Source organism: Camarhynchus parvulus, chromosome 8 (assembly GCF_901933205.1).
Source record: "Camarhynchus parvulus chromosome 8, STF_HiC, whole genome shotgun sequence".
Lineage (NCBI taxonomy): Eukaryota > Metazoa > Chordata > Aves > Passeriformes > Thraupidae > Camarhynchus > Camarhynchus parvulus.
In genome coordinates, this window is record NC_044578.1 from 28676239 (window position 1) to 28819144 (window position 142906).

At 43.0% G+C, this 142906-nt stretch overlaps 6 protein-coding genes across 9 annotated transcripts in view; 3 read left to right on the forward strand and 3 right to left on the reverse strand.

Moving 5' to 3' along the window:
- The window catches only part of LOC115906395 (14 kDa phosphohistidine phosphatase-like), a 2895-nt gene extending 2719 nt beyond the window's left edge, over positions 1 to 176 (forward strand). The window contains exon 3 of the mRNA XM_030953545.1: positions 1 to 176. This exon is cut by the window's left edge and continues 27 nt beyond it. Within this exon, the coding sequence (XP_030809405.1) occupies positions 1 to 66 (66 nt within the window). The 3' untranslated portion in view covers positions 67 to 176.
- A 4190-nt stretch (positions 177 to 4366) lies between these two features.
- METTL18 (methyltransferase like 18) lies at positions 4367 to 6093 on the reverse strand. Of its 3 annotated transcripts, none has more exons than XM_030953595.1 (2): positions 6026 to 6093; positions 4367 to 5576 (listed from the first exon to the last, which is right to left on the reverse strand). In XM_030953595.1, the coding sequence occupies exon 2, from the start codon at positions 5449 to 5451 to the stop codon at positions 4411 to 4413; it is 1041 nt and encodes a 346-aa protein (XP_030809455.1). In that variant the 5' UTR covers positions 5452 to 5576; positions 6026 to 6093; the 3' UTR covers positions 4367 to 4410. The 3 variants fall into 3 exon arrangements, with proteins under 3 accessions (XP_030809455.1, XP_030809456.1, XP_030809457.1); XM_030953596.1 differs by lacking the exon at positions 6026 to 6093 and adding an exon at positions 5863 to 6022; XM_030953597.1 differs by lacking the exon at positions 6026 to 6093 and adding an exon at positions 5863 to 6022 and having other exon boundaries at positions 4367 to 5579.
- Positions 6094 to 6120: 27 nt separating this feature from the next.
- C8H1orf112 (chromosome 8 C1orf112 homolog) lies at positions 6121 to 24663 on the forward strand. The gene is made up of 24 exons (XM_030953537.1): positions 6121 to 6273; positions 6826 to 6865; positions 7576 to 7664; positions 8883 to 8987; positions 9541 to 9678; positions 11502 to 11664; positions 11997 to 12081; positions 12591 to 12729; positions 13188 to 13268; positions 13601 to 13665; positions 15041 to 15189; positions 15726 to 15834; positions 16331 to 16517; positions 16865 to 16947; positions 17333 to 17384; positions 17948 to 18037; positions 18744 to 18929; positions 19608 to 19730; positions 20621 to 20716; positions 21142 to 21255; positions 21657 to 21761; positions 22063 to 22143; positions 22868 to 22981; positions 23260 to 24663. Exons 1-24 carry the CDS (start codon positions 6175 to 6177, stop codon positions 23443 to 23445), a joined length of 2679 nt encoding a protein of 892 aa, XP_030809397.1. The 5' UTR covers positions 6121 to 6174; the 3' UTR covers positions 23446 to 24663.
- On the reverse strand, positions 23819 to 40637 carry SCYL3 (SCY1 like pseudokinase 3). Its single transcript, XM_030953538.1, has 14 exons — positions 40523 to 40637; positions 36510 to 36784; positions 35490 to 35675; positions 34747 to 34860; positions 34078 to 34134; positions 33291 to 33393; positions 32666 to 32777; positions 32243 to 32320; positions 30703 to 30842; positions 30228 to 30415; positions 28967 to 29138; positions 26995 to 27138; positions 25699 to 26417; positions 23819 to 24551 (listed from the first exon to the last, which is right to left on the reverse strand). The coding sequence occupies exons 2-14, from the start codon at positions 36672 to 36674 to the stop codon at positions 24489 to 24491; spliced, it is 2241 nt and encodes a 746-aa protein (XP_030809398.1). The 5' UTR covers positions 36675 to 36784; positions 40523 to 40637; the 3' UTR covers positions 23819 to 24488.
- A 6864-nt stretch (positions 40638 to 47501) lies between these two features.
- KIFAP3 (kinesin associated protein 3) lies at positions 47502 to 115913 on the reverse strand. Of its 2 annotated transcripts, none has more exons than XM_030953186.1 (20): positions 115795 to 115913; positions 111266 to 111397; positions 109888 to 110042; positions 108742 to 108797; positions 108116 to 108257; positions 106916 to 107015; positions 106044 to 106168; positions 105471 to 105569; positions 104605 to 104783; positions 102350 to 102512; positions 89528 to 89628; positions 85118 to 85226; positions 83982 to 84094; positions 82873 to 83038; positions 82532 to 82657; positions 82208 to 82306; positions 81375 to 81460; positions 72711 to 72900; positions 68152 to 68251; positions 47502 to 48885 (listed from the first exon to the last, which is right to left on the reverse strand). In XM_030953186.1, exons 1-20 carry the CDS (start codon positions 115824 to 115826, stop codon positions 48777 to 48779), a joined length of 2382 nt encoding a protein of 793 aa, XP_030809046.1. In that variant the 5' UTR covers positions 115827 to 115913; the 3' UTR covers positions 47502 to 48776. The 2 variants fall into 2 exon arrangements, with proteins under 2 accessions (XP_030809046.1, XP_030809045.1); XM_030953185.1 differs by having other exon boundaries at positions 82532 to 82660.
- A 15698-nt stretch (positions 115914 to 131611) lies between these two features.
- METTL11B (methyltransferase like 11B) overlaps positions 131612 to 142906 on the forward strand; it is a 20603-nt gene continuing 9308 nt past the window's right edge. The window contains exons 1-2 of the mRNA XM_030953677.1: positions 131612 to 131854; positions 140491 to 140666. Coding sequence (XP_030809537.1) covers positions 131701 to 131854; positions 140491 to 140666 — 330 coding nt within the window. The 5' untranslated portion in view covers positions 131612 to 131700. The remainder of the gene's footprint in view (positions 131855 to 140490; positions 140667 to 142906) is intronic.

The following is a 142906-nucleotide window of genomic DNA, read 5'->3' on the forward strand; positions in this document are numbered from 1 at the left end:
ACTGTAGAGATACTGAAGAAAGAATATACAGATTATGAAATTACATGGTCAGATGACAAGAAATAAACTCGTGAGCACAATGAGCAGTTCCAACCTGGTAACTGTGAGCTGTACTTTGATAAATAAAATTGAATGTGTGTTTTATGTGTGTAACCATAAATCTGGAGTAACTGGACTCTGCCATGGTTGGTAATCCTCAGATATATCTTAATTTTTAGATCATTCCTTAGTGCAGAATATGGAGTTCTAACCCTTTTTCCTTTCCTTTTGATGTGCCCTTTAGTTAAACACTCCCACACCACCTTACCTCTAATTTGTTTTCATCCAGTCCCATTTCACTGATCTATTGTAGGATACCTAAGGATTTACCACCAACTTCAAACACCACTGGACCAAACCTGTCCAGTGATCTTTTGACCACAGTGTTTTCAATTTTTTTTTCTTTTACTTTTTAGGCTTCTCATCTTTCTTACTCACATTTTAAAAAAATTGGTGTGGAGGGTGTGGTTGACTGTTACAGTTCTACAATGATCCAAATCTTTGATTTACTCAATGATTTTAAAATCTAGTATTCTGCAGAAGTAATGATCAAAATATTTGATTTTCCTGTAAGAACCTTCCCTATAGCAGACTGGTGGCAATGTAAAAATTCTGCCAATGCTTCTTTCATGCTGATTCCCCTGGACTGTTTTGATTTGTGTGAATTTAAGAATGCTTTTTTCTTTTTATTTTCCTAGCAGTAATTATGTTATAGTAAACTGCCTCCTCAGTACACCTAGACAGTGTCTGAATTAGCTGACATCACCCTCCTATTATGACAGGATGTTGCCTCTTGTTTGTTGTGAAATTACTTGCTACAGTTTTGACTCTATGTTTCATGGTACTTTTCATTCATTTGTGGATTTATTGACTTGCTGTCTTGAAGGCTTGCTGACTTCCAGAGGTAATTCTGGATGATGATATATTCTGGATGATATAGGCTTCCCTTTTCTGTGGTTCCTACTGCACTTACCCAGCAGTATCTGCTTGTATAGGGAAGCCTTTTCTTTTCAGCATGCAAGTGACTCTTACAGTACAAACCAGGAAATCTGAGACACTTTAGGCCAGTTTCTGTTGCCAAAAACCCTGCTGTTACTCCCCTCTTACAATTGTGATCCATTTTAAGTCACCTCTCTGTGGCTTTGTTTCAGTTGTGGAGAGGAATTTTCTGTTCTCATCCTCAAACCTTTCAGTCCAGTCCTCACCAGAAGAGTTCCAGGGTCTCCATCCCAATGATCTCCTCAGAGCAGAATCTCCTGAACCTGGTGCTCCAGGTCTCTTGGTTGGCATCAGATTCCCCCCCTTGCAGTCTGGATTTTTCCCCTCCAGCACCCTTGCCTGCTTTTACATCTGCTCTTTCTGCTTCTCTTTGAGTTCCTGTGCAATGGTTATCTGGCTGCACTCTAAATACTGTGGTAATGATGACAGGATTGATTTTACTTAACAAGATTTTGATTTCAGTGCCTAATAACCAAGAATAGCACCCAAGTCAGTAACCTGCAAATTGGGCACTTCCCATTTCCATGATCAAGGGCTTTTTTTCCCCTAAGCTTTTGTAAAATAACTGTAGCTGCCAGTATACAGACCTGAGTTTTAAATAGCCTCATTTCCCAAAACTGGCAAATAGTCTTCAAATGGAAGTCATCAGTTAGGGATAACTGTGCTAAAACAAACAAGCCTTTCAATTTAGTTTCCTGAGGTATTTAATGACTGATTTTAATCTTTGTCTCAACAATAGTTACAGGAAAGACATAACTTACACTGGACTTATTATTGTAATGACGTGTTCAAAATGTGAGGGGAGGAAAGAGTGATGATTTGGAGTGAGCTGATGAAAATTGAGTTACCAGCTGATCTCTACCTTTTATTTCTTCATAGAAGAAAGATTTTAATGTGTCATTAAAAAAACCAACTTTGAGGGACCTCCCAATTCAGTTATTTTTTTAGTGCAATGTCATTTGGGGCAATTTAATCTCCCTGGTCATTAGTAATACGTACAAGTGTTACAAAGGAATGAAAAGTTAATTTTTTTCTATTCCAGTTTGTGAAGAGGAGCAGGACACTGGTTACTAGGGTGGTGAGGATTTCTCAGGTAGAGCAAGCCTTAACATAAATGAGGGAAATTAGTATTATTTGAAGTTAAAACATCACCAACCTACAAAACTAAGTGCTGAATTCTGTTTCCTCTCAGCATGGACCTGCTGAATTCTAAGAACAGAATTCATCTCAAATATGGAAATCCCAATGCTAATTGTGCTGATTTCACCTGAGAAAAAGCATCTTCCATTTTCTAATCAGATTCTGAAATTGGAAGCTAATTATACTGTGGGGGGGTTATTTGTTTTGCAGGTGTGCAGTCATGGTAACATTGTGGCTCTGCCATTCTTCCCTTGTCCTAAAAATTCTGATTCTGTATTTGCACAAAACCAGCCATGTTTGAGCCAAATACTGAGTGAAGGCACAATAATTAAACCAAAGATGGTGAGGTTGATAGTGGAATATTATCAAGAGGAGATATTATATAAGACTTTAAGTACCTTCATTTATTTATCCAAAATTACATGAGATTCTTGTTCCTAACCATATTCTTTGTCATAGAGGTCAACATTTCTTATTACTTCAGGTATGGTTCTCTGGAACTGCACTGGACTAGCAGGTGTAGAACAACCTATTCAGTGCAAGCCATGATTTATCTTAGGACTGAATTTGAAAAATGACAAACTCATTTGTTTCCAGCTTCTTTGTTTTGTCAGGGAAAAAAAAAAGAGCTGTTAACAGTACCTTCTTGATTTGCCAAAGCTAAAGCTTTCTTTGTTCCTCAGTCTGTAGTCAGCAGTTATCATTACTACGTTTCAGAGTTGGTTCAGAAAAATTCCAAAGCACCGTAGCAGTCATGGCAAAACTGACTTTTCCCCTCCCTCCTCTATCCTATGAGAGGCTAAATTCAGTAGTTTCCAAAGCACCCCTTTAAAATAGCCTGAAACAGTAGTGAAGGCTCTTCTGTGAAGTACCGGAAATCCTTTACAACTCTCTCTTAATAGCAGTGGCTCCAAAATAGGAACCTTGGGATTGACTTTGGGCACCTTCAGTGATGGAAACTTGATGGCATAATTAAAGTGATTTAGATCACTGCTGTACTAAGTTTCTTTCCATCCTCTCAGACTGTTTCCTTCTGCTCTACACTGAATATCCTCACATCCAGTTTACAGCAGTGGTCACTGTCTCCAAGTTTATATTTCTGCAAGGGCACCTGATAAAGCAGTGCATGATGTCAGCAGCTAAGAGCTTTCTGTCTGGTTTTGGCCAGAGCAAAACATGCAGTGGATTTCCTCTTTTTGTTTGAATTGCCAGTGGCACTGAGTGCTCAAGACCAGGTTGTGTAGTTCTTTGGGGGTTTGTCTGCAGTAATTCCTTCAGCAACATCACTGTCTTCAGCATAGGGAAGTGCCTTGTATTTCAGGCTTTTCTGAGTGCTTTCTGTCCTGCCAAACTGCTGTGAAAAGATTGAAGAGGTGTGGATGTTCAGTAGTACCCCCAGCAAGTTTAGAAAAAGGGGCAATTCATTTCTGGAAAAATCTTATTAAAACAATACAGCAATCTATTAAACTCTTGTAATAGCACAGTTTATCTCCTTTTCCAATGATCTCCTAAAGCTCAGTTCTGTCATCCTCCAGTATTTCATTTGTAGGCTTGCTGGTTGGTAGAAGGAACTTATCTTGTGTAGAATATTCTTTCCAGTCAGCTTCTAAACCAGCATGGCTTTTTCTAATTCCTTGCTGAAATTTTCTTAGCCTATGACAGAATCTGAATGTGAAAATTTACAGACCACAGTAGTTAATATTGTTACACTCTTTAAAGGGCTTGAATAAGTTATGTGTGATTACACATGGAAGTATTACATGGATTTCTGAGATCCCCATGAGTGATAAATGCAATCACATCTCCCTCTGCTGGCAAACTAGCAGAGCTCAGAGGAGTGTGGTCCCTGCCTGAATCTGGCTGCAGTCAGGCTGCCTAACCTTGAAAAAAGCCTCTTGCACTAATTTTGGATGCTAAATTTACCTCATTCAGCCACAATATGTCATGTATGTCATTCCTGTGATGTACAGTTCTGCTGCTCACAGAGAATGTGAAAGCCTGGCTGGAGACAATGACTTGCTTAATCTTATATATAAATTAATTATCATAAACAGGTGCTGCTTTAAACAGAACTCTGTGCAAAGTCAACCACCCTCACTTCTAGTCAAACACCAGAATTTGTCACACATTTCCACAACCACCATCCTTAATTTGTTAAACCAGAAGGAAAAAGCAGAGACATGAGGGTTAAAACATTTTTTAGTTATTTTTTGGAAGATCATTAGTTTCATTTTAACAGGAATTTTTAAAGGCAATTTCCATAATGCATCGCTGCAGACCCTGATCAATTGTTTTAACCAAACTGGTTTTAAACACGTTTTTATCTTCAATGAATTTCTCAAAGAGATAAACACCACCACCAACCCCAAAATAATGCACTTTGCTTGCCAAATACACACAGCCATTTCCATCCAGGAGCTGAGCCAGTGTGTCATGCAAAGCACTGTAGTAGTCAGGGTTATAAATGGTCTCAGAGGTGAGAATTATATCGTACTTCAAACAGGGTTTGCTGTTTGACAGGAGCTGGCTGACTTGAGACCACTCTCCAGAAAAAAATCTGCATCTGCTGAGCACATCAGGTGAGCCCTCTGCCTTCCTGGGCCTCTTTGAAGGAGGCTTGCTGGCTTTTCTGTCCTTCCCACTCCTGCCTTCACTGATACAGTTGGCCACCACATTAGGCAAGGTTATTTCATCAATCACTGTGCTGTTGTAGTCCTGAAAATGGACTCTGGCAGCTTCACCCTGTAAAGCAACAATTCCCAACAATCCAGCCCCACAGCCAAGATCCAATACAGTCTTGTTGGTAAATTCTATCTCAGCCTCAGACAAGTAGTCCATGAGATCATAAGTGCATTCCCAGATTTTCAGCCCTCCCTCGTAGACTCCTGGGATGAGATCAGAGTGAGAAGAAACACTTTTGGACACGATGCCTTCGCTGTCAGCATCACCTGAACACGTCCTTTCCACTACAGACAGCTTTACATGAGACAGGCCCAATACTGTTTCCAACACTTTATTTTCCAATACTTTGTTGAGGTCTTGGGGAATGCTGTGCTCCTTGGCAGCTTTCACACAAAGGTTTTTCTTCAAAGCTGCCTCATCCTGGTGCTTAGCAGCAGCCAGCTTCGGGCTGGGCTTTGCTGCAAGATCAGCACTTCCCCTGCTCTTTTCCCTGGATTCCTGCTTCTGTTCTGGAGAGCACAGCAGTAAGAAGTGAGCATCTGCCTCGCTGTTCTCATTTTCATCAACAGCAAAATCAAATCGAAAATCCATTTTCAGGAATAACAGTTTTTTAAAAGCTTAATTTATTACAGCCAAGCTTTTATGTAGGTATTGTTGCAGGACAAAGTATTTCGCTGGTGCAGTATCAGATGTCTTGCCAAGAGCCAGGTGAACTGCTGCTGGAAATAAGAGTAGATAGTTTTATGCATCGTTAATATCAGCACTAGTTGTGGAATCCTGATTTTCATTACCAGGCTCCCCTGGAAAGCCGGGGAGTCTCCCTCTCTGGAAACATTCCAAATCCACCTGGACGCGTCGGGGACACTGCCTTGGCAGGGGTGTTGGACCGGCTGATCTCCAGAGCTCCTTCCAACCCTAACTATTCTGTAATTTTAAAAGCCCGCTATCTAGCCACTTATGTTTATTAAAACACAGCGTCACAGCTGACCCCATCTCACATACCAGGCAAGGGAATTAGGACAGCTGCCAGCTCCGCTAAAACTCGCATTTCAGACTCCGCGTTACAAGGGGCGCAAACCCAAGGCTCGGTGCTGCCCCGCAGGCCGGGCTGGGGGCTCTGGGAGCGTTTCCCACCCCGCTTTCCCCGCGCCGTTCCCGCACCCACCCGCGGCCGCTGCCCTCTCCGGGCCACGCTCCGCCATCCCCCGCCGCTCCCTCACGGAGCCGCTTCCGCTTCCTCGGCCGCGGGGCCTTGTGGGAGCGCGGGCGCCGCTCCCGCCGCTGTCCCGCGCTGAGGGGAGCGCGGCCGCCGCCATGTCCCAGGCGGACCCCGAGCAGCTCCTGCGGGAGCTGGACGGCTGGGACTGGGAGCTGTGCCGCCGGGAGCTGCCCGCCGTGCTGCCCCGGCTCCTGATATCCTTCCCAGCCGGGCTCGGGGTGGCTGTGGGAAAGGCGCACGAGTGGTGTTGGGGGGATGTGTGTGTGTGTGCTTCCTTCGGAGTTCCACGGTTCGAGCGAGTGTGTGTGAGGGAGAGCGGTGGGACCTTTGTGAGGGGCCGGGTGCCGGGAGTTTCGCTGGAGACGGGTACAGCCTTTCCCTGGAATAAAAGATTTATAGAGTCTAGAACATCGTGTGTGGTTCATTTAGCACTGTAGATAATCCCGGACACAGCTGTCACCTACCCTCCCAAAAACAAAAGAAACGCAACCCCCTAAACAAACCCAAACCACACGCCACCGAAAAAAATCCCAAAAAACCAACCCCTCAAGAATTACTCTAATACATTTTGGGAAAACTTTGTTGATCCTCTGGGTACTCCGGGCTATCAGCCTGCGTTGGTTGTGGAGCATCCCCAGCAATTTCATAGGAACGTGAGAGAGTGATAGAAGTCACTGTGGCTTCTGCAGGTGCTTTAAATTTAGCCTTTATAGCAGAACAAATTTGATTTTCTTTAACGTTTTTACTCAATGTATGCAGAGTCTGAGGACTGGACTGAGCATATACGTAAGTAATGGCTAAGAAGTGCCTTTTCCTTTGGAGCCCTGTATTGCAATTGCATTAAAATTAAAATCACTGCAGTGCTTAAAATACTTCTGCTACAACTTTTTGGAGTCTTCAGCAATCCTGCTGGACCTTGCATGTTCCACTAACTGCACATTGAATGAGCTTTATAAGTGCCCCTGTAGAAACTCTGCCTCTAAGGCTGCTTTTTTCCTTTCTGCTACTTCTGATCTTTAAATACACAAAAGAAGAGTGTTTTTTATCTGGTGTTTTATTGTCTTTTTGGCTGTTATCTTCCAGGCGACAAAGCTAATAGTTTAAAGAAAATGAGGCTTATATGTAACTGTTTATGAGTGTTGCTGAAACTGTTACATTGCATATTATGTTACATTATAAAACGTGCTACTGTTTGCAGTTTGGAATGTGGCAAATACTGGATCTGTAGGTTTGGCAGTTGTGCTCAGCCTTCAACTTAGGTTTAGTCAGGTGTGCTGCTATTTTTGATGGGTTTGTGCATGTTGGAGCTATTACAGTTACTTGATTTTTCAGATAATCTATGTGTGTTTTCATGCATTTCAGATAATGCAAATGTTCTGTTGCCTGTCTCAAAATCAAGTACCTGATTTGTTTTTGCTTTCTGCAGTTCTTTATTTCCTCTGGTAGGTTGCTGTATATTTCTGAGAATTACACATTGTAAATGTTTTTCTTTTCAGGTATTTTGAGGATCCTGACTGAAATGTTTTTGCCACATATCAGCCTTGAAGATGTGGAACGAATTTTTTTCTCAAAAGTATTACCTAAGGTAGGACAGCTTCAGTTAACTGTGGAATTGTCTGTCAGTCCAGTGTTAGAACCTGTGTAGATTTCAGTGATTCTTCTTTTGGGGTTGCAAAATATCTATGGGATACAAAAATTGAAATTTACCTGTTAAGAGTTTTCACAATGTTGTGTTGAATTGTTTCTGTGATTGTTCTCGTTCTTTACAGTAGGGAGAAAATCAAATATACAGTGTTCTGCTTTCTATATTCAGCAATAGACTTGGGTTTTATTTCTTTCTGAGAAGATTGGGCTTTTTATAAAATGACCAAGGTGGAGAATTTTTAAGTGAGGGAACTTCTCAGGACAAGTAAACTGAAGTGCTCAACACTCCCATATCACAAATGAATGTTGTGAAATTTGTGAATTAATATAGTGAATAATCTTTTAGACCATACTGACCTCACACATGTTTTCTTTTTGTAATAAATGATGGAGAATTTTGTGCCATAGGTGTATTAAAATCAGTGCTTGTATTTTAAATGAAATAAAGAGGTGCCAGATTACTGATTTAAGTTTCAAGACTCAGCTTGTTCATTTTAAGAAGCCAGTAAAAATGGCCACTTGATTTCCCTTTCTCTTATTTTATCTCAAGTAACAAGTTTTTGGAGATTACAAGAAAATTGTCTCATAATAGGCATATCCTGAAAGAGGATCACTGTCCCACTGTTTATCCTGCATGTGCCTCACTGTCTTTGCAGTCTCAACAGTAACACTCATCCAAAAACCTCAACTAAAATAGAAATAAATGTTGTCCGTATGTCACAGACTTTTTTTTAAAAGTATTCAAAATGTTAATAATAATTTTCAACAAACAAATATTTTTATGAGACAAAATGAAAGTATTTTTTAAATTATGTGGCTTTAACTAAGTAAAAAATCTTTGGTAGAATGAGGTATATATTTTTCAAGCAAATTAGCTGCAAAACTTGTTTTAGCAACAGATCTTAGAAAAAATAATGGCTACAATATAATCTATAATATATATATATGTATAAATGGTTTTTGCTTCTTGTTATATCATGCTTTATGATTGAAATGCTGCAAAGTGTTTTCTGCTGTGAGTTCTCTCTGTGCCTCCATGCCAAGGCAGCAAGCAGGTATAGAATGGTGTTATTATTTGTTATTATTTGTTTAATCTTATTATTTATTATTAAGTGTACCTTTGTAAGTAAAATGTTTCAATTTTGTTGTGTTCTGCCAGACTCTACAGTTCTTTGATAACTTGATGTGTGAATTATCCAGCAAGGCCAAAGGACTCACCGGCCAGAGTACAGAGTTATGCAGTACTGTAAGGAATCTGCTACAGGCAAGTCCCCTCTCATAAGCTGTCAAAATAATGTTTACATCACTCTTTGCTTTTACCTAAACTACTAAATTACTAATTACTAAAAAGGTTTCAGAATGTTTTTGCCAGCTACTGGTGGTTAAAATGGGATTTAATCTTCCTTTGTAGTTGAAGTTCAATTAACATTTTGTGAATGATTTGATTACATCTAGCCTGTAATGCTAATAATAATTTTAAAAATCATCTCAAATTCTGCTCCAAGTCCCTTCTGCAGATGGCATGTGACTCCCCCTATTTAAAGAGTGAACCTGGCCCCTGTTTATACATATGTCACTTCATTCTGAATTTTAATATTTTTGTAAATTGAGAGCAATAGTCAAAGAAATAAGGAGTTTTCATGGAGGGTATGGTATTGCAGAAAAGCTCTGGAGCTTCATTCATCTTTAACAAACTACTTATTTATACAAATAGCAGTGAACTTCAAATGCCATAAAATCCAGGTGTATTTCAGCTAAGAAAAGATGCTTTTGGAGGCATTGCAGGAGTGATTGATGTTGTTCAGTGTTAATCTCAGACGGTGGTGCAGCTGCTGGAGACGCTGACGGGCTGCGTGCGCTACCTGTGCTCGGTGCAGGAGCTGTCCCTGCACAGCATCCGCTCCCTGCCCTCCTCCGTGCTCTGCGTGGTCAAGAGCACCTTCACTCACTGCAAGGTAGGGCTCTGCTGGCAGCACAGAAATCCTGCTGCTCCTTGGCTTTTGGGAAATGAATGGAAGAATCCATGTCTGGGTGGCTGTTCGGGTCCAATCCAGCTAGCTATGGACCCCAGCACGCACCATCTTACATGGACAAAGGCAAAAGACCAGAAGGGCTCTTCTCCACGTGGGGACAAATGTCCTCAATTTATTCCCAGGAGAACCACCAGATGGAAAGAACCCACATGGAAAAAAGAGGCCAGGCCAGCTGCCTCTAGGGGGTTTTAAGGGCTGGGAAAGGGGGCTGGAGGAGAGGGACTACAGGCAATGGGATACAAGTGAGGAGGGGTAACCAGAGGGGTAAATCAGGGAGAGACCACCACACTGACACTTGGGGGTCCATGGAAGACCATGTGGTGATAGGATACAAATCATGTGAACAGTGCAAATTACCAAACACCCAGTGCAAACAGCTAAATAACTATTTAGTGCAATACAACAGGGAAACACTTTAGAAGAAGATCTTATTTTGAAATGATACTGTTGTTGAGGTATAGTTGTAAGGTGACCCCAATGTGGGGAATAATGTCCTCTGACTCCATGATTCAGAAGGTTGAACAATTGCTTTATTAAGCTATACTATATTATACTAATACTGTACTAAATTACATATTAAGGAGATACTATACTAAAGAGATACCAAAGAAAAACTCGTGACTGTCTGCAGACAGCCAGGACACAGCTTTGACCCAATGGGCTGAGGAATCAAAATAACCTTCACTGGTGTCCAATTAACAAATCACTTTGGGTAAATAATCTTCATAACACATTCTACATGTGCAAAGCAACAGGAGTAGTGAAAAGAGATAAGAATTGTTTTCTCTTCTTCTCTGAGATTCTCACTGCCTTTCCCAGGAAAAATCCTGGGAGAGAGAATTATGTCTCTCTCTCTTCAGAGAATGCGAATACCACATTAAAGTATTATTCTTTTAATTTTAGTTGTTAAGTCATTTTCAGAGTGCACTCAGTGCACAGGTACAAAGATGATTTTTCATCTGTCTGCCCAGCAAATCTGACCTGCTGGTGAGAAGCTCAGACTGGGCTATTTCCATCCTTTGCATCAGTGTTAACTGAACATTCTGCTCAGGAGCAGAGTGCTCTGAGGGATCTGTGCAGTCCTGATGGCTACAGTATTTGCAGAGCTACAAATGGCTAGTTCCAGAGTGGATTGAAAGTTGAGATTAGCAAATTTATATTGGTTACAGTGAGCACTGTGTATCAGTTTCAGATACGGACTGATCAGGATTTTCAGGTGCAACAGTAATTCCCTCTAAGCATTGAAAATAAAACAAGATTAGGACACACTAACTTTTGCCTTTCATTTTCATATTTTTAATACTTCTTTCTTGTGGGAACATTTACCTCAGTTTACCATGTCAGGATTCAAACTCAGATGCCATATCTTTATCTAGTAATTCTAATATGAAAGTATTAGAATATAGAATACTAGAATTAGAAATCTTTGGCATGCTACTTCCTTTGCTGCTGACATTGTCCTGTTTGGTTCAGAAATATGATCTCAGGTTCATACATGGAGGCCTAATCCAGAGCCCCCTAAACTCACAAGAGCCTGCCAGATCTCATTAGTTTCCCACGAGCTGCAGGTGAACATATTTTATATTGAGTGCTCAGGGGCTGTGTATTGAGTTAAAGTAGGTACATCTGTGCTTTGTTCTTTTTCTCCAGAGAAATGTATGCCAAAGCTCTTGGTGTTTTCTGCATGTGAAAAATCAGGCTGTGAGTCCTGAGCTGTTTTACAAACCTCTTCATCCCCATTTCAGGACAGTGAATCAGTGTACTATGGGCACCTGCACTTAATTTCTGACCTCCTACAATCCATGTTCAAGGAAACTTACTCCCTTCAGAAACAGCTGATGGAACTGGTTGATCTGATTTCCATAGATTCTGCTTCCACTGAAGATGACATCACATATATGGTGTCAGGTATATATGGATTTGATACTTTTTTAGTCTTGCTCAGTCTTTTTTTCTTTGGAGAATATGTTTGAAATTTTAAAACAGGTTCCTGAGTGTGCTCACTTCCTGCTGTCCTGACCAGCTTTTCAGAAAGCAGCATTTTGAACCTGAAATATTTCCATTTTTTTCCTGAAGCTGTAGGAATGTTGTGTAGATTTGTAGGACAGGGGCAGCACCTAAAAACTGAGCCATTTTCCTAATTCATGTCAGTGTGCTGGTATTCTCTCAGTATTCTCTTGGGATTGCTGTGAGCTCATAAATCTGATTTAACTCTGTTGCTGCTGCTTTTATTTCCTTAGTAATCCACACTGTGCTGGAGATCTGCTCTGTCATTTCCAATATGGACCATGCTCTTCATGCCAATACATGGAAGTTCATAATCAAGTATGTAGCTAAACTCTTTGGGGTTTATTGTGGTGTAGTTTTAAATAATGAATGAATCAATTGCTTCCTGCTCAGAGTTTCTAATAAAATTAAAATGAGAGAATTCAATGTAGCTATTAAGGAAATTTAGCTAGGAGCACTGCCAGTGAAAGTAGGTAGGAATTGGTATGAAAAGTGATAGAAACTTGACTTTCTGTACTGAAATGCACAAGAAAATTTGCAACACTGTTGTCTGAGTGCTGACATGAAGAGGTCTAACCTGCAGTTCTGTAGATGTTTTTGCCTTGAGGTGACTGTCTCAGACTTCCATCCTGCCTCTGCCCTGGGTTTCAGTCATGGCCATGGAGAGGGTTGTTCTCTCTGAGTTTCTGCTTTCAGTGTTTGCAGATATTGCACCAATCACTGCAGTATAAAAGGCTAAATAGAAGAATTAGTTATTTGGATTTGTGAGAACCCATTGCACAATCACTTCTGACAATTAAATACCTGGTGATATTCCTGTGTTTCAGGCAAAGCCTGAAGCATCACTCCCTGCTGCAGTGCCACCTGAAGCACAGTGACATCCTCGGTGGCCTGTGCAAGGACATTCTTCTTGCTTTTGACTCCTGTTTGCAGCTGGCTGAGCAAATGAAGGTGTCAGAAATACAGGTGAGTTAAAAAGCTCCCAAAGCTGCCAGTGAACTTGAGGAGGAGAAATTCTTTGTGCTATATTATTGCTTGGAGTAATTTGGTTTGGGTTTTTTGGGTTTTTCTTTATTTCATGACAGAATATCTTTGAAACCGCATGAAAATGAGACCCACGGCTTTGTGTAGATTGAGGATGTTTCAATGAGACACTAAATTTTCACCCTACTATGTGAGAATTTTTTTTCATTTTCCAAACTGACAATATCTCAAGGTTGGGCAAATCCTTAATATTGCTCCAAAAGTGCTGAAGCATACATACTAAATATTTTTAAACTTTCCTCCCCTTAGCTTTTGAGTCTGTGGAGAATCAAATGTGAAATGGGTTTGGAACACTGTTAGCAATCTAACTTCTTATTTTACTCTTTATTAATTACTGTAATTACTCTGTATTAACTTTTACCACTGCTTCTTTTGGGCAGGAGGGCACTGACTTCAGGCTGTTCCAGAAGACAGTGAAACTGTGCAGGTTCTTTGCTAACTCCCTTGTACACTACACCAAGGTAGGTTTTAATACTTCAATTCTATGTTAGTATTAAATTTAAGCCTCTGGTCTGCAGATGGAATCATTTTGTACTGTATAATATCTTAATGATTTACAGCTATCCCATATGGGCAGCATAATTAACATCCATGCATAACCTGCTTTAGTTTTTCCACCTGTAAATACTCACAAGCCTGTGCAGGGTTACTGTTGGGATTCCCCAGAAAAATAAACTGAAATAGGTTGTTTCATGCAGTGGCACTGAGGAGTTGGTAGGAGATGTGCAGTAATTCATGTAATTAATAATGGATTTTTTTTAAAAGTATCACTCAAAATTGATGGCTTTTGCAGGAATTTCGTGCCTGCCTCTCTGATTCCTGTTCTCAGCTACATCAGCTCTTTCTTCAGATATACAGGTATGTGAAGTACAAATAATTGATTATTGATAGTCTCTTAATAACATTTCTAAATTACATTCCTAAATTACAAATATTTTGAGATGTAAAAATGCACTTCTCATTCCAGAGTTGTTGCCATCTTTTTTCGTGTACAGAAAGCTAAAATATTTTTAATAAATTAAGTGGTTTAGTATTTTATAGTTACCTTAAACCCCATTCTTGAACAATACTGTGCATGTTCCATAATGACAAACCATTAACTTCATTGCAACTATTTATGCAAGATTTATTAACAAATTATGTGTTGGATATGCAGAAAAAAGCCTCTACAACTAAATGCAGATGTCAGCAGTGCCTTTTGACAGATTGTTTCTACTTTAAGACAAAGTTTGGAAAATTTTGTCCTGGGGAAAGAGGGGATCAGAGTGTCCTGAAATTTTTCATAACTTTACTGTTGTGTTAATAATCTTGTGGAATCTCACAGAAGGACTCTGTTCACCTGGAAGCAGATGCTCTTTTAATACTACACTTATAAATGTCTGCAAGTGGTTTATCACTTTCCTTTCAAAAAGTTTGGTTGCTGCAGTGATGGGGAAGCATAAGAGAACCCAGACTTTATACTATTAGTTGTTTATTCTGTGAAATCAGAGGGCTGATTTCTGCCCTTTGTTGGAATTCAGACCAGGCTCTGTGGTGAGATGTGCACCTGAGTTTGCTGCATGTTCCACTGCAAGATTGGGTGGATATTTTTTTTATGAGTTTCTTCTTCGAAGTTTACTCCCCTTGTAGGTTTTTCCCAAGTGGAAGGTTGTAAACTTTTATTCACTCAGGGAATAATGAGCAGGATTTTTGAGTAGGAAAGTAGCATTTTTACAGTTCACTTTATAAGCTGCAAGAGTAGAAGGCTTTCATTTCATGATTTCTTGCTGTATTCTCATATTGGTTCTTTTTCTCTTTTATTGCCCAAGGTGGTTTTTTTCCTCTTCAGAGAAGCTGTGATACCCTTTTAGGGTCATGTTTTAAGTTAGTGCTGTGATATTTATGCCTGTAAAATTGTGTATAAAAGTGTTTCCTTGGCTTTTCCCTTTCACTTGACTCTTTGTGATCTGATATGTTTCTTCTGGGAGATGTTATGTATTTTACACACATTTTCTGTGAGCTTGTAAGGTTTTCTTTAAATGTTTAGTAAAATATTGGATTGTGATGCTTATTTTAAAGGCTGGATGCAGAGTTGTAACTCTAGGGCTGTAGCATTCTAAAAAGGGAAGCCTTTTCTGTCTTTTATTTCACAGGAACAAAGAAATAATGAATTTGCCTTTTTGTAGTTCTTTTGGAGAAAAGTAGTATTGCTAAAAATGCTACTGAGAATATTTAACTTTTTTTTTCCCCTCAGCAAATTTCCTCCCAGTCTTTATGCTCCAGAGATCTTGGAAATTCATCAAGATGAAATATCCCAGGTTTTTCTTGTGGCTCTGGACCCTCTCATCACCCAGCTCCTTCCCTTTAGTCCTTTCATGGAACGAGTGTTAAGTGAAAATTTAGGTGGGTTGAAAGTACAATCCCAATCTGTCTGAGAGTTCAGCATTGACATTTTGACTTTCTGGAGCATAATATTCTGTACTCACTTGCTTATCTCTGGTTCTTCTGTAAGTGCTGTGATAGAGCTGATTGCCTGCTAATGTGGGTGGATTTTATAACAGATAATTTATGTTGTTGCTGGATTCATCTTTTCCAGAGTACTCATAGCAACTGCATTGTTAATCTGATTAACAGAAATCCTGTCAATTCTGCTCTTTTGTATAATTTCAATCCATATTTACCACAAGCTTTCAAAGTAAGATGGATTTTTTCTGCTCTTCTGTTGGTAGGGGAAGACAGCTTTTTTCCATGAAGTAAATATTTTCTGTGAAAAGTAGCATGCCTGGGAAAATATCAGCTTTTTGTTTCAACAAGCTCTTCTCCTTGATTTCTGCCCTAACCAACATCTCACCATTCTGAGATAGCTCATCAATTTGCCTCTACACTTGCTTAAAAGCCAGTTTACACACTTTTCACACTTGAAATCCAAACTTCTACAGGTCTCCCTCCTGAGCAGCAGCTGCCCCAGTGTCTCCTCCTGCTTACCATAATGGACAAGCTGTCCTATCAGCCAGAAGAAGTGCAAACTCTCTGGAACACAGGAAAAAGGTACAAAAAAGGTTTTTGTTGTAGCTCTTCACCACAGCAGTCAAACAGGCAAACAAAGGGGTTCAGCTGCTGGAGCTTCCTTTGCAACTGAACTTGGAAAATTGTCACTGTGGATTTCCATCCTTATGCCAAGACTAACAGGATCTGATGTTCATTGCCTCAGGAGTGAAGGATACAGAGACAGAGATGTCTTTGTTTTTTCAGGGAAGGAGTGGTATTTAATGTACTTGTAGGGTAGGAATTTGTTGATACTTCACCAAGTTAAAGTCTCACACTTTTATGCCTGAACTCTCTAACAATCACCTGAATTGGTAAAAGAGGAAGGCCGTCAGCAGCATGAATCAGTGTAAAAACACTGAAATCATTGCTATCTTTTCTGGCTGAAGACAAAGATTTTGTAATACCAATGTTGCTTGCAGGATTTGGGACTTACATGTCTGTAACCAAACTGTTCTCTTTTTTTTTTTTTTTTTTTTTTTTCTTTTCCCCCTTGCAGCCTGTCTTTGTTGTCAGCTCTCTTCCTCAGTTTCCAGCAGTGTTGTGGGGAGCTTTCTCTCCCTGTGTATTTGCCACAGGTGCTCAGTACAGGACAGCCAGCAGTTCCCATCACCCTCTATCACTATGTCTGTGTCCACCTGTGCTCCTTCATTGCTTCCACACTCCCATCACACTTCCCTCAGCTGGTAAGACTGGGTTTTGCTTATCAATTTGCTTATCAAGCTGTTGTGATGCATAGGTGCTGCTTAAAAAGAATGGGTTCTTTTAATGGTGTGGCTCTGAAAAGATGCTCAGAGAGAACCATCTCAGAGATGGTTTTGTAGAAATCAGCTGTGGCACAGTTGCATGGCCAGAGCTCAGTTACACAGCAAATGTCACTTTTGGCAAAGGGGAAAAGAAAATTCTTGAGGACCTCAGTGGTCTTGCCAATTTTTATTCTCTTTCAGACTAGGGAAGGTCAGGTTGTTGTAAAAGTTTAGTGCTTTCTTTTCTGTGGTATTCAGGCTGTGTTCATTTTGCTGTTTCTCCTCAGGAGCGTGCCCTGCTGGAAGCTGTGCTGGGTTCCAGTATGGTCACATCTCTGCTGGCAATGGACTCCTGGTGCTTCCTTGCACGGTAAGATGCTCCTAGTACAGTCAAGCAGGTTTTCCACAGACCCAGTTCATTCTGTTGGTGTTGTACATAATTTGCAGTTTGCTTGAGAGAGATTTTTGTAAGACAGAATTGTCCCAGACTTGGATTATTTTCAGATACAGAACATATTTTGAAAATTAGGAATAGAAATAGCTTAGCCATTTTTATGTTCATGCAAGCAAGGGGAACATGGCTGCTCTCTTTAATAATTGATATTTGAAATGGTTGTCTCAAGTAAATTGTGTCTCTGCAAATCAAATTTAAATATGTTAGAGGAAATTGCAATTTCTCAGACCAGATTTGTGATATTTAGTCTGCAGAAGAATAGGAAGTACAGATTCACAAGCTGCTGTCTCTCATGTTTCAGGTATGGAACAGCTGAGCTGTGTGCTCACCACGTTAATGTGATTGCCCACTTGGTAAGAACCACAGTGATGTTGCTTTGATTTTTTAAGATTTTCTAAGCCTTCTGATGTTTACATTCTTGTAATGAACTTTCCCACACACTTTCTGTAAATAACTTATTGTTTTGCATTCTTTTATGGAGGAGGAGAAATTTGATAGACTGTTGGTTTGTCCAGTGCCATTGGAGAGGTGGCACTGTCACCCTCCAACTCACTGTCACTGTTAGAAAACTATAAATGTTGGAGTCAGAAAATAAACTTGAGACCAGCAGTGTGTGCACTCATGTTGTTTTCATGTCCTATAGTGACACAGTGATGTTTGCAGTTTGACACCAGTTTTAATCTGAGTGCTACCAGCAAAGATTCAAATGGAGATTTGAATTCTTCAAACTGGCTTAGTAATTAGCAGAAGCAATACAGTGAAAATACAAACCAATATGCCCTGCTTATTTTATTTACAGTGTTACTGCTGTGATCCCACATAGCAACTCTCAGAATATCCTGTACAGAATTTGTTTGCTCAGTGGTGATTTTTCCCTCAGTGTAATGAGGTGCATTTCTCTTTTACCCCAATGCAGGTAAAGGCTTGGCCCAGTGACTGCTGCCAGGTCCCTGCCCTGGGTGTGCTGCTGAGGAGAATGCTGTTCCTGATGGCTCCAGAGCATCAGGCAAGTACAGCGCCAGCATCTGCTGCTGTCAGTAGAAGAGATTTGAATCAGTGCCCTGTGTTCAAATATTCCCTTTCAGTTCTGGAGAAGTGACAAGCTGTTGAGTGCTCACTTGCTGCACTCATTATTGTACTTGTTATTACTTAGTCTAAGTCATTAAGTCACTAAGTTATTACTTATTGTGGATCCCACTTTGTGCAGATGTGCTCTTTAAAACAAGAAAAGCACATTGACCTTTCTAAGAGTCTTGCTGGGTAGCAATAAAGTCTTCTTTTTGACAAAGTATGAAGGCAGCATATCTCCCCAGACTGGCTGAAACTGTGTCCTGTCATTGCATCTGTGACATCTCATGACATCAGGTGTTAAGAGGAGTGTCCTGTCCTGTCCTGTCAGTGCCTCTCTGTGTACCCTGGAGGGGCTGAAGCCCTCTCTTCTACTCACGAGGGCCATTACTTCAAGCAGCTGAAAGAATCAGTTGCTTAATCATTCTGATGTCCTGTATGTGACAAACGAGATGGCAATTTCTAAATGTTTTTCATATAAAAAAATGGATTTTATATGGATGGATTTATATATGGAAATACTTTACACAAGTTGTTTCACATAATTAATCTGAAGCAAACCAGCAGCATATTTTGGTTTCTCATCTTCCAGGCTATCAAATTGTTTTCTGGTCTGTTTAGATTCTATTGCCTTTTGTTTCCAGGTAGAATTTGCTCATGAATTTCCTCCTGAAGAGCTGGAGAACCTGGCTGTGTGGCAGCACGTGTCCCTCAGAGCCCTGAGCTCTGACCTCAGGGCACAAGTGGCGTCTCAGCTGTGCTCAGCTGGGCTCGGGCGGTGCCAGCAGTGGCTGAACAGCAGCCGAGCCTTGGGAGGGCTCCCTCCTGTGGTAAGGAGATCTGCTTCTCTCTGGAAAAATGAATGAACTCTAGTTTTTCAAACCACAAGGGTTCTGTTGCTGTCACCTCAGTTCTGTTATTCAGCCTGTTGCACAGCTTTTTGCCATGCCCAGCTGGCATGGGCATAAGCAAGAACTCTCATTTTAATGTTTTCTTGTAATATGCAGCATCTTAGGACCTCTGCTGTGCTAGTGGAGGTTCTGTGATTCTCTAGTTATTCTAGTTGTTGTTTGCTCTCTGGCTGAGCAGATCTATTTTTCTTCAGAATTTCTCATTTATGCTGTACCTAAGCATACAATTGCTCTTCAGTTTTAAAACCTGCTGGTTTTATGCAGCATCAAATCTGAAAGATGCTCATTGGTGTCTTTGATGAGGGAACATGAGAAACCAGAGGCTTCCACATGAAGTTTCTGCTGCCAGACTTCTCCTGCCAGTGCAGCAAATGACTTGCAGTGTGTGTGAAACTCACAGGAGTAATGGATGGTTTCCCAGCTCTGGAATCTTTGTTGGCTGCTCTCCTGCTGGATTAGCTGTTCTGTACAGCTGAGGCAGCACACTGGGCTTCTTGCCACCTTGTATCACTTTAGATGTTTCATATAAGCCTGGGGTTTTGGGCTGGTTTATATGAAATGTGTTTTGGTTGGTCTCACACATTTTTTTCCTCCTAGAACACTGCCCTTTCTGCCCTGCTGGCTGCCTGCAGTTCTGCTGATACCACTCTGGAGGCAGAACTTCAGACATCTGTCTTGGGAGTGCTCAGTCAGTTCTGGTCTTTTCTCCAGGCTAAACAGGTAAGAGAGTTTGCTGCTCCAGCAGTGAAAGCATGTCTTGGTGCTGTTTCCTCAGGTTGTTGTTACTCATTTGTTTGACTTGGATTGGACTGTTTCAGTAAAGCACAGTGTACCAGTGCTGCCCATCTGCTCTCAGCTGGTTTTTCTGTAGGGCAGGATGAGCTCTGGGAAGCTTGAGTTTGAATTTCCTGAATGTTACATATATGGTTCCTTGTTACTCCATCTGTTACTCAGTGTCACATTCAGACTTGCTCAAGGAGAAGCCTGAAATACCTGATTTTGGTTCATACCAGTTACAAATTCAGTGTATTTTAAATATTCATCAGAATGTGACCAAAACTCAGGGTGATCTGATTAGAGCACAGCCCAGCACATGGAGTCACCCTCCTCCCAAGGTGGCCAGGCAGTGTCCTTGTGACCATGGACATGTTCATGGGTGCAGCTGCATAAAACAAAGAAAAAAAGGATTGTCAGGGTTTTCATGCTCCAGATTAGAAAGGAAAGTTTGAGAGTGGGAGTGAAGAGCCAACAATGTGCCCTTCAGAGGTCTTTTCAAACCTCAGCAATTCTGTGAGGACATTTTGCAACTGAAAGTGAAAAGAAACAGTTCAGATAATCTTTAGGTGCATATTTTAGTAAGTGGTGGAAAGAGAGGAGGGTTAAGAAATGTTCTTCACAAAAATCAAAGAAAATGGTCTCATAAAATATGACTACATAGAAATACTGATATGAATGTTTCAGTATTTTCTTTGCTGCTTACAATGCAATGTTTTATGTCTGTGAAATCAGGCTAACAATTTTGGAAAGCTACTGTAACTTGACATTCTCTCCTAAGCAGTTATTCCATGAGCTAAAATGCAGTGTTACTGATATCTTGTGCTCTCTTCAAGGTCTCAGATGAGCCATGTCTCCAGAAGACACTGTGTTTATTGCTTCACCTTTTGGAATTTTTCATCCAAGCATTAGATGCTCAACTGATGACCCAGGTAAAAAAAAAATCCTAAAACCCCCAACACCACCTTATGAATAATTCACTACATGAAAACCAAGTTCTTTGTGATTTGTTGAAATCTCAAATGAGTTACTTCATGGTCTGGCCTTCTCTTGACAAGGAGATAATCTTCCTTGATTACCTTCCTGGGCTTTAAACCAAGCACGTGGCATTTTGGTTAACACTACTTTTGAGAATCCCTTTCCTCTGTAAGATAATTGAGATCTAAGGAGATGCTATAGGGATCATGTTGATTCCTTTCTAAAATGCCTCCTGTAGCTTTATCCTGGCCAGTTCTATTGGAGGTGCAGCAATCCTCCTTCAAGTTTCTGAACTCCCCGTGTTTGGATTTAAAGATGAGCCTGCTCAGTTTCACCTGCAGTCTGTCTGATGGGCTTTGCTGGGGTTTGTGTCCTGCAGGTGTTTGCACTGCAGTCATCCCTGCTCCAGCTGCATCCCCCGGATCATGTCCGTCTGGCCATGGTGGATTTCCTCTCTTCCATGGGAAAGGTGTTTATTCCACAAGAAGCACAGGTAAATGGAATTGTGGCCTTAGTGAAATTGCCTTGTCTTTTGATAAAAATACTTTTATTTAAATATACAGTTAAGGGATCAAGTTCATTAAATAGATACAGGAATGCCAGGACAGTTGTCTTGGATTAATGGTCTGCAGCAGGTTTATTTTTCATCAAGACATGCTGAGTGCATGCAAGATACTTCAAATGCCAGTCCTTTCTCACTGGTGAGAAGCAACAAGAAGTGAGAATAAAATGTCACCTCCCTCACAGTGGTTCTTTAGCCACACAGGGCAGTAGCACTCTTACATTTCTCAAATCTGTCCCTCAGTCTGAGAGCCAGTCTTCAACAATAAATCATGATGGTGAAATATGCTCAGCTAACACTTGGGAACTGCTGGCTATTTGTTTCTGTTGCAGAGGCAGGTTGTGCCCCAGCTGTCCTGTCTGTTTGCCTCTCTGCTGGCTGACCAGACCTGGCTGATTCACCAGCACGCACTGGAGGCATTCACACATTTTGCAGAGGTGAGCCGAGCACAGCTCTGGGTGCAGGCATTTGGTTCTGTTAACTTCTGTTGTACACAAATTCTCCTGTCTCAAATGTTTGCTGCTCCTCACTGCACAGTCTGGATCTGAGTTACAGCTGTTGCACATTGGAAGTGCTGGGGGCTGGTGCAGGTGGAAGAGATTTCAGGAGCTGGAAGTGAAGAAGGATTGGGCACTGGTTGCTTAGATTGGTTGCAAGAGGGCAGGGACTGTCATAGAAACATCTATTTTGTTCCCTTGTTAGCATGAATGTACTGAACAACAATAACATTTTTGACAGGAAACACGACATGAAGATGTTGTTCCTTGGTGCCTTAATTCTGAAGAAGCCAAGAACAAAGTTGTTAATTTTCTGGCTAAGGTATGTGTATTGTTTAACCATTTTACTGCTATCTTAGTTGATGCTGCACATCTGCTATCAGCAATACACAGCATGGGTCTACACTTGCATTATCTGCATGGCCATTAAGTAACTTTAAAATAAACTGTCTGGTTGAACTTTTCTACTTGCTTTAATCAGCAGAATTAGCAACTGCCATTCCTATGCACACTGGTCCTCCAGTACTTTCAACAAAAGCAAAGCATTTATTATCCTTCAACAAAAAATACTTATTAAATTGCACTGTTGTTTTTGAAAGAAGTTGCCTATTAAAAATACAGGATTTGATAATTTGATTTCCTTCCCCATTTCTCTTGGATCAGTTTCTGAAATCTAAATGAGCACATATGCAACATCTCAGTGCCATTTGCATATTAGGAGAAATCCTCTTAGGGCAGGTGGCTGTTGCTGCAGAACAGTGGCATTGGGAAGGGGGGGGGCAGCTGCAACTGGAGGCAGGGCTGTCTGGTTGAGCAGCTTTTGGCAAGCAGATAATTTACAAAAGACCTGGTAAGTGCCAGTGATGCTAACCCAAAGTTGTAGATAACCTCAATCATTGATCAGAAGAATGTGTGAGAAATAATATTCTTTGAACTGCATGTTAAAATCCCTCCCTCTCTCCCTTTTGTTCTGGCCTATAAATTGTGCCTGTGAAGGTTGCTAGTGCTACTGGGTTTAGTTACCTCTCCTGGGGCTTTCTCCCCAGACAAGGCAAGTGGAAGAGACAAGAGAAGCACGAACAGAACGCCTGAAGCAAGAAAGGATTACCTGGAGTGCACAGGTTTTGAAAGTGGATGGAGAATTGGAGTCAACAGGAGAGGTATGTGTGATTCTGTTAATTTCTGTCAGTTCTGGGGAGTCTCTGAGAAGCTGAGCTGGTCTTGCTGCCCTCCATGTCCTAAGAAAAAAGGTCACATGCACTCCTGGCCCTTTATATGATATCAGAATGGTCTGTAGTGCCTGCCAGGCAGCAAGAACCCTCACAGGACAAGGGACTCTTGCTGCTCTGTTCCACCTAAGGGCTTTCTTGCATTTGGATGAAGACTGATCCTCAAGTACAGTATTAAATTGATGTTTCATGTTTGCTTAAATCTGCAGCCTGTGGCCAAAAGAGCCTGTCACCCGCCCTCTGAGGAGCAGTACAAGGCAGCAGTAGGCACCATGGAGGGAGCAGTGGAGGCTGTGAAGCTGCTGCTCCAGAAAGGGTCCCCCCCAGGCTGGCTTGCAGTGAAGCTGGAGGCTCTGCACGCAGCCATTGCCACCCTCAGGGACAGCTTGCGGTAGGTGCTCCTCAGGCCTTGGGGACAATGACCCAACTCAGCTCCCTGGTGGAAGGGAGGAGGTGCCTTTGTGCCAGGAGTGCTGTAGAAGAAAAAGCTGTGCCATGGGGCAGTGCTCTACGGAACTGCTGGCACTTGCTTTGTGTGCCAGGATGGACTGAGGGGGGCAGTGCCAGCCTCTCCTGCACGGCCTGATGGGTTTGAGTGCACACTACTGGACATGGGAGCTGTGGGTTTGTATATTGCTTGTTCTTCTACTGTGTGGAGATAAACATTCCATGACATTGGATTCTGAATATTGAGAGGTTTGAATCTGTTGTAAAAGCAGCAGTGACCTTGTTCCTGTCACATGCAGGTACTCCACGCTAGGGTGATCATTTAAAAATAATCTTTATTGGTCTTCACAGTTAAGAGCAGAAAGAACATGGTGCTTAAGCAGTTTGTGGTTGTTCACTGAATGGTTCCTAGCACCTCTTGTGCCATCCAATGACAGAACTATACAAACAGAAATAAATAAGTTGAATAAACTGTACATTCATCTTAAAATCATCTCTTAGCTGAAAAGTTAAAAGGAGCCATTTCTAAGGGCTTTATTTTTCTGGGAAAGGGAAAAAAAAAAAAACCAGGAAAACCAAAGGAAAAAGGCACATTAACCAAGAAACTCAGTGTGACTTTCATTTATTGTCAGCAGTTTTTCAGGGAAGGGGTGAGTTCTGGATCAATCTCCTCCACCCACCACTCTTGGCCTGCAGTAGCACATCAGCACCATCACCACCATCAGCTGTCCTCTCTCTGGGAGCAGGGGCAGCACCACAGCTGGGCTTATTGCTGGAGTGCAGGCTCACTCCTGCAGCTTTTGGCACAGACTGGGAAGGAGCATCCCTGGCAAGAGCTCAGGCCCCACAGGATCTTGTGGCTGTGCAGCAAGTGCCTGCCTTGTGGCAAAAGCAGCGCTGAGGTACTTTATTATCCATTGTACTGGGGAAGCAGCAGCTCCTGTCACAGGATCCAACACACCATCAATCGCCTTGGTCTCCTTCACAACTGTTACCAGTTTGTATCATCTTCCCAGTTCAACTCCTCTTCTTCACCCCAGCCTGTAGCTTCAGCCTAGAATCACATAAAATTATTAAGATTAAGGGATGTGGATGTAATTGTGTGCTTAGCACAGCCCAGGAGCCAGGCAGGAGCCTTGTGTGGCTTGGGAGGGCAGAGCATTCATCCACAAGGCCAAAAGCCCAAAAATGACGTGTCAGTATTTGCAGCTTATGTCTTAAAGAACTTTGTTTTTAAGGTGATTCCTTTTGTAGTTCAAAAGCAGACTTAACAGGGAGTCATTTTTTTTTCCTGTTTGTATCAAACCCACTTCCCATTAAAAAAATGATGCCGTACATTAGATGATTTCTTTCCCCTAGTAAAGAGTTGTTTTCAGGTTCTATTCTAACACTAAGTATGATCTCCCCTTCCCACTGACACAGAACTCACTGCCTTCCCCCAAAATGGGGTTGGGGTCATGACAGTCACAGGACACTGTGCCACTTTCAAATGTTATAAACAACTTCAGTTTACAGCCCAGGCTCCTCTCCCCATGCTCCCTGCTGTCCCTGGGGTAGCTCTCTTGAGGCTGAATGAGCAAAACAACTTGAAGTCAACACCTGTTCCCTAAGAGAACTACATGTTCAAGTGGGAATGCTGCCTCCCCTCCTAGGAAACAACAATGGTCTTTGGAGTTTCCCTGATTGGGCTACAGGGATTTATCTGCTTAAAGAAACTCCAGTTTTGTTACCCACCCCATCTCTGAAATAGAGAAACTTTTCAGCTGTTCTTTCATGAAAACAACACACCCAAAAACCTTTACTCTGTAATCCAGAGGTTCAGGTTTCCTGGACCTTAACTTACAATGCTATTATGTTTTGCTAGAAGAGTCAGAAAAAACACTTCAGTCCTGAGCACTCTCTGTGCCTGAAAGCCCCTTCTGTTTGTGGATGGAACCATGTCTGTTCAGCAGCCAGGATCCAGCCTTGTTTTACCTGTCCTGACCAAACTCTCCTTAATAAATCACAGGATTCCAGGATACAGCAGCACAGAGTAAAAGCTGAAGCTAAAACTCCTGAGTACTTGTGTACAAATGGAGTCCATTCCCTGTTTCCTAAGAGAGCTCCCTTTGCTGTACCAAGTGCCCACAGCAGTACCTGCTGCCTGCTGTGTGCTGAGGAGCCTCTCAGGGCTGCAGTCACCTAAACCTCGAGCCTCTTACCTCAATCACATCAGCTGCTGCAAATTTGGATGAAAACAGCACAGTCTGGGAGTCCCCTTCTCTGCTGGACAGCCCACCTGAGTGAGTGGGAATAACTGCTTCTGTCCTTGCCTCTGGTAAAATCAAGAGGGGAGAAGAAGGTTTAATGTCTGGGATCATGTCAGCAAACCAGTCCAACTCTGGGTCTTGCACAGGTTTCCTCTTCACTTTGATCGTGAATTCTTCTCCCAGGCCAGACTCTGATGAAGACTTCAGCCTTTCCTGGAAGGTTTTTGGCAGCACAGTTTCTCCCAGTTGTTCCTCATGGTCCCACTTGTCATTGCTCCAGCTGTTCCCATGGCAGGGGGGACTCAGTCTGAGGCTTTTGAATTCTTTGCTCAGTTGCTGGGTACCTGGCAGAGGCCTTTCAGCTGCACCAGCCTGTGTCACAGTGGGGTAGTTTCCTGAGGACAGTTTGTGACTGGGGCTCCTGGGTTCAAAGTCATCCCAAGGCTTCTCATCTACATCATGATCAGCAAAGTAAGGTCCTGTGCTGCCCTGCAGCTCCCGGGGCTGGATCTGGATGTTCACAGTTTTCTCAGTGTCTGTCTCCTCTGGCTCACTCCAGTCTGGCCACTCCTCTGCTGGCTTTTCCGAGGTAGTCAAAGAGCTCCTGCTGCTCCCCAGTGTATTCATGCTTCCAGGAATTCCATTCAGGGGGGGCTGAGTGCCTTGCTCACCTGTGGAAGACAAAGGTGTTACACACCCGTTTAAAGAGAGCCAAGTGCAGGCAGAGATGGAGTTATGTCTAAAAGTTCTTGGCATTACAGGCACCACCTGGCATGGGAACAAACCAGTAACTGACTGGAAAGAAAGCTCCTCTTGGATTAGAAAGCAAGAGGAAGGAATTCACCTCAGAGCCCTGGGGCAATACAAGCTGATTGCTGATAAGCACGAGGTGGCTGAGAAAAGACCATGGAAGGAAACAGAATCAGCTCTCACTGTCAGAATGAGCTGCCCTGCTGCCCTGTAAATGCAGAGTATCTGCTGAGCTGTGAGGGGTGAAAGCACAGCACTGAATCTGCCATAAGAAAACAAATTCAAGTCCAGGCACCCAGTCTGTGTATGTCAGCTTCCCAAACAGCCATTCCCTAGGATGCTAAGGATCACACTCCCCCTCCCCCTCCTTCACTTTTTACCTTCTGTGGTTCACTGACTCTTTCAGATCAGCACATGGGGGAAAAGGCACATCTTTTCAAGCAAAACTTCCTTGGTGAACACTTGATTTCTGAAAGGAAGCACTAGGGCAGGTTTTACCTGTCTGTGAAGCCAGGGGATTGTCCTGTTGCACAGGAAGCTTTTTGCCAGGTGCATTTGCAGAGCTGGGGAACGAGCTGGGACTGCTCTTCAGGGGCTGAGAGGTTTGGTTTCTCTGATTGATCACTCCATGACTGGGGGAACCTGCCAAGATAAAAGAAAAGAAAGGACACAAGTCCACAGGGTGTGCTGTCAGTCTGAGCTGAACTGCCTGCAGCACTGGAATGTTCTTTTTGAACAACACTGAGGCCTGGCACAGCAATCCAACAGCTGCAACTCCTGATCCATATGTAACACAATACTCCTCTGTTCCTGCTGCCTGCAGCTCCTGTGAGTACAAAGTTATGGCAACTGTACATGGTCAGCTTTTGCTGAGATGTTCTTTCAAGAAACACACAATGAATAAACTGATTAGGATCAGAGCAGATGCTTTAAAAATGCTGTTTGCCACCTGGCTGGATCCAAAATCCCAAGCGCATCACAAATCCCCTGGTACCTGCCTTACACAAAAGCACTGCACTCACAGCAATTCCAAGCATAACTCATGACACTACACAAAGCCCTTTCCATGCCTGGGCATGGGCACAGCAGCTTCCTGGAATGAGAAATGAGAATCCCTACTCTGAAGGCTGACTGCCAGCTGCCCTCATACCCAGGCTGAGGTGAGGTGGGTAGTGGGCAGCCAAGGCCATGCTTTGGAGCTGCCCAAGGCAGGTGTATTTATTTCCCTGGCTCAGTGATGCCAGCTTGGCAAGCATGTGGCTGCAGGTCATTTTTGGGAGCTGCAGGCTACGATCAGTACTGGTGATGGGACCCTCTTGCCACCAATTCAAAATGGCACCGTTTGGGCCAGTGCTGCACGCACTTCCACAGGGCTCACGTGTGTTCCCAGCCAGCTGTGCCTGCCCAGGCTGGGGATCACCAGTGCCACCAGACACACATGGCCCACAGGAAAGGACTGCAAGGAACACAGAGAACCCACTCCCTCCCCAGTGCCCTTCATTAAGGGCACATCCTTTGAGGGGCTTGAGCAAACAGCTCGTTAAGCATCATATGCTCAGCCTCTTGTGCTGCTTTTTGCAGATCACCACTCACTGTTGAGGACAAAGGTGGGGTTTTTGTTTTTTATCAATAGTTAAATCAGATCTCATTTTAAGTATATTCTGAAAAATAAACCTGGTTTCACCCTGTGATCCAAAGTGGTTTATTTACTACAGTCTACTAAAATAAATAATGTAAAGAAACTAATGCAGTGAGCTATCCACAGATTTTAATGAAGGGTGGTAGCTGCCAGTACACACATTAAGAGGAAGCAAGCACTTAAACTGATCTCTGTCATGCATTTCATTTGGTATCTCTACATCTAAAGTTGCACAGATGCTTTTCCCTTGTTATAAATATTCTGAGTTTCAGTATCCAGAGAAGCTTTCCCTTAGCACACTTGGTTCCAAGTTATCTAGCAGGTGCAGGGGCTACTGTCTTCACTTGCATTAGCTGAAAAGCCTCCAGAGAGCTGAGAAAATAGGGAAGTTGGTATTCCTTTTCCAATCTATGAATAGAAATTGGGGGAAGAACATGAGATTTGCTGGTTTTAAGAACAGAGAGGACAGAGGGAATATTAAATAACTGCCTATATAAATCCTTCAGAAAGGAAATACAGTTTTTCCACAAAAGACACACACATACACACACACACAATCTGCTTTACTTACAGGGATTCTTAAATGAGGAAGAGATTTCATTTTTCCCCAATATATTTGGTATACTTAAAATACTTTTATATAACTCTTCTTCTGATACCAATTCTGTATCTGCAAATAGCACCTAACTTAAAATCCAAGTTTGGCTGCAAATTAGCCTTTTTTTAAATTAACCTGTCACCAGGAACAGATTAATAATCCAAGAAATTCTGCCTACACTGCTTGGACAGAGCAGGCGAGCACCCCAAGAGCACTCTGACTGTATCTTTTACCTTCTGGGGAGAGATCAGCAGTTTTCATGAAACTTGGTGCAGAGCTTTTGAAGATCTTTGTTCTTTCTCCACCCACAACCACTTCAGGCCCAAGCAGGGAGACGAGGACAGCCAGGCTGTGCAGGGTTATGGCCACGATGGAGTCACTGGTGTCCCTCAGGCCCAGCAACACCTGCACCAACAACACACTGATGTCAGCACAGCAGAAAACTCTGCTTTTGCACTGCTTGCCTCCTCAAGTGTTACTTTTGCAGCACATCTCATTTCTAATGCCCTACAGCCCTCAGCAAAGACTGGATGTTGTTTCAGAGCATAAAATCAGCCTTCCACTTTGTGCTACCAATTAAGTAGGGTGCCTGATCCTAGTGGGTCAATGGGGCTCTGAGCAACCTGGTCTAGTGGAAGGTGTCCCTGCCCATGGCAGGGGGTTAGATTAGATTAAATGGTCCTTAAAGTCCCTTCCAACCCAAACCATTCAGTGATTCTGTGAAGTCCCATATGTTGGGGAGGATGAAACAGGAAAGCCTTATAAATATGACTGCCTGGCAAAAGATTTTGAGAGTATAGAAACTATAAATGAGATTGAAATGAAAGCAAGCTTTGAGATCCCTCAGTTACTGAACAACTGGAAAACAATGGCATGGCCAGCTGAAGGTAATCCCCTTTTGATGAAACAATACCCTCTGCTTGCAGACAGGTCCAAGGGTCAGAGCAGACCCTGCTGGCTTGGCAGAAGGGGTCCAAAGAGGAGTTTTTAGGGTTTAAAATGTAACACAGTATGGTAATGTAATGATTCTTATAGGCTGTATGTAAATGCTATAGGATCTGTATCTTGTATTAGATTGGTTAGTGAAAATTAGAATATTCAGCACGGAAGATTTCTGGAATTGTAACAGGAACTTCACTCTCTTTTACCCTTCCTCACTCTCTCATCCTCTTTACCAAGCTCTTGCCTTCTCTCTCTTTACCTCTCTCTCCCTCTTTGGGGCCTGCTCTGAGCTGTGGCTGGCAGCTCCCAGCAGGGCCCTGCACCCAGGCTCTTTGCAATAAACCACAAATTCCACCACCTGGCTTCAGAGATCTTTGGTCTCCGTCTGTCCTGACCGTGCTACCCCCATATTCCAGGATGCAGCACCCAATTCCAGCATACAGCACCCATATTCCAGGATGCAGCACCCACATTCCAGCATACATGACCCATATTCCAGGATGCAGCACCCACATTCCAGGATGCAGCACCCCCTGGTGTGCTGTCCCTAACCTGGGGCAGTATGATGTTCTTCAGCTCCTCCCGAGAGAACAGCTCGGCGTAGGCGTGGATGTGAGACAGCAGCACCATCCTCACGTGCTCCTCGTGCACCTCAAAGAGCTTCAGCAGCACAGGGATCACGTGGGCCTGGAACAGGGCTGGTGACAGCAGGCAGCTGGTCTGGCTCTCCCCACTTTGCTCTAGGGAACAGAGGTGAGGATGGGAAAAGGCTGCTTCACCCAGCACAGACAGCTCACCCAGCAGCTACTGAGTGGTGACACCAGGATCATTGCTAATTCTCCTCCCAGCACCAGCAGAGCAGTGCAAAGGAGGAAGCACAGGTAACTGTCCTGTCCAGTTCTGTCTCTTACAGCATTTGTTCTGCTTAGGGAAACACCACTATTCCCTTGATCCAATGAAACAACTGCTCTGAATTCATTCCAAATTTGTCAGGAATAATTGCGATGAGGAAGTATTTAAAGGTCACCTTTCTTTGGGCCCAGCAGATGAGGAAGAAAACTCTTGACAGCTACAGGTTCTGCAAACACGAGCTGATTGAGCAGGAGAGGCACCAGCCGTGATGCTATCAGCTCCTCTGACAAGCCAGCCACCCTGTCCAGCAGGAATCTGCATTCCAGGAGACAGCAATTAGTATCAAGGCAGCCTTCCATGCACTTATGCCTGTTTCCCTTAATATCATTTTCCCCTTTTTGTGTCTGACTCATCCAGAGTCAGTGTCCCACTGCAGCCTTTTCCTCTGTCTGCACTCTGACCTACAGAGAGAATCCTCTGCTCCTGCCTGAGGCAAAGATAGCACAGAGCAGGAGCCAGAACCACATCCTGAAACACCCCACACCCAGATCATGGGCTGGCACAAGCACATCCAACTGGCACAGGAAGCTGCTGGGGCATCAAACTGCCTCAGAGCTGCTGGCATCTCCTGTGAAGAGCTACAGTCAAAACTGCAGCAGAGAGTTCTCCTCTCACTCCACACACTGGTCCATCACAAGGATTTTGCTGCTGCTTTGGAAAAGGCTGTTCTACCTACCACACAAGGGAAGTTCCCTTGCACAAAGGGAATCCCCCTTTTGAAACCACTTCCATCTAATGAGGCCAACAGATTGGGTTTATCAGAGTTTAATTTTGTGCAACTGCTCTTGTCTGTCAGATTTTCATTTTTAAAATACTAAATATCAGTTACTGCTTTCTCTCTACACTTGGAGGAGACCAGAGAAGGGTGCACATGCTGGGAAGGCCCCTCTGCCTGATGGAAGGGCAGCACTCCCCTATTTTTAAGCAAACTGTTCATCCCCTCCATCAGTAAACTCTGCTGACACAGAGACAGTGAGAAACACTCTGAATGTTCCTGCTAAGGATCCCCATTCTCCTCTTACTTCTCCACTTAAACCTCAAATTAATTAAAAATAACTGATGTATAAAATAGGCAAGCAAACAGCTCTGTGAGAACACCAAAGCTCTTTTATATAGAGAAAGAAAAAAAAACAGCTTCTCCCCTTTTCAGGCCTAGATAATGCCATGATTACACAGAAAATTCCCTGACAAGAAAAATTCTTGGGGAGCCCAACAGTAGGATTTACTGCAAGATGTTCCACTACTGCAGCTGAGACATCCATCACAGGCAACAGCTTTACTCTTGGCACCACATGATTAATTCACCCAGCAAGTCTTACTGCAAACTCTCTCACTGGCAGCTGCATCCCTCTGGAGGCTGGGGAGCATCAGGATGATGCAGAGCCCAGCGGGGACTGCTCCTCCCAAACACCAAACCAGTCACAAGGAACTAGGAAATGAGAAGTGGAGAGTCTCCTCTTTGATAGGGCTCTTACTTTGGCTTGAGTACCCAGAGTGTTACAGAGTGAACAGTGTTCTGCCAAAGCCACCAAATCTGCCACCTGAGGAAGCACCTCTGGCCAGGAGCCTTCCCAGGTCCCCCCACAATCCATTTGCTGAAGTGTGCTTTATCATTCTGAAATAAGAAGCTTCCACATTACAGTTCCTTCACTTACTTGAAAAATTCAGTTTTCTCCTCCTCAGACTTTAGCGTTAAGGTCTTCAGAAAATTCACAACTTCCAGAAAATCATTCCTAAGCACAAAATCAAAAGCTGTCAAGTGTAATCCTTATTGATGCTTAAACCACCCACTGTGAAGAGACTGAAACCCCCCACCACTCCTTTAGCAGAGAGAAGAGACAGAGGGACCCAAGTCAAATGGGACCCAAGTCAAATGCTGCTGGATCAAGAGTGCCAGCAAGGAGGTGACAGCTGAAGGCTGCTGCTCAGCACCTCTTTGGGAGGGCTGGGAACACCTTCCTAATTCAAAGAACCTCTTTGTCAAGGATCCCTGCAAGAGGCAGGGATAAAGCCTGCACTCCCATCCCACCTTCAAAGCAGGATCAAGACCAAGAGAGGCCTGACATTCCTGTCCTTACCTGAAGAACTCGTGAGACAATAGGCTGGACAGTGGTGGGCGACACTTTGGGTCTGGATTCAGCAGTGTACAGTGCAAGGTTTGCTGAAAGCTGGAGAGAATATCTGCTGAAACTGAAATACAGAGCATCTACAGTTAGATTCCTCTCTCCACACTGAACAAGATACATTCAGGACTCCTCCACCCCCTACAAAACTTATTTGTAGCAAAAGTGCAAAAGGAAGGGGAAAATAGCATTTCCATTTCCCTTCCTAACCTGCCTGGCTACTGGGCCTCCAAGGAATGCTGCTGTTCTCCCAAGAAACTTCCTGCTGCCTCTCTGCTGGAAGTGGCAGCCCTTGCTCAGCTGTGGCTCTCAAGACCCACCTGCCACATCCACAACCCTTGGCAGGACCAGAGCAGGTTTGGGAGTGCTCGTGTCACACAGGCTGGTGACCTCCAGCCACACCTGACCACGTCCCCACAGGAAAAGGGGAACACAGGAAAAAAGTCTGCAAACAAGGAACAACACTGCCCACTGAGCCTACAACACTGCTGCCAGCTGCAGAGCAAGGTGGAATGTTCAACCACACCAGGAGTGAACCACAGGGCCTGTCACCCGCAAAAGAAACCAGTGTCATTCTCACCCTGATCATTGAGAACTGTCAGGAGATTCTCTACTGTTGTCCCAAATGCGTAGGCATCCCTCGCATGCCCGTAGCTGCTGGGCAGCATTTTGAAGTCTGCAGACTGAAAACAAAACAAAACAAAACACACACAAAAAAGAAGCCCCAGCAAGGCAGGAGCTTATGAAATATGTGGTGTTTTCCATAAGTCTTTATTCCCACCCCCCCACCATATACACTCTCTAGTTCTTTTTATAGCACCAAAGCTCCACTGTGTACCCTACAAGTAGAATATTATGCTAAAAAAACCTCCACTGGGGAATTTATAACCCAAAGGAGCAACTCCATCATGATGAAACAACTCCCTGATGAATGCAGGCAGTCAACAGCTTTCAGCATTTCTATGGAAACAGGCAGTAATTAGAGAGCAGAAGCTGCTCCTTCAGCACAGGCAGCTCCAAGGATTCTCAATGGCTAGGAAGTGACTGACAGGTAGGGAAAAGCCTGTGCTGAGAGTTACACAACCATGGGACCACAGTGATCTGGGCACTCTCAGCAACTACTCTGATTTTTGCAAAACTTTGCTGATTTAGAAGCAACACAAAGCATTTCAAAAGTAGCATTACCTGTGCCCAACACCATTCCCAAAGCAGGGATGGGACAGAGGAGGGACAAAAGGAAACCTCAGATAATATCCAAGAGCCACTTCCATGCCATTTAGACATGAGGAAATACAACATGAATGTAAAAATATTTCCACCAGGTTTTTCTTTGCTGGTAGCAGGGAGCCCCTTGAGCTGTCACTCACCATCTCCTCGCAGGGGATGCACGACTGGTCTCGCACCGACCTCACGTGACAGAGGAACTGCAAGGACAAGAGGGGACCATAAGCTGCCTCCATGTCCCCTCAGTGCCAAGAGGGGACCATGAGCTGCCTCCATGTCCCCTCAGTGCTAAGAGGGGACCATGAGCTGCCTCCCTGTCCCCTCAGTGATAAGGGGGGGCCATGAGCTGCCTCCCTGTCCCCTCAGTGCCAAGACGGGGCCATGAGCTGATCCCTCAGCAGAAATCAAAACAGGAATTGTTCTTTCTGCTACCAAGCAGTGAAAATGCCACCAGCACAAGCTAAGGAGGCATTTAAATTATTTTTCTTAATGGCTCATTTAAACCTGACTCTTCCTGCTCTTTTTTAATATCAGTCCAGAAGAGCAAAGATTCTCACTCTCCAGCCAGCAGTGTCCCTTAGAAAAGTAACTGTGTTTTGGCTAATGGAGAATTAATTTGTGTGGACATTTTAGTTTATAGCAATGGTGTCCTCAGAGCAAAGATCCAGGACAGAGCTGGAAGTGAGCCAACACATTTAATAGCAAATCCAGCTAAGTGGAAGGACTTGGGCCTTCACCCCCATAGATGGCCAGACTCCACAGGCCAGGAATCCTCCCCCGGCCATCCAGGGTGCACTTGGCTTGGCTCTTACCTCTGGGGTGGCTTCACTGAATTTACAGACTGTTTCCATTCCTCCCAGCTTCCAGTGCCCGTCCTCACTCACAAACACGGATGACAAACACACGTTGTTATGAGTTAGGTTTCCCTAAAACATAAAAACCAAAAAAAAAGGGTAACTGACTTGGGGGATAGATGAAGATGTTGAATCTTAATCAGCACGAATTAGGTACTGCAGGGGTCTGAGGGAAAGCTGCCAAAAAACCACACAGTTCCTCTGGGACTTTGTGGGTGACCAGCAGGTGCCAGGCAGGAGGGCCAGGGTTTTAGAGCAGACAAAGCTCTAATTGTCACAGCCCCTGCAATGCAACTATAAATCCAACTGTGAACACAAAACCCCAGAGCTACAGTCTGAGCTGGGATTTACCTGGGCAAACACAGAGTGCCCAGACAGAGCAGCAGTGACACCAATCTCTGCCATGAGCTGTACACAAACACCAAGGCTTTGCAATCCCCAAAGCAAGAAGTACTACAAGCAGATCCATGAACTGAGATTGTGTTCTCAGTGCTTGTTCCCTCATTTCCACAACATTTTCAATTGCCCTTCCTCCTTCAAAGCAGGCAAGTTTAGCAGTATCAGCCTACAAGCACTGTGGGGTACATGCCTGTCTTTTTGGGAGGAATCAGCAGCGAGTCACCCAGACAAGGCCAGGTACAACACGGTCACATTTCCTCCATCTCCCAGCAGAGCCTGATGATGCTGCCAGGGGTACCCACCCTGTCATGGAGGAAGATGAGTGCCAGCAACACATCATAGATGCCTGCACAGATTTCTGCAGCCGAGAGTGTCTCCAGGACCATCTCCAGGGGCTTCACCCGCTCTGTCACCAGGTGGATCCCGTTGGCTTCCACAGTGCAGGAGAGGAAGCGCAGGAGGCAAGGGTGGCGCAAGGTTTTCAGGTGCTTCAGGAACAAAGATGTGTCAGACCTCCTCTGAGGCAGCTCCTCCAGGTGCACAGCTTAGTCCTGCCCCCTTAGCCATGCTTTCTCATGGAATTCACACTGCCCATCCCTGCTCCTCACCAAGCACCCTGCAAACTTCCTCATTCAGGCTGCAGAACTCTTTACAATATAATGGAACAGAATCACAGAATGGTCTGGGTTGGAAGGACCTTAAAGACCATCTTGTTCCATCTCCCTCCCGTGGGCAGGGACACCTTCCACTATCCCAGCTTGCTCCAAGCCCTGCCCAGCCTGGCCTTGACACTTCCAGGGATCCAGGGGCAGCCACAGCTTCTCTGTGGGCAACCTGTGCCAGGGCCTCACCACCCCCATAGAGAAGAATTTCTTCCTCTATATCCAATCTAAACCTACTCTCTCTCTCTCAGTTTGAAGCCATTTCCCCTTGTCCTGTCACTACATGTTCTTGTCTCTCCATCTGTCTTGTAAGCTCCCTGCTGGCACTGGATGGAGAAAATCTTACACAGAATAAAAGCCTTACTCATAATAAATATGGTATTTTGGGTGGAATTCACCCAAGAAAGACCCTGACTTGCATCTGCAGGAGGAGGCAGCAGCTTGCAAAGGCTGTCTGAACATTGCATTGTCTGAACATTGCTGCCCTCAGCATGCAGCACACAACAACCTCTGCAGCTGCCAACCCCCTTTGCCCCATGGCCAGGCTGGCTTCCACCTTCCTCCTGCCCTCACTCCCAAGGGTCTGACCCCGTTAACTGATTCCCATCCTGCCAACAGAAGGAGGGGGAGCTGTGCAGTGTGTCCCAGCCCAGGCAGTACCTTGGCAGCTTTGTTGACCTTGTCCTGGCTGTCCCTCTTGTACACGAAGACGGAGGCGCGTTTGCCATCCTGCAGCACGGCCGGGTGGATGCTGTGCCCGCTGGGCAGCGTCAGCGGCGGCTCCTCCAGGCTGTAGCTCTTCAAAGCACTGTTCTCCGAGCCCATCCCTTGCACAGCTGCCCTGCTCACCACAAAAAGGCCCTGGCTGCAGGAGGATTTGCTTTGGGCAGGTTTAGTTGCAGCAGGTGCTGTCCAGGTCACATTCAGAGCATTTTCTGCAAAGCAAGGAACAGACATGAAAAACCTCCCCCTGCCAGTATCTGTCAGAACCCAGGACATTCCTCTGGCTGCCCTGGAGGACTTGAGACCCTAGCAAGGGGCTCAGAGACCTTGGCATGGAATCAAAAACACCTGTGCCTTCAATTTTAGCCCATGGAAACAATTACCAACTTTGTGTGAGGATTTACAAGCCACAAGAGTTTGAGTAGAATGCTAGTTAATTTGTCACAGGGTGAAAAAGTAGAATTTTGGGGATTTAGAATGGGGGTTCAAGAGGCAAGATGGAGGAATCTGGGCATGTCCTGTCCTTCTTCTTGGCCTCCATCTTCTGCTGTGATGGTGACACTTCTGGATTGGTTTAGAGTAGAGACAGACTGTCTAACATAGGTGATAGGTGTTGGAAAATTATTGTAAATAAAGTACATGTAGTTCTTAGTATAAAAATTTATCTACAGTCAGTAGAGACTGACAGTTTAATAGGTGATAGATATTGGAAAATAATTGTAAATAAAGTACACATAGTATAAAAATTTAACACCACCCCAAGGGCAGTGGCTGTGCCACAACCCGACCTGCTGGACAGATCTCAGCAGGCCAGAGAAAGAATGGAACAGATCAGAGAAAATAAACAACCTTGAGAACCAGAGCGAAGGAACCTCAACTTCTTCTTTGATCATGGGGCTGGGAAAAAAAGACTCTTTAATACCTCAGGAGCCATTCCAGCAACACAGAACCCGAGAAGTATCCTCTCCTTGAGTTTTAAGGACAACAAGAAAATGCCCGAAGTTTACTTTGTAAAGGAAACCCAGTGTCCACAAAAGGGTTTGGATCAACAGGAGCAGCTCTCAGCAGTGGGGCTTGGACTGCACTGGCACCTATGTCAGCATCACCAGCAGCTCTGACACAGTGCAGCACCCACAGCCCATCCCTGCCCTGGCTGAGACCCACCAAAAGCAGGATCCAGCAACACCCACTCCAAGGGTTAAACTGACACTAAGCACAGTTAGAAAGTGCGACTCCCACTCCACAAGGAGCCCCTGGCCTTCTTAAAAACACCTTTCCTCAATTCTCCAAGGCAGAGAAGAATTCAGTGAAGGAGGAAGGGTTACAAGCTGGATTTCAGGAGGTTACCTATAGCCAGGTACCCTCCAGGAGCATGTTCTCCCCCTTGATTACCTTCTCTCCATGTGACAAATATTCCTTCTGCCTGCCAACCCTTCCTTCCTCCCACAGCCTGTCAGGAAGAGGCTGACACAGATTTCTGTGCCGTTTCCTCACACTCAAAACCAGTAAAACAAACACACTGATTGCAGAGGCTTTTTTGGAAAACACTGACCCAGCACATGCTCTGTCATCAGGCTTGTGATCACAGGCCACGGGTGAGACCTGAACCTGTCTGCACACAGAAGTCAGCAAACCCTCCTCAGGAATCAGAGGGACAGAACAAACCCTCAGTTGTGAGGAAAAGTGGGGTAAATTGCCCACCCCCAAGCTTTTTTTTTTTGCAACTGGAGAATTGCTTCATTGTGGTTGTTCCCAGCCATGATCTGAGGCTTCAGGGAGACAACACCACAGGAGTCTCCCAACTCCCCAGCAGAGCTGTTCCCCCCAAGCTGCTGCTCTGGCCCCTCACCTGTGTCTCCAGTTCGCTCTCCCAGCAGCCCTGAGCTCAGAAGTGCTCAGGGCCTTTGCAAAGAGCAGGTTTGTTACAGCTCCCGGGCTCCTTTAACCCTCCAGAGGGTACAAGCGAGGGTACAACAACCTCTGCAGCCTGAAATGGGGGGGAGAACGGGGGCTTTTAATTAATTCTGTGTCCTGATCCATCTAAAATCTGAACTGAAAACTTGCAGCTTCCTCATTATCTCCCCTCTGGTGTCAGGCATGGATCTGCACCTTTTCAGCACTGATGCCTTAAGTGGGACCTTTAGGACATAAAGGGAAAGTTTTAGAAGTCTAAACTGCAGCTTTCCCAGCACTACACAGAGGGGCTGACAGGTAAAAAGGAAACACAATGCAGCAATAACACATGCCTATAAACTGGATTTTTCTCTGGTGAGCTCCCTGGCATTCATGCTGTCCCCAGACAGAACCTGGGAGCTCTGCCCTGGCTGCCCCAGCTCATCCTCCTCACCTGTGTGCAAAGCACCAGCTGCTGCTCCTGGGCACAGCCAGTGCATTTCTCTGCATTCTGCTCTTCCCAGCTGTGCCTCATTTAGTTGTTCTACCGCAATGATTTCTCACTCAGGACACCTGAAAGTATCTGGCTGGCCTGATGCCTCAGGTTCCTCCAAATGCACATGGACATAATTGTCTTCAGAGACACACAGTTCAGGAACAGAACCACAGAATGGTCTGGGTTGGAAAAGACTTTAAAAGCTCATCTCATTCTACTCCCCTGCCATAGGCAGGGACACCTTCCACCATCCCAGGCTACTCCAAGCCCCATCTAACCTGGCTCTGGGCACTTCCAGGGATGGGGCCGCCACAGCTTCTCTGGGCAACCTATGCCAGTGCCTCACCACCCTCACAAGGAAGAATTTCTTCCACACACCTCACCTAATTTCCCCCAGGTTCCATTTGCCATTCCCATTCCAGCCATTCCCACCTTGTCCTGTCACATTTCCTGATGAAGAGCCCTTCTGCAGCTTCCCTGGAGCCCCTTCAGATACTGGAAGGCTCCTATGAGGTCTCCACGCAACCTCCTCCAGGCAGAACAACCCCGACTCTACCAGCCACAGGGGAGGTGCCCCAGTCCCCTTATCAACTTCACGGTCTCCTCTGGACTTGCTCCGACAGTTCCATGTTCTTCTCATGCTGAATATTGCAACACCAGAGTCATCCTCACGCCTGTGATGTAGCTGACACCTGCTGTGCAACAGGCAGCTGCAAACACACCGCCCCTCTCCAGGGAAACTCCTCTCGGGATCAAACAGGAGCAGCCTGTGGCACCCCGAGCTTTTTTTACGGCTATTGAAACTCCAGCTGGCAAAAGCATCTGCAAAGGTCTGTGCCCAGGTGTGGCTCTCCGGAGCCAAAACAAACCATTACTCACGCAACTAGGAGTTAAGAGCATTAACCCTTTTGTATCTTATTTCCAACAAATTGTAAACGTGAATGTCAGATGTAATATACAGAACACCCTGGAAGAGACAGGAGCCCGCCAGGGAAAGCCAAAGCGATTGGTAGTAAAGGACAATGTGGATTTGCCACCAGAAAGAGGTGGAATTCCCATTTAGCTTCCTGCGGAGCGAATGACAGCCGCTGTATGCGCATTCACCTGAAACACACACACCAGCTCACTGAGAGGCTGCTCCCGGCTTTCCAGGCGCCCTGCCCGCCACCTCCCAGGCCAGCAGAGCCTCCGGGAAGGGCTCTCAGCGGTGCCAGGGCATCGCTCCCGAAGGCAGAAGTGTCCCAAGGCGACACCCCCGCACAAGCGGCACCCCGCAGGCAGCTGGGCCACCAGCAGCCCCCTGGGCAGGAAGCCCGGCTCTACCGCGCTCTCCCGAGGCCGACCCGACCCCGGGCACCGGGCAGGGCGCGGTTTTAACACCCGGGAGCCCCGGAGCAGCACAGCCAGAGCCGCCACTGCGGGAGCTTCGCCCGCTGCCCGCGGTCACAGCCCGGCCCGGGGAGCGGCAGAGGCACCGCGTCCCCAGCGGTGCTGGAAGGGCCCGGCCCGCCCGTCAGACCGCACGGCAACCTCCACCCTCGGCCCGCCCGTCCCCGTTCACCTGTCGCCGCCGGGCCGGGGCTCCGGTGCCGCTGGGCCCCGCCGGCCGCTCCGTCTGTCTGTCTGTCCGTCCTTCCCCCGGCCGGGCCGCCAGCGCCGCCCGCCTCGCGCGCCCCCTGGCGCCCGGCGGCCGCACCGCCCTCAGCGCGGGGGGCGCGGCCGGCGGAGCAGCGGCCGCCATTTTGGGTCAGGGCGCACCTCCCGCCGCACTCCCTCAGGAGCGGGAGCCGTGGAACCGTCGGGGCTGGAGGAAACCTGTGAGGAGATGGAACAATGCAGCGCCGCTCGAGGCTAAACCCAGTGCCGGGTTCGGCCTCCTCCTACACACCGCCGGGGATGGTGACTCCAGCACCGCCCTGGGCAGCCTTTTCCAATGCCTGACCACCCAAGCATCATGTGTATCGCGGAATTTCAGGAGCCAGCCAGCCACTCCCAGCCACAGGCCCACAAACAAAAACCTCCCACCTTTCCCCTGGGAAGGAAAACACCCCAGCCTAGATCCTGATGGCAGATTGCAGGGGACACTTGGCACTCTCAAACCAGCCCGAGTTGCCACTGGTGCCAGCTTGGGTCTGGGAACCATCCTGAAAATCACCGAATTTCAGGAGCCAGCCGGCTACTCCCGGCCACAGGACCCCAGACACAAACTAAGGCCCTTTTCCCAGGCAAAGGAAACTCACCAGCCCTGGTTCTCTATGGCAGATTGCAGGAGTCCCTTGGCACTCTCAAACCAGCCCGAGTTGCCACTGCTCCCAGCTTGGGTCTGGGAACCATCCTGAAAAGCACCGAATTTCAGGAGCCAGCCGGCCACTCCCGGACACAAGACCCAGACACATACAATAGCCCTTTTCCCTCCAAAGAAAACTCACCAGGCCTGGTTCTTTATGGCAGATTGCAGGAGTCCCTTGGCACTCTCAAACCAGCCCGAGTTGCCACTGGTGCCAGCTTCGGAGAATTGAAAGAGGGCACCATGTTTCCCAATGAGTTGCAGCTGGGGCCCCTTAAGAACAAGTGGCATACACACCTGTAACCAATTAAGAGCAAGTGGCATAAAAGAGAGGAGGCGTTAAAAGAGGAGTTGGAAGGCTGCAAACCCAAGTAGAGTGCTACGAGTATAAGGGTGCAGGAAAAGACTGCCAGAGCCAGGAGAAGGCTGCACCAGAGAAGGCTGCAGTGAGGACTAGTTGAGTCCCAGTGATGGATGCTGCGAGGACCAGGAGAGTCCCAGAAGAAGATGGTGACTTCCCCTGGAGGGGATGAATAATCCCAGAAGAGCATAGACCCCAGGAGGGTAGACCCCAGGAGAGGGTTGGAGAAACCCTGGAGAGGATGGACTCTGAAGACCCCAGGAGAGAGTTGGAGAATACTAAGAGGATGGACTCTGTAATAGAACTGTTGAAATGTATTGCTGTAATATAGAAGTATTGTATAATACAGTTATAATGTATTCTCGTAATATATATAATTATTGTTGTAAGCGTGTTTAATACAACAGGTGCCAGCTTGGGTCTGGGAACCATCCTCAAAATCACCGAATTTCAGGAGCCAGCCGGCCACTCCCGGCCACAGGACCCAGACACAAACATCGGTCCGTTACTTCGCAAAGAAATCTCACCAGCCCTGGTTCTTTATGGCAGATTGCAGGAGTCCCTTGGCACTCTCAAACCAGCCCGAGTTGCCACTGGCGCCAGCTTGGGTCTGGGAACCATTGTGCGTATTGCTGGATTTCAGCAGCCAGCCTGGCACTCTTGGCCACAGTCCCCACAACACCAACTCCGGCCCTTTTCTCTTGGAAACAAAACTCACCAGCCCCATTTTCCGATGGTAGATTGCAGGGGACACTTGGAACTGTCGAAGCAGCCTTTGTTTGCACTGGTGCCAATACGAAGGTGCTGGGAAGCATCCTTCGTATTGCAGAATTTCAGGAGCCAGCTGGCCACTCCCGGCCACAGGCCCCCATAAACAAACCTCAAGTCTGTTCCCTCAGAAAGAAAACTCACCAGCCCCTCTTTCTGATGACAGATTCCAGGGGACACTTGGCACTGCCAAACCAGCCTGAGTTGTCACTGGTGCCAGCTTGGGTCTGGGAACCATCATCCGTATTGCGGAATTTTAGGAGCCAGCCGGCCACTCCCGGCCACTGGCCCCACAGCACCAACCTTGGCCCTTTTCTTTGGGCAGGAAAACTCCCCAGCCTTGGTCCTGATGGCAGATTGCAGGGGACACTTGGCACTGTCGAACCAGCTCGAGTTGCACTGGTGCCAGCTTGGGTCTGGGAAGCATCCTGCCTATTGCAGAATCTCAGGAGCCAGCCGGCCACTCCGAGCCACAGGCCCCCAAACACAAGCCTCGGCCCTGTCCCCTAAGAAACAAAATTCACCAGCCCCGGTTCCTCTTGGCACATTGCAGGAGCACCTGGCACTGCCAATCCAGCCCGAGTTGGCACTGGTGTCAGCTTGGGTCTGGGTGACAGTGATTGTTATTTTTTTTCCCTCATATCTAATCTGAGCTCCCGTGTCTCGGCTGGGCCCTTTCGTCTCGTTCTCCCACTGCAGGCCCGGCAGAACAGACCAAGCCTTGCTGGCTGCAGCCTCCTGTCAGGAGCCCCCTGAGCTCCTCCGAGCTCCGCAGCCCAGCTCCCGCAGCCGCCCCTCGCAGGCTGCTCTGTAGCCCCTTCACGAGCCTCGTTGCCCTTCTTTGGACACGCTGCTGCTCCACAATGTCCTCTTTAAAATAAATTTTTAAATATCCTTGCCCTCGCCATGCCCTGCTCAGGCCCAGGCTGTAGGGTGGTCTGACACTGCGGCGTGAGGGGATCCATTTAATGCCATTAAATATAATTGCTCTCCGCGCCGCGGCGTAAAGCGACCCCGGGGAGAGATTTCACGTGAGTGTTTTGGATGGCGGAGTGAAGGTTGAAAGGAAGGGCTCCAGAGCAGTGGGAGGTCTGAGCTGTTCACACGCTATTTTCATATCGCCAGTGTTGTTCCAGTTTCCTGCAGCACCAGGACGTGAGGATGTGGTTTGCTCGGTCGCTCTGAACAGCAGCACAGCCCAGCCCCGTGGCCTCGTCTAGACGCAGGTTTAATGGCCAGGGCAGAGTGTTTAACACAGGTGGTCTGAGCTCTGCAAGCGCCTTGGCTTTCTGTAGTAACTCAACTCCACGAGTTTAACCTGCGCTGAGTCTTGTGCTGCCAAATCCAGCACGAACCGTGTAGAGTGTGTTCTTTATGCTTTCCCCCTTCCATTTCTAGGGAAGCCTTCCAGGGCTTGCACAGCACGGATGATCCCAGATACACAGCTCTGCTGGCCAGTGGCTCATCAATGCCAGAGTCCCCTCAGCACACCTACAGCTCTGGATAGCAAAAGGGATTCCCTCAGATCCACAGCATACTCTGCTCAGCTGAGCCTCACTCGAGAGAGGATTTCTCCCATGACTGTGCAGGGGAAGGGCTGTAAGGTGGCACATCAGGGTTAACATAGGAACACAGTGCTAGGAGGAGCCTGCTCCTCTGGCAGGATATGCTAGTAGATGGATGATCTGGGGCTTTTTTTAAAAAAAGAAGACATATTACGGGAGGAGCAGGGTGCAGGAAACAGAAATGGGTCACAGTGTGACATATGTAGTACATCACATATTACAGGGTAATATAATGCACACAGGAACAGAAACTAAATAAAATTCAGGTACACCATTTCTATCTGTCAAAGGCAGGAAAGATCCAGAGTCTTCGGCCCAGATGGGACAGACACCTAAAAAGAACCTGGCCGCAAAGTGCAAACTAAAAGAAACTGTGTAATGTTCACTAAGGTGAACACTAGTCACTAATTTATTCAAGGGGCCAAGCGTGGGTATGTCATGTGTGTGTTTGTGGCAGGGCAAAGGCAGAAGGTCAGAAGATGTGAATAACTGGAGGTAAAGATAAAAACTTCTTAATAAGCAACAACTGATTTCTACTCACAGCCCTTGGCTCCAGCTTCAGGCTGTGGTATGATTCATGTGGCTGTCAGGAAGAAAAAGCAAACTTTGGCTGTTCTGCATAATTTCTGGTGTGTTTCCTTTGCTGGGCTGTCTCTGTGGAGCAGCATTCTTTCCTTTACCTGCTTCTCCTAAGTGATCCCACCGTTCCACACAGGCTGAAGTGGCACTGAGGGGTATGCCCTGCTCAGGGCCCTGTCCCCAGCTGCTGCACAAAAAACCCAGCTGGGTTTCTGCCCCCACACTTCACTCTCTGCCTTTCCTAAGCACAGCCAGCATGGGCTCCTCCAGAGAACCACCCAGGGATTAGGATTAGGGAGGTGTGAACCCCTCAAGGGCAGAGACGGAACCAGCAGGATTACAGAGCTCCTATCAAATGCTTCATCAGCATTGGAACTGCTTCCTTAAGTCAGCTGGGCAAGAAAAGATTGGCATAGTGGAGAGAGAGGCAGCTGGTGACTGCAGAGGGGGATTGGGGCCAAAATCACTTCAGTGGAGTGGAGCATGTGAGGTCTGAAGGCACAGCTGGGGAGCGCTGCCTTAGAATCCCAGAATGGTTTGGGTTGGAAGGGACCTTAAAGCTCATCTCATTTCAACCCTGGGCAGGGTCACCTCCTCTAGACCAGGCTGCTCCAAGCCTGTCCAGCCTGGCCTTGAGCACACCCAGGGATGGGGCAGCCACAGCTCCAGCCTGCCCAGCTCTTTGGGAAAGGCACAGGAACAAAGGCTGCCTTCTCCATGATGTCCCACTCCCGCATGGCCATGTGAATTACAACTACAGCACAGCAGCCTTTGGCTTCCAATGATATTTCTCAATTTCTTAATAAACAGGAGTGGATTTCTTTTTTTTTTTTTTTTTTAGGGGGCAGGGACCCCAGCATATTATTTCCAGCTCTGGAAAAGTCCATGTTTTTATTCAAGTGGGTGTGCAGACCAAGTGGCTGCAAACACCACCTTGTGACTATGAAATCCATGCAGGGGAGTGCAGCCCTCCTCTGTCTGTCCAGCTCCAACACCTCCCTTGGCACCTCAGAGCTCTTTCAGAAGAAAACCCCACAACCTTTACCTGAAGGACAAAATGAGCAGATCACAAGAGCTTCAAGGCAACATGAATTGCAGCAGAAATCAGCTCAGGGTATTCCATGGGTTTTGAGGCTGTCCCCCCTCTCAGCCTCTGGTGAGTGGACAGCTGAGTGCTGCACTACAGGAATTCCAGTAAAGAACCTGCCAGAGAGGCCCAGAATCTCCTGTATCTAAACAGAGCTTGTCCTGCTTATTCCAGAGGATACAGCTTGTTCCTGTTTCATTTAATCCAGAGTGGATACAATTAAACTGAATCAGGGCAGCCTGATTTCAGAATGAAATGCACATGTTGAACTGCAGACAGCTCCACAACCCCCTGGTATTTGAAAGACCTTGAATCAGGACCTCCATAAGCTCTCAGGGAGGAGATTATTTGTTTACTTTTGTTTTCCCCCACCCTGTTGCCCTGGAAAGCTCCTAAGTACGGGTGTAGTACGAATAATAATTTAACACAAGATCTTAGGCGGCTGCATGGAGCAGATTGCTCCTAGACATGAGTCTGTCCATGTGCACAAAGCCTCTCTAATAGCTACCAGACACAGGAGCTTCTCAGCCACTGCTTATTTCATTGTGCTATTAACTTTACAGCCTCATTATATCTAAAACACTTGCCTAACCAAACTCATTAATTAATTAGCAGCAGGCTGGGAAAGAGGATACTCCTAGGATGGTTCAGGACTGCTGCTGTAGGGAAAGAAGAGAGGAGCCCTACAAAGCCTGGAGGAAAAACCAGGAAAAAGAAGACAAAAGTTGCAAAAATTGTTAAAAGAAAGCAGATCCCTCCTTGCCCTGTTTTGTGCAGTGTATAGTACCCAAGGACTGAATCCATAAAATACAGATAATTAAACAGCTCAGACTCTCCCATCTTCCTCTGACACCCACAGGAAACGTGGTATAGGAAATGTGAAATATCTATGTGCTCCTATCTTTTTTTTTTTCTCCCTTTCTGGCTCAGGAACTGTAATTAAAGGGAAAATCAGCCTCTCTCCTGCCTTGGAAGTGCAGTGGCACAGCTGGTTTTCATCTTGGCGAGCAGGCTCTGTCCTCAGGCTACTAAGTGCTGAGTAATTTTTACCAAGCTCTGTTTGCAGATAAATGATGTTCTTTTCTTAGCTGCTGCCAGGCAAAGCTACAAATACTTGATCTTTTATTCATTTCCCATAAACTCCTAACATTGAATACTAAAATTGCAGCCAGAGATTTTTTTCCACTGCCATTTATTCTCAGCATGGTCACAACTGTATTACAATCACAGACACCCACCCTTCACTGGAGCTGCACTGCAGCTCCTCATTAACCTGAAGCTTCCAATTAAAGGCTCCTTCAGTTTCACTGATAGTTTGCATATACTCCAAGGACCCACTTCATTTTGGTTTTCCCCCAAAACACATTCCATGAGCAGGGCAACTGCTTTAAATAACTTCACACTAATTTCTGGAAAAGCCTGACGAGTGAGTGCCTGGCTCAAAGAACAGCCTGAGTGTGCAGTTTGGGGGATTTCTCTCACAGCTATAAGTATAAAAATATCTGAAAGCTTTTGACTGAACGTGGCACAGCCTCTGGGCAAATCCAGTGTGGACTCAGAACAAAAGAAACTATCTAGAAAGGTACAACACTGGAAAAATGTTTGTGTAGTTCAAGTTTTCTGCCATGTTTCTTACTGAGATCTTACCTGTTCTAAGAAACTGTGTAAGAATTAGTTAATAGTGGAGAAAATAATCTAAAAAATACTGCCTAATTTTGGCAATGCTGTTCTTCCACCTACCTCCAGTGAGTGAAGTCCTGAACAAGAGGCCAGTCCAGAGAGAAGGCTGAAAACTGCTAAGAAATACCATGGCTAATTTTAGACTCGTTTCCAGTCATGCAGCTTGGAACACAGGGAGTAACAGTGCTTATAAAAGTACTTGCACGCTTTGGAAAGATAACACAGGGTTTCAAAACAATTTTTATTTCAAAGGTATTTTTGAAGTATAACACTAAGAGTTTGTCAGATTCCCCAAACAATCCCATGCCTTTGAAGATCACCTTCCCAGCACAGACCCCAGTTTTATGGAATTACTAGTGACTGGTTTTGTAGGATCAGCCCCTGATGCAAGCCAACTTTCTGTTTAACCCATAAAGGAGGGAGGAAGAAGGAGAAAAACAAATCTGCAAATCAACAGGCATTAACAAAAGAAAAAGGATGAGGTAGAGGTAACTTTTCTTTTAAAAAGTGAAAATTTGAACTGCTGCCTTGGTAGCTGTGGCAGAGAGGGCATTATCATCCCTTTCTGCTGTCTGTTACAGGGGCATGCACAGCTGAAGAACAGCTTCAGCCTGAATTCAACATTTGCAGGTTGTTTCAAAGCATGACACAAAACAATTACCACACTGCAAGTGCAGCATGAAGGGGTCCTGGCCTGACTCTGCTGCTCATTGATCCCTGCTTAGATCCAGCTTAAACCCCAGAAACCAGCAGGACAGGATGGATTTGTGTTTCCAGATAGGAAAGCTAGGGTAAGGGCTCTGCTCTGGATTCTGAACCAAGGTACAGTGTTTCTTGCTCTTGCTGGCCCTCAGGATGGATGTGGCTGTCTTCTCTCAGCCCACAGAGCTCTGTTTAAACACTAGGGTAAAGGTATTCTGTTGTGTAGTTTCTAATTTTAAGTGTTTTCAAACATTTAAAATGGACTGTAAATGTCTGAAGCTCCAGGGGAGTGAATCTGTGCCATCTTTCCATTATTAAAGTGGTGACCAGGACTGGACTTTGATCCAAACTATGTGTCAGGGCAGTGCCAGGAGATGCTGGGGCTCAGTGCTGTTCTGTGACTGAAGTGTGAGAGGGAAACAGTCCATGTTAAACACGCTGCACATGGAGCACTCTTCTCGAGTGCCTTGTAAAACACACAAAACACCGCTTAGAAACACATTCACCACTGCTGACCACACAGGTTTTTCTATTTAATAGAAATTAAATTAGTAGCTTAATATACATAATGTGACACTTTCCAGTCCAGTAGTTTCCAATTCCCGCTTTCGAGTCGCAGTTACTGTACAAAAATAACAACAACAAAGAGCAACCCAAGACTAAACACTGTCACTAACACACCGGACCCGGGAAGGCTAAGTTTACGTGGAGCTACACATGCCAAAGGATACAGAGTGCTGGAGCCTGGGGTGCAGCCATGCAGGAGCTGGCAGGTGCTGTGGCCCCTCACCGTGCCCCGTAGCCGTACAGGAAGGGCTCCTCTGGCCGGTAGCCGTAGGGGGTCGCGGGGCGCCCGGGACCCCCCGTGCTCGGAGCAAAGCCATCCACTGCAATGCTGCAGAAACAAGAGAGAGAGAAACTGCACAGCTCTGTATGACATGGAAGGAACACCGGCGCTGCTGGCTCCAGCTCCTGCTGCTGATGCCTTTTTGGGCTTGCCTAAAACAGAGGTCACACAAAATAAACAGCAGTTGTATTTATTGAAGGGCCTTCAGGTACATTTAGGGCACACAAAGCCCCCCAGGGGCTACACCCAAAATGGACGACAGGTCAAGGATTTTCACACTTTTATAAATTTAATCCCCAATATGGAAATGGACCAATCTTCCAATTACAGCTTCAGGTAATGGAGTCATTTACTCCAAGTTTGCTCCCCCCTTCCCCCCCAACTCACTTTTGTTTCCATTTCTCAGGGCCTGAGGCAGTGAGAGTCCTTTGATTCCCAGGCCTAGAGAGGATATTGTTGTGTCTGCCCAAAATGTGAAGCCAGTAGCTGGCACTGTATATGGAATTTAGAGCTATACACCAAAGAACTGCAGGACTGCAAATATATGAAAAATATACAAACTAAAATCCTAAGGCATGATGGTTTTGTGAAGAAACTTTGCCAGCTGTGTTCCCCTTCTGGACATCACTTCCCTGGTGGAAAATGAAATGCTGTGGAGACAACAGTGCAACTCCAATCAGGGAAAGGCTTTCAGGTCCAAGAGGAATCCCAGGAGAGACCAAAGTCTTCTCTTTCCTCCTTTAACAGATTGACTGGCCAAGCACTTTCTTCCATTACTCAGTGCCACCCTCTGTACATGACAGTTATCATGTCCTTCAGGCTTCTGGCAAAACCTGCTGTAACCCTGCCCTGCACAGCACATCTGAAGAGTCTCTTTCCCTGCCTTCAGTCCATTTCTGAGGTGCATGGGGAACACCAGCTAAAAGAGAGAATATCTGGTGAAAGATGGTGCTTCTGGTGGGATACAACAGTGGCAGCCAAATGGCAGAAGGAATTAAACACATACTGAAAAGAAATGTACTAATGAGACAGAGTAATTATTTTTTCATGTAAAGCAGCGTCTTCTACACCTAAAAAGTCCCACAACAATGAGTCAGATACTAAAACACAAGAACTGCATAGGGAAAAGTGGCACAAATTTCATGCTCAACAATAACTCATGCAGGAGGTAGAGGAAAAACGAGCATTGCCTAAGATACTGGATTACTGCCTACTCATAGCTATGTCACTTCTTAGCTTCCCCTTCAGTAGGGGACAAATGGAAAATGATCCTGATTTATTGTCTGACTAAAGATGCATTGAAAGGAGCCGAACTTCCCTTCTGAAGACTGTCAAAACACAAAGAACCAAAGTGCTTTTGGAGTGGGGAAAAGCTGAACCTCATTACTGCCAGTTATCCATATGGAACATGGGTTATGCAAGAGCCAAGGCTGGGAAAGAACGACCCCTGCAGAAGATGTACAATGGGTGGGCCCCAGGCTCTGGCTCTGCAAGAAGCTGGCACAGCTCAATTGGCTGGGCTGAAAGGGCTCAGCTGCATGGGGGGGACCACGTCCATCTCTGTCCTCACAAAGGCACTTTCCTGGATTGTATCCTGGATTGTATCCTGGATTGTCAGTGAGGCCCTAGAAAAGGATCCCTGGTGCCTGGTTTCTCAGAAAATGAGTTCATTAATGGGATATCCTGATAGTCAGGTGAAGGTGGGAGGAGGCTGAGATTTGTCCTCTGAGATGGAAGGGACACAATCAATAGCCAAGCTGAGAGAAAAAAAAATCACTGTTTTACTTGGATGTATCTTGAGAAATGCTGTGAGCTGAAAGTGCTTTGCATTTCCACATCTGCCCAGGTGTATCTGAACTGGCAACACTCATCTCCTCAGCCCCACCCTGCAGGCTGATCAGCCCTTCAGCACAGCAGAGAGCAGCACAGTGGCCCTGGTGTATCCTGCAGTGGTGCACAGCTCTGTGAATGCATTCCTCTCACCACCCATTCCTGCCTGTATCCACTCCAAAGCCCTCTTACCCTTTTCCAAGCCCATTAGGAAATGAGCTGGTGACCTCTGAGGCACCTTCCCCAGATGCCTCCTTTGTACCTGGCAAACAACAGCTTTCTCATTATCAGGCCTGAAGCTTTGAAAGACTCTTGAAAGAAGGGATTAACAGAAATCCTTTTACTTGGTGTTTATCTCTCATCTCCAGAAACCCCAAACCCAGCAGTCATCTCAGCCAGCCCCTGCCTCTCCTGTGTCACAGCTTTGCAGTGTGCAAAGGCACTGACAGACAGACAGACAGACAGACAGACCTCACTCAGGCTGCCCTGGGCTGCAGTGTCTCCATATCAGGTCCAAAGCTCTTGTGAACAAGCCAACCAGGACAAACATGAAGCTGACCAGTTTGTTTGGTGCTTCAGAAAACAAACCATTTAAGAAACTTCTATAAACCAATGCCAATTCCTTCAGGGTTCTTTTAGTACTGTCAGTGCCACGAATTAACAATGTACTAAAAGGAGGCAGAGTGGGACTTGGGAGTGCAGGGTCTGGTTCTGTTGTGCTTCTACAAATTCCCAGTGACACCAGAGATGTTCCACTGCAGAGAAGCAGGACTCTTTAAGGCTACCTTTAAACTTAGGAATTTCATTGCTTTCCTCCAAAGATCCTTAAAACACCTGCAGCTGATTTGTAATGAAGAGCTATTTTAACAGAAAATGCTTTTCTGGGTTTATCTTTCCATGATGTTTTCTGTGACTGTAACAAGGTTAGTTGTGGGTAAGTTGTTCTTATTACAAGTGTGGTACAATAGGGCGTTTTTGCATTCCTGCAAACCACTGCAAAGCTCATTCTGGAATGATGTTCCGGTGAGTGAGGAGGCTGCGGGTGCCCAGGGCTGCTGACTGCAAGTCAAGCTTGCAGCAACCGTGCCCAGGCTCACAGCAGTGCCATCCTCAGGTTTCCTGTGGCAAAGGGACACATCAAAAACAGGGGCCTGAAACCTGTCCTGATTTCCTTTGTACAGCTCAAGCTGAAGCACCACGGGCTTCTGGGGTGAGGTGCAATAACGCCCTGAGCCACGCGGTGGCAATGGGCCTCTATCCCTGCAGGCTGAGCTCTTCCAGCCACTTCCAGCTCGGTAATCCTCACTCAAAGAGCTGCTAAATGTATTTAAACTGATAACGAGAGCAGGGAAAATATGGTTTCAATCACATTCTCAACAAATCAGGTTTTTAATTTTTTTTTATAAATATGTAAGTAATTAGGGAAAGATCCCTGGAGTTTAAACTTTGAGGAGTATCAGTTATTTCCAAATGGTTCAGACATATGTTAGTGTCCTGAAGAAAACTGGAAGAGATGGATCAGCTGATAACTGCTTTGGACAGTCAAAAAAAAAAGCCCTCAAAAAACCAAAAACAACCACAGAAAATCTCATTAAAACACCTTGATCAAATCACTACTTTCTCCTATCAAAATATTTCCCTGAAGTAAATGAAGTCTTGACCATGCTTGAAAAGAACTGGCTTCATTTTTGCACATTAGTGCTCTTGAAGCATAGCAGCTTTGCCTGCTGGATTGTTTGCACTGGCAGCCTGCAGCAGGGAGCTGTGGGAGCTGAAGGGAAGGGTCCTGAGCCCAGGAGGTGACACAGGGTGGGACAACCACAGAGCCAACACGGGCCTGGAGAGAGAGCCTGGCTCGCTCCCGAGGCTGCCAGGCCAAGGGCACAACCCACCGAGGTGAGGATGGATTTAAAAACAAGTCCTGATGAATCCCTGCCCCTTCTGCCAAGAACAGCAGAAGGGGAGAGCCAGCAGAGATGGCAGCTCTGTGGCTGTAAACACTTGTTGGATAACGACTGGCCTGAGATCATGATCTGTGCCATGTGTGCTCAGATTTATACCAGCAATCAACCCCAAGGCTTGCTCCTAGGAAAAACATTGTTGGCTTTATGCTACAGTATCTACCAGGAAATTCAGTGCAAGCACCAAGCCTGTCTCTCATAATAATGATACTTTGACTCAGTCATCACAGGGATTATTACTCTTGCTGGGATGCTAATATAGTTGTAGAGTTTATGCAGGAGAGGAAAATCACTGAGAAAGGGACACATAATTGTCCATTGGGGCAACAATACTCAAGCCTGAGTTGGTATTTATCCTCCCAGTGCTCACTGCTATGCACCTGGGCAGCCAGAAGTGCATGCAGCCCTGCAGCTGCAGGGTGATTTGGATGCCAGAGCAGCAGAGCAGGCTCAGCTGCAGCGCAGGCTGCAGTCACTGCAGGCAGCCCTGGCTCACAGCACAGCCCTGCTCTTGTGCAGCACTCAGCCCCACGCCTGGGGCTCATGGAGTTAAACAGTGAACAGCCCAGCTAATTACTGTGTACTGCTAACCTCAGTTGCTGGTTCATTTTGAGACCCTTTAAAATATGAACTGTGTATTTTACCCCTATGCACTCTCTTAATGATTTGTTTTTTTTAGACTGAAATCACTTCCAGCCATCAGTTATACTCGAGGTCTCTACACATGCACTTCTCCAAGCACAAATATTTCTTTTTCCTATTGGTCTGCCAGCCCCTGTCAGAGCAAATTTCACTTTAAACTAAATGCTGTGATACTTAAAACCTCTTGGATTACTCAGGCTGCTAGTGTGATCTATGACCTTCCCCAAATGACAGCTGAACTTTCCAATTTGCTTGTACTGCTAGGGAACTGAGGAACACATGCCGAAGAGGAAAACGTTCCTGATGTGCATGAGTGAGGAGAGATTTCTGAACAGCCCTGCTTATTGATGATTCAGAGCATCCAAATTAATATACCCATGTAGGATCTTAGGTGCCCTGACAGAATTCAAGGTGTAAAGAGCAGTTGTGTCCTGTCTCCCAATGGCAGGACATGGCAGCCAGTATCCTGCTGCATCCACAGAACCCTTCTGAACTAGGCAGGCTTTGGGCTAGACAGAACTCATGGATGTGTGGAAGGCTCAGCAGGCTCCCACAGGGAGCACTCCATGGGGAATCCTCTGCTGGGGTTTCCCTCCAGGTGTCTGTGCTGCTCCCAGGGCAGGCTATCAGGAGAGGCTGGGCTGGGTAATTAACACCTGGGTAATTAACACCAGGGTGCAGAGTGACCCGTGGCACTGCACACCCCCACCCTGTCCACATCAGTGCTCACAATGGGACCAGGGCTGCTGCTGATAGGGGCTCTCAAACCACAGCCTAATTCCCAGGTACTAATTCTTCCAGCAGGGCCTCAGAAAGAAAAGTCCAGCATCACTGGGGAGATTCTTGGTCAAAAGTGAACACCTGAAATCCAACTGAAAGCCCCCAGTAGGACCCATGGATCTTGGAGTGATCCCAGCAGGAAGCACTGCCTGGGAAGCAGGTCTGAAGCAGTTTGGCACACACTGTACCAGACTGTCACTGTCTGTGTGACAGTGGCCCCAGAAAAGCCTTTGAGGGTGAAATACCAGTTTAGGAGCTCGTAATTTAGGGACAAAATTTCATTTGTTTCTGCCCAAAATTAAGGTACCCTGGAATCACTGCCCTCTGAAAATGAATTGCAGGCTAAACACAGAGTGCTTCCACCAGAGCCAAGAGTTCATCTCTAATTCTTTTCATTCTAAACTTTTTCTAAAACCCTGTCAATCCTCCCTCCTTACTCTGCATCAAAAAGTCCTCATGTCTCAGAGGCTCTCAGCTACTCAGTGGGGATACAACATATATAAGCATATTAAAAATAATTTTTTAATCTATATATTTTTAATTATGTAGATGCTCAGACCAGCCAAACACTACTTGCAACTCTCAGCTCATCAGCTGCCTAACCAATCCCAATGAAGGACTCACACCCAAAGCTCTCCAGTGCCCCAGTGAGCTGCCAGGAGGTTTCCATGCAGGTGCAAACAGGCAGCCTCTGCTGACACACGTGGCACCTCTGATCACACCTGCAGCTCTCCAAAACTCCTCTTGAGGATCAGAGAAAAGGGTTAGAACCAGAGAGGTTCTGAGCATCTTTCAGAAGCCTGGTATCAGTACAGTTCACAGCAGTCCCACTGTTTCCTCTGTACCTTCTCCCTCTATACCCTGGCTATTACTGTTCCTAAAAATCACTCTTCACTCCCAAGCCATCCCCACCTCAGCCCAGGCAGGCATTCAGAATTTCAGCTGCACATCCCTTAAGTCCTACATTTTCTGTTCCAAGAACCCACTGATATGTGACAGCACAGTTCCCATCACATTTTCTTATAAACTCTCATGCCATGAACCCCTGTATTGCACAATGCTGGATTGATTCCTGTGTGCAGCAGACAAAACAAATCGTGTTCTGATGAGCACTGGAGGCTGTGCTTTCCCCTCAGGAGGTGCCAGAGCCCTGGGAGTGGCACAGCAGTCTCTCATCTCCAGATAAACACAGCATTATAACCTGTACAAATGAGAGGCAGCTCACTGATCAGAACTCTTGCCAACAAGACACATACAAGTTTGCCAGCAGCAAAGGCTTTATTTTTTTTTCTCATCTTGGTGTTTTGTTCGTTCCTGAGGAGTTGATGAGAGCACGTGTGAGACAAGGACTGCAGTGCAGGGCAGTGTAATCACAAAGGGGATGCTCAGCCCTGCCAGCCCCATCAGCAGACTGGTTGGTGAATGCTGCAGCTCCCTCCCTCACTCCCTCTCTCCTGAAGTTTCCTCTGCACAGAGAGCAGGCATGGAGAGCCAGGGGGAGCTGGGGCACCCAGGCCCTGACCCAGTGCACAAGCAGGGATTGTGCACTGTGTGCACCCAGGCACAGCAGGTGGGAAATGGTTTTGAATCCCCCAGAACACACACACACCTGCAGCTTCTAAAGCTGCCTGCAGGTCTGACACATTCAGCTAATCCTCTGCAGGTACCAAGGAACTGAACCAAGGCTCAGAGCTCCTGAAGCCATGGACTCTGTGGCCTTTCTGCTGACATTCCCTGGCAGCTGAGTGCTGGGTGGGACCCCATTCTCCCAACACCAGCCATGGCAGGTAAAGGGCATCACAAAGGGACACAGGCCTGTTGCTTCTGCCCTTGCTTTAAATCCAGGGATTGAGATGATGATCCCATTTCCTCCTACAAGCCAGTTACCTCTGGTTTGCCTTCACTGACCATAAATTTTCTGTCCTTCAGAGCAAGAGCACAAACCATGGGTTATGGAGAAACTCCATACAGCTGAGCAGCCTTAGGAAAAAACAATGTTTCTTTATATAATGTCTTGTAACTGTAGATTCTCCCACTGCTGGTAATGACGTTAAACTATAAACCACAAATCTCCTAAATTCTGCCTCTCATGACCCCAAGTTATTCTCCCCTATCTGTGAAGCTTTTTGTTTTCATGCTTTTTATTCTTCAAGCTCAAGTGGGAGGGGAGTTTTGTGGCAGTGTCTGTGACTGTGCCCACTGCATCAATCACCCAAGTCCATGTCTACATTAGCATTAATGTCCCTTAAACAGTAATATTGTACCTGCTCACAAGACAAAATATCCAAATGAACCTGTGCAATAATACTTTAGGTCCCTCATGCATCATAACACAGCTTTTATGGATATGATCATGTCTCTCCTTCCATGTGATCCAGCTTTCTTCAGTCTACTTAATGACTTCAAGTTTCCAATTGCTTCTGGACTTGTTGCCCAGTTGTATCTCAGCACAATACTGCTGTTTCTCCCATTTAATTACAAACAAATGGAGAGCTGACAATGGTGGAGAAATGAGCACTGTGTCTTCTGTGTCAGGCTCCAGCTATGCACCAAGCAATAACCACGCCAAAATTCACTGGGGGAAGGCAGCATTAAAAAAAAAATTCCCAACTGAATAGTAAGAAAGCACTGAACCAAAACCAAATGACCTTGCTTAGCCAAATTCAGTGTGAGCCTTGCTTGAAAGCTGTAGCTGCTGCCATCCCTGCTCTGCAAACACAGCCTGGAGATTTGGCCTCAGTTTCTTGCTCTGTCAGTTACCTGCTGTGTGATCCTGGACAAGTTGCTCCTTTTCTCCATGACCTCAGTTTCCCACTGGAGTATTGGAAGAGAAAACACCCCAGACATTAAAGACAGCCAAATGACAAATTACAGTAATGAGAAGACTCAAATTAGACTGACATAGACAGTCTAATTTTTTGCTTATCCTATAAAGCCCTTTAGGAAAAAAGATAATTTCTGCTCTGCTAGAAAGGCAACCAATCCCCAACAGAGCCAGGGGGCAAAACAGCAGCTCAAAGGCTGCAGCTGTGTCATGCAGCCACGTTGTTCCTGTGAAGGGCATCAGGAGAGCTCCTGCAGCATTCCTGCAGCCAGGCTCACAGCTCTGCCACACAGACAGGGAGTTTCTCGGCCATTCTCTACAGGATTTCTTAAAAGGTCAAGTGCACAGACAGAGCTGGAACGGAAATCAAGAGCTCTGGCTTTCCATTCTAAACCTGACAGAAACATCTCCTGTGCTCTTGGCTCAACAACTGTCCAAACCCACTGATTAGATACATCCATTTCTTAAGAATTAATTAAGACTAAAACAAATAAAAAAGCCTCAAGGAACAGGCAGTAAAAAGCAAGATGTCCTTTCCTCCCCCTCTCTGCCTGCACAGTCCAAAGTGTCAACTCCATAAACTGAAGAGTAATCTTAATCTGAACTAGGGATAGGCCTGGCTTGGGAAGCTTTCACACCTCTCTTTCAATTGTCTTCAGCAAGCTCAGTGCTAGGCTGGGGACAAAAAGCTTCAGGCAACTGCCTGAGCGGAACAAGATGCTGAAGTTTCACAGAGATGACTGGTGTCACTGCCCAGATCAGGATCTGCTCCAGCTTCCATCAGCCTTCCCATTTCCACACAGGAACTGCTCCTTGCTTCCTTACAGAGCAGCTCACTGAAGATGTACTCAGAGACAAGCAGCTGAAGCAAAAATGCAGCTTTTTGGTGGAGAATTTTCCCTTTAAATGTTTATACAAACTCCTCAAGGCCAAGCACAGCCACTCAGTTCTGTCCTTGAACACAAATGGGGGCAAAAGTCCCCTGTTGTGCACCAAAGCAAGGCCACAGGGCACTGGTGACACCGTGCTGTCTGCAGGGCAGCCCAGTGGGGATGAGAATCCAGATGCTGGAGGGAAGGAGGGAGGGAGGGAAAGTCAAGAAATCTGTTCTGCTCTGACTTCCAGCTGCAGTCAATAAAAGCTTTCAAAGCCTTTCTGAAAGTGAACATTGCTGGGGGATTTGCAGCGCTCGCTCCAGCACACACAGCAAATGCAGTTGCAGCGTTACTACTGATGAAGAAACTTTAAATATTCTTTTACCATCACAGAGGATTGTCCTGATTTCAAACACTTTTATATATCAGCACAGGGCCCTAGTGAAATCTTGTTGAGATCTATCCCAAATCAGCAAAGATTTTAGTGAAAATCAAGAAGAAAATAAATCTCAATGTCTCTTACTGATTTTTTTTTCCTTAGGAATAACATTGGATATATCAGGAAACAAGGCAGATACAAATACAGACAAGCAATGTGTTCTTGGAGATCTATATCTTGGAGTAGCATTATCATATAAAAAACTCAAACAAATGAAAAATCAAATGCTTCCAGACCACAAAGGTTGATCAGGGAGTACTGGAAAAAAATTTTAAAAGCTCAAAATCCTAAAGGCAAATGAACTTTGTAAGCCAATTTATTATTTTTTTAAATCTCAGAGTTAAAAAACCATCATCTTGGTTTTCCAGAGGGAAAAGGGTGGGTCAGTCTTTGGAGTTGGATGGTTGAGACTGATAAACACAGAATCAGAATAAAATTTTAGAATCAAAACAACTCTAAGTATTTGGCAAAGAAATTAATTTGATATATTAATTTTTATGCTAGAGACTTGCTCAGAGCACATGTTCAGCTCAGATAATAACCACAAGAAATATCCTACTGATATATGGGCCTTTTTAAAACTCCTCATTGTAAGTTTAATTTTGAATCCTGTGAGCATGCTTAAACCCAGCACACAAAACACCCCTCACTTTATTACAGTTTTAAATCTTTCTTCCAGATCTGGCCTTGCAACCACTTGTCTTGATAAAATAGGTCACTTGAAAAAGGAAAGCTCAATAAAATGAATTACAAAACCAACAAGATTAAACTGATTGTGCTGTTTTTGTACAGTGCAGCCGAATTCTGCAAATATGCTGCTGGCTGTGGTTTGGCATTTAACAGCATGTGATCAGTGAGAAGGAGGAAATTTTATTCTCATTAACTGTTGCAGATTTACTGCAGTGAAAAAGGGCTATGTAACCTGAGAAGTGACAGAATGGAAAGATCAAAGCAGCAGTCTGGAAACTAAATAAACCTTCTGGCTACTTCCTGCAAGGAAAATTCACTCTGGCAATGTAAAACAGAGTCCAGTTAAAAACTACTCTCAGTTTTATGAGCTGTCACAGCAGCTTGAGTGGTTTGGACCAGTCAAGTTTAGGAACGTTATATTTCCTTGTTTTTGTCTCAGATACTTCTGTAAGCAGTTTTATAGTTTCTTTTTTTTTTTTTTTTAATTTTTAAAGAGAAAAATAAAATTCTTTTCTTTTGGTTGAAAATCAAGAAGGTCACAGCTAAACTCATTAAAAACAAGCAGGTCTTCATTTGCACATTCCATTCCCCTTTACTGCATTTTAATATTTTACTTTGAGATTTATAAGCAATGTACATTTGCTTTAATAACTCTTCCGCATTCTGTTCACTTATTGTTTAATATAAGTGCAAATCAGTTTACAGAGCCCAGATGGCTTGTAACCAGGGAGCCAGTCTATTCCTAGTAGCACATCTGGAGGGACTGAGCAGCAGACAGAACGTGGGAATTAATTAATGTTACATTTCAGAAGAGACAGGCCCAGGTTTGGGGGATTTTTTTGGTAAGACATTCCAAAGGACTTGAGCTCACTGCTACAGCATTTGGGTATTCTTTTAAAATTCTTAATAGCCACCTAAACCATGATGGTTAAATGAGGCCAACTGCAGGTGGAATATAATAAAATAAAAAGCAACTAAAAAATGTAAAAAAAAGTGACTGCAAGTAAAAGAGGCCCAAGTATCCTGTATTCCAAAAAAGCTGAAGTGCATTAAAACCTCAATACTTATTCTCTTCCCAAACAGCATCTGCAACTTGCCGAAAAAACTCTGCTATTTTAACACTGTTAAAATATTCCCCAGCAAGCTATTTCATCTCTCCCATACTGCTGCAATTGTTGGAGCAATTAAACCGCTCTTACAGTAAATGAAACAAGGGCAACCTGATCCTTCCCAGCTCCAGACCACACACCTTGGTGAGGTGGTGTGGTCTGGTCACTGTGGGAGGAATCAGGAGAGCCCTGCCCTGTTCCATCCTTGGCACCTGACTGCAGGAGGAACTGCCCTTCTCCTGCTCCAGGAGGAGAATCTCCAGGAGGAACTGCCCTTCTCCTGCTCCATCCTTGGCACCTGACTGCAGGAGGAACTGCTCTTCTCCTGCTCCATCCCTGGCACCTGACTGCAGGAGGAACTGCCCTTCTCCTGCTCCAGGAGGAGAATCTCCTGAATCTCCAGGAGGAACTGCTCTTCTCCTGCTCCATCCCTGGCACCTGACTGCAGGAGGAACTGCCCTTCTCCTGCTCCATCCTTGGCACCCGACTCTGCAGGAGGAACTGCCCTTCTCCCTCCCTTCCCTTCTCCCCTTTCTCCCTGCCCTTTCTCCCTCCCTTCCCTTCTCCCCTTTCTCCCTGCCCTTCTCCCTCCCTTCCCTTCTCCCCTTTCTCCCTGCCCTTCTCCCTCCCTTCCCTTCTCCTCCTTTCTCCCTGCCCTTCTCCCTCCCTTCCCTCACCTCCACCTTCTTCTCCACCTCACCTGTGCTTCCCTCCCCCCCTTGGCTATCAGCTCTCAAGCTTGGGAGCTTCTCCTCATGCTAAGAACACAGTGACAACAAATGAACACCCAAGTACATTCAAAAGTTGTTGTAGATCAAATATTGGATATGAATAATATTGTCCTTTTATGGATATTCCTCAATTACAGCCTTAATCTTTCAGTGGTGCAGAAGTTTTCCAAACTCTGGAAAAATCTCACTGATGAATATGGGCCACAGGGCAAAATCTTCATCCTCTGGAATAATCAGACCCCTGTCTTCCAAAATGCTCCAGTAACTGTCCAGAGCATAACAGCAGAATTTGGTCAGACACTTATTAGTGACACCTAAACTGGATTATATGATCAGGTGCAGCACATCTATAAACAAGGCTTTGAGCAGACAGTGTGAAAAAATAATGAAGTGACAGCTAGCAGGAATATGACCACAACCCCAAAAAAACACAAACCAAAGCAAAAAAAAAAAAACAAAAAAACCCCCAAAAAACAAAACAAAAAGCCCCCAACAACAAAAAAGCACACACAAAAAAAATCCCGAAAAACCCACCAAATCAGAAAGAGAGAGAGCTCTAGTTTAGTATTGATGAAGAAACAAATTACTGTAAGACACAAAGAAATTGAAGCTCTCATTCAAAAGTTCTCAGCAATGAAGCCTTGCTGTTCTGGAAGCACCACTGCCACATGTCAGTACTGAAGGGGAATAACCACACTGTGAATTTTGGGTCATTTAGCTAAGCCAGGATCCAGGCAGCACCTGGAGCAGTCAAGTGAAGTCTTTCAAAATACTTGTCCCAGACTGTGACCAAAACCCTCCAAAAGGCAGCAGCTCCCACTTCCTTCTCACATTCTTTTAGAGGCAAAATCTCAATCCTTGTATGTAGGAGTATGTAGCACCTGCAAAGACACTAAGGAACAAAATATCTCTGCCAGATCCCAAGGAATAGTCAGTGCCTTTAACTTCTATAAAACTAAACATGGAGGCACAGTTAGGACAAGAGAATATGATAAAAAGGTGACTTTGCTGCCACTAACAAGATTTTTGTGGAATTAAAAAAAAAATACATGAACCAACCAAAATAAACTTATTTGTGTCCAGGAACTTCATTGGTTCTGGGCTTTTCTTTAAGGCCTTTTCAAATTCCTTTCAGTGGGATTTACAATTTGCTAATACTGATGTGTGATAAACTAATAAAACCTGCCTGCAAGGTTATAGGCCCAATTTACTAATAAAACCTAATTTAATTCTCCTGGGAAATGCAAATTAAATAGTGTCCAAATGGCAGAAGCTGAGTACAACTCTGCTGAACATATTGCAAAGGCAACTAAGTTGGGTTTTGTTTTTAAAATAAGGTTTAACTGTGGAAAAGAAGAAATTCTGCCCAGAGCTGTAGGAAATAACATTATGGTAAAATGGTTCAAAGTAGAATCCTCTTGTAATAGTAATTTATACTCTTTCAAGTTTTCTTTCCATTAATTAAAAGATTTTATACTCACTATATGTCCGCCTCTAAGACAGGGAAGTATTACTGCCTCTGTTCAAATGGGGAGGAAAGAGATGTGAGTACTCCCAGCACAGACCCTGCATGAGAACATTTTTTGTCTAAAGGAGCATGGAACAGTTTGTTCTGCCACTGATCCCTGCTGCTGTCTGCTAACAGAGTGGGTTTTCACCCTCAGAGACAGCCTGCAAGATGGTTCTTAACTCCTGAATGGCTGGGAAGGGAAGGGAATGTTCCAACTTCCAACTAAACTGCGCTGAACTTTACTGAAAATAGAGGATGGATGAGACACACTCCCTGGCAGGGTCACCAAGATCACCAATTCCTTCAAGCCCTTTCCTTTAGCAAATCTAACTGAAGATGAGGATCTCTATGGAACATAGCTCTAGATGTCCAAGTAGGATGTAAGTTACAGGTACAACCATTTTAAAGCATTTTGATAATCATTCACCAAGTGCACATTTGCAGTTCCTGTAGTTGACCCAGATGGGAATTCACACCACAGTGCAGCAATCAATGGCAGTGAAAGGCTACAGCTCTGGGTTGTTCCCCCATGAAAACTCCCAGCTTTCCAAGTGAAAAAAGGCCATGGACAGGAGCATTCTTGCCACTCAGTGGGGACATGCAGCACATGCAGACATCACACATGCTTAGCTCAGCTACAGATGAGCCAAGTCCCACTGAGAGTGCTGGAGCACCAGGAGCTGTGGCCAGGTCCTGTTTCCATCAAGCCCAGACACAAGAGCCTGGCTGTGCAGCCTGGAATTTGCCAAGAGCAGCCACAGCTTCCCTGGGGCCAGCACAGAGCAGCCTGCAAGGGCCTGGCTGCAGGCACTGAGCTCCCAGAACATCCCAGTGACCTTCCATGGCAAAAACAAGACCCGCAGGCACAGCTTTAGGCTGTAAATCCAGGCAGAGGAAAGATGTCCCACCAAGGACAGAGACATGCAGTCACCCCATAAAACTGGTTGTGCTTGACGTGCCAAACCTCAGTGCTTCCTGGGAAGAAGCCTCAGTCAGATCTCTGCTGGGAAGAGCTGGGAGTGCACATGAACAGTGCTGGGAACAGCACACACAGCAAGGCCTTGTCTCAGGGAAAAAGAGGTTGAGCAATGGCAGCTCCGCTGCATTTTATAACAAGGTTAAAGGATCCTGCACTGGAGAAAAACTTCCTCAGGGAAAAAAAAAAAAAGAGTTCTGGCCAGCTGTAGCATTCCTAACTATTAATCTTTTCAAAGCTACAGACTGAGAAGATTTGAGAGCTCTGTTGAGGATATTAACCAAAAAATTGGCTTTTGCACTCAGAGTTTGTACCATTACCTAGTTGTAGCTGGGAAAGGTTAAGAAGTGGCCTCTTCCCCAAGGGGCAAGAAAAATACTGTGGCTATCTCTATTATGAGGTATTTAGCCATCACTATTATGTTTGCGTCTTAAGAAAGTAATTAGTCTCCAGAAGGTGATTAAAATTTGATGAATGACCATAGATTCTGGAAGATGTCTTTCAGCTGCTCTTTATCCCCTGCAGCTCAGACACTAAGCTGTCATCACATCAGCCAAAGGTGAGGGATTTTTGTTTGCCACAATCATAAAACTTTCACTCAATATTAAGCCTTATCAGAACCAGAAACCTTGAATTCAGATTTTAATAACAGATGAAAATTTCAAATCTATGCCTAATGCCCATCTGCTTCTGCAAGACAGAAAGATGATTCAAAACTGGTAATCTAATCACAAAAGTCTTTTCCTAGCCAATGAAAAAAACCTGGATAGAAGCTGTCAAAACAACCTCCTCAGCCACATCTTTTCTGCTGAATGGAAAACATACCTTACAATCTGTCTGCATTATGCTCCAAACCTTTGAGGAAAACAAGAGATGCAGTTTATGGACTTTATCACTGCTCCTGTGGATGTAACATTCTGAAATAATTCTATTTATAGGCCTCATAGGTAACAGTACAACTCCACTAAGAATATAGTTCATGGATAAGAGCTGTAAACAGAAGCTGCAGAACACACAGGCTAGATCCCCAGAAACAGAGCATTTCCCAGGGTGGCACTATCAGAAAAATGGCAGCTGCCCAGGTCTTCACTTTTGTGCTGCTTCTGCTTCATGATGACAAGTAACAGAAATAACAATTATCAGGATGTGGACATGTCCAGAACAGCAAGCATACAAGCAAATCTACAAAGTGAATTCAGGGCTAGATACTTTTACAATTCCCTTCAAAGCTGTTCTTTACTTCACAATGCATGATCATGTGAGGTGGCATTCTCAGTTCTTGAGAGTAACACTACTCCAGGTTTCAAAGGAAAAGACACCCCATGAAGGGAAGGCAGTGTCTTTGAAAAAAAGCCTCTTTCCCCAGATCAAGAGATGTTTTTACTGTCAATGCTGCCACTTCATGTTTCTCTCTTGAAAATGGCAGGGAGGAACAGCCTCAATGTGGTAACCCAGTGAGTGCAGATGCCTATCCATAATTCAACTATTTTGAATTCCTGTTCTGCTTGACTTCACAGAAGCATCTCCCTACCCTCCTAGGACTGTGCAGCAGCTCTAGGTGTGTGGGTCCAGGGTCTCCTGGGGCAGGGACTCCACAAGAGATGCTGGTGGTATCCCTGCTGCATCACAGGAGAGTCAACCACTTCACCAACTGCACCTTTGGATACAGCTACTGGATTCCAATTGCCCTGAATCTTCCCAAATGAAGCAGCCTGGAATTGCAATGGTGGAGTGTCCTGGTTTGAAAAGGAACTGAGTTTTCTGGGTGCCCTGGAGCTCTGCTCTCCAGAACAGCATCCCCCAGCCCTGAAAGTTCACAACTGGAGTAACAATACCACACATGGCAGGTGGTGTGGGCTGGGTTATCAAACATAACTTACAGGGAAGATCTTCCAGACAGTTTGAGTTTCATTGTGGCCCTTGACAGCCACTCCTCACAGACAGTTCTTTGGCTCCAAAAATTAGGATGGTGATCAGAACACACTCAAGGCCTGGTAATGCACTGAGGACACCAACACCAGTTCAGCACAAACTCAGTTTCTCAGATGTGCAGCCACTAAAAACGTGGGACTTTCTGGCTGCCTTTTCAGCCCTCCTGGAGGCAGGCAAAGTCCTGATCCGCTCTGAGCACATTGCAAGGACAGGAAAAAGCCTCAGAGAAATTAAAGAGGTAACATATCCTCATTCTTTCTCATAGGAATGCAGAAAGGAGAAGAAAGGATTAAATTATTCAAGGCTAAGGAGCAAGAAGTCACCTCATGGTTGTTACCTACCTCAAAATTCACAGGGTGGTCTTAAGTGGCAAAGAGACTCTCTCTTAAATGACAAAGAGACTTCAGAACTCACCCCACTGCTTAGCAAAAACTGCTTCTATTACAGAATTGAAAAGCCTAATATAAAAGGCAAAGACCAGAAGACACAGGCATAACAAATAAATGTATAATAAATGAAAAAGTATAACAAATTAAAAGACCAAAACCAAGAATCTACTCATAATTAGCAATCTCCCTCTGAACTTCCAAGACATGTTACTATTAACTGACTTGCTAATTGTCTATGAAAACCACAACTCAGCTTTCTTGCTAAAAAAGTTCCTGAAAACATATTCAAATATTATTAATAGAAAAAATGAACCATTTTTTATAACAAAAATCTTGATTTATTAAAAGCTGGAACTGGTTAAAAATAAATCCTTGACATAAGGTTCTTGTTAGCTTTAAACTGTAAGCATAAAAATACCCCAGAATTATGTTTTGGTATGGCTGAAATGTACACTATATAACACATAAAAAGCGCCTTGACTTGCTGCTATTATTTTTAATTAGGCTCTGTAGCACGTATGGTTTTACCTTCCAACACCAATTCCAGTTGGGAAAAGGGAGCTCCAGACCCATGGGACTGGCAATTCCATGGCTCATGCCTTGGAGCACTAATGCATTTTACATTAGGTCTGAGCATCAGGAAATCCTGGCTGCTGGCGCCAGGCAGTTCCAGCCCATAATGACCCACATGTGAGAAGTCAGATTCACCACTCAGCTGCCAGTATCTATTCTATCAAACAATTCACTCCTGCTCTGCTACAAATAAGACAGAACATTTGCAGCACTCCACACTGTTTCCAATTAGTCTGTGTGTCTGGACTGCAGATAAGTCCACGGAGCAATCACATTGGAAGAAATCTTCCTAGAAAACAGAAATCCCAATATTTCCAGAGGCCGTCAGCAATGGGCCAACCTGTAGAATTTTCTTGCCCTGAAACATGCAAAAGAATTCTACAAATGCTTAATTTAACTAGGTATACACCAAATGTCTTTTGCTACTCATGTCAGTTGGAATACAACCAGATTAAAAAGCAGGATACTACTGGAGATCCCTGATGAGGGACTGCAATTTGAGGCTGACTGATGTGCCTTCACTTTTAACCAAGGACACTGAAGATGGTTTTGTTTCCCAGCTGAAAACTTTCTGTTTTCAGAGTATCTTGACTGGGATTTCCTCTAAGTTAACTAAGTAAACTTCTCTAGGAGTCTACAAGCTCTACCCTACACACCTTTCCCCAACCTCCAGGTGGGTCAGAAGACTGCAGGGAGCACCCTCCAATGTTCTGGTGAACAGAGAAATCCATCACCTCGTGGTTGTGTGTCTATTATGAAGTTAAAAATGGTGAGTCACCCACTGAGACCCCAAGAGCAGCACAGGGCTCACACTTACCTCAGTTTCTCTCCCACCTGCAAGTTCTGCAACAAAGGTTGAACATTTGGAAATGATCAGCACGGGCACCAGCATCCCCTTCCCAAACACAGACTCACACTACTCTAAACTTGATGCTTCCTGAGTATAAATATTTACTTTTTTCCTAGAAGATCCATCTCAAATCCTGCTTTTTTTGTTCCCTGAGCATATTAGTTATTTTAATTTGTCCTTAAAAATGTTACCACCACTCTAACCCTTACTCAATGTTCAGCTTTCTGGGGTATCACAGGTAGAATAAACCAACAAAACTAACTGTAATTAATCAATGGTGGTGGACAAGAAGCCAGAGTAAGGGAGGAAAATCTTTTTGCTTCATCTGTACATACTGTGAATGACTTACATTTTACAAATATAAGGTGTTAGTGGTGAAAAGAACATTCTTCCTCTGGAAAGAAACAGCTTCAGCCCCAGGGCTGGGCATACCCAGATAGCTGGATCCTGTTGAAGTGAATGCTGCACCTTGACTATGAAGTGTTTGAAGTATTTCCTGCTCATGAGAGCACAGAATTCATGCTTTATAAAAGGCACTTCCCTAAACTCCACAGCATCAGGATTTATGAAGATTCCACTCTTGGAAATGAGTCTTTTCTGTTTTGAACTCATGGGAGAAGTTCACTCAGAAATTCAAACTGGAACAGCTTGTCAACACTGAGAGGGAGAGGTCTTTGACCAGAGGGGAAATTCAGAGAAAGATCTCCCAGAGTATCAGCAAGAGCTGATGCCTTTTGCCCCTATAGCCCATTTTCAAAGTGCCCTCAGGAATCTAACCAGGAATACCTTGGGAAGGCTTAGGTTAATGGAAAAACACCAAAAACCACCAAACCCACAGCAGCTGAAAGACTTCTTTTAGATTTAGGAATATTGGAAATAAACATCATCTGGGTAATCAGCATCTCAAGCCTCTCTTTAGATGTTTCCCAGGGTCTGAAGTGTATCTGAGTAGTTGTCATAACAGGTGGTGTATTCTGTGTTATTGTCCTATTCCCCAGCTTTTGGAAAGCTGTGATGTATTACAACATGTTAGGATGTTAAAACAGACATGTGATTCAGACAACAAACTAGAACTGCTTGTGCAGTGGAAATCATTCCTACTGCTACAGGGGCAAAAATTACTGAGCACTACAAATGAATCCCTAAAAGAAACTTGAAGAGCCACTGCTGGATGATAAGAATTCTTCAGTAGGAACAACTTACTTGGCAGAGAAGGGGTGCTGCCCAACCAGGTCTCCATTCTGCAGCTGGTAATCCCCAAAGATATCTGGACTCACTGCTCCATCAGGGACTATCAGCCCATCTAGAAAACAAAATACAGCCACTTGTCAAGAGCAGGATTGAGGGGAAGTGGGCAAAACCACCTGTCCTGGTTTCTTTTAGCAATTCATTAGGAATTTAACTTACAGTATTTCTGTGAGGAACAAAAATCAACAATAATACTGAAACCCAGCAACTTCAAATACAAAAAAGTCCTTACTGGGACTCCAAGGAGCTTCAGCCCACTGCCCTCAAAAATGCTGTACCTAAGAAATATTCTCTTAGCCCTTCCTCCTTAAGCCTATAAAAGTTATTTCAAGACAAATCTTGTCTCACCCATCAAAGTAAGCCCAGAAAACAAGTAATGAAAAAGGTAAAACATTAACCTGGGCCAGCAGCATAAAAATAAAAAAGCAGCAAAGATCTTAATTGTTCAGACTCTATACTGCACCACTCTATCTCTTCAAACTTGCGGAGAAAAACAAGAAAGTGACTTCAAAATTATTTATTTTATCTTGCCCATCTTTTAATATCTCAGAGCTCTTTCCAACAAGGGCAGGCTTTTCTTGTGATATCCTCTCAAGAACACAGGTTACAGATTTTTTTTGTGCTCCCTTTACATTACAACACTGGCATGTGAAGAGGCAGACATTTGTAAAGCCAGAAGTAATTCCTTAAAGGCTTCACAGTCTCTGCTTGCTTTATGAGGAAAAGAAAATCAGGAGCTAACATCTTCCTTCTGTTCCATCAGTGTAAACGCAGAGAGTGTCTTTGAAGTAAAGTCACTGAACTGACCCCAGCTGAATGAGAGCCCAGCTTAACTCTTTGCTGCTCCCATTCACAAAACACATTTCTTTTTAATATTAAGGGCACAGTTCTTACTTGGTGATTAGTATTAGGCTCTAATCAGATAAAACAAACTCTTTCATTTAAACAGCCCCTACATCAGTTTGTCTCCATCACTGTATGCAAACCATTCCAGACCTGAAGTGCAGAAAGCATCCCCATAAAACCAGGGCAGAAACAGGTACATCCAGACTGATACATTAAGAGTTTAAGAGAGGGAAGACAGAGATTCCTAATGACTAGGAAGTTACAAATGCCATTCCACTTTAAAGAAAGAGAGATAAGATCCAGGGAGTCACAGGCCACTTAGCTTAACCTCTGTGGTTTCCAAACGACTAAAACTGCCTGCACAGGAAGCAGTGGAAAGTTACTTACAGACACAAGGGCTTAGAGATGACAACTCTGGCATTCAAACAAATCTCCCCGTGCTTTATGAATTTACCTGATGTTTTTTGAAGATAATATAGTGACAAGTGATAAAAGGAATAGAATTGACACATCTAGATTTCTAACAGACATTTGATGAGGTGCTACAGAGATTCATTTAGAAGATAATACCTCATGGGAAAGTGACTGAATGCAAGGCAGCAGATTGCAAATGAAAAATGCCAGCCAGGATCAGACCACATTTTAGCAGAATCAGACTGCTGTACATGGCCATGTTCTAATTGCAGACATGTGTGTACAGTATGTGAAGGAGTATGACTTGACAAGCAGGAGTTCTGGCAGGGATCAATATTCCTGTCTCTCGGCATGTTCAGAGGACACGGGTGCCCTGTGACATCACACAAAGAGAAAATGTCCAAAGAAGTGAAAGGAAAGTTGAAATGGCCTTTATTAAGGCTTGTGCCAATTTTTTCTGTCTCACCTCCTAGTCTGTATGCTCCACTGAACTGAAATGAGGAGGACCATTATCACTTTTATACCTGCAGCACTTCAGATCAAAAGCAATCCATGTAAGTGACTATGCATTTTAAATAGCCAGGCTAGGTTAAGAGCAACTTAAATAGAACATATGTCTCTGTATTAATAAAGCAAGCACTACATTTTAACTCTGAGGCTACTGCTACCACTACTTAAAATGTCTTCAATCAAGAGTGTTAACAGTCAAACCATAACACTCAGAGTTATGGCTCACATGAATTTATAGGAAAATGAAAGCACATGGAGAGCATCAGCTGCAGAAAATGTGATTACACAGTTAAAGGACATCTGTTGTTATGTACATTTCAACATAAATTAGGTTATGTACTTTCAGAGCAAGAGAGGCACTGAGCTCAGGAAGGTAACTTCAGAGATTCTACCACATTTTTCATGTAGATTTAAATTACTGTGCAAGAGAGAGATTGGTCTGTCATGAATTAAGGAACTCATCTTGCCATCATTGAGCTCAAGAATGATTATGGTCAAGGTGGGACTTGTGCTGTCAGCCATCAGTGTAGATCACTTCTAAAATTATCAAACTGAAATACAAGTATTTAATTTCTGACTGCACAAAGATTTGTAGTTTTGGTGGGTTTGAGTTTGGTTTTTTTCACTAAGTAATGATCTGTCCTTCAGAACTCAAATCTCTGCTCCAATTGGTACCTTAACCTTAACATTCAAAGGAATATTATGTCCCTTTTGAGATGCCACATTTCAAAAGTTGAAGTCTAGGAAATTGCAGAAGCACACAATTACTGACATTTGCTGCAATGAACCTGAGAAGTGAATCTACCTTTTGAATAAAATCACTCTTTAAAAAGGGCTACCTTTAAAAACAGAAACACATTTCAAACATCTGCAGAACATATCAGCAGAATTCTACCCTTCCTTTCCAGTCAAGTATCAATTCCAGCACAAAAAATCCAAAAGGGAAAAACTATCACACTAAGAGGCAAGTAGCTATGGCAGAAGAAAAAGCAGCTTTATGTTCTGATATCCTTTGAGAACAGTACTTGAAGCGCTACTGAGATCTTGCACAATTATTTTCTTGCAGCAGCTATGAGTGAAGACAATGGGGTTTAGTGGTTTTGTTTTTCTAATTACTCTTCTTGCAAACTGATCCAGAGTCACAGAGTTTTGTGACTCATGCTTCATGGCAGAGGACTGGACACTTATGTGGAAAATGAAAAACACAGACTCAAACCCAGCAATTAAAAAAAAAAAAGCAAAAATTCATGCACTCACTTATCCAGGAGTTTGAAAAGGATCTAAACCCACAAGTTGGAGAGGGTAAGCCAACTCTTAGTTACAAGAAGTTATGAAGACATTTATCCACTGGGCAAATGATTTCATTATTGTCTCCTGCAGAGTTTTACTGAACCTTCCTTCTGAACATCTGACAACATTGGATTAGATAAATCAGCATTTACAGAAGAGATTGACACACTTCCCTAAATCCTAGATATACAACAGCAAAAAAAATCATACAGATAGATTAGTTTAAAGTCATGAAATAGATTAGTTTAAAGTCATGAAATGATAGCCTCTGCTAAGGAATCTACAAGTTTGCTGAGAATCAAGTGAAGTCTTTCATGAATATCTGCAATAAAAATCCCATGGCACAACTAACACAATAGGCAGAACAAAATTCAGCAAAAATCCACACAGCTGTGAATTCAACAGGGATGAGAGGATTTGGTTTACAGAGCAAACTGTGGACACAAGAAATAGGTGGGAAGAACAAGGTTGGGCCATCTTTGCTTGACTCCACTGTCACGGTCCATCAGCTGAGACAGAGAGAACTCTGTCTACTCATATTGCTGCAGACCTGTAACATTTCCTAAAATCATGGATATCCAGTACTTAATCCATCACTAACACCCTGATGCCTCAGGATTTTAGCTTTTGTATTTTTTAAATCCTATACTGCTTTAGTGTATAACTCTAAACTCCATATAGAGTGTTAGCTGCTGTCTTCACGTTTGGGTCAGACAAAACAATCTCTCTGGGCCTGAAACTCAAGGACACCCTACAGCCTCAGGCCCCAAAAGGTATGAACAAAAGTGAAATGGGGAGGAACAAACTGAGGGAATATGACTTCATTACCTGAAGCTGTAATTGGAGGATTAACCCTTGATATGTGAATGGACCAAACCTATAATTGTCTGAGAAACTCGTGACCATTGTCCATCCTGGGTGTAGCCCCTTGGAGGCTTTTGGCTGCCCAAGGAAGAATGATAAACAGATTTTCCTTTGCACTTTAATGTGGCTGCCCTTTAATTGGGTCTGTAATAGGGTTCATTTGATGTGATTCCTCATACTGAAACGAAACTGCTGGACAATAAGTAGAAGGCTCATTATGTTCAAGGCTCTACTTAGTGATTTGTTACATTCTTCATTAAAAACCTACTGTTTACATGAAAGCTTCAATTAACCATGTATTAAGAAAGAAAAGATTGATCCTGTCTAGCTATTCAAAAGTTAGACCTGTGATTTTAACTCTGTGCTTCTATAAACCAAGGAGAGAAACAGATGCCCAAGGTGTAGCTATTGAAGACCTTTAATAAATACCCACTTTTCTTCTCTTAATCTTGTTCTAGGTAGGCATTCCCTAATGGCATCAACCTTAACAAGGACAAGCTCATCCCTGGCTGAGTCAGGCCCAGCTCAAGCTCCCACTGCAAATGCAGAGGTGACAATCGCAGTGCTGAACACTGACAGTGCTGCTTTACCTGCATTATAGAAGAGGTCAGGTCTCTCCAGAATGTCCCCCTCGTGGATGTAGGGCTCGATGGGATCATCCCCATACAGGTACTGCTCGCTGTCGTCCATCTGCCGGCTCTCCACCATCTCCAGCCACTGCGAGTTGTGCCATCGGAACTTCTCCGTCTGGATTTTTTTAGCCCATTCCTCATCATATTCCTGGTAAAAATCACCACACAGTGCTTTAGGATCAGCTGTAGACAAAGCTGGTGTAACAGGAAATGGCAGGGTGTCGCACTTATTTTTTAAGATTTTCTAAGCCTTCTGATGTTGACATTCTTGTAACAAACTCTCACACATTTGCTGTAAATAACTTATTGTTTTGCATTTTTTTATGGAGGAGGAAAAATTTGATGGACTGTTGGTTTGTCCAGTGTCATTGGAGAGGTGGCACTGTCACCCTCCAATCCACTGTCACTTTTGGAAAACTATAAATGCTGGAGTCAGAAAATAAACTAAATAAACTTCCCTTTTTCTCCACCTTGAGAGCAGCAGTGTGTGTGCTTGTGTTGTTTCGTGTCCTATAGTGACATCAGGGGAAGCCAACATCAGCAAAAGATGCCAGTTCAGGGCCCAGTGACTTAAATGCTCTGCTCAGCTGCATGTTCTTTGAACAAAGAAGGGATTTTGCAAGCATTGGGCATTATTTGGGTTTGTGCTACAGCAGTACAATCTTCCCTTCACGGTTTGGAACTTCACTCCATCCAGAAAAAACTCCTGCTTTGAACAGAACAGTTCCATCAGCAGTCTCCTCATTTGGTTTAATTAAGAAGACCCAATTACTGCCAATCTTCAGGGGATTTTTAGTAATTAATTATTAACACTGGCCAAACACCCTGCACATCTTCATTAGATGAGCACTGCCTAGGACAACTAGTTACTGAAAAAAATCCATTAAGAAAAAAAGCTGTGACAAATTTTTTTTCTTTCATGAGCTCCAGCAAGAATTTAATTTCAACTTCATGTCAAATTTTATGTATAATGTCTAACAACCACAAAAATGGTAGGCAAGTAAACTCTGAGGGGAAATTCTCCAGAAAGCTGAGTAAAACAGGACACAGGTTCCAGTCACTATGGAAAAACATGCAGGCATGACATTTCAATCTGGATTACAGCCTAATTGTACTCAAGTGCTGTGATATTCATGTAAAGGAACACCAGCATGAAGTGAGATAGCCTATGGTCACTGCAATCAGCTGTTCTGAGAGGGATCTTCTGAACAGAGCAGATTTAGGGCTGGTGATTTCCACAGAGGGAGCACCAGCCCATGGGTAACACTCAGCTCCTCAATCCTGCTGGGAAGATAAGGCCCAGCTATCTCTAGGAAGCTCATCAACATATGAAATCTGCAGATGGTATCCATTTGGGAATGGTCACAAATAATGCACCACAATTTGTGCTTTTTAAAACCAAAGTATTGTGAGCAAGAATAATATCCCTAACCAGAATGTTTCTTCTTGTGGGAAGAAATATCCTCATGGAACACATCCCACTTCACTGTCTTCTAACCTAACTACAAAGGATATTTTGAAAATAATTTCTGAACTCTCATGGTGATGAACACATGATCTAGACAGATTTTCCTCAGAGATCTAAGCTGGAGTAGTTTAAGGCTTTAAAAATCTGTTTTACTTAGTCCTGAACAGGAAGATGTCACACAATTAATGACAATGCCTTGGTTGTGGAAGTGGGAATTTCTGACATGCCAAAGTAGATCTGTCTACAACCAGAGGCCATAAAATGGCAGAGAAGGCAGAATCAGCTGGTTTAAACTTCTGAAAGCTCCACAATCTGAACTACAGGTTTTAAACTGACTTAATACTAAACCAGCCTTGTCTTCATTGCTGTCTATGTGTTCCACAGGGAACACTCTCTGCCCTCTGCCTTTTCCACCTTTGGGCTGGTCAGCTGGCCCTGCCAGTCTGGCAAAGGCTTCTCTGACATTGCCAACAGGTATCTAGAACATCCAAGATTTCATTATTCTCAATTTCTCCAACTCCACCTTTGACCAACACTAATTCCTAGACCTCACTAATTCCACTCCTCACCATCCTGGCACTCCTGCTCACTGATCCTGTCCAAAACCTGGTGTCCTGCACAACTTCCACACCCAGAGCAGGTATCCCCTGTGGGATCTATAGATATTCTCAGTGCCTAGGGAAGCAAAATTCCACTTTCTGTCTGTCAGGTTTACTGCAGCCTTAGAGAGGGGGAAAAGACAAGACCAAAACCCAACAAACACACACTTACACATCATACTGTTTGGAAAAGAACATCTCAGGCTATTTCTTGATTTTTTTTTTCCCATTTCCACTCTTGATTATAAAGAAAAACTAGAAGTAACAGTAAAAACTTGGAAAAAGCAAGCTTATCACTGAGATTTATAAAATTACCTATAAAAAAAAGACAAGGCATGACTTTCAATGATGACATCTGACCAGCACCTTGGAAACAGCTCCTTTGCTGCATCTGCCAGAGCTAAATCCTGGGCTGGCTGTTATGTCACCCTGCAGCAGTTGGGAATTACTTACAAGCTTTAGAGAAACATCTTGTAACTGCCAGAAATCATAGTGCACTCTCAAGAACACTATTCCCAGAAGTCATGATTGCAAAGAAGGGGAGGAAAATAAACAAATTTAACAAACAGCAAATTAGATTAACCTCTGTGAAAGCTGAATCCCTTTTACATTATCCTGTTTACTTTTCAAAGTTCTTAAAAGCCAAAAGGCCATCAGCTAAATCACCTCATTCACATTTACCATCAATGCACTTGGAAAACACTTGAATATTCCCAAAGTTACAGCCCTAAATGTATCCCACTTCCTGACATCAGAGTTCCACTCACACCACTGTCTGAACATGCTGAATGTCTGTCAAAAATAGACATCAACTTCTTATACCCTTTTGCAAAAATCATTTTACATTTCTCAGATTCTGATTTTTCCTTCAGCTGATGACAGCAGGGCAGAGTATTCCTATATATTCTGTATTTCCCATCCTATATTAAGAGGTTTAAGAGCCCCAGGTATTTTTCCTCTATCATTCATCTAAATTTTGGAAAATTATTAGCAATTATTTTTGAAAAGTATTATTTTGGAAAAGCATTAACAATTGAACAGCAAATACTTAAAAACCACAATTTATCCATTCATGTACTTTGACATCTTTGTTCTTGTTGTTCATTCCCAGTGAAAACAGCAAGGTACAAATGTTACAAAGAAGTGACTGCACCAGAAGTAGATCAATGATCTAGTTTGTCAGGACTTTCATTCTGGCAGCAATCACAGAAAAGGAAGATCTGCAATAATCTAAAATGATTTACATAACCTCAACACTAAAGAAGTTCATTTAAGTAGTGCTAGATCAGGGATATGTCTGTAGATTTTCCATGGAAATATGCAGAACCACCACTGGGTAAATGATTAATGGAATAACATCAGAATGGAAGAAAAGCTGTAAATGCAGGACTACAGCCAAAAGGCACAAAGAAACCAAATTAAAGACATTTAGAGCAAAACAATTCCCCAAAACACTGCAAGTCTTCCAGTAATTATATTTTGAGCTATTAAAATCTTTTTTATTATTATTTTGTGGGGGAGGGTTTTTTGGTTGGGTTTTGGTTTTTAAACACATGAAGCACTCCTTCTTTACAAGGGAATTTCTGCAAACATGAAACCAGAAAGCTAAAAATTATGGAGATCCAGCAATAGCTTTGAGCCCTCCACAACTTTTAAATGTTAGGCTACTGGAAAAGCACTGCAAGGGAGAATGAGAAGGTGAACAGAATGTGCCTATTTTCCAGCACCACCCCCCTCAAACACCGCAGTCATGGTCAGAAACTTAAAAGGAGGAATTCTCAAAGCTGATTTTATTCTCTTTGGAGCTCCCTGACATCACTGGTTTTAACATTCGGTTTCCATAAATCCAGAAGTGTCACAGAAGATGTATGGCTTGACTCTGGGAGGAATGTGCCATCCTTTTTGAAGTTCTGCTTGCAGCTTTGTTTACTACTGAAGCATTGAAATATTATGAAGCGTTAACTGGCCCATTATCAGAGCGTGTCTGTTCCCTATCAGGGTCCCCTTTGTCGCTGGCTTCCGTCACACCTTGTATCTGATTAACACACTATAGGATAACACAGAGCTACACAGATCTGCTTTGTGTTCCCTCACAGCTGATGAAAAACAGATTTTCCTTTGCACTTTAATGTGGTTGCCCTTTAATTGGGTCTGTAATAGGGTTCATTTGATGTGATTCCTCATACTGAACCAAAACTGCTGGACAATAAGTAGAAGGCTCATTATGTTCAAGGCTCTACTTAGTGATTTGTTACATTCTTCATTAAAAACCTACTGTTTACACAAAAGATTCAATTAACCATTTATTAAGAAATAAAAGATTTATCTTGTCTAGCTATCCAAAGTTAGGCATCTGATTTTAGCTCTGTGCCTCTATAAACCAAGGAGAGAACCAGATGTTAGGGATCACCTTCTGCAGGTGTCTACCACACCTACCTTAGGGTAAATACCACTGCAGGGCAATTCCTTCACAGGGCAGGAAAAAAAAAATCCTTCCACCCTTTACACCTGTGCAACCTGGAGTCACTGCTTCACAATCAGCTTCATTGCTATGAATATATTCTGACATTAAGCTCACAGAAATCTGACAGCTGGAACTAATGGCAAGGCAAGGAAAAAAGAATAACCATTGATGTCTTCTAAATTTAGATGTCTCCATAAAATGTAGGGCACTCTCAAAGTTCCTATATTGCCAGTAGCAGACTGGAGAAACTTTTTTTCCCCTCCTTTTTGGAGGAATGTAAGATAATCTCACTGGCAAGCTGCTATGCAAGTAACAGATCAGTGGTTTGGCTCACCTTCCCAGTCCCACAAAGCCACAGAGCAGGCACCAGTGCTGAAAGGGAATCTGTCCAAGGCAGGTTTTATGTGAACATAAAACCAATCAGGACACCCTTGCCCTATCTAAAGCTGCCTGTGGTTACTCTGCTGCAGGCAGAGCCACAAGAAACAGCCAACACCCAAACAGGCTGCTGGCAAATTGAACAATGAACAGAGGAAACTTCAGCAGCTCAGCTGCAGCCCCAGCTCCTCACTGCCCTTCTGCCCACCCCTCTGTTTTCATCTTTGCTAGAGGATAACAGGGCAACAAGATGCACCACAGAAAGGGGGTCCTGTCAAGTGAAGGGAGAGCCTTTTTTCCAGGAGTGACTACAGCACTCTTCATGGAAAGAGGACACCAAGCTGGAGTCAAAGGTTATCTATTTTCAGAGCATGCTGCCTGTTCAAATAAAGCCCACACCAAATCCCTGTGGTCTGCTCTTCCTTGACTCTAAGAGAGCTGGCCAACATCTCATACAGCTGGCCTCAAATCCCAGAGCACAGAAGGTTCACAGCACATTCCTGTTTCTTTAGGTGAAATTCCAGCATTCCCAACATGGAGGATTTCTATCAGGGAGCTTAGCTAACACAGAAAGAGGCAAGCTTTCATTAACAATGAATTCCATACAGGGCAAACATTATTTGCTATTTATTACAAATACCCAGGGCAAAGAACAAAAGCTGGAAAACCACCTTAGGCATGAGGCCTTTCCTAAGGCCCATGGACAATGCTGTAAGTATCTAAAGATGTTTTACTGCTGCAGGAAGTGTTGTGATCTACTCTTGATCATAAGAGAAACAAGATGGTACAGCAGGTCTGGATTCAAAGCTGCAAAGGCACTAAAGAGGAAAATCAGGGGAAAGGGGGAGGATCAGACTACAAAGTCCTAGGAGCGGATGATGGTTAATTAAATATCATTTGAATAAATGAGGAAAAGAGTTTGACTGCAATAAAATTCAGCTAGGAGCAGAAAAATAATAAGAAACCTGAGAGATTAGTAGCTCCCTTGGCTCTTGATAATGTTGCCTAAAGTGAACAGAATAAAACCATCTCAAGTAAGCTGACATCTCTTTCCACAAGCTTGGAGTTGCAGTTCTCCAGGCTTCTGAAGAAGGGGAAAAGGGAAATTAATTTGCTTGAGACTCCTGTACCAGCTGCTGATTCCAGGCTTTCAGCTAAGGCCTGAGAGCTGCCCCACTTTAAGGGTACAAGAACACTGAACTGGCTGCTTGCTGCCAGAACTCAGCACATGACTGAGACTGAAGCACTCTTAAATCATCAACTCAGACTTCTTCTGACAAAAGGGATATCTTGCTTGTCCCAGTGCAAAGCTGAGACTGCCCAGTATATTCTGTGCTAAAGCAGCACATCTGTTTCAGTTCATCAGTGGCAGAGTCCAGCCAAGGTATATTAAACAAATCATCACTAGTGTAACATTTCCATAATTTCTGTGACAATTACTTTACTACAGAAAGCATTTCTCCCCTAAGGCTTATAAGCCATGTGATTTTCTCCAGTGCTATTTCAATCACAGTATATACAGCTCATTGATGAGTGAAAGAAGCATTTGTCTCCCTGAGTAGAAATTATTTTCAAATCTACTCCCCAACATTTATTTCTGATTTCCATCAGAGGACCTACTCCTGTCAGCATGTGTGCAACAAGACTGAGAAGTGAAGGTTTGCTTGCTGTGGATTTAGCACAGGTAAGAAGTTCCACCACTCTTGGAGACTGTTCAGACATCTCAGCAGGCACTGCTGGTGTAAAACTGCCCCTCAACCAAACACCTCTGTGTTTACAGCCTGCTGTAACATTCCTTTAACACCTACCCAGATCTGAGCTTCTGATAACTTACTCCCTTATAATTCCTATCTTCACTATTTAGAAGACATTGCATTTTTTCCTTGTGATTTTTTTGTACTGAGAGATACAAGTGCAACCAGATTCCAACATGATTGAGAAAGCAATCAATTAATTAGTGGTTCTTTTTGTCTTCCAGAAAAGAGAGCACATTATGCTTCCTGTTCACTTCAGGAGCATGGTGTTTATGCAGCTTATATCCCCAACACCCAGATAATAAAGCCAGAAAACCCTCCTGGAAAAGGAACTCTCCTAACTCACCAACTAACACCATTCTAAGTGTGGCATTGCTCACAAGCAATGAAAAATATAATTTACCACCATGCAAGCTGCTCCCAGTGTGGGTTTGGCGTTTCCTCCTCCACTCCCAATAACCAGAGTACCACATCACTTCTTCCCTTTATTCTTCCTCAAGAAAGAAGGAAGGAGTTTCCTTCCTGAAAGCCCTGTTCAGTGCTTTTTGCAAGTTGAGGAGCCTTTCCCATCCATTATCTTAGCCCTCCTCACTGAACTCATGGTGAGCATAAAGATTTCATGTTTTTAGGAAGGGAAAAAAGCCAAGTACATTTTATTCAGATGGTAATATTGGATATGAAACTGTATTTTTGTATGTTTATTCTTCTAGATTCTATAAATTTTGCTTAATAGTATTACAACACATCTCACTGTAAAGCTTCCCCATAGGAACAAATCAACATGTGAGTCACTAGGGAATTGCACTGGCTTTAAAATAAAACAAGTGCTGGATGCACTCAGATTGTGCAGCTTCACCCAGAGTAAGACTTTTTTAAAAAAAGTCCTTCCACTGTTTCCATTGGAGATTTCCCTAGAAACAGCTGACTGTGTTAAGCTGAACATGATGCTCATCATAAATAAGTACTTAGTGCAAATTCATCTGAGTTTAAATGTAGTCCTTAATGATTATCAACAGCAACTCTGCCTCTGGAGCAAATTTTCATTCCATACCTCCATGAAGAAAAGACAGAGCCAGCTAAAAAGAATTCCAGTTCAGAAAATGTTATTTCACTAATAAATTAGAAGACATTATTAATGAGTGTAACAGAAGAAGCCAAGCTAGACTATATATAGTATTTTGCAGTGTAAGTTAGGCTTAAACTATATTGAACTTTTCAGAGAACAAGCTGCAATGCACATAATTAAACTGAAAAAGGAACAAAGTAGATGACTGAAAAAGTCATAGGTACTGCTGCTCTTGACTCAGTTAAATTGTTTTTGACTATAAAATTTAATTTCACAACAGCTACTCTATACTCAAAAGGATGTAGAGTCACTACAAATCCTCAACAGCACTTGATAATTCAGTATTCTTTCTTTTTTCCAATTTAGCAGTGTAATACAACTGTTCCAAAAGTTGACTGTGATCCATGGATAGCTGGACAAACTAAGTTATGTAGCTAAAGGAAACCTATCCAAAAGGTGAAGACAATATTAGAGTGTCTGTTCCCGCAGCAGGGAACAGCCAGCATCAGGATCACTGCCACATTTTCTTTTTGAAACAAATATTGGCACCAGGCAATGCAGAGAAGCTGAATAAAGCTGCTGGCTAACAAGAGCCATTTGTCTGGAGAACTAAGAAATAATGAAAACTTGGCACACTTATGTAATGTGATTAATTTATAAAAGTCTAAAAGCACTTTTAAAAAGTGTAAAGTTAACTTGTATGAATTTTCAAAATACACACACACTTTTTGATGTACAGCCTAATGATTATCATTGTGCCTTGAAAATTCATCTTTTATCCATATGATTAGAAAGTTGCACAAGAAAAATATTTTCAATTTGCAATATATTTCGTTCTTTTAGCACTCCCTTGTGCAAAGAGGCTCTGGAAGGATGAAGGAAGGCAGACCTACCGCTATGATATCCAGAGTGTTGTCACAGACCTTGCGGATTTCAGCGTTTTTATCGTGCATCAGGTCTATAAGGTACGCTGGAGCTTCTGCACAGCAACTGTTAAGGAGAAAAATATTTCCCCCCCTCCCCACAACAACCCTGGGTTCTTCAAATTTCACTAATTTGCAGGAATTTTTCATCTCATGTAGCAAGAAAGCATTTTTCAAATGTTGGTGTTTTATCATTCCAGAATTAGCAAGAGATGCAACTTTTATCTTTAATTTTTTAAAGCTAGCAACCTAGGAGTCCACACAGGACACAAAGAACAACCACCCAAATGGCTTCTCAGATATTCCACAGAGATTAAAGGAAAAAAGAACATGAAGAAGTATCCTTTGTATTGCTAGCAATGTAATCACTAATTTGTTATCCCTCCCAGGGCTCATTCAGCTCATTCTGAATGCTTCAATAAAATTCAACATTCAGTTAAGGCCCACAAAATTTCAGACCATTATGCTCTACATATCTTCTTCTATGAACTGTGAATTTCATTATGATTTGCAAAACAAATTCAGACAGTAAATCAGATTGGATAACAACTAATGAGTCAGCTGGTCCAGTGATCCCCTCCTACTCCCCTCCCTGCTTTAAAGCAAACTAAGTTTTAATCTTTACTATTAATCTTACAGTCCCTTTACATGCTTAGGCTGCTCGGGTTTTTTCTTTAGCTGAAATAAACATTTACAAAGAAACCTCTGAGATCATGAGGTTACTGCAAGAGAAACAGAAGTCAAACACCAGCAATGGCAAATTAGGTGCTGCAAATCCAGATATTTGATCTGTAAAAAGATACGTGTTTCCTTGATGATGACATCTCTGGTGGCTTGGTGGAACACCATCTGATAAAATACATAGATGATCTGGCACACAAACTCATCATCTTCCTGCTGAGCTGCAAGGAGAAGAAAAATCCACAATTTCAAATCTCACAAATAGAAGCTTTTGATGGTTAAAGAGTTGTGAAGGTGTGGGAAAACCCAAATCTATGGAACCAGCACTCAGAATCTATCACTAACAGAGTAACTGCTGCTCCTTCCTCATACAAACACCAACCCCTGCCTTGCAAGGGAACAGCAATGCCAATTACAGCTCCTGCTGTCACACGTGGCCAACTTACCATTCAGCAGCTCGATGAGGGCAGGGATGATCCCAGATTTGGCCAGCAGAGCAGCACAGGAGTCATCCATGGACACGGTGCCAATCATGATCACCACTTCCAAAACAAGGTCATCCTCAGCAGAACCTGCTAAGGCACAAGGAGAAGTAGGAGTATTACCTCTCTCAGGAATTCCTAATCTACTGGCAGTTGTGTATTTATCTGCAGACATGATTCTATTCTTCAGTGTAATGTTTTCCTAAACAACCACAAATTATAAAGGTAAATGGACTCTACTCTGAGCACTCTAAATAATCTTAGTGAGACTCTGCTTTGGAAGCCAAACCCAACTCTCTACAGACCTGGTTTTAACTTATCCTTGAGATATGGAACCAGTTTGTATTCCTTCAGCACAAGTTCCCAGTCCAGCTCTGGTAAGGTCAAATTTGCAAGTGTTCCCAGGCATTCAATCACAAATTCTTCTTCTTCCGAATTTGATATTTGAGCTGCTAAATCACCAACATATTCCTGAAGAAAATACAGCAACGAGCATTACAAATGAATAATCTGGGTCTCTGAAGAACTCACATCTCAGCCAAACTAAAGCTAGTTCTCAAAAGAAAACTAAAGAGACTTTGCTCCTGAAATAAGGACTAATAAGGCAGTTTCAATTCCAGTTGATGAATAATCCAAGAAAACATTTCAGCACTCTTCCTCTACATCCTTTCACGTTCAAGGAATGTGGATCTTTGTTTCAATGTTCCAAAAGGAGTTACTACAGCACAGAGCTTCAAAAAGCTCTTAGAAAAAAAGGAAAAGAAGATAGAGAAAACCATTCTGCATTACTGGTAGTAATGGAGCTCTTTACCTAAAGATTTTAATAAATAACTACAAGATTTTCTGAGGACAGGAACAGGGGAATAATGGCTTCTACTTATTTTATACTGCTTTAAGACAATTTGATATTTGATCCACATTTTAAGAGTATGTTTAAAATCTTCATGATTAGAATGTTGTGTTTTCCTCCTTTCTTTTGAAAGGGTGGCTTTACAGGATCAATATTTAAATATTAAATATTTAAAATACCCACAAATAAAACACACTTAGTACAGTGGCAGAAAAAAAAACACCAGATTTTTCTCTCTAGGTCCAAAAGCAGAAATTTAAGATAATTTAATTGTTATGATGTTCACCCCAGCAGCTGGGGCATTTTTGTTTGTTTGCTTGGGTTCGTGTGTTTGTTTTGAAACTTACTGGATAAGGCTTAAGGCCTGTTTTCCCCTTAGTAGGGAATCCAAACTCTGATCTACCAGCTGAGATAGCCTTATAAAACAAAACATAAATCACCCCAGGACAGACAAGAAAACTTAAACTGGACACCCTACAAAACAAACCTCAGCAGCTCTCAAGAGCCAGACTTTTCCAGAAGGATAAAAACCAGAGATCACATCAGGTAAGACCTAATACTTACAATAAACTGGCTTTTAGTTGGCCCATCATGCTGTGAAATATTTCTGATCATCTTCATTAACAACGGATCCTTAAACTTCAAAGCCCTCTTCATGAGCATTTTCAAACCATTTCCTGAAAAGAAACAAACACTTAGAAAAAAAAAGAGGCAAAAACTGGCTGATCAAAAATCAACATGCACACAAACAAATGCTTTAAGCTCAAAAAGTTCAGAATGAAAAAGTACACAGCAGTTAGTCCAGGCACAGAGATTTCTCTCCCCATTCCATGGAATAAATATGTTGTTAGGGTTTTAAAAGTTTATTTACCAAAGATCAATGCACGGGAACAGATCTGGAGTACCTGACCACATAGAGCAAATTCCAGTGTTACCATTATGTTTACTCTTGGCTACCTAAAAGGTGCTGCTAGTTTGAGTTTCACCTTTAATATAAAATTGGATCTTCCTGCTCCCCCTTCTACAGAGCTGTGTACAGAATTTAAAAGTGGAATTTCAGGCCACAGAACCTCCTGATTGCAATTGTCCCCTCTGAAGGCCAGTAAGTGACTGCAGCAGTTTTTGGGAAAATGTTGAGCACAAGTGAAAGTTGGAGCTACTGAGTAATATTGTTTCATTTAAAACTGCTAGTATGAAAATAATGAAACTCTGAAAGCAATCCAGAGTTACTGAAAGAACATCAGAACTATCTAGACCGTGAATCAAAATATTAGAACCCAAAAGAGGCTCAAATATATTTTAAAAATTAATGGAAAGATACAACTGAAAGACATCACTGCTATTCATTTGAAACTGGCAGGTGAAACACCAGTCAAAGATGGATTTTAGGCATCAGGCAGAATAAAATCCTGATGTCTCCATACAGCCATAGTTTTCCATAGTAGTGTTATCAGCTTGTTTTTCAGAACTGTGGGCATCTCCCTCAAGTGTTCTTTCTGTCACCAAGAGCAAATTGTGAGGAGGATGTGGCCATTTGCCTGCAATCGTTACCCAAACACATGCATTTTATTGTTTAAAAATACATATATACATGTATAAATAACTCAAATATACATAATTTACCTATGTTAGTATAATAAAGGAAAATATACAAAGTGTTGTCATCTCCAACCCCCCCAGCAAAACCTCAGTCCAGTTACCTTCACAGATAAGCTGCACATTTCTTTTGTTGGCAGCAAGGTTAATACAGAAAGAAATAAGTTCCAGGTCAACTCTCTCATCAGGACATTCAAAAAGCATCTTCATTAACTGCCAAGAAACACAAGCACAGTTGGGTCATTAATCTTTCCAAAACATTAGAAAAGCAGTGTTATGATATCAACTACAGTACCTTTTTTAAAAATCAGTATTCAGCATTTCTGCAAGAACAGTGAAAGTTACAAAGGTCAGGGGCACGACATGTATAGTTCCATTATTTAGGGATAACAATCCTTTCAAGTGCCAAAAATGGCAATCACTCATCACCTTAAATTAACTTGGCTTAGTCACATTTTATTGCTACCACTGAAATTTTTGTTTGGCTGGTTTTTAGTATTTGTGAATGGATAAATTTGTTTTGAAAGCTTAGGTGGATTCAATATAGGAAAGAAAAACCCCCACAACTTAATTCCACAGAAAGTCAGATTAATACCTATTAGCTTAATAAAATTATGACTCTAAACAGGTACTTAACTGCAAAATAATTTTACTACTATTTTGCTGTGAGTTACTCCATTGATAGGTAATTTTAGCTGTGTCTGCAGCACTGCTCTTTCTCTTTGCAGCTTCCAGCGAGAGCTGAACACTGCCACATCCCACAGACTCCTCAGCAGTAATCCCATTCTTCTGGTAACATTAATGTAAGTAGACAATCACCTATAATGCTGTTCAAACTGTTCAGCAAATGTCAGTGAATTCCCAGGTGATTCCCAAGGTTCCTAAGCCATGGATTGCCATTATTTTACACACCTGGCCCTGCACTGCCCATTACATCACAGGCTGGCTATCCTGGCTCATTTGGTTCAACAGGAACATTGAAATGGCATTTGGAATATATGAACATGACTGAAACAAACCCATTTCTTTTCCCTCTGGTTCCAATCCTGGCAGACAAGCCCTGCACAACTTCAGGGATGGGGGACATCACCCTGTTTGCTTCTAAAACCCACTCAGTTCACAAGACATGGTCAGATTACAATGCAATCCAGTGTGATGACAAGACTGAGATTACTGGAAGAACAAACAACTAAGCCTAAAGATAAGCAGGACATAAGGTACAAAAACTGCAGCTCAAAAAGGGGCAGGAGGACAAGAAAGCAAAAAATGATCATCAAATTTCATGATTAACTAATCATTAAGTATTTGTGTGCTTGCCCCCTGGTGGAAAGACAAGTTTGTAATGCATTAAAAGCTAGAGAAAGTAGGTGAAGAATCCATTTAAAGAGGAGAAAATAAAAAGAAACAATGGGATTGCAGGAATTCTCTCCAAATTATTTCACTCCATTCTGCATGTTTACCTATTATCAGATATCAGGCTCTCATTCTAAACAGAACCAAAAACCCCCAAAATAAAAACTACATTACAACACAGCTATTTATGTCTTTCCTGAGACTTTCAGGTACTCATTTAAAATTTAAAAGCTATCATTGATTTCTTCCTCCTTTTCTTAAAAAGGTAGAATCAGATTTCTCTAGGTTGTTTTAAGAACTTATAAATCCCTGGTTTATTAAATCCTTAAGCCTGACAGTCACATAAGAGGGAATTAACAGAGAAGAAAATTGCCATTTAACAAGTAGAACATGAGCATTCAAAAATCACCCCCTGCAACTCTTGTGTTACAAAACCTTTAAAAACAGATTTTTAAAACCCTTCAAATAATTTGAAGGGAAACATTCTCATTACTTACACAATACAAAATCTGTGGAAATTAAATGTTTAACAAGATGGGATTACACTGTTAATTACTGAACTACTTCTCTATAAAAGAAAAAATATATCCAGTTTCAATTAAAGCCGTTCAAATTTTAAAATAATAGTTTCATATGAGTTCCATGTTTCCCATTATGTCTTCATTTAATTTGATTGCTTCTTGTGCCACTTCAAAAGGAAGAGTAATTGCTGCCAAATAGGAAATATTAAAATTAAATTTGTTCTGCTTTTACTATGTCCATTGTCATCTTTTACTGATTTAACAGGAAGGCAGTAAAAAGACTGCAGCATGTGCAATGAAGAGGCAGTAGTGTTCAATCAGACAAGTCCCATATTGAGTATCAGATACCACAGACCAGCACTGAAATCACTGTGTCTAGACTCTCTGGCACCTGCCTTCACTTATTTACCAGTGACCAGAGGCCAACCCCCACAGCTCTGTGTTCACATACACCTCTGTCCAACCCCCTCCCCAAGCCCAGCTCCAACATCTTTGAATGATTATGCCAGAACTGCATGCCTCAGGAATCTCTCCTGAGCGGCTACTCCCAACTCTGCTGTTTGAAGTGATGCTCTGGTTTCTGAACTTCGGCAGATAATGGCGGACAGGAGCAAAGGGGGCTGTCAAGAGAGGACGTTTACCAGCATTAAGCTGAAAAGAAGCTTAGAGATCAAAGAGGGCCCAAACAGGACAAGCGTGGTGGAAAACATGTGGGCAGCTTTGGAGAACCTTGCACACCGCTCTGCGGTAAAATATTAAATATCACCATGACATCACTGCCTAACCATGCCCTTTGATTGGCCAGGTTATTACCAATAAAGGCTTTTATAAGCATCTGGATGGCATTTGCACCTATTTAAACAAAACACGCATTGCTGAGGTCTAAACAAGAATGAACTGTTAATACTCACTTTTAACTGTTACTAGAGTAGCACCCACTAACTCCTGCAATCCACGAGCAAGCCTCGGGCAAGCCCTGCAGGCAGCCACAATCACACAGGGGCTGCTTTCTCCAAGCACTTTCTATACTGCTAAACATTAATTAGTATTTGTTAATGAACACCTTTCCTCAAAGAGACAAACCCACACGAGGGTGTATAGCATTCTGAAAAGAGATAACACTGGAACGTATAACACTGAAATGAAATTTTGGGTTTCTCCAGTAGAATTAGATAGCAGCGAGTCCATTTAAAACAGGCATTTTCTTTTCCTGAGGCCTTACCCACTTCCTAAGGCTACTTGTCTTCGTTGATAACCATGCTAATTTTGAACATTGATTACTAAAATTTAAGCTCTGGTTGCTCAGCTTCTTTTTGAACAGTGTGCAGATGTGACCTGTGAAGCATCAATAGCCACAATAGCCACAGTTAGACTTTCCAACTTGGTTGTTTATTTCACTAAAGCCCAGTGAAGGCAGCAGAGTTGTTTGCTGCTCCACCAGTCTTTGGACACAGCTCTGTAAGCACTGGGGGTCCAGAAGTCACACCAAGATTCCCTGAAAGCACATCACAAGCAAGTCCTAAGACACCAGAGCAGGAGTTTGAGTTTGGCTGGTAACTGCCAGAACAAAGCAGGTCCCTTATATCACACAAATGCCTTAAAAGGGAATTGCTTCTTGTGGTAGAAAAGACAGCAGGATGTTTACAATAACACTTGGTAACATATATTAATTATTCCCACCAGTTCTCCCCTCTCTATTACCCAAAATCATCTTGCATGTGGAAAAACGTCACCTATTTTGCCATAAGGTAATGACCAGAAACATTCTGATAACTCTTCCATGACAACTTGCCATTCTGGAAGTATTTGATGTTAAAAAACCCATTTGACAGGAAAGAAGATGCCATGGTGCAATTCTGAAAAAGCTACCAAAGAGTTTTACACTTAGGCAACACAGGCTTTCTCAACCCCAGCCTCATCAGGGCTGAGAAAAAGGTCAGTAAGAGAAGACTTGGTACTTGAGAAAAACAAAAAAACCCAAACCAACAAAAAAAAAACCAAAATACATGCACACAAAAAACCAAACACACCCACAAACCCCCAAACCCTACGATATTGTGTCTGCTTGAGTCAATGAGTTAAGTAACAAAATGCAGGCTGAAAGATCAGTGAAGAGCCTTCCACAGTCATCAAGTCTCCCTTGCTGTACATGCCTGCAGTTGGAAAAGGAATTGTCATGTAGGAATGTAACCCTCCTTGGCTGGTTTCCAGTTCATATCCTGCAGTACTGGAGACACTGACATTTTGATACCCTATGGGATCAGGCAAGAATGCCTTCTAAAACTGTAAAGGAAATACTTTCCACTACATTCCCTAAGGAGCTGCTCTGCACAAGCTTTAATCTCTCTGAACCATTCCCAATCTTCTGTAGGAATCCTCCGGGTCACCTGTAATTTCAGGAGTTCATTGGAGCAGCTCAAGTGTCAGCAGCAGTGACAGAGATCGGTCACCTCTGCTTTTGCTGGGGACCGTGAAAGCCCAAAGAACAGTCCCCTGCCTGAGGAGGAGGAGGTGCCTCGGTGCAGAGCAGCACCGTGGCTGTTCCCTTTGTCACCTGCGGGTGTCAGTGCGAGCTCTGCCATGAGCGAGGGAGGCACTCGGAGCACGAGGGAAGATGGGTTTGATCAGCTCATCACGTACCTGAGGGATACAGTCTGTGTATGCAAACATCGATTTGAAGCAATCGTCCATGCTGATGTGATACAGAATGCAAATCGCTACTTTTTTGTTATTTTCGTTTCCTAGAAGGAGAAAAAAATATTATTCTGAGAATTTTTAGCTGTTGTTAAATACTCAAAAGAGGAAAATGAAAAGCAGAACAATCCTAGCTAATAGATGGAAAATTTAAATCAGAAATGACACCTTAATGAAAGGGTCCTGGCCTGGCCTAGCCAAATGAACCACATATTAGTGCAAAGAGGGAACCAGGGCAATGGTAGGTATTCCTTCCTCTTCCCAGCACCTCAAAACACTTCCTTAACCCCACTTTGTAAGGTATTTATTTTGTGAAAAGAATCCTTAATAATGACTGGCCATGCAGAGAAAGGCTTAATCAGTTTCCAGCTAGAAAATGAAGATTTAGCAGTGGATATTCCTATTGAAATTAATAAAGAATGCACCAGCGGCAGAGAGAAAAATAAGAACTACCACTAAGAGGTGTTGTAGGAGGAATCCACTGCCTTTCAAGCAAATACTGGTTGTTTTACTCTCCTAAATAACAATATAATCCCATTGGTGCCTTTTGTGTTTCGTACATATCAAAAACTACATCAGTGTATTTTCACAGTGATATTTACCAAAGAGAAAGACTCCCAAGGAAATGTGGAGCACTTAATGTGAGTGGGGTATGAAGTATTTAACTGAAAGGTTCTATAAAATCATCTTACACAAACATAGAAATGTTTAAGAACAACACAGACAAATTTGCTTCTGACTCACTGCTGAAACCCATTGAGCATTCTCAAGTTCTCCTCTAGCCCTGCACGAGCAGGATACTGGCTATATATGGGATAAACCCTGCATCTCAATGTGTACATTAGTTAAACCAGGATGTAATAAGGTCACCAACTCCAGATTCATTCACAGTTCTCACACAACTCATCAGCAATACCCCACCTCCCACTTCTATTGAAGCTAAGTCAGAAAATATCTATGTAACAATTTGGCAAAGCACAAACACCTCAATCAGCAAAATTTCCCATCTTCATACATCACTGGGAGCTGGAATTTCCTGTGAGCAGCAAGGATATGATGCCTTTATCCTGAGAATGAACCCTTTTCAAAACTGAATTATCCAAAGAGACCCATGAAACTCCTCTGGCAGCTGCCATACAAGTGAGTGAAGTATTCTTAGCCGCATTAAACCTAAAATCAGAGCTGACCTTTCAAATCTTTCCAGGGTCTTACCTGTCTGAAAAAACATAACTGGTATCACAATTTTCCATACATTTAATGTGGGAGGAAGGATAATGCCCAAATGTGAAAGCTACTCTGATAATTATGAAAATAAAAGCACAGAAGGTACCAGCAAACAAAATTGTGTGTTCTCTTTAGTGTTTCTCCTGTGACTGGTCACCTTACCTACCTATGCACCTGCAGAAACATTGGGAAATAATAATTTCACAAAAAAAACTTCCCACACATACAGGTAAAGGTTTATTCTATACAAATTTAGAAGTTTATAGAAGAAATTATTCCTCCAAATTTCAAGGGTCTAAAGAAAAAAGAAATCTGTTTATACTGCTCTTAACACTCCACGCCTGTATTTAGGATTAAAACACAAGACTCAGTTTACAGTTACACTTAGCTAGATAATACAGAAAACTGTGTGTGAAGGCAAGCCAGTATAAAAGAGAGAAAAGCTCCCCAAAACACCAACAAGAAAAACTGGAATGAAGTTAGACCAGACCTTCAGCACATGTGAACTGCCAGACCATTAACAAGAATGATGCTAAATGTTACTGTTTAACCTCTGTCCTCTGTGGGTTTTTTCTTCCTCATTTTTGTGAGTTTCATTTGTGCTAACATAAAGCATCAGTGAAGGTACAGTTTTATATTTGGTAAGCTCAGCAGCTCCCTGGTATTCGGCAATATTAGTGGCTTATTTTCAATCATAATAGGCTGATATAACAGTAAAGACCTTCTGTTTTCTTTCTTAGAGGAAACTCTGCATGATTTTCTAAGCCCTTTTTTTCAAAGGTCTACTGGTCACTATAACCTTTCTGATGCCTGAAAACCACCTTGGCTGTCAGTGCTAAATGACAGCACTACCTCAATTTCAAAACTACCAAAAATAATCAAAAATACCCAGATACTCGACCTCAAGTGTGAAGAATATGTGGAATCCAAATAAACTTATTTTATCTGAACAAACTCCTAAAGAGTTGCTTTCTAATGACCAGCACCTAAATCATTCTCCAAAAGTGCATTCCATAAAGTAGATTCCATGACACACAAAAGGCAAAGACAGTTATAGTTTCCAAGAGAAGAACTGAATTTCAAGTCCTCCTTGCTGTGCAGTTACCTGACCAATTTTTCTTGAATTGCCCTGTCCCATTGTCAATAGAGGGAACAGAGAAGGGTTTAAAGCATTGAAGTCACAAACAACCATTGCACAGTCTCAGCAAGGAAGTACTTTTCAATTGTAAAACAAATGAATTCTACTAACTTGTGGATAAAAGTAAACTACAGAACAAAAGCTGAAGGCAAACAGTTTGCCACTAACCCATCTTTTAAGTATTTAATGGTGTATGTGTTTTAAGTTTAATTTCATTTGAATTTCCCAGAAAGGAAGAGATTTCAGACTGATGCCTGCAAGTTTCACTGTTCCACTTTCCCTATGGATGCATTTTGGTGAAGGAAAAGCAGAACCTCATGATTTTGTAAGTTCTCACACAAAACAGGGACAATTTCTGATGCAGAGAGTAAAACACTGGAGGAAAATCAAGAGGAGGTGGTTGTTCCCAAGCACATGATTTAACACAACTGTTCATCTCATGCTCCCATGGGAAGCACACAGCCTGCAGGGAAGCTGACTGGAGACCAGGCAGAAAGAGTTGGTTGAAGATTAAGAAGGGGACAGACACAGCAGCTGAAGCATTTGAACTCAAACATCACCTGCAGGCTGAAGGTTACACACAAGGGGAAGAAGTGACACTGAAAAACCCACCAAGCCAATTCTCATCCTTTTACATTGGTACTTCACTTCCAAATATATCAACTGGCAGCTGCTGACTGTTACTTGAATATGTCAGTACCAAGCTTCTTTTTTCTAATTATTTTCTACTCATCTGAATGCTAATTAATTAACCCTGAGTCAAGCATTGCATAGATTTGGCTGTAAAAATGTCAAACCCTGCCCAGCAGCTGGCTGGAAAGCAGCTTTCCAAAGCACCCAAATGATACCTTTTCTGCTATTTTTGACCACTGCTGCAGGCCACACGTGAAAAAGGAGACATTGCAAGGAAGACTTCCTTATGACTGGGTAGAGTAAGGATCAATTATTGCCCTAACTAGAAAAAGCAAGAGGAAAAAAAACCCAAAAAAAACAGATTTCTGCCAAATGTGTTCATAAAAATCACCAAAGTTTTGGTGGGGTGCCAGAAAATTGTGGCCTACAAATGCTGGTAAGCTTTGAGCATCAAGCTTTTTATGACTGAAGGTGGAATAGCCAAATGGCCTAAAGCAGTAAGGGCAGCCCTGGAAAATAATGGCCTAGTCATTATGGATTCTTCTGGTATTTATAATAAAACATGAATCATAATGAACTCATTGGATATTAAATGTGGGGGTCATAAGCACTTTGATAGGATTTCCACAAGAATCTACCATTAATTAACCAAACAATTATTTGAAAGTGTAACTGAATTAGCTTTAGTTCTTATACAGCCATTCCTGAGAAATTGGTCATTCCCAGCTGAGTGCAGTTAATGCCTTAACAAACCAGTCATTAACTGCAGTTACTGATTTTGTGGGAATTATTGTGTTATAAAATACACTCAACAGTTTATAGAAACAATACTTAAGATTTTTTTTTTTTTGCAGCTGTAGTTCAGCTGGAGCAGATGGGATGGAAAAGTATCAGGTCCCTGGGGCTGTTTTCACAACTAGTTTTCTGCAAATTAGAGAGGGAAATAAATACATGATGGGTTCTGAGTTCAAAATGGCTTCAGATTTTTAGCCTTTGAACATTAATAAGAAGCCATGTGCCAGTTCTGGGGACCAAAGCCTGAATTCCATGTTTAGTTCTTACTATGGTTAAAGATCTAAATAGTATTAGTAGTAGAGGCTAAAGAAAAAAATATGATTTCTTGATCACAACATCAAGTCCTACATTTTGGTTGACTTTGTGAGCTTAAAGTAAAAAAATCCTTCATTAGCTCCATGACAAAAAGAGAAACCCTAAAGCTGTAAAACTGAATTGCCAGTCTCAGCAGCAGCATTCAGCTTTCAAATGCTAAAGTGAAAAGGAGAATATAAATTATGGACTAAATTATTCAAATAGAACACTATCAGTAAATCAAGCAGCCATCACTTCTAATGGAATAATCAATGTCTCCACATTAGATATGAAATATGCCCTATCCCACCCATGTGCAAAACATTAACAACACTAAATCAAAACCAGAACACAAATGAGGATAAATACCTGTTAAAATAGCAGAGTGAGTCTTTATTTCAGTTTCAAACTATAACACCCTAACATGATCTCCTGCAGAATTAGGCAAGCCAGAAATCTAGATTATTAGGAATGCCACAAACTGAATATCAGATCTACCTCTGTCTCACCCTACTGTCAGAAAACAGATTAATCAAGAGTTTATTCCAATGTAGCATAATTAGCAGTGATTTTAGGAAAAAATTGATAAAAGGTATCTCCACTTACCTCTATCCCATATCATTCCTCACAACCAGCTCTGAAGCAGTTGGACTGAGTTAGTCCATGTGTGCTCTAGACACATATTGGTTTGATTTACATATGTAAATATAAATCAGATTGGCTGTATCAGTTTATTTTATCAAGAGAAACTGAAAGAATTTTCAAATCTGCTCAGACTCAAGGAGACTAGACATTGTAAATAAAACATGATGAGAGTAATTACATACTAATAACCCCTCCTGTGCTCCCCCTTTATGTTATTTAAAACTGGCTTCATACCTTAAGTCTAATTTAAAATCTCAGTGTTGCCATGGTTGGGTTTGGGGTTTAGTTTTTTGGGGTTTTTTCCCCCTTTACCCAAAGAACTCAGTACATGCCACATCAGAAACCTGGTTACAATTTTTTCCCTAGGAAACAAAGAAAGAACTTTAGTGATGAATCCTAAAGGACTAAAAACTGACTAATTTGAGTTATTTAATGTTGCAGAACAAGAAAAACCAAAGCTGCATGTCTGGAACCTCACACTCCATTTCTTTGCCTGAAACTCCATGCAAGATAGACTGAAACATTCAGTAAGCACCTCAGCGTAGGACTGCCACTCAGAAAGACTGGTAATTAACACACTGCTGTAATTAGGTGTGTCCTTTTCTGAGGCAAAACATACTCCATTTTTTGTCCTTAGGATGGGCTATAACCAATCATACTTGAACTCATGACTTCACATAGAAACTGGAAGCTGATTAGTTGCAATATCCCATATACCTCACAAAGCAGAAAGAAATCAACTAAAAATTCAGATTAGAGAGAAATCAAGAGGCAATAGGATTATCCCTGAAAGAAGAAGGTAAAGCTGCTTCTCTTTTCTCCACAGAATATTATTTTATGGGCTAGGCTAGAACAAGAAAGAAAGCAAGAAATAGAAAAAAAAAGAGTTAAGGACTGTTGTTATTACCAAAAACTAGAAATCAGAACAGGTTCTCAGTCTGATTCAATGTAGAGTAAACACACACTTCTAAAGTAAGTGGAAAAAATTCTAAGCAAAGATCTTCTGGAAATGTACAGTTCATGCATAATGTTTGTCATATCTGCACTATGATTTCATTAAAGTACATCAACTGCTCTGATTAAAATTACTAGAAAATATTGAGACTTTCTGGATCAGAAGACACCCTTCTAATCTAGTTTGGCATTCAGAGGGAAAGGAAATAGGTGGAGGTTTTCTGTGCTCCTCTGAATGGATGGTGCAGCTGGATTCCAACATGCTCCTACTTGGAGGAGGAACAAACCCAATGCAGGATGGGTTCTCTTGCCTTGAGAAAGGGATGATTCACAACTCTGAAATGGAAACTGGTTTTACCTGTCTTGAAGATGCTGAAGTACGAACCTGAGGTTCAAATCTACTAAGCTCAAAAAGTGGAGTTAAATATTGGTTGAGTTTTGAGTCTTCCAGATAGCAAGAATTGAACTCCATATTCTTCAAGCACCCATTTAAAAGGGTTGGAAGAGAATATTGTCAACTGACACAAAGCATTTCTCACCTCAGCAACTGCAGACATGAGGAACCTACAGTTGGTCTCCTGGACTGCAACAAGCATTTGAGAAACTCTTAAGTAAGGAACAAACTTGTGAGTTGAGATGCTTCCACATGTCTTAAAGGAAAGCAGAGTGTAACCTTCTCCCTTACATCTGAACTTGTAAAATCCTCAGGAGCTCTAGGACTATCCCAGCAGCAAAATTGTTCCATGTGGTGCTTTGAGGGTGCCCCCCTCTGCCTGCAGCCTTCAAAACAGCTCTGGGAAAGGTGCTCCTCTCTTCCACCCTGGCCCTCTTCAGGATGAGGTTACCACAGACCAGGAAGATTAGCAGAAATGCCCCACCCCTTCTTTATGGAGGTTTTTCCAATAAACCAGAACTAGTTGTGTTCTGTCATGCTTCAGGCATCCAAGTTAAGCTCTGTAAAGCTTTCAGATGTCAACAGCTCAGCAGAAGATTTACTTTTTACTGTTAAATATTAATTTGCTCTTGCAATAAGCTAAGAAATCATTAAAAGCATTGAATTAATCAGCCACATCTTGTAAGCTCTACAACAGAACTACTGGCTCCAGGATCCTTTCCATTCCTGAGTTCAAAGAATTTCCAACTTGGCTCCCTCCTCTTTAGATTGCTGCCATCTCTCCACTCCTGTCCTTGCTGCTGCCATGAGCATTTTTATTTCCAGTCAACACACATGAAGTTATTTTCTTATGTTCCACTAAAGTTATCCTCTTTACTAAAAAAGCCAATAACAGAGGTAAATTCACACATGCACTTGTGACCAGCACACACAGCAAGGAGCCTTCACTCACCTGATAGTGATGAGTCTCTACACTCAGTTCTGTATTTCTCAAAATGAGAAGTCATTTCTTCTTTAAAGTTTGCTGTCTATATCCACATTCAGAGTATCTAAATTTAAATTCTGAGTTCTAAGACACATTGTGCACCCCCCTCTCTTTATATCACTCAGACATGCTTAAGTCTATCTGCACTTCTAATAAGTATTTTGAAAATTAATGTTAAGAGATTATTTTGGTTTGTGGGGTTTTTTGTGTCGGGGTTCTTTTTGTTTGTTGTTGAGGGGTTTTCTTTTTTTTTTTTAAAGCTTTGGCCATACTCACCACAAATGATAAAAAAACTACCATTAAAATAAATCCCTTAATAATTGCTGCTTTCCAACAGACTGGTCCCTGTAGTTGAACTGTTACTTAATGTGCTTCAGCCAGCCTTCACTATAAAGGAATGGAGACACCCCAGGCAATATTCACACAAGTAGTATTGGAACCAGCTGCTGCAGAGCCACCTTAGGAAAAAAAGGTTTCTCAATTTAATTGGGAAAACAGGAGGAAGCATAAATTTTACTGCCATTAATAACTTCAAGCAATCCCGATATGACTTTACCTCACCCTGATGGCTGGACATGTGCTTTTTGTTAGGGTCTTTGCCACATCTGACCCTCATTGTTTGCTCACTTGATCAGGTAAGAAAATGTATGTTTCTTTATAGGATAAACGAGGCCTATTAAAGTCAGAAAAAACACTGCAGTAGCCTATAAGAAGCTCCATTTTTCAACAGATGTGTGAAGCTCCATAATAAGTTCATTACAAAAAGGCCAAGTGAACTCATAAAGAGAGCACATCTACTTTAAGCCTTCTTAAAAGAAACTTTCATAAAAGGAATAGAGCATTAAAAGCCCACAGCACTCCGTTAATTAGAGAGCAAAGTACTACTTGGCTTTTTAAACAGCAGTCACCTTATAATCCAGCTTGGCTGCATACCATATCAAGCCTTGATTGTTAAGAAGCCCAACATACAACTGTTTGGCAATTCTTTGATTGCTCATTAAACCCAACTTGTAAAGAATGGAAAAATATCAGAGGAATTTCAGCAGTTCCCAGAAAAGAGTCTATCAATGAATCCAGTGAAGACAGGCTTCCTCACTGAGGACTAAACGTGACTGTCAGTGCTACTCTCTGCTCTGGTTTCTCCAGCTTAAATGAACAAGACAGAGAAGCCTGACTTACTTTGGAGTTTCCAGAGCCCGTGAATTTTTATCTAAAATTAGGTGGATACTGCTTCTTTTTATGCTTGTATTAAAGAAATTAAGAACATCATGCCAAGATGCTCACATTAATAAGGCAGAGAGGCTGGGCACAATCTGTGACTGGCAAAACCATACTTGTGCTACCTGGGGCTGCCCACACTGTATTTCAAAGTGCTGTGTAACAAACATTCATCTGCTAGGCTGGAACACAAATCCACAAGGCCAAAGTGCTTTCAGCCACTGTAATCTGTGCTGGAAAACATAACCCAGGATGTTCCTCACCACCTAAAATCTATTTGAGATTGACTGCCTTGGCACTGTGTGGCACTTTCACAGCTGTATGCACAACCCTTCTGCACTCCAGGTTCCCTTTGGGCCTGATTTGCAACCAATCCTGTTTTGTGACCCACCCACTTTTCAGCTCACCAGTATCTGTGTTCAGTCTTCAAATTTTAAAAGCAGACAGTATTTGCAAGCAACAGAAGAGATACTTAAGTCTGACTTCCAAGCATGATGGGGTTTTATTCTTTCAGCATGGCCTGCACTGGGGAGTGAATGAAAAGAAAATGGCATTTCAAGACAATATGTATTGAGTACACCTAAGAACTGTCCAGCAGCTCTGGGATATGAACACATACATCATCAAAAAGATATTTGTTCCCTGCACAGAGTCAGTTCTACTCCTTTTACTCTCTGAGCAGCACCACAGTTCCTTCCCACTGTAACAGCTTTTGCAGCATTCCCTGTAATTTGCACCCTTGGAGAGGGATACCTCATGATGAGAGGAACCAGAAATGCCAGCGCTGCCCCCCACACAGGGATGCTGCCAAGAGCTGCTTCTCAACAGGGCTCCACCATGAGCTTCTCAGGCTGTCTTAACCCCCAGAGCAGCACTCAGCTGGCTCTGCTGTACAAACTGCCTGCTGTTCTCATGGCAAATGGGGAACTATTTGTCTCACTTCACAAAGGCTAAGAAACAACACAGAGTCAGCATAAAATAGCACCCTTATTAGAAGACTATGCATCACAAGCTGTGCCTATATTTAAGAGAGCTGTACTAAAAATTTTGTATTCAATTTGGCCACTTAACTAAAAAACAAAGTGGATTTGGTCCAAACAAAAAGTGAGGGGGTTTTATTTTTCCTTGAATGTTTTCTTCTGTTTGCTGCCAGGGCATTTACTTTAGAAGCCAATCACACATCCAGGGGAAAAATTATGAAAAAGGGTAACATTTCCCTTATGTCCAACAATGGAAGAGCATTTCCAGGAATCAAGAAAACAGATTTGTATCCTGTTTTGAAGTTCAGCTCTATGTTTCCCCCTTTCCAAACTCTACCATAATTGGAGCAAGTCACTCCTGTGCTCCACTTCCCTTGAATTCTGCCATGCAAAGCACAACAAGAGCACTCTAAGAGTAAGCAAACCTCCGTGGAATAGTGTGTAGCAGGCTGCTTTGGTCTCTCTTACCAAGGGGATGACTGGAAGACACTGAACCTGCGTTTTCCACATTTCAGGAAAAAATCTAGTTTAAACCACGTGGTGAATTCACATGAATTCTCACCTTAGGCAATTGAAATCACACTTCAGGTATACTGGCACAGAAAGGAAAGATCACTCTAAACATAATTTCTAAGTATTAAAACAAAGCCACATTAGAAGAAACATTCTCTGCAGGGCCCTAGTGATTAAACATTTAAAAGGTCTTCTCAAAGGATGGAAGTCACACAAAGCAACAAAATCTCCTTTCAAAGCCCCTAACTATCCTATGTATGGAAAAAGCTGAGTACAGCAGGCTGTATCTTAGAGGCCTCCATAGCTCTGCTCCAGCTTCAGATCTCAAGTCTGAGGCCAAACTTCCCTCAGCTGCACACAGCTCTTTGAGAGTCACAGCCTAACAAAGATCAGCTGTGGCTGATTAATTTGGGTGCCTGCAGGGAGCAAGAGGAGCTTTGTCATATACAATACTTGAGACTTGTGAAGAGAAGCAAGTGGTGCTGACTGGCACAGCTACATGGGGAAGCAGGCGTTGGCACTATTAAAAAGAAAAAGCTAATTAAAATGGAAACCAAGACTTAAGCAGAGTTTCTTATGTCCATGCTTTCAACAGCAGCCTCAACACTCTGGAGTGTGATGGAAAGAAAGATGTTCCTTCTCCATTACACCCATGGCATATTTATTCCTCTCCTGAGAGCTCAGCTGGAGCCAGTTCATCCCCACTGCTTCAGCCTCCACCTCCATTTAGAGCCTTCCTGCTCCCAAGAAGTTCAGTGTCCCTTGGGAAAAAAGAGCCTCTTCCAGAACTGCAGACTGCATTCACCTCCATGCTCAGCCCTAAACCACTACCTAACAAATCCTTTAATTCTTTGCAATCTCAACTCTCCCCTTAAACACTTACTACACTTAATTTGTACCCATCTCAAACCCAGTGCTAAAGACTCAGAGGCCCAGCATGAATAAATGCTAAATTTCAGGAGGCTGAGTCAAGCACACTTGACCTCTTGGCATTAAGAGTTGTACAAGGACTTGTCAACAGCTGTTGTGCTGTGTTAGCACTTGGAGATGACCTGCAAATGTAAACTGAAGGGTACTGACTTGAGTAATGTGTGTTTAATACCCAAATAACCTGTATAAATGGGGCATCTGGCACATGGCTGTTCTATTATTCAGATTGCAGACTGCTCTCAGGATATGGCAAGTGATACATTTGAGAATTGTTAGAATCACCATACCAAGGAAAGTCTCACAAAGCACAGTGATGGCTTAAAGAAGCAAGTAACAGAATTTTTAGCACATCAAAAGTAAGTATCAACCAATTCTACAGGGAGAAGCAAGAACAAACAGCACATGCCTCTACAAAATATTTTAAAAAAGAGAAAGAATGGTTGAATACATCCTAGATGAGAAAAGAAACACATTGAATATTCTGCAAGTACCAGCAGGACTTGCAGTAATTATCCTAACAGCTACAATTTTAGCAACCAGTTCTTCTGAGCTAAACAGCCTTCACGCAGGCCTAGTTACAACTCTAAGAGAATGGCATTTGAAAAGCAATTCTCCTCTCCATGTTACAAACAGACACTAGAAAGCAGATATTTAACTGGTGAGCTCAGTCTGACTCTCCTATTAAATGGAGAATTTCTGGAAGCAGGGACTTCAGTGATTTGTGTCATTGCCTGGGGTGATAAATCCCCAGAAGCCCCCCTCAGACCACAGCATTATCTGCTGTATGAACAAAAGGGACGAGTTCCTGCTCCAAAAACCTTACAACCCAAGCTGAACCAAACTAACCAGATCCTCTCTCAAACAAGAGGAAAGATTTCCCCATCAGCTTCCATTTCTCAGTTCACTTTACTACCAAATAACATTGTCTTGAGGATAAAAAGATAAAGAAGAGGGCTTTCAAATGCCAATTTTCATTGTCCTAGCTCAGACCAGAGCAAACAGAAAGTATAAAAGGATGTGAGGCATTTCAGGCTGTACCAGGTAGCTGTTGTATAATAATCACCAACAGGATTAAGGCTTTCAAAGCACTCTTAAGTTTTCTTGGTGTTCACTAAACAGCAATAAGGCTGTGTTGAGGTTGAAGTAGAACTGAGGAGACAAACAACCCTAAGAGACTTCCCAGCTAGAGGAGAAAGCTGAGATTCACCACAGCATTGGCCCTGCCCCAGCCAGGATCTGATAGACCCTCTGCACTGGATTCAGCACATCCCAAAGCCAACAGGCTTCAGAAGACTTTAGCAATGTCTTGCATCAGTGATTCACAGACAAGATCCTCTATTCCCACTCAGCAATCCCTACAGAAAAAAGCTGCTAAACCTTTAGTGTATCAACCAGAGCAGCCTCCAGGTAGTATCAGCCAAAGAACACAAAAAGCAATAGAGTCCCTCTTCAGAACTCCAGCATACAACAGTGATCAAATAGAACAATCCTCTGCTTTTTCCAAATTTCTTATTGTTTCCATGGCTTTCCCCTCAAGACAACAAAAAGTTTCACTTGTAACTGATGTACTTACATGATCTTAACACAAGACTGCCAAGCTGCAAGTCTAGAAATCAGCACAGCCTAGACTGGAAACTAACAAAATTGGGAGATTCTGATCTCTCTGGACAAGTTACAAGAGCTAGCAGGTATACCAAGCTTCACTAAAAATAAATATTTATATATATATAGTTTGTACCTACATCACCTAGGCCCTGTGAAGTTGCTGGCTATTTTTCCTAGGTGCTCCCCCAGAATTACAAACATCACTCATGTGTCAGCTCATGTGGTTTTCAGGTAGCTACTGAAGTAATTTTTAAAGACTGTAAGATTCATTCTACAGTTCAAGAGACCCTAGAAGTAATTCTACTGGAAATCTGAGTGTGACAAGATGATGTGAATCCCAAGAAGCTTGGAGTGGTGAGGAAGTGGCCAAAACAAAAATGACAAAGTAACTTTCAGTATATCATACCATGATGCAAGCAGCTTCACTGAAATGTCTGTGTTAGACCAAAAGAAGACATACCCAGGAGTGCAGTGAGTTTGGGAAGCAAACCAACATGGACCATTTTACTTCTCAGGCCTGTGTCAAAGGAGAGATTCAGCAAGAGTCGAAGAGTGATGTTCAGCAGGTCTTCATGTTCACACGGTACCATTTTCACAAGTTTTTCAACAATATCCATTTCAACCTGTATTTCAAGGGAAAAAAACCAAAACCATAATCCATCCAAACTTACTCTGCCTTCAATATCCAATTTGTAGCCATAACAGTGACTGTTAATGCAGTTTCATCTGAAGTAGTTTCACTTATGCCTTTGTGGTTGAAGTCTTCTAGATTGGCTAACTGGGAAACATTGATTAAAAAAAGGCTTTGAACCAATAAATTCATATGTCTTGGAAACATTTCTCGCTGTTGCAATACAGCAGGAATGTGGTGAAGACATCACCTAGATTAGGGTGAGCAAACTCATTTAAACTTTAACACATGCAATCCTGCAGCAACTGCCAGTGGAGTCAAAGATAGACCCAACCAAGAAAGACAGAAAATTGGCATCCAAAAAGAATTTGAGACCCTTCACTATGAATTGCAAATGAACCCCTAGCCAGAAGTGTGCATGTGCTCTCAGAAGAGGCATGCCATCCTACATGTCAATTTAATAAAAGCATGAAAGTCATCTTGAAACATGTATCACTTTCAAATTAAAAAGTGGAATCCAGAAACTGAGAAGTGGTATCAGTTCCTGAGATCATGTTCACTTTACCAGCCAGAAAACACATCTGAACTGGCAAGACTTCAGAAAGTTTTTATCATGTTTTAAGCAACATTTCTGAGCTTTTATTTGACACAATCTTTTAAACGCATTCTTTTTTTTTTTTTTGTTTCCCAGATCCTTCTTTGGCCAGAAGGAGGCACATAAAATTACTTGGCATTCTTCAGACTTCTCCATGTACATTACTAGTCTGGTTATAAATAGACACTGAATGAATACTAAGAAAAGAAACTACAGCTCTCCCCACACAGCACAGTGCAATAATCAACGACTGCCTGGACAGCTTTGATCAGAAACAATCAGATAGCAAGAACTCCTACCTCACTGCTTTGAATTTCATATGGCCCTGCAACAGCCAAGGAAAGAATGTGCTATAAATACACATGGATTATTCACTTGTACTCAGAATCAGGTGCTGCACAACTAATCTTGGATCATTTTGCCTTGGACAGTTTTGTATTAATGCCCAATACAAATATCAGAACAACTTTTCCTTCACTGGTAGCTTTCCTTAATAATACCATGGAGAAAAAAGCATCATCTTTATTATCAGTAAGGAATGCTCAGACAGCTGACCTGAAGCACACCAACATTTCCAAAATTGTTAGAACACTCTGAAATCAAATTGATTCAACAACTTTGTTTATCTTTCCAGTAAATCAGAAGGAATGGGGAAAGTGAGCCAGCAAATCAGTGGGCTGCAGAGCTAATTCATATTTTCCTAATCAAGTCCCATATATAAATAAGGGAGATATTTCTTGTCTGCAGTGTTCAGTGCACATGCATGCAAAGGTCCAGTTAATTCACTGCTGCTTTTACACAGATCTTTTCATCTCACAATCTCTGTGTACCATTGATTTCAGATTACCTCTTGGATAAAGAAAATTTATCATTTTCATCTAATTAATTGTAATAGAGGCACAAAGGTGAAGTCAAGTATCTATTAAAGTATCAATAAAGGAGGTACTTGGCTAGAGTTTGAAGTCACAAAACAAATTATGCTACAATTTCAGAAGTGTAAGATTTCACAAAAAAAATTATAAAGAATAACTGCCTCCAGTTCTTAAGAGCTACTGGCAGCAGGAAGGAACCAAACTGACACAGGAAATACATAAACTAGAATAAAGAGAATAAATATCTCTCTTCCCAAGTCAATACATGGCAGAAACAACACAATGTTGTCACAAGAGTATAGTCTGGGGGCAGAGTCATGGGCATCACCATAAGTGAGGGTATAACAAGACTCTGAGGTGCTGAATTCAAAATCTGGAATTTTGTGGATCATATTTTGCATCATATTCTCTGGTTGGGATTTCCTCAAAACTGTTTGCAGTAAGTTATGACTGGATGTTGTGTTTTTGTTGCACTCATTTTACTTGTAACAAAACAGGATAATCAGTGCTAGAGATACTCAGTGTGAAAACAGAGATGTTTCCCTTTTCCCTCCAACCACACAAAGTTTTCTGATCTCCAACCTTTCCAGCATTCAGTGGAGTGCTACAAGTCTCACCATATCATTTTTGTTCTCCATGAAAATGCTGAGTTTCTTCAGGAAGGTTACAACGAGGATGAGCAGCTCAAAATTATCGCGGTCCAGCGCTTTCACCAACATGTGCACAATGTTCTTGTTCCTCATCTTCAGCTCAATGCGAGTATCCTCAGCGAGGTTTAGCAGCAGGTAAATTGCCACTGACAAAGGTCAACACAAATCACACCAACAGATCATACCCAACACAGCTAAACAAGCCTCTATTTACACTTGAAGTGCTGAAGACAAGACTTTCAGAAGCATTATGCTCCCTTCTCAATACATTTTGAAGGAAATTTGCCAGTGAATGCTTTTTTTTTTTGCCTCTTTAAAAAGCATTAAGATTCCTTCTAATTGTGGCTCTGAAAAAAATTAGAATTATGATCACTAGAAGCTTCTTATGTTGTGTGGTTTGTATTTTTTCTAAATTTCAATTGCAACAGGAGGCAGCAAAAAGCCCCCCTCAGGAAAGGTATGCACTCAAATAATTTCAATCTAACATGAAGTGTATTTATTACAAAAACTGAGATAGAATGAAATCTATTCAAAGAGTCAGATACAAGCTAAATTAGGCAAATTTGAAAAAAAATTCAAATACCCAACTCCTCCCAAACCAACATAATGAGCAAAGAGGAATGGATCACTTTTGCTCTTCTTCTTCTTCTGACAAATGGTTTTTAAAATTATTAATAGCATCAAACAATCTGATTAAGTACTCGTTGCTATTCTTTGGCAACACTCTTCCATACTCATCCATGTTTAAGACATCCCAGTTGTAACAAGAATCAAACAGGATGCCTCAGCCATGTTTACCAACAACAAAATAATTTGCTATTTGGATTTGGTACCTCTAAGCAGCTGCTCCTGCTTGACAACCAGCCCTTTGTATTTCTTATAAGTTTTCTCATAGTCCTTTTTCAGGGTTTGATTTTCAGGATCTTCATCAAGTGAAATTAGAGAAGTTAAGGAGTTCAGAGAGAAGTGATACAGGCTAGATGACAATTGTCCTCTAAAGTGTTCCTCAATCACCAGTGAAAAGCAAGGCATCTATGGAATACCCAGTGTCAAAACTCTCACTCAGCACCAGCTGCTACACCTGCAATCCAGGCCATGATTCTTCTCTCCTTCTAGGCCAGGATATTTTACGCCCTACTAAGCAGCACACATGTTCTAAGACATACTGCTGATAAAATACAACTTTTTTTTTCTTTCTGTGTTGCTTTAGCAGCTTCAGCTTAACCTCTTCCACATCCCAAAATCTTCACTCTTGGTCCTTCTCATATCTGCAATTATATTTTCCACTTTCTGGTAAATTCTACTGCTTTTACAGAAGGTGCTGTGCACTCATCTTGTGTAACCCAACAACACTCATCAAGACAAGTCAGAAGCCATGAGGCTACACCAGAACATCAAAAGGATATCAGCTTTCTTCTTTTTAGCAAGTTCTTCCTGCCAAAGTTCATGTCTCTTCAGTTCATGGTCTATGATATTCATACACAGAGCTCCAATTTTGTAATGTGTGATTATCCCATGAAATTGAGAGAAACTACATTGAAGAAATAATACTTGTGAGGAACAAGTGCCAACAATTCCATATCTACTTTGACATCTATGGTAATAATACTGCACCACATCAAATATTAAAAAAGGTATTTACAGTTTGCCCCATTAATGCACTTTCCTACTGGAAAATTATTTCAAAACAAGAACAACCCCTGAAAACATTAATATTTTCTCAACTTGTAGAAAGATAAGGAATAGTTTGTTGATCCAGATCAAAATAAAAACACATTCCAATTTTTATGCATAATGGAAAAGTTTTTCCCCTCAGCCCTGCCTTCCATTCTGCAAGTGCTTCAAAGCACTGTCTCCTCACCAGAAATAGAATAGAGACCTAAAATCAAGGTAAATGCAATTTCTGCTTGAATTATTTCTAGGCAGGGTATGCAGAAACTGGCATAGCTAAATAAGAACAAGTGCTCACTTCAGTTTTGAACACTGTTTCTTCCCTGTAGGTGTGCCGATGGAAATTAGAGGTGGCAGCTCAGCCACCTTTTATTTCTGACACAAAGCTATAAGTCAAAATCTTTACTAGCTTCTTCACAGCTCTCCTACATGCCTCACCATGAGAGTTCTTTTTGTTATAAGTGATAAAACTAAAGCACAAGTGTGTTTCTGTCTGTTCTTCCTGTTTCAGTGAAGTTTTGCAGCACAGAGCAATAAACAAATGAAAAGCCACTAAAAGCAGAGCTACGTTCTTTTTGTCCCCTAAATCCAGGGACTCTGCACTCACCTTGAAAAGCAGAAGAAAATGTAAATTATATTGGTAGCCAGTTCAATGCTTTGTTTCCAGTCTTCCCTCAGCACTCTAGCCAATGCACCCAGGGCAGTTTCTGAAGTGAAACAAGATTTAGAGAAGCATCAGCATTTTGTGTCCCTCCTTTCTAGCTTGTGAGCCTCAGAATTTGAATACACCTTATTCTACATCTATCAGTTTTCTAGTGGAACATTCTCACAGGTATCTCACTTTAACAGGCAGCACTGCTCACCAGTTCTGTTTGGAGGCAGTACCAGAGAGTGCCCTGGGTGGTCACCCTGTCACAAACCCCAAGAGGCAGCAGCATGGAAGGAAAGTGCAACACTGAATTAATCTCAAAACTGCCACTAACCTTCAGATCTTGTGGCCTCTGCCAGATCTGTGCTCCATACTGCATTGTGTCCCTGCCTAAAACACTACAATTTTCACTTTCAAATCCCCTTTAAATTCTGCCTGGACAGATAATATTTCTCATCCCTCTTTCCATTTATTTTCCCCCCTGAATCTACTTCATATTATTTAATAATTTGGTTGCTCCTCGTCTTATTTAATTTCACTTTTCCAGTCACGTTCCCCTAGCTAGTCTCTCATCATGTACACCATGTTCCTTGATCACAAAAGCAGCAACTGGGAACATGAAGCACTAAATATTTTCAACAACTCTTAGGGACAAGCCATTATTTCATGGCTCACCATTCCCATCCCATCTTCCATGGTGACACTGCAAGATGGGCACGTATTGAAGTCATCAACACATGAGGGTATAAGGGCTCAGCAAAAGAGACAAAAAGGGCAAGGAAAGAAAATAAAAAAATTAATTCATGCCAGCTTGCAAATCCTCTTTTCAAGGCAAGTTCCCTGATCTACACCAATACATTCCCTTATCCAGCAATAATGCCAGCTGGAGTTAATTGAACACCAAAATAACTAGGATCAGAAAAAAATAGCTGAAGCCTCTAGAGGCCAGGAAGATTTCCGTATTAGGCTCACCTAAGACCAGTCTGAGCAGCATCCATTTGGAGAGAGACCCAACAGAGCTTTGATGGCCACCTTATTATATACAGAGAAACAGAGCCTAGCAAACTAAAGACAATCCCAAATTAAAGGTGAACTACTTTTCCCTGGACACAAATGAACAGCACATCAAGAGAAATTACCATTGGGTTTTAAAATTACCATTTATAAGCAGCTCTTCCAAATTATCAGGATTCCTGGCCAGCTGCAGGATGAGGGCAGAGCCACGCACCTTGTCAGGAATGTCCTCGTACAGTAACTCAATGTACTCATCCATGTCATTGATATTGGCAACTTCATCAATCTGAAAGCAGTCAGAGCAAGGGTTTCACTGAGAGACAGGACAATTCAACACCAGCAATCACAATTCAGTTGTCACATCAAAGGGCACTCAGCTTCTGAGCACAGATCTTACGCAAAAATAAAATACAAGTAAAAAAATCCCAACACGTGCAGAATGACTGCCAATGCCAATGCAGGAAATCTGAGGAGATATAATTCCTAAAAATCAAAGGATGCTCAGGATGTCCTGTCTGATGTTCCAGTCCTCACTGTCTGTCCTGCTGTGTGCTATACTTGGAGGGGTAAGTATGCAAGTCAAATATTTTACCCTTTTTGGATATAATTTTTTTCCATTGTGCAGTACTTCCACACCAAGTTTTTTGCTTAAAAAACAAGAAGCAAAATACCACAGGAATTCAGCATTTCCTCTCCCCTCCTCCCTTTTGTAACTGCTTACTGAAGTAGTAAACAGGGGTTTGCATTTCTCTTTTAACACCAATACTTACCTCTGTTCCTTCAAATGGGGGTGGATCTTTTGGCTTGCTGGTTTTCTCTTTCCTTTCTACAAAGAAAAAGACATGGGTGCAGTTAAGTTACACACAAGCACAGACCAAACACATATCCATTGTTCTCATGAACACTCCAGTTAAATCAAGCTCGAAGTCCTTTTGTGTCCAGCTGACCTGCCAGACTAACACAGGTTTCTCAACCTGAACAGTCCTAGGGAGTAAAACAAATCCTCAGCTGCCTTTTGACAACTCACTCTAAATGATCAGTGACAGCCCTGTCAGGTGGGGAGACAGAGGCTAATAAACCTTAGAGCAAGCCCAGAGTGACAACACTCACTCCCACAGTGAGACATCAGCAGCTTTGATCCTGCTTGTGCCCTGCGACACACCAAGACACAGAAATGCAGAGTGAAAGAAGGTTAAACATTCAAAGCTCTTACAATCAAACCCCATACATAACATAAATCTTCATTTTAAATGTCTCACTAGGAATCCAGTTTGAGAACAAAGCTTACCATTTCAGGGCTGCAAGAAACCTAGGTAACCACAAAGTAATGTAAAGTCTAATGTTAAATATTCAACTATGCCCTGAGCAGAAAGTTTAAGGTGAACTTAAGACATAAATAGGAGCACCAAGAGGCCAGGAACTTTAGATGAGATGAGATGAGAGAAATACCCCAGGCACCAAAGCTTGTCAGGCTCTGAGAGTCTCCAGCTTTACACACAGCCCAAATTCAGCCTAGGCACACTCTGTACCCTTGCAGGAGGTGATGGCAGAGATCTTTCTAGGAAGATCCTCTTAGAGACTTCTGATGTTACTGTAATTGCAGATTCAATATGATGAGGCTGCACCCAGTAGCCAAATCTGTACTTCTCAAGTCCTGCTAAAGCACAAGGCAGCCAGTAAGAAGCATCAATACCAAATGTAACCAAATAATAAAAAAAGTTTGGTTATTTAAAAGATAATTTCCTCGCTTCAAGATCATAATTGTTTCCAAGGGTGATAAAGATATGTTTCCTACAGTGACTATCCCCAGAGAATTGGTACATCAGGCACATTGGGCTCTCAGCTAGGAACACCTCAGTATTTGCTCAAGGCTGAGGCACCCTAGTTCCAAGCTGCTTTGTTCCTGTATTTTTTACCTTTTCCTGCTGAGGAGTCTCTGCGGTTCTGCAGGTAGTACAGCAGCTGCTCCACTTCTCCAAGCTTGGAAGGGTGAATGAGCTTGCATTCTTCAACTACCTTTCGAGCCAGGGAACCAATGTCTGTGTTTGCATTAAGGCTCTTCAGCCGAATTCTGCAACACAGACAAGTCTCTTTTCAGTTTTTAAATTTTTTTATCTTCAGTCTTTTGATTATGTTTATACAGATAAGAATTTCTCAAAGCAGAAATGATCCTGATACACCCAGTGCCTGTGCCTTTCATGTCAAAGGGGTGTCTCTGAACTCCAAATGGCAAGCAAGCGTCAAAAGATTTGGTGGAGCGTAACTGTTCACGAGCTGACAAACAGCAACATTAAAGGCAGCTGGATGAACAGATCCCTTACAGCCATCTTAGACACAAAAGACAGTAATTGATTTGGATATATCCCATAAAAAGTGCGCAAGACCACAATGGAGTATTGCAGACAAAAAAAACTCCCAAATGAGAGACAGTTCTGGGTGTTTGTCTGCACAGAAAGGTTCTTTTGCAGCGCCAGAAGTCTCCCACAGCTCTGGCACACCTGCAGCCAGGTCCACGAGCAATGAGCAGGAAGAAATCTCTGTGGTAATTAAAAACAGGGTGGAAAAAAAAAAGGAATTCCACCATCATGAAGATGCAAATTATGTTGATTCATCTGATAACAGAATATGTTTCTGGTATCTTCAAAAATTTGAGACAATTTAAGGACTCTCTTTTCTTTTTCCTCCAATTATTCTTCTAACACACACTCACACAGGCAGCCACTTCAGTTCAAATTTTCAAAAAGAAATCAGTACAGAGATAAAACCCCCTAGAATAGATCCAACCTTGCAGCTTGAAAAATGAAGTTATGATAGTTCTCTTAGCTTTTCCAGTGGGGAATATTTTAATGGTCTTGAAAGAAATTAACCAGGCAAAAGTGATTTGCAGATAAAGCAGTGAATTCACTGGTTGGGCAGATCAAAACAACAGGAGAGCCAACAGCTGGAGCACAAGGCTGTCAGGAGCTTCAATGGTACTTCTTGCTTCAACATGAACTACCATTTGCACAGGAAACAATCACTTTTCTCTGCCTCAACTACCCATCATGTAAAACAGGAGTCATCATTTTTCTTTACAAAACACCTTAAACGACATGGCTGAAAAGCAATTTACAACGTGTGTTTCAGATGTTAACCTTCCCAGGCACATGTTATTTCCTGGCTTTGAAACCCTCTGCTGGTCCAGCACTAAGTTCCATAAAGATTATAAACTACAATTTCTCAGAGTAGGTGGTACTCTGAGTTATTGAATCTATGAAAATTGAAATAAAATATCAAAGCTTGCTATGACCTTACATTTTCTGACATTCCTTGCGTTCCCCCAGCATGGGGTCTCCCAGCTCTCCCAGAATCGTTGCTTCCACTTCATAATGGACAATGAGGGCTTTCTCAGATGGATGCACATCTATGTTACGTCCTTTTACCTTCCTGTCATAAAAGGAAAAAGATTGATTAAATGAGAAGCTCAGAAAACACACCAGAGCAGAAATCAGGTACCTGCCATGCAGGCCCTAAACCCAAGGAATGCTCTCCTTCCACACCATATTCCATCCCACACAGCTGTACCAAAGCCTGGTGCTAGTAGCATATTCTTGGCTACTACCTGTAGTACAGAAATATCCAAACCACTGGTCAAGCCTCACTCAGAGAAATCAGGAAAGAAATCAAAGAAATCCTGTTCCACATCACCATAATGAGTAAAAAAAAGCATTTCACCAAGCAGGTGAATTTCCCAGTTAGTTCCCCATTACCTTGTCAGTATTGACAAATCTTTGTCTAATGGCCTTCACTTAGTGCACTCCTCTACAAATGCAATTTTTTTGTCATTCTCTTGGCTAACTCCTAGTAGTTACAATTCTCTAAGACTGAGAGATATAGATATATATTTCAAGAGAGAGTAGTTAAATTGAAATACAAATACATATAATTTGTATTTCAATATAACTACTCTCTCTTGAAACACAAACCTCTTTGCTACTGTTCTTCACCTCATTGTGCCTGCTGCCAGGCTTGAGGAATTACAAAAACCAACAGCTGCCATCAAAAGATATAAATCACGTCTACCTGCTTTTCTACAGCTACAGATCCTTGGGAGAAGTATTCTGGGGTATGCCAGTGCCAAAGGGGCCTGTCCTGCTCTCTCCTCCTTTGTGCCAACAATTCTGTGTCCATGCAGATCCAAGGCTCCTGAGGAAAGGCTCAGATGGATGAAGACACATCTCATTTCTGTTTTCAAAGTGCCAGAACCACATCCAGAGAATACAGGGACCCATTTTTATTCATTGGTAAAGATGACACTTGTCCCTTTTCCACTTGGTAGTGCCAATTGAATATGCACAGTCATGCCATAAACCAGGCTGCTAAACAGTGCAAAGTAAAACTACCTCCAAAATGTGGGTTCGGCTTTTGGGATGTGGAGTGAGTTTTTTGTTGGGTGTTCAGGTTTTTAGACTGATCATGTCCATAAAGAGAATTACAGGTGGCTTCACCAGTGGTCATATCAGCATCTCTGAGATAGCAGGTAGCCATGGCATTGGGTCAATTAGATCAGGAAAAATGACTTTAACCTCATAAAGCTGGAAATGTCAGCAAATCCAGATGCAGCCTATGCTGTAACCATTCTCAGCAGAAAATGTTTGAAATGTGTCTCCATCTACCCAGCTACTCTGGTGTCCACTTTTCCTTCTGCAGATAGAGCTGCAAAAAATACCTTTATCTTGAGATACAGCTGGCCAAAAAACCCCACAAACCACAGAAAGGTCAGCAAACCAAGAGTCCAGTTCAACTACCAGCCTTGCAAGGACATAAAGCTACACACAGCAAACAAAAATATCTCCCTAGTGCTGGAGAGGAACATTTTCCATGAAATCATGGCAAAACTCCCTTTATGGCTTGAGATTTTTTGAAGAGACTTGGGTTTGTTCCCCTTTAACAGTACCTTGAAGCAGATGTTTCATTACAGTCTGCTGTCACAAGGTCCAGTCTTGCAGGACAGAAAGCTTATGGCAAATCTATTTCAAAAAAATCCAGCTCTCACTCCCCACCTCCAAATATATTTCTCCCACACTGAGATCTATCAGGAGATGCCAACTGCAAACACTCAGGCTCCTGACAGTCAAAGCTCTGGTTAGTGACAGCTTAGGAATATTTACAGATATAAAGGAAAGGATGGGTAGAGAACAGAGTTTGTAAAAACAAGAATAAAGCTGGACTAACAGCTGATCATTGCCCAAAGAATTAGATCTTCCCATGTTTTCCCTGCTCCTGGCAGTCACCTTGCAGTTCAACATGAGGACTCATCAGTCCCTGTCACAGACAATTCCAGCAACCCAACAGAAAGCTCTCCATGTTTTGGAGAGGAAGTTTTTCACTGTGTAACAGAACTGAAGTGCTCTACAGAAAAGGAACAACACTTCCTATTTCTCATCAGGGAAAAGGAGGAGTGGAACCTCCTCCTTTTGGCAACAGTGAACCACTGATGAGCTTAGCAACCAGGAGAGCCTTAGCTTAAGACTGCTTAAAGAGTTTTAGGATTTCCCATATTTAATTTTTTTCTTTCAGAGGGATAGATGGTAAACTGAAGAACTTAGAACTGCAGAGATTTTCTGCCTTCTCACACTGACACACACCCTCTCTGCCTGAGCTATTTCTGAGCTAATGAAGTCACAAATCAATACACAGCCAAGCTCCCTCTCTGAAAGTCCTGCCTTGTGAAATGCTTGAGTACCTACACTAAAATGTACTCCCCAGCCACTGAAGTTGTTTTTAATTTTGAAAACACTGCATTCAGATTGTCAGCATCACAAGGCAAATCTTCATTTACAGAAAAAAAAACCTCTCCTCTCCCTCAAATCTACAAACATCTTTAGTGATTTTCTACACATCCTGAGTCTGTGAATCACGTCATAAAACATTTGAAACTGCAAATATTATAATGAGTAGAAACAGCAATGCACTGGGGAGCTCTCATGCACATCAGCCTGTCCTTTCACTTCACTGCTTGCTTTGTCAACAAGAACCCAGTTCAGTTCAAGCTTTAAAGAGGAAGGCCTTTTCCACAGACAAAAGCTGCAAGCTGAGCTCACATAACCAAAGCTGGAGTGTTAATATCCTTTATTAACTAATTCCTTTAGAGGGAAAAAGCAAAAGCAAACTATCCTAATGAAAAGTGGCACAAAGCACACGTGGGTAAGGCTGAAAATTCAATAACAAATCCCAGCAAGTCAGACTGGGTGGGAGGGGGAGTGCCCATGCAGGGTGACAAAGAGAAACAGGGAGCACAAGAGTACCAGACTTGCACACCAGCCTGGCCACGTTAAACAGCACAGCAGGTAGTTTTGGGTTTGTGCCCCCAAAAAAGAGAGACAACCACACCTGTTGCAGGGATGACTACAAAACAAAGATTCCTACAAAATCACATAAGATGGTACAAACTGAACAGGTAAGGCTAAAAAAACCAGGCACTGCTCTACAGTTACAGCTGTTGATTTAATTATAGGTGGCATTTGATTTTTACCCATCATGGTATGGCTATGACAGAACTGACATTCAAAGATTATCAAGAGGATTTTTTTTTTCCCTGCACTGTTTACAACTATGGAGCTTAATATGTGGCATGTAAGGGGAAAAAAAGCAAAACCTAGACAGTGTAAACAGGAAATTCTGCAAATACTAATAAACGGAAAAGAAGTAAAAAACAAGAGCAGGAATTCCCTAGGATGAAAGACGAGGTGGATAAAAATCACCAGCACGACAGGAGGAAGTGACACTGTCCATGTGTGACACATGACATGTGAACAGAGGCCTGGATGACCTGGCATCTTTTGGGATTGATTCACTTTTGCTCTGGAACAACTGACAGAGCTCCAAGAACTGCCAGCTCAGGCCCTGTTCTTTATGCTGACTGGTCTTGCTGACAAACAGATAAAAGGCACCATTCATTCATCACACCTGCAACACCAAACCTTTATACCCCACAGTTACCTCTTCCATCCACACCACCTGTCCTGCCCAATCTGCCATGCCATTCTCTTAACATCTCCTCTGCATCAGTCTCCCTGCTGCTCCTTGAACCTGACCTTACTGTCTCTTATCCCATCCCTGATCCTCAAAGCAGCCACCTGCACCTAGTACACAATGATCCTCTCCACTCATCTCCTAATAACACCTATTCTCCTCTCAACCCGCTGTCACTTCAGTGCCTCATCACAAGCACACCACAAAATGCCACCACAGCCATCCCCAGACCAGAGCACCCTCCAAACTCCTCCTTCTCCTCCCCAGCAGCACCCACCCCACTTCTCTGCCCACTCTGCCTTTGTAACCTTCACTCATCCTTAACCCTCCCAGTGCTCATCCAAACCTTCTTCCCAATAGACTGGGGCAAGCTGAGGGGGGACCGCCTAAACAAATCTGTCTCCCATTCCCTCACCCCTCACCCACCTCACCCAGCACACCACAGCCTCCAGCCAGCTTCCAAACCAGCCCCTCCTCACTCGCCATACCTCCACCCACCTCATCATCACCCCTCCCAAAACACTCTCCATTGTCACCACCCCAGCTATAGCCTCCCATCCATCCCCAAGCCAGTCCTCACTACAACCTCAGCCTCACATGCCACCCCACCGCTCCCCCATATTCCCCCACGCACCCCCTGCAAACACCCCGCAACACCTGGGTCTCGCACCCCACAACCTGACACACTCCATCCTCCCTCGGCACAACCTGCCGCGCCCCAACCGCCGAGACTTCCCCTCCACCCCCCCTCACCCCGTTCATCCCCCCGGCACGAACCGCCGCCCCTCGTGCCCGTGCTCCCCGGTTACCTCTTGAGGTACCGGGCGTCCTCGCCCTGCATGGCGGCGGTCAGGGGATGGGATGGGATTGGGGGGGGGGCCGGGCAGGGCGCGGCCCCGCGCGCGCGGTGCTCGTTACCAGGGAGAGCGCGAGCCCCGCCCCGCCCCGCGCACGCGCGCCGCCCTCACCCCGCCCCGCCCCGGCCCCGCCTTTCCCTCCCCGTTAGCGCCCCCTGCAGGCGCGGGGGAGGCGCTGCCCCGCCGGCTGCCGGCCCCACACGGCACGGAGCGGGCCCCTCCCGTTCGCTTGCGGGGGATCACGACATGAAAAGAAAAAAAAGAAATTGTGTTGGGTTTTTTTCCCCTCCCTAAATATGTACGCAAAAGTTAGTTTCTAAACTTGAACACGCTGCGTTTCTGGGCGTCGATGTGATTCAGGCTATTAGAGACTTGGCTGAGAGTGAATGACCTGACCTCAGTACAGTAGAGGCGGGTGGGTTGGTGCGCTTTACTTAGTCTTAGGTATTTCTTTAATTCCTAATTATTTTGAAATTGATATCACTGCCACCTCCTGCCAAACCATGAAATGGTTTTTCAATTAATCAGCAAGTTGGTTTTGGTGAGAGGTACTTCAGCAGGAGTGAGGGAGAATGTCAGAATGTAAAAAAAAGCGTGGGGGTGTAAAAAGACTCTTCACAGGAATCTATCCTGGCCAAGGCAGTGAGCAGGTACACAGGGATGCACCCAGGTGGGTTTGGGATGCCACATTGTAAAATGGTTTTCAGGTAATCAGCAAGTTGTTTTGGTCAGAGGTGGACACGCAAGCAGCAGGAGTGAGGGAGAATGTCAGAATGTTCACAGAATCACAGCACGGCTGGGTGGGAAGGGACCTCTGGAGATTGTCCTGGCCAAGGTAGAGTCACCCCGAGCAGGTGACACAGGGATGCACCCAGGTGGGTTTGGGATGCCACATTGTAAAATGGTTTTTCAGGTAATCAGCAAGTTGTTTTTGGTCAGAGGTGCTTCAGGACACTGCAAGCAGCAGGAGTGAGGGAGAATCTCAGAACGTTCACAGAATCACAGCATGGCCAGGTTGGAAGGCACCTCTGGAGATTGTCCTGGCCAAGGCAGGGTCACCCCAAGCAGGTGACACAGGGATGCACCCAGGTGGGTTTGGGATGCCTCCAGAGAGGGAGAATCTGCAACCTTCCTGGACAGCCTCCTCCATCACACTCAGTGCAAAAAACATCCTCATGTTGAGGTGGAACTTCTTGTGTTTCCATTCATAGCTGTTGAACCTCACTCTGCCACTGGACAGCACCGAAAACCATCTGGCACCATCCTCCTGGCACCTTCCTGGAGACATTTACATGGATTGTTGAGATCCCCTTTCTTCTCCAGACTAAGCTGTCCCAGCTCCTGCCGTCTCTCCTCACCCACAGATGCTCCAGACCCTGTGTGCAGTATGTAGAGGAGGATTGAAGAAGGGCTCTTGTGGTGTCCTGCCCCATTATGGCCACCTGAGCTGGTCACTGGTCCTCAGCACCCGCTCCTTGCCTTAAGGCAGCCTTGGTGTTTTGGCACATAATCTTCATTTTGGGTCACTGACACACAGAGGGCACGGGGATGACACAGCTGTAGCTCCAGACTCAGGCAAAGTGGCTGCAAATCCAAAATCATGTTGGAAAAGTCACATATTCAGCCAGCACCTGAATTTTCTGTCCCTTTATCTTGTCTCCAAGCCACTCTAAAGAACAAGCAAACAGCATCATATCCAAGAGGTCTCAGGATAGATGGATCTTAAAGGGCTGCAGTTTTCTGGAGTATTCTTTACAACTGAAAATTCTGTCTACCCAGAGTCGTAGGGGTGATGCAGAAATAAATAATAGACAACAAAGCTTTTGGTTTTCATTGTGGCAAATTATTAAGAATAAATACTTAATGTCTACTGATCCCATTAAAGACTAAGACTTTTTTATACTTTCATAATCTGTAACAGAGCAGAATAAAATATTTTGTGGAATCCACACAGTGCCTGCCTTTGTTTTAACAGAAAATGGAAAAAGAAAGTACCCTGTGAAATATGAAGTGCTACCTTTGTGCAATGGATTTACAAAACATTGCTAGAACATAATACCCTTGTTACATATTCTGTTTTTATCACAGTAATATTATCATAAAGATACCTAATCAGAATGATAATTCTCCAGTGATTTCAGCAGCTCTCCTGATAAGCATAAGCCAAACATTAAACTCTGAAGCCATATAAATAGTCTGATATTTACTGAGCCCTAAATACCTGACAGTCTTCATTTAATTCACTATGATTTTATCTTATTTATCTGGTCACATCTGCCTGTGAATGGAGTCTAGTTTTAGCCACCTATAGAAAACAAGCCAAAGATTACAAGATGAGAATGATACAAAAGAATGTGAGAACTGAAAAAATACAAGGAACATTTATTCCAGTTAAGTGTGCCATGATGTTTGGGCTAAAACTGGCTGTTTGTCAGGACCTGAAGGGACAGCAGAGGCTGAAAAGAGTCCAAGTGAAATAAATATCTCAGCTTTGTAGGTATTGAGCCTACAAAGATCAGACAATTCTGCCAAGATCAGACAATTCTGTTGGGCAGTGACAACCAGCTGATGCTGGGTTCAGAAAACCACATGGCACAAACACCAAAACCCCACGTGTTGCATGGTGGATTCTTCTAAAATTCAATTGTAGAGCACGTGCTGCCTGAGGTTTTGTTCTGCAGCCTTGCCCTGAGCTTCTGCTGTTGTTTTGCACAATTCCTTACATCCCTGTCCTTACAGTGTGATGAAATTTATGGGATGGGACTCTGGAGATCCCCTCACCTGCATGGTAGAAGTAAGAGGAGGAAAGAGAGGGTGGAATTTGAGGCAGAAGGGTGATCAAGTTGCAAGCAGAAGCTGGAATATACAAGAGTTTTGTGTTTGTTCTCTTGATTGGGTGGTTTTGGGGTAGTTTGGCTTTTTTTTCGTAGAATAGTTGCAAGAAATATGGTTCTGGAGTCAGCTTGAAGGAGAGATTTTTTTTTTTTTAGTGAGGGAATATAAAGGAGGGCATGAAAGAGCTTGGGAGGTGCAGAGAAAATCAGAATAGGAAGAGAACGGTGGAGAAGGTTGCAAGAGGAGCTGTTGGGCAAGGGGAGTGAAGCAGGTGGGTAAAAGACAAGAGGAAAGAACTGTGGAGTGTTCCCATGTGGTGTATGTATCTATGTGTATGTGTATATGTATTTATGGTAGAATAAGCACAGATGGAGTAACTAACAACATTTTTATGCAAAAACTCCCAAATTTATATTTTTTGGACAGGCTGCAGACATGTTATGAACCAGATGGACAGAACACACTCAGTGACATTGGAGCAACACCCACCACATTGCCTCATGGTAAACTTGATTTTATTTCTTCTTGTTTGTTCTCTTAGTATTGAAAAGTATTGATACTAGCAGTGATTTTTAGGTCAAAAAAGGTGTTTCCATTGTCTTCAATGAGTCTTTGCTATATGACAAGACTGCATGTTGAAAATGCGTTGGGACTGGTTTCTTTTACATCACTATTAAAAAAATCAACTTAAATAGCCAATATTGTTTTTCTGTAGCAAATGGAATTGTTGAAATGTAATAGACTAATCTCTTGTGTCTTGTGGAGTTGAGAAACCAAAGCAACCCTGAAATTTGTAAGCTATTCATCAAAGATTACATCTTGCTCTCAGGAAAAAAAAGAATCCAGTGGTTTGTAGGGAAAAAATAATGAATTTGGGACATTTGCCTAGACCTTGTAAAATGAACTGTGCATAAAACTCCTGAAGACCCATTATTAGCTAAAATAAAGTGGAGCACTCTGAAAGGATGACTTCCAGGGAAACATGTTAGGTGATTAGGCTGTGCAGCTCAGTGGGGGATGGAGATGGTGTTGTTCTGATGGGCTGTCACACAGGAAGGGACTGAGGAATGGAAGTAATAAACCCTGGGCTTAAAAGTTTATACTGGGAGGAGGAAGTGAGCCAAGGCGAAGCAAAATCTGATACACAAAGGGAAAGTCTGGCTTAACTCCTCTGGATGGAATTAATCTTGGAGCACAGATCAAGGTGATTGCTGAATGGCTTTTTGATCAGCAGTGACAGTGACATCCACACAGGAGAAGGTAATTTTCAGTGTGACACATGATTGTGCTGGCAAATCCTGGGTGCTTTGGTTATTCTTCAACGTGAGACTTCACAAAAATGAGAACAAGAGAACAAGATCCTCCATGAAGAGCTTGGTTTGTATTTTATAATATATTTAAAATACAAAATATTTAAAAATATATTTAAAATACATTTTAAATAGATGAAATATGTTATATATAAAAATATTTAAAGATATATTATATATAATATATTTAAAATACAAAATATTTAAAAATATATTTAAAATACATTTTAAATAGATGAAATATGTTATATATAAAAATATTTAAAGATATATTATATATAATATATTTAAATAATACAATTAATATAAATCTCAATATATTTTTTATTTATTTTTATATTTAAATGTATTCTAAATATATTTTAAATATATTAATGTGATATAATATAATATAATATAATATAATATAATATAATATAATATAATATAATATAATATAATATAATATAATATAATATAATATAATATAATATAATATAATATAATATAATATAATATAATATAGTATAATATGATATTTATGTATTTCAATAGATATATTATATTTATTATTTATGTTTAAATATATTTTACATATATTAATATGATGTGATATATGATATTATGTGATATTATGTGATATGATATATGATATATAATATAATATATTTAATATAATATAACACAACATGACATAATAACACTGAGCTAAGTAAATGCATCAATTTTCAACTCATTCAAACCAGGGAAGAAAATTACCTGTCAGTTTTCATTGTTTCAGGTATAAAAAGAAACATCTGAAGATGTGAGAAGAAGCAGATCTCTTAATAAAGAGTTCACTGTAGAGCAGAGTGTGCTGGTTTCTCCTTTGGCCTATTGAAATCAGAATTGCTGCCTTCCATGGGATTGATCTTTGGTGTCCTTGTAGCTCCTTCTGGAGCTGGGGTTGTGGTAAAGTAACCATCTCCATGGATTTCCATGTGCCTGACTTGAGACCTGGCCTTTAACAGGGAATTTTGCTGTGAGAAAGGCAGAACAGCTCGTTGTACGCTGTCACAGAATCTTAGAATCATGCAGGTTGGACAGAGTTTTAAGATCAAGCCCAAGAATAAACCTAACACTGCCAAATCCACCACTAAAGCACATCCCTAAGTGCCACACCTGCCTGCCAGCATGTCCTGGATATGGATGTTCAGTGTTTGTGCTGCACCAGGATTTGCATTCTCCATTTCTCCTCATTTTCTGGCAACCAACCTGAAAAGATTAAATATAGAAGTGTCCACACAAGAAGGAACAGATGGCTTCTCTCCGTTTGTGTCATCTTGTGACCCCTGATGACAATGAGGGGGATTTCTTGTGCAAAATCCTGGTTTTGCTGAAATCATTGGGAGTTTACCACTGACCCCAGTGGGGACAGAATTTCACCTCTTAATGTTTATTAGATGCAGCAGGCAAAAAGCAGACTCATAGCTATAAAGGCTGTGACATTTTATGGTTCTGACTCTGCAGCCACTCAAGCACATGGTTAATTTTGCCACAGTAATAAAGTTAAGCACTAGCTAAAGTGTTTTCAAGGGGGGGTCTCTTTTACACTTGAACAAGTCTATATTTCATCATAAATCTGGAATTCCTCCCCTTCAAAAGAAAAGGATTCTGCATGTGAGCATCAAATTGTTTCTACTTTGCACAACAATAATTGCCCTTTTTTTCAGTTTTTGTCCAAAAAAGGCAAAGGGAGAGCAAGGAATGAGTCCCTCAGCTGAAGTGGTGTTGCTCTGGTGACATTTAGCTCATTTCAAATGGATTCAAGAGGGAAATATCAATTTTTCAATATTATTTCTAAATACTTCAGACACTGGCTATTTCATTTAAAAAGTGAAGATTTTGCACAACACTTTACAGCCAAAATATTTTTGTTAAGTTTTTTAACTATCGTGGACAACACCAGCATTGTTCTTCATACCCAGGAAAGCTCTTCTACTTTTGCAGTATTTTTGTATTTGTTTCCACCTAATTTTAGCCAAAGCACATCAGGAGTGTAGCAGAATGGAAGTACAAGGAGAGGCATTCAAGCTAGATGAATTCAGACCTGAAATAAAGCATAAAATTTTACTGGGATAGCACTTAACACATGGAATGACTTACCTTAGGATTTATGAGTTGATGCTTCCCCGTTATTACCAGTCTTTATATCAGGAGTTTAAGAAAGAGAATGTGGGTGAGTGTGGAGTAAATCCTTTCCCAGGGTCTGTCCTGATGCTAATTTGTTTTATTTCCATCGTGGAAGGAACCAAGCAGAGGCTGAGCTTGGGTCTGATTTAGTGCACTTGCCCCCTACGCCCTGCTTGGTGAGGGAAAAGCAGGAGAGCATTTGGAGCACCTGGAAGAGGCTGTCAGAGGAGGATGGTGATGGAGTGGGGTGGCAACAGGAGACCCAAGAGGTGGGAGGGAACGTGGGGCAAAGAATATTCCTTCACCCTCCCAGCTGTGCTTTCCAGGAGCCTGGAAAGGACTGGGGGAGGGAAAAACCAGGGACTGGTCTGGCCGGCCCATGAGTAAGAAAGGAGTTCAGCTCTGGAAATTACTGGTTCTCAGGAGCTCCTGGGTTACAATAATGGAGGTTTTACAGTGCTGTTGAGCTGTGTGTTGAAAAAACAATCCTTCAGCTTTCAGCTAATTTAGTTACCATCTGTAAGCTGTTTAAGCCCTTCCCCTTATTTCACTTTCCCCATTTAATTTTGCTTTGTATGCTTTTTCTTCATTCCACCTCCTGTGCAGGCACAGAGAAGCACATAGGTGTGCCAGTGAGGATTTTCTGTAGAGCAGGAAAACACCACTGTCCCTGATGTTCTTTGTGGGCTGTTTTACTGTAACCCATCCACAGACTGCTGGCATTTTGCTGTGGGGACCCATGGTCTCTTCCTCACACCAATATATTTTATATAGACACAGAAACAGTGAAATACATTTTTAAAAAGTGCTTTGTGGTACAAAACTCCTACATTGGCATTTGTGTAGATGTCTGAGTTTTATTTTGTACAAAACTCAGTTTGCTACTGGATTTCAGATTTCAGAGGTAGCATGGTAAAGTTGTCCTTAGCTCACCCAGCTGAGCATCTCATATGTTTCATGAGATTCCTCTGGAACCCAGGGGCATATCAGTTGTCCTGGCAAGGCATAGTGAGGTGAGTTAATTAGCAGCATTCCAACATATCCTGGTCTTTACTGGCTAGTAGTGAAGAATCCCAGAAGAAGGAGAGCACTGTAATTGTGCCAGATCCATCCTCTGTTTCCTGTAGTTTCGCTCTAGAATTTTTTTTTCATATATATTGTCTCCATGCCAGTGCCTGTGGTCTCTGAAATTAAAAGCATTTCTCATAAAGGGGATTATGAAATTAAAAATATTGCTCGTAAAGAACACATTGATCCTCACTGGGAGGGTGACAGACATAAAACCATCAAATTACTGATGTCACTAAATAAAACTAATTTAGGAGATAACAGTACATTTTTAAACAAATAGTGGGGATGTATTGGATTTACAAACTGCAAGAATTTTCCTTCCCAGTGTGCTCATTCTTCATTTATCATTTTATAAGGAAACCCCTTAAACTAAAAGTTAGTCTCATACAAATGTCACTTGCTAGCTTTCTTGCTAATCCAGAGGAAATATTATCCTAGTGGTCCCTGAGGTCCAATGTCTAGGTGTTGGATACATGATAAACTTACTTGAAGCTTTCTCAGTGAGATATAGTCCTCTGGAGACAGCTGTGGATTTAATTTTTCAAGCTTTAGTACAACCTAACCTCTTAAAAATAAGATTTAAGTTTCCCTTGTCAGGTCACTTAAGAGTTTCTTCTTTTATTTTGCTTTTTTTTTATTTCCCTCCTCTACTACTTGCCCAGGCTGTTAATCCCCAGCCTCTGGAGGAAACATTTAACCATCTCAAACCTTTCACATCTTGATCATTTTTTGGTTCCAAAGGACAGCACACATCCATTTGGCTTTTGAATTGTTCTAGTCTGAGAGTCTATCAAGAAATTATCAATGGAAAGCAAACAATTTCCAGTCTGGATCATGTAGGTTTCTACATCAGTGCTGAACAGAGGTGGTTTTTGCAAATTTTTGAGCCACCCCTCAGTGTAAGAGCAGTATTTCACACAAAGAGGTGTGTTTCTAGTTTATGCTGTGCAGGAGTTGAGTTTAATCTAGTTTTCCTTCCCGTTGATATTTATCACTTAGTGTTTCAGAAATGGTAAATTTAATGTGTCAAGGCGTGCACAGAATTTAACTGGCATTGAGAAACTGGTATTGAGAAACTCCACACAACTCAGAGCCAGGTTAAGCATGAAGGCTGATCAAGCCAGCAATGTCACAGACACTGAAATGTGTCTGAAATGCAAGGGATATTATACTCCTGATACTTTCACTGATCCAAAAATGCTGTTTGCAGCTCCTGACCCCCTCATCTCCCTGCTGTGCTCACACAAACACACTCACAGGCTTCTGCCAGACTGCTCCTTCTCAGGAGCTAAAGGTGCCAGAGGTCTTTCAAGGTCACTTGTCATATTTGTTCTCTACAGTCAACTTTTCTTTTTTTTTCCTTTCAGCTCGTTTTTCTTTGACTTCCTGAGGAAATTAGTTTTATCTTGCCTTACCTATCCGCGCATTCATCAGGCTTCTGCTCCCTCCCTCTTAATGCCCTCGTGACATGTTGGCCAAGTGCAATCACCACTGAAAGATGTGCGAGTTAATTAAGTTTCTAGAGGTTTGTGTGCAAGTCTGCAAGTTAATTAAGTTTCTAGGGGTTTGTGTGCTCTGGCTGCTGGGCAGATGAGGGAGAGACCTGTGGTGGGGACTGTGCTCAGGGAGAGTTAAGCAGAGCTCAGCTCTTTGGCAGCAGAGAGGGGTCAGTCCCTCTGTGCACACTCTCCAGACAGACAGACAGACAGACAGACAGCGCAGAGGCACTGCTGGCCAAGCTGTCCCACAGCAGCTCCTATTGTGTTTGCTGGGAAATGCCCCAATGAAGGCAGGAATGATGAATCTGACTCCATGTTCTCAGAAGGCTAATTTCTTATTTTATGATACTATATTATATTAAAGAATGCTATACTAGACTAACTAAAGAATTCAGAAAGGATACTTAATGAATGCTAAAAAAATAATAATGAAAACTTGGGACTCTCTCCAGAGTCCCAACACAGCTTGGCACTGATTGGCCAAAGAGTCAAAACAACTCACACCAGAATCCAATGAAACAATCACCTGTGGGTAAACAATCCTCAAACACATTCCATATGAGCACAACACAGGAGAAGCAAATGAGATAAGAATTGTTTTCCTTTTCTCTGAGGATTCTCAGCTTCCCAAGAGAAAAATCCTGAGCAAAGAGGTTTTTTCAGAGAATGTGAATGCCACAAGCTCCAGCCTGGCTGCAGCACAGGCAGTTTCTTGTCCTGGGTGGATCTTTCCCAACAGATGGCAAGTGAGAGGAGCTGTGGGGCTTATTTCAGGTGGAAGCAGAAAGAGACACATCTAAAAGAAGCTCTCCTGTTGCTCTGTGACTCACAGAACAATCTATTTTCCAGTTTAGTTCTAACAGTTCTGACTGAAGCAATGTTCAGCAGCACTGCTGTGGAATGTTCCTCTGTATCAGATCAGGGAAAGCCAGTCTGATGTTTGCCCTCCAAGCCAACAGCAGGGAGGGAGCCACAGAGCTGCAGATCTGAAAGCCTGGATCTTTACATCTCTGCCTCTGCAAAAAGAGATGCAGATTGAGAAGGTTAAATGGTCTCTCTTGTCTATAGTCTGCACACAGCACTTCTTTCTACATCTCTGTTGTTAGCTATGGCACTCCCTTCTTTCTCAGGGTGGAGTTGTTCTTTTGTCAGGATGTTCACACTCCACACAAAGGCTGTCTGTGAAAAATGCCTATTTTATGATTGCCTTTTTATGATTGGCAAATATTAAAATGAATATTATATGTGTTGTGTTAGCAATGAATGCTGTATTAATTCTCTTAAGTAGTGTGGTAAATATAGTTTTAGGTTATAACAAAATATTAAAATAGAAACTATGCTATATAGGGTACTTTTTTTTCTAAAGAAAGGACTCACCCTGAGATAGCAGCCACAGGACACTTGAATCTTTCAGAGAAAGGGAATTGTCCCTGCCTGACATCGCCCCTTCCACATCACATCACCAGTGTGTGCCCTGGATTTCCCACCATGGGAGGGCTTCATGCCTGGGCTTCTAAGAGTTCAGGAAAATACCTGGTCTGGCTCTGTGCTAAGTGCTAAGAGTTAGCCAAAGCACACTTCCTACCTAATGGATTTAGGCTGTTCCCTAAATCTGCTGCCAGTGGCTGTCAGACACAGGATAACAGGGCAGTAGCTCTGTGGTCTGAGCAGATGGGTCAGTCTCATGCCTTAGGTAGGAAGGATCCAGCTGAGAGGAAGTGGAAAGGCATGTTTTTTCTGGCAGTGTTGTGTGCAGAAGGAGCTTTGATGGTGTGGGTTGCCATCTTTGTCTTGCTTTGGAATTTAAAATAAATCCTTGAGAGACTTTTCACCAAAGCATTTCTGGCAGTTGCATGCCAGAGTTGAAAGACATTGAGGCTAAATTATCTCCCAGTTGCCCTGTTGTCCCTGAGGGGTTTCTGCATTGCTTTTTGTGCTGTTCCATGAGTGTGCAACGTCCTTTTTATCCTTGCTCACCAAACCATGATCCCCTCTGATCACTTCTAAAAACCTTCTTCTTGTGTGCAGTCTTCAATGGCCGAGCCAGGCAGTTTCCAGAGCCCCTTCCTCCTTGGTTAGAGCTGTGCTAATAAAAAACCAGAGCTGTAGGAGCACAGGAACCGTGCACACTCACATGCACAAGGCTACAGCAGACTCCACCCTGCATTTTCCAAACCCCTCAAGCCTCCCCACTCAGGCAGGAGGAGATTTTTGTTAGCTTTCACCTCAAAAAGGAGCTTTACCCTGCGCTTGAGCCAACAGAGGGCAATAGACTCAAAATTCAATATTAAAAAGAAATGCTTTTAAAAGATGGCTCTGAGCAGCCCAGCCCTTACTGTATCTGGTGTCACATATCACAGTGAAAGGCAGCATTCCATGCAGGACCTAAAACCTTCTCAGGCTCCATCAATTAAACCACCACATCTGAGGTGGAAGAGACTCAGCAAGGAACTCTCACTAGGGTTCAATGAGAACCAGATGTTGTGGGCACAGCTGTCATGCTTCTTATCAAGAACAACAGAGCAGCCCCTGCTGCAGCTCCACCAGGAACCCTGCCCTTCCTTCCCTCCATCCTCAGCACCACTGAGCAGCCCTAACCAGAACCAAATAAAATCCCCCCGGCCAAAGCTCAGGAGTCCTCCGCAGATATTGCTGTTTGTGTTAGCAAACTGTTTGTGGATCTCCAAATCTGGGTCCTGCTGGGACTCTCACTGTGCTTGGGACACGATCTTCAAGCTGCCTCTCCTACACAAGAGTGGCTTCACTCACTCCCTTAACAATGTAATTTATAATGTTGGCACCAGGGCTAGAAGGATTAGAGGGAAAGAAATGTGTGCTCCCTCCATAGGAATAGAGCCCTGGCCAATTTCAGTGACATCAATTTTAATATATATTTACCCATAGGGCTCAGATGCCGCGTTTTGTTGCTTTAGATGGAATTCCAGATTGCTAAATTCCAACTGTATAAATGATAACAGATTGCTGCTGTGGCTGCACCCATGAAAGCACATGGGAATTGTGCAGGATATGCCCTGAAGGCTGTGAGTCATCCTGACCTACAAGCAGTGAACTCTGCTTTGGAAATGTGGTTCAAAGCAAGGCTTTCTCCTGAGACATCAGAAGTCCTATCCTCCCAAGGCAGGGTCTTTGCCCAAGGATTTGCTTTGCTCTGCATTTCCTTGACACAGAGTGATTTTGCAAGACTGACCAGTCTGCTGGAGACATTATTCTTGTTTGTACTTGTAAATGATAGACTGAAACCAAATCTACCTGAATCTGATTACAAATAAACAAATAAAAAATTAGAAAACATTTTGTTTGGCCCGACACAGAAATTTTTGTGTATGTGAGAAAAGGGCAGCATTTCAGGTTCTTATCAACCCAAAGCACTCTCCTTTTTTTTTTTTTTTTTGTTAATTCCACAGTCAACTCAAAACTAAATTATTTCCACAGTAATAATTAATAATTAATAATTTTGAGAACTGCTAAATCTGATTGGACCCATGAGTGTCATTCAGGATTGTGACAAAGAGTTCTAGACCTCAGCAAGCCAGACAATTTGTGCATCCACTGTCACATTGCTGTTTTCCAGCCTGACAGGGGCATTCACTGCTGCTCTGAATGAGCCACCAAAGCTGCACCAGGACAATCCAGGCAGCAGTAAAGGTTACCAGCTGCCATCCACTCTGCAGCTGCTCCTCACTGCCCTCAGAGCTGCACGTGTGCTCTCTGCCCCTGCCTCTAGTGTGGACGTCATCCCCTGGCTCTTAGGAACCCTTAAAAACCTCTTGTCAAAGATAAAGCAAAAATTACTTGCTTTAACTGCATCTATTCCTGACAGCATGTGCCAAACATGAGTGTGTGAGAGAGGAATGATTATAGAGGCCTTTCTAAGATAAAGAGAAATCTTACAGCAGTCCTGATGGCTGTCTGTGTGGAACTTGGATTGCATACCAGGTGTTTTGTAAGCAGAACACAGCCATTTAAAGGCAACATTGACCCTTTGTGATCTATTTGATATGTGGAGCTTGTGCACATGTTTTTATTTCTCTCTTCTGTGCAGCTGATGTGCTTCAGAAATACATGCACAGCTCCAATCTGCAGGGACAGATGGTTACCTACTAATAGAAAAGCAAGTCCAACTCCTCCTTAAATATCCTGATGTTCCAACAAGCAGATCCACCTTGGATCTTGCAGCAACTCATCACAAACAACCTGATACATGATTTTAATTGGGCTGCTCAGGCAGAGATGAGCTGCAGGTGTTTTAACAAGGAGCCTCTCTAGCTCATCCCTCATTTTCATTTCTGCTAAACCTCTTGGTCACAGGGCTGCCTGATCTCATGGGAAGGGAGAGGAAGGCACACAGAGGAACTGCTGGCTTACCCACATAAATACAAGCACATTCCTATTCTAGACCAAAAGCTGTTCAAGCCAATGACTGGCAGGCATTGTGGATATGTAGACTGTTAGTTTAGTTTTGTTTACTCCACTTTATCCAGAGCTCTGGATTCTCCCTACCACCAAGAAAAAGGCTGGTAAGCTGCCTTCAACTTCAGAAAGAATCAAGTGGCCATTTGGGAATGGAAACTAAAGTTGAGATGTGGGTTTGCTCCCATTTCAGCAGTCACAGATAGCGTGGGTGTCATCGTGCCCACACTCAAACCCCAAACTCCTTGTGAGCGCAGATGTGGGATGTGTAACAGTGCTTGAATTGGTCACAGCTTCTGGGGAGACTGATGCTACTCCTGTTCAGAATATCAGTTTAGGAGACAGCATGAACCACTTGTGAGTTGCTCTTAGCAGAAAATATGAATATGCTGTTGTTTACAAATAGAAAATTAAGCATCCACGTAGTGAAATAACCAAACAAAAAACCAAAACAAACAAACAAAACCAAAAGCAAAACCAAACCAAAACAAAACTAAAAAAACCCAACAACCAAAAAAAACCCCAAAACCAACAAACCAAACCCTGCTGTTTATGTGCTCTTTATCACACAGTTCTGGGCACAAATTTGTTTGATCTAAGCTTTGACAGCAGTAGGAAGTGCTTTGCAAGTGCTTTGAAAGGCTCAGTGCTCTTGAGATTCAGTTGGTTATCTGCACTAGGATCTGAGGAGCAAGGAGTGTCCACAGCAACTCACAGATGACAGATCTGCAATAGGGATTTGATCTTATGCAGGTAAAATAATAAGAAAATAAAAGTAGTGTTTATGCAGCCTTCTGGACATCTTCACTCTTTTTGTGTAGGGCAGGACTGCTGTGAATCAAACCTACGACTAATTTACCTTAAAGAGTTTTAACCAACATTAACCCTGAAAAACTAACTCTGTTTTTTTCAGAACTGTTATTTCTGACATGTTTGTATCGGGTGAGAACTGTACCATGGAAAGACAAGTGTGGGTGCCACTGTGCCCAACAATTCTTATGGGGTTTATGGTGTCTGGCAAGAGGAAATCTCACTTTGCTGAGTGAATCCAGGATTACCTTTGGCTGTTGTGGCACTCTCTGGTGTGGATTCTTTGCTTATTTTTGCCAGGGTTGGGATTAAATGCATGTAGATGGTATTTCTTGTTTGGACTCAGATGTTTATTAGTTCTTATCTCTGTTACAGTCTCACCAACCCTGAGCTCTGCAGCACATCACTCTAACAAACTAAAAATGGAGCCCCATCTCTCTCTCTCTGCAAGGCCTTTTAAGGATAAATTGTTCAATTGAGAAATGACGCCTCCATTATTTTTACTTTTAACCCAATAACCAACCACCCATGGCCTGCAATGGGGACTTTTTTATCCAATTACACAAAACCACCCAAACCCATGGAGAAGGAAGAAGGACCAGCCACTGCCCTAAAACCTCCATCTTGCTTTACATATATTACTATATTCTAAAACCTTAAACTCCAAGTTTTCCACCGTGTGATATTGCACATTTCTAATCAAACTCCACACCCACAATCCCAGTTCTGTCATTCCATTTGGGAAGCCTTCTCCATGGCCTCAGGTCAATGCAGTGCTCCCTTGGGAGTCAGAGTCTGTCAGCACAGAAAGTTTAAAATTCTCAGCAGCCAGGGCTCCAACACCCTGCAGCACACCTCTCTGACAGGATGGAGCAGGAAATCTGCATTATGGATGCAGCCACTGCCATCCCAGGTGGCTGTTCCAGCCCCCAAACTGTGGCATGTGATAAACTCCCACATATCAGCTGTGAGCTGGACTAGGGAACCGATCCTGCTTAAAAGAAAATCAAGTCTGTTTTTCCAAATAAGATTTGTTTTGCTTAGTGAAGGCTGGGTCACCTTTGTGCTGTTCTTAAAAACTTGGGCAGATATTTGTCAGGAGGTTGCAGTGCTGCTGGGGGCGTAGGGCAGCCCATTTGTATTGAGAACATCTAATTTCCTGACTGTGTTTCTGCAGTGCAGCATCCTGGAACAAACAGAGCTTGAAAAGGATTCCACCTTTGCTTGCTGGAATCACAGTTTATTAGGACTCACAGTTTGTGTAGAGGTACATCCATGTTCTGTCTTCTGGCCTTCCTCTTGAGTGCCCTGCACTGAAGAACCAGTAGTGAGGGAGAGACACAGAAACAAAATCATCCTGCAAGATGTAAGAGGGAGATTCTGACTTCTTTTGGAGTGAAAGCTGAATAGATTAAGAAAAGTACAATTGAATTAAAGCCACTCCTTTTTGGAGCGGATACGCTTTAACATTGGCTAAGCAATTTCCTGGTGGATTTTTTTTTTTTTAATTTCACTTTCCAGCACCTGCTTGCTTCAGAGGGCAACACTCCAGGGATAAGTGTGAGCCAGTGCCAAGAGCCAGCATTTCTCACTCCCCTCTCACCCGCCTCCACCCCCTGGCACACACCCCATATAGAATGACAGCACATTGCCACAATTTAAATGACTCTGCCTCTGCCCCCGTGGAAGGACAGCTCCTCCAGAGAACACCAGCCACAACAGCAGCCATTCTCCCAGAAAAAATCTTCATCATGGCCTATAAAGCAGCGCATTTGGCCTTTAAGTCACGCTGGCACAAGACAGATGAGGAACTCTGTCGGCACAGCATGTCCTTTGTCCTGCACAAGGCAATCCAGAACGACTTCTTCAAGTGCTACCTTTACCTGCTGGAAAAGCTCCCCCTGGGTGAGTAGCTGTGGGCAGGAGTGTCCATGTGCGCTCTGGAAAGATGGATTGTGTCAGAAGGTGGAGATGGTTACTGGCAGTGAGGAGGAGGAGGAGTAGTTTTGAGAAACCCAGCTCAAGAGACTGCAGTGCTCACTAAAGAGTTTGGAACTGTGTCTCCCAACTCCCTCTAATCCAGCAGTCTGTTGTTTCACCTAAATACTCCACAGATTTTTAGAGGAGAGCAAGGGAAAGACTTGCAAGAGTGAAGGAGAAGTTTGGTTTCTGGCTGACCATTCCTATTTTTGGCATCATTTGAGTAAAACGTGCCTTGACCTGTTTGGAGCTTGGAAGGACAAATGCAAAACTAGCAGAGCTGGCAGGTGGTTCTTTCTTGTGCCTGATACCTTTTTTGTTGTCATTCTGGGTGTCCTTAGCTCTGGTGTTTGTATTGATTTGGACAAGTGCTCAAAAGGTGGTGATTTAAATTTTTTTTTCAAGAGCCTTTCTTACACAGATCTCTGCAGCAGATTGTCTAACTTACTGTTTGCTCTCTGGGAGGAAAATGCTTCCAAAAATTTGTTTATATACAAATTTCAGTGACAGCCTCTGCTACAGAATGCCAAGAGGGTTTGGTAGGTTTTTTTGGGTTTTTTAAGATGTAAAAAATGAATGTTCATTTCTTATTCAAATTTGGCCCTGAATAAGAAACAAAATTTCCCTGTGAGAATAAAGCTAAAAAGTAGATTTGACTTGAGTCTGTGTTACATTAGCATGTTCTGTTTTAAGCAGAATTGTTCAGCCTACACTCAATGTCAGACCTGTAGGAATGTTAAGATGGGATGGATGAGCCTGTGCAATCTGTTTAAGTGAATTCTTGGGGGTTCCTTTCTAATTGAATGATCCATTTAGGCAAAAGGAATATCTTACCTATTTGTGTGAACTGTAGAGATCCCAGTGATAACTCTGCTCAAGAGGGTAGAATTCATTAATCCTGTAAAGAGAAAAAAAATTTTCATGTTATCTTAGTATTTTAATGTGCAATTTAGTATTATTATTATTATATATAATATGCTATATTTACTAATAAATATATATATTTATATACTGTATTTATTACCTTAGTATTTTTAATGCAGCAATATCTGCAGCTATTTAAAATGAAACATGGAAGATAAATACTCCTATCCCTAGTGGTAGGTAGCTGTGAACAATGGAAAGGAAGGAAAGATGGAAAGGAAGGGAAATCAATTACAGGTTGATGGAATCTGATGAAGTTGATGAAAATGTTATTCTTTCATTTGTTTTGAAAATAAACACAACTTATTAGAAACTGAGCAGGATTTCCTACATTGTTAGCTGTTAGTGTAAGTACCACTGCATCATTTTAAGGTTAGAAGGTACCATTGTGAGCATCTAACTTGGAATTGAGTGTAAAAATTCTGGCAGCATGTTTGTAACTTGTCTGCGTCACAGAACACAGAATTTATTTATGAACACAGAAATACCTTGGTTTAAGTGTTTCAAATGGCTGAGAACCCATCAGGCACCACTCAGCTGTTTCCAGGCCTAATTGCTTCACTCATAAAACTATACTTATTTCTTGTCTGAATTTTATTGAATTTCCATTCCTGGCCAACAAGCTTTGGAAAATGTTCCTCTCAGACCAAAGGTCCCTCTGCCAGGCTTTTCATTATCTGACTCATTAAAACTTAACTAATGATCTTACAAGCCCATTGCCAGCCTACCCAAGTTACTTTGACTCCATGGAAGATGCACTGTGAGCCCAGCCTTCAGGTGAATTTGCACCATGTGTCTGACTCCCTGAAGTAAAAGTGGGCATGAGGACAGGTGTGTGGAAACCCAGGGCACTGGGAATATTTCTCTGTCTGCTCTGGGGTGCCCTGATCCCCAGGGCAGCACTGACTTTGACCCTCATCCATGGAGAAAGTTTCCCAGACTTCAAGCTAGACTGGAACCCACAAAAGTGTGAAATAGATTATACAGAGCAGTGTAGCTGTATCACTGGGTGAGAAATTCAGGGTTTGGGATTTTTAGTATGTTGTGGATGGAAGCAAGATGGAGGGCACAGGGTGTCATCCTGGGCTTCTTCTTCATGCTTCTTCCTTCTTCTTCTTGGGTTAAGGTGGCATTTTGTAATTGGGCAGAAAAGCCCCCACTGGGGGTCTTTGGGATCAGTTATTGGGTTAAAAGGGAAAATAATCCAGGTGTCAGTTCTGAATTGGATAGTTTAGCCTTAGGAGACCTGGGAACAAGAGATTGTTGGCCATTTTGTGCCTTCTAATGAAAAGCTGCAGAACTCACTGCAGTGAGACTGTTTTACTGATAAGAAATAATAAACACCTGAGTCCAAATATGAACTATCATCTCAAGTGCCTTCAATCCAGCCCCAGAGAAACCCACAACTGGGACCCCCACACAGGTGGAGTGGTTCATGTGCTGTGAGTACACATCCAGGGAAATTCACATCCTGCTGTGATGGCAGGGTCTGGATAGGGGGACAGTCAGGTAAAAAATGTTCAGGTGATTGGCTCAGAAAGTTGTGGTCAAATCTTGAACTCAGTGGAATCCTACGAGGGTCTGTCCTGGGACCTGTCCTGTTTAGAACCATGGAATGGTAAAACCCTGGGCAGCAACATCACAGGCTGGCCAGGGAGTTCCTCCTGGTGGGGTTTTGGTAGGCAGCAGATTAATGTCCTGGCAGCCAACAGAATCCAGGATGAATTAACAGAAGCATGGCTAGTTGAGTGAAGGAATTATCACCTTTTCTGTAGCAAAAGGGCCTTGAACTGCCAGAGCAGGAAATGGCATGGAATGAAGACTGTCATTGTGGTGGGGGAACTGGAGCACATGCCCTGAGAAGACAGACAAAGGGAATGGGGCATGTTCAGCCAGAAGAGAGACCAAATATCACCCTGCTAGCACCTACAGGAAGGTCATGAATAAGATGGAGCTAAGATCTGCACAGTTGTGTGCAGCATGAAGACAAAGGCTGGTGGCCATGAATCCAAAGTAGTCCAGACTGGTTATAATGAAAAAAATCTTCTTATGTGAGGACAGTCAGGCATTGGAATAGGTTGCTTAGGGAAGTTGTACAATTCTCCATCACTGGTGGCTGTCTAAACCCTGCTGAGCCTCATGTGGCATCATGTCTGTCCCTGCTTTGAGCAGCAGTTTGGACCAGAGACTTCCTTAGGGCTCTTTCAACTTGGACTATCCTGTGATCCTGTGCTTTCTGTGATGGAGAGAACAGAATGTGGCAGGTCTGAACATCTCTGCACAATGACAGTTTCCAGCTCAGTTCAGAGTGGACCTGAGCAGAAATGAGCTGAGCTTCTCAGTCCTCAAGACTGGAGCCAGATATCACTGTGTAAACAAAGGACTAGAGCAACACTGTGACCTAGCAGGGAAGTTAAGCATGTGCTTAACCCGATTTATGAGTAATAACACTGAAACCAAGCCTCACACTGAATCCTGCAGTGCTGCCCAGGGTCAGCATGGTCCAAAGCTTCCTCCAAACTCTGCTAACTCTCCATTCTCCCCCCACTCCATTGCTGAGCTCAGTGGTGGAGCTCTTCTGGGTGTGTTTACTTAGGAGCTGAGTGTATCTGGTATCACAGCCTCTTAAGAGAAACATGTCACTTTTACAGACCAGGCTAACATTTATAAATAAAAGACATGAGTAACTTCAGGCCCTGATCCAACAATGTACTTAAATGTGTGTGAGAGCCCTTAAGCCCAGTGGGCTTTATTGGAGCTACTCAGATGCTGGAAATGATGCACGTGTTTGCACGGGCTGTGGGACTGGGTGCCAGTGGGCTGAGATCTGCAGTGGAAAACTGAGAAGATCCACCCCTGGAGACAAATATTCCTGCATGTGAGGCACGTGGCTAAAAGTAAAATCTGCTTTGGGGATGGCAGGATGTTCATCCTCCATAAAGCAGAATTTACATTGTACTCAGACCACAGCAGAGAGGTAGATTCTTCCATGCACGCAGATAACCCTTTTTCAACTGATGCACAAAGCAGATGTTGCATTTAAAAGGGAGCACTCAGCCAAACTGGAATTGGTTCAGTATCTCACAGAAAGCAATTGGAGCCACAAAATAATGTTCACAAATAAAAACTTCAAAAAAAATTACTTGCAACATTTACTTCTGCCAGGGAAATTTAGTTGAGGAAACCCTGAAGTCAAGAATTGTAAGTCAGTGTACTGCAGGTTGGGATTGCACTGGGTCTTATGTGTCAAGTGGTCCATTTCTTTAGAGATTTAGACCAAATGCACTGGAAAACAACATTTTTAACTGATCCATAAGAAAATATGAGAGGTAATGTTTTGAACTTTGCAGGGCAAAAGGCTCAGGTGGATGGTGTCTGTCTAGTCCACATTGGCTGGCATTCAGCCGTAGATCACACTCTGCATCCAGACTGTGTTTGCAGTGACTGAAAATTATTGATGTCTCATGACTGGAGTGACCTTTAGGGAGCCACTTGGTGCCCTCAGCCTGCCTGAGCAGTGAGTTTGCTTCAGCCACCTTCCCTTGAGGACTTGCCAGCAGATTCAGCTGAGGGACAAGTGTGCCATGAAAAAGTTTCTTCTTTACTGGAAACACATTTCTGACTTCAAATCTTACAAGTTACCTGCCTTAACAGCAAGAACCTCATATGTTAGCCAGCTGCCTGCCCTGTGATGTCTGAGGAAGTTGCAGCCTGTGTTGTCCTATCCTGTTCATGCCCTACTTTATGGAATCTGTTGAAGGCAGCCTGTGTACCCATAGCAGGCCTCACAAGTATTTAATTTCCTGATGCATGAGCCAGTCCCACACGGGTCATGGAAAGGGAGATGCCTCTGGCTAGACAGGTCCTGTGATGAGGGGGAGGCACGGCTGCAACCCTGACAGCCACCAAGGACATGTGGCACTTCTCTTTTGGGGTAGATTCCTGCAAGCTGGCAAACCCTCTCCTCCTCCCTGTGGTGCTGCTGGAGCCTGCATGCCAGGCACAGCTGCGAGGCAGATCAGAGGTGAGGTTGATTGGCTGTGTCTGCAAAACTGGGCTGTGCATTGGGAGAGTTGGCAGTGCTGCAAATTCCTGAGAGGGAGGAGCAGCACTGAAGGAGCGAGAGGTGGAAATCACCTCTGTGGATCTCACACTGTACAAGTGAGGCTGTGGGTCCACGGGACAAAATTTGGGGTACAGTGCCCCTCTTTGCACTGTCCTGTGTCCTTGCATGCCCTGGGGTGGGAGACATGCATAAAAACATCTTTGCACAGTTTAATGGAGAAGCCCCTGTGGATGCTCATCCAAAGATTGTTTCAGATGCCAGCACGTAGGGCAGGGCTCTGGGGCCCCACATGGCCCAGGAGGAGCTGCAGTCAGCTGGTGTGTGCATGCAAGTCCTGGCAGGAATTCTGCAAGCCTGATATTGGTTCTGAGTGAGAAATGTGAGAGCAGACACTCCAGATCTGATATCCTGAACACCATATCGTCCCCATGTGTTGCCGCAGGTCAGGCTCATGTTTTGAGTAGAAAGACTCTGAATATTTGTTGTTCATGCTGTCCTGGTGTGCAGACAGCCTGTAAATGTCCTTCCTTTCAATCTAACTAAAAGGGATAAATCACCATCCCTTGACAGGTCCATGGAACAACCCCTGGAATCATCACTGGTTTCTTATATGGAAAATCTCACAAAGCCAACATATAGGGATTCAGTTCTGTTCAGCAGACAGGCTGACCTCTGAAACAGAGCAAAAGCAGACACAGAGAAGACAAGATGGTGCCACTTCTGGATAAGGACAGAGATTCCTTACTGGGAAAATCCCAGCTATGGATGGAGTCTTCTTCCCAGGCTCTGGGAGCCACCCTGGCCAAGTTGTTCTGGAGATTGGCTGCTGCCCCCTTCACATTAATTTCTTCAGCTAAATGGTTTCTTCTGAGTATGTGAATATAATCACTGGAGTGTGTAAAACTCCCAGGTTTGACCCTTGCTGGGCTCAGTGCTTCTTGTGGTATAAATTTCTCAGGCATAACATAAATGTGTAATGGATTAAAGCTTTAATAGTATCCGTTCAGCAGTTGACTTAAGCAGGTGATGACAAGAGGGGCTGGTAATGCTGCTTTTGTTGGATGAGGGATATGCTGGGCATGCTGCTTATATGTAACCCAATAGCACTATTCTGTTCTGAGTGGTCCTTGGTGGTAATTATTCCCTATCCTACTTCCTTTGTCCCCCCCTCATTTGCCTCCAAAATGTCACTCTCCTGCTGAGGATGGGCAGGCACACACTTATCATTCCCCGCTGAGCTTGCTTGCCCTCAATTAAACACATTCCAGGCTTATATTCAGGGCCTCTGGCCTTGCTCTCCTCCTCTGTATGGAGGGCATAATTCCTGTTCCCTGGCCTGCACAAGCCTATTCAGCCCCTTCCCACAGGAGCTGGCAGTGCTCCCCTGGAAGTTTGAAGATGCAGGGACAAAGAACTGCTGCCAGGGAGCTCTCCCTGCCTCTCCTGCCATGAACTCAGAAGGTGTTTGCTGCTGGAGCATTTCCAGTTCCCTGGGAGCTCTGGGAAGCTGCAGCAGAGCTGGTCTCACACTGCAAGGTGGTGCTTGCAAAGGCTTCATCCCAGTGTGACTCTGCTCCTCCTCGTTGCTTGGTTTTCACTGTGTTGGAGTTGTGTTTTGGGTGGAGGGTCTGTCACTCACACAGGAGAATGCCTGGGCAGTTGTGTGCACACACAAGATAGTCAGAGGTGATGATTTGCCAGCAAAACTGACAGCCTCCCTCAATCCAAACTTCTGATATATCCATACTTTTGATATGATGATGCACATTGAGTACAGAAAACCCCAGGCTGTGGAAGATTCACCTCAGTTTTTAAAGAACAGGGAAAAATAGAACTTTATCCAGGAAAACTCACAGGTTTTAATAAAACAGCTTCAAAATATTGATTACTGTATGTTACCAGCAACGTAGCCAAGACGTGGAAGGAAACCTCCAAGCCTCTGGCACACAGGAACCTTTCAGTATATCACCCACTGATTACCTTGCTCCTTGACCTGTGCCAGATGAAAATTTAGGAGTGTCTCTTGTAAATTGTGTCCCCCCTGTGTACTCATTTAGGTCTGAGACTACCATCTGCTCCTTGGTTCAGCTTACTTGCACTGCCACAGACCATACAGTATCACTAAAAATAAACCAGAGCAAGTGCCTCATTCATCCCCTCTCTTCCTGGGGCACTCCCTGTGCAGCTGTCAATAGCTGGGAAGCATTTCTGGAAATCTGCACAACAGTTAGGTCAGTGAGAGCAGAAATGGTGACCCTGCTCAGTAGTAAATGCTGCCCACAGCTTTTCCAGGAAAAATCAGACCACTTGATGTCCTTGGCATGTGTGTTCATTGCAAACCTGAAGTGATTCTTCACTGACACAAAAACACAGTGTGATGATTGAAATGACTTCTGAACCTGAAAGCAGCGAATTTTCATGAGGAGGGCTGGATCCCTGCAAGGTCTTGTAGGATTCAATCCAACACCTTTCCTTCCACCATTGCTTTAGAAATGGATTTGGTGTTTTGAAGGCTCAAATTAAGTTTACAGGTCTTCATCTGTGGGAAATGGATTTGAGAAAATTCTCAAGCCCTGGCAGAAGGCTCACACAGTGTGCATCTGTACGTAAACCTTGAGATAAGAAATGCTGACTTAGAAATGCCATGGAATAGGACAGACATTGCTGAGAGAGAAATGGAAACTAGAAACAAGTTTCAAAGGATGGTTTTGTAAATAAGACTGGATACTTTGGAGAAATAGAACTATGAAAGATGCATTGTAGTAGGACCCACGAGGGGTAATTTTAGATTATTGGCTTTAAGGCATTTACAGCATGGTGTGGCAAAAGCTGATAGGCCAAGAAACACTTATAGTGTATTGTAATTAAGAAATAATTGGCTTCTGATTGTGATGGTGTGAATTATAACATCTGCACCCTTCTCATGAGATTGAAAATGGAATAAAAGTTTTTAAAATGCCTCTCAGTTGCCCCATCTCTGGGTCAGAAAAGGGTAAAATCCAACATTCATCATTGTGCCTTTGGAGTGTCGCTGTGGCGCTCGATAAAGAAGGATGCAGGACACATTTTATGGTGCAAAAAGAAAGGATCCAACGTGGTTTATTTTATTAAACCCTTTTATAGGTTTTTTAAGAACATCCCCTGTCTATCCCCAGTTGGTCGCAAGTTGTTGCCCTGTATTGATTGCTCACTCAAACTCCTGGTGTGTTGATGCAGGAAGGGTTGTTTGTGAGAGATAACTTTCATTTCTCTATCCAATGGTATAAAACCAGTTTATACAGGTGGCTAGTGTTTATCACAGTCCTAGAGTCCTTTCTCGGGGAAAGCAGGTTGTTTTCCACAGTCTCCAAGCTCTTTCTGAGGAAAACCAAGTTGTTTTTCACTGCTGCAGAGCTCTGTTCCCACAAAGAGCTGTCAGCTCCCTCATGGCCCCTGTGGGCTCGGGTCAGGGTTTGGTTTGTAGGCCTTGGGCCTGCTGTTCCACCACCACATGGAGCAATTAGCTAAGGCAGAAATATCTGTCACTAACGATAAAATGGTGATTTATAATGGTGATTTTCACTGCTTGCAGTGAAGCTTTACGCCCTGACAAGCCAAGTGATCAACGGGGAGATGCAGTTCTACGCCAGGGCCAAGCACTTCTACCGCGAGGTGCCCGCCACGGAGGAGGGAATGATGGGGGACTACATCGAGCTCTCCAACACCGACGTGGAATCCTCCCGGGAATTCCTCAGGAAGTTTGTTGGGGTGAGTCATTTAATCTCATCTTCTGCAAGGAGCAGTGGTGGATTGTGTTTCGGTTGCCCCCAGACAGAGGAAGGAATGGCGGATCTGACTCCATGTTCTCAGAAGGCTAATTTATTATTTTATGATACTATATTATATTAAAGAATGCTATACTAAACTATATTAAAGAATACAGAAAGGATACTTAGAGAAGGCTAAAAAGATAATAAGGAAAACTCATTTCTCTTTGCAGAGTCCCAACACAGCTTGGCCCCAACTGGCCAAAGAGTGAAAACAACTCACACCAGAATCCAATGAAACAATCACCTGTGGGTAAACAATCTCCAAATACATTCCAAAGCAGCAAAACACAGGAGAAGCAAATGAGGTAAGAATTGTTTTCCTTTTTCTCTGAGGCTTCTCAGCTTCCCAGGAGAAAAATTTTGGGCAAAGGGATTTTTGAGAAAATATGAATGTGACAGTGGTGATGTTTCAAAAATTACCTGCACGGTGCCCAGGAACGCCTGATTTAAATGGCACTGTGTGTCACGTTTGATTTGCAGTCACCACTGTTGCTGGGTCTAATCATGTGTTCCACCAGGTAACTTTTCAGCATGAATACATGTGGCATTCACATTCTCTGAAAAAATCCCTTCACCTAGGATTTTTCTCCTGGGAAGCTGAGAAGCCTCAGAGAAAAGGAAAACAATTTTCATCTCATTTGTTTTTCTTCTGTTTTGCTCACGTGGAATGTGTTTAGAGATTGTTTACCCACAGGTGATTGTTTCATTGGATTCTGCTGTGAGTTGCTTTGACTCATTGGCCAATTGGGGCCAAGCTGTGTCGGGACTCTGGAAAGAGCCACGAGTTTTCATTATTATCTTTTTAGCATTTAGTATCTTTTCTGTATTCTTTAGTATAGTATAGTATTCTTTAATATAATATAGTATCATAAAATAAGAAATTAGCCTTCTGAGAACATGGAGTCAGATTCATCATTCCTGCCTTCATTGGGGCATTCCCGGCAAATACAATAAATACACATTTTGCCTGGTCCTACATCATTATTTACCTGTTTTACATCCTTTTCTAATGCTCCCAAGCTGCAATGAGGAGTTCTTTTACCTGGGTTTGATTAATTCTGAATGCAGGACTGAAACCTTTCATGATAAAATCCTTGTTGGCTTCAGTGGCACATTTGTCTGTGCAAATTCTTGCAGTCCAGTTGGGAAACTAGCTGAGACTAAATGCCCAGTTTCTGGTTTGCCTATTTATAGGTATTTCTGAGAATGCTGCAACAAAATCCACTTTCTCCTACACATTATATAGAAGAGGCTACACATTAGGCAAAATATTTTTCCTTAAACATTCCAGTGTCACTGAACACCTTTTCAGGCAGATTGCTAAAGGACTGTAAAGTCTTGAAAGGTCTGCTTTGGCCTGAGTTGCAAGGAGATGCCAAGCGGGATTTTAAGAGCAGTATCACTTTGGTCCTTAGGTTTCTGAAAATCCTGTTGAGTCCTAAAACTGTCTTTAGAAATCTGAAAACCTTTAGAAGTGTGGCCTGATGGTTTTCTGACTGCCCTTCCCTTTTCCCAGGGAAGGAGCCCACTAAATCAACTCAACAACAGTACTAGATGTTTAAGAATCCACAAACAAATTTGTGAAGTTCTCCTGCTGACAAAATGACTAGTTCTATATAATGCTGCCATAGATCTTTAAGTTTCTGCTCAAACGTACAAATTTGGGGTAGCCACATGACCTTTTCTTAGCCTTAATGATCCACTGTGGGAAGAAAGCTCAATAAGTTAATTAGATGTTGTATATGCAAAAAAAAAAGGCACAGTTTAAATGGATTGGAATGGAAAATGAGTGTGGCTTGATAACAGATAGAAATCATGCAGAGCTGTGAAGGGCAAGTGATGGCAAAGTTTGCTGTACCTGATAGAGGGAGACTTTTGGGACTCTGAGCCAGAAAAACACAAGTGAATAGCTGCATTTTTCTGTATCAACAATCATTTGTATTAATGCTGAGGCAAAAAAGGCTTCTCAGAGCCTCCCTGTGTCACACTGTCAACAAACACAAAATGAGAAAATACAAAGGAGGTTCAGTGAGGAGCTGAAGCTGATGGTAACATTTCTGCATGTGGTATTTTTGGGGTTCCCCGTGGCAGGAAGGAAATGATGAATCTGACTCCATGTTCTTAGAAGGCTAATTTATTATTATATTATATTATATTATATTATATATTTATATTATA

What these genes read in the sequence shown, in the direction of transcription:
- METTL18 (XM_030953595.1), bottom strand. Translation starts at nt 5,451, where the DNA reads ATGGATTTTCGATTTGATTTTGCTGTTGATGAAAATGAGAACAGCGAG.
- C8H1orf112 (XM_030953537.1), top strand. Translation starts at nt 6,175, where the DNA reads ATGTCCCAGGCGGACCCCGAGCAGCTCCTGCGGGAGCTGGACGGCTGG. An exon ending in ACATGGAAGTTCATAATCAA is followed by an intron (nt 12,082 to 12,590) that starts GTATGTAGCTAA and finishes CCTGTGTTTCAG; the next exon opens with GCAAAGCCTGAAGCATCACT. An exon ending in CTTTTCTCCAGGCTAAACAG is followed by an intron (nt 19,731 to 20,620) that starts GTAAGAGAGTTT and finishes GCTCTCTTCAAG; the next exon opens with GTCTCAGATGAGCCATGTCT.
- SCYL3 (XM_030953538.1), bottom strand. Translation starts at nt 36,674, where the DNA reads ATGGGCTCGGAGAACAGTGCTTTGAAGAGCTACAGCCTGGAGGAGCCG. An exon ending in TCAGTGAAGCCACCCCAGAG is followed by an intron (nt 34,135 to 34,746) that starts GTAAGAGCCAAG and finishes TTGTCCTTGCAG; the next exon opens with TTCCTCTGTCACGTGAGGTC. An exon ending in TGCTGATCTCTCCCCAGAAG is followed by an intron (nt 27,139 to 28,966) that starts GTAAAAGATACA and finishes TTATCTTGGCAG; the next exon opens with GTTCCCCCAGTCATGGAGTG.
- KIFAP3 (XM_030953185.1), bottom strand. Translation starts at nt 115,826, where the DNA reads ATGCAGGGCGAGGACGCCCGGTACCTCAAGAG. An exon ending in TGTGCAGCTTATCTGTGAAG is followed by an intron (nt 84,095 to 85,117) that starts GTAACTGGACTG and finishes GTTTCTTTTCAG; the next exon opens with GAAATGGTTTGAAAATGCTC. An exon ending in CAGCACCCCTTCTCTGCCAA is followed by an intron (nt 48,886 to 68,151) that starts GTAAGTTGTTCC and finishes TTGTTTCTGCAG; the next exon opens with CATTGCAGTGGATGGCTTTG.